The sequence below is a fragment of the Rhinolophus hipposideros genome, assembly GCF_964194185.1.
Source record: "Rhinolophus hipposideros genome assembly, chromosome: 12".
Classification (NCBI taxonomy): Eukaryota; Metazoa; Chordata; class Mammalia; order Chiroptera; family Rhinolophidae; genus Rhinolophus; species Rhinolophus hipposideros.
The window spans coordinates 60,153,608-60,295,683 of record NC_138058.1 but is presented as its reverse complement, the minus strand read 5'-3'; the positions used below and the strand labels follow the sequence as shown (position 1 = coordinate 60,295,683).

Below are 142,076 nucleotides of genomic sequence, written 5' to 3'. Positions count from 1 at the left end.
TTCTGATTCAATTTGTCCTTTTTCCCTTCTCTTTCCCTCTGCCTCTCTGTGTGGAGGGGAGAGTACTGTGTTTTTTATTTTATTCAGGACAAAGACGTAGAGAACTTCTCTCTTCCCCAACTTGCTCACCTCCCCTCTTGAAGAAAATTTTTGATATATATGCCTTACTGAGTACATACTCCCTTTAATATGACTTAGAGTAATTTTTGAGGTTTACTGTCAAACATAAAAACTCTTTGACTTTAGTATGATTTTTATAGATCACACCTTTTCATGAATGTGGATATTTTCCTTTATTTCTTTTTGACTTTTTCTCCATTTACTTTGGTGGTGGTGAAATTTACTTCCTACTTTCTTTTATTTTCCCCTGAATGAAGTTTGTGCTTGAATGAAGAGTGTATCTTAAACCCTTTTTTTGGATGGATTGCACTTGGATAAAATAGGCACCACTGTGTTGATATGTAATTACCTTCATAACCGTTACTTATCTATGAATGTGGCCATCTTTAAATTTAATTATAATGTATTCCTTTGTTAAGTTTCTGTCTGCTGCTGCTTTGTAAAAATAACTATGTAATTGATATTTCAATTTTTAAATTTGTAAATTCTAATCATTGTCATCTAGGTTATTAGAAATGAAGAGTCAAGGAGCTAACTCATGATTCTGTACTCAATTTTAAAAAGGTAAAGATTGAGGTATTTTTAGTGACCTTCTCTGAGACAAAAATGAACACTGAAAATAGGTGACAAATTGATTCAGGAAAATGTGCGTAGTGATTCCATGTTTGTTAATAAGTTGTCGTGATGGAGGTCAGAGAATGAACCAATTAAGTGAAGGTAACACAATTTTTTCTATACTTTGTTCTGTGTCATCTTAGAATTGAACTGGATAAAGTGTTAATTTGGACTGGGAACAAAGCTTTGTTTTAAGATTTCTAGGCTAATCATTTTACTATTTTCTTGACTTTGTACATGAGAATGAGATTAATCTGTAGTATATAAAAAAGGAACTGATAAATATTTTAAAAAATGACACATTTGGACCACAGGCTTTCTTCACCTTGTACAGTATAGTAAAAAAAAAAATACCTGGCACTTCTGGCATAGGGTCATGTCCTATAATTTTGGGGCTATTTTGCCTCAAAGTGTGTTTCTGCTCTCTTTCTGTTGCATTAGATTTATTTGGAAATTCTTTTGTGCCTATACTGTATGACTTATTTCCCTATGGTGGTAAAGAATTATGCCTACGCAGTTTTATTGACATAGATGATGAAAGAAAGGTGGCTGTCAATAAGGTAAAAGTGAAACGGTAATTAACTGTTTCAGAATACTGTGAGTTTGTGCTTCTCTAGTATACTGCTGACTCTTTCTTGGTTTAGTCTGCCATCTTGAAGTGCATCTTGAAAGCTCCCATTTGTTATGTAGTGATAGGAAGCCTGAAGCAAGAGTTAATTAAAGTAGCTCTGTGCATTTATGTCATGCCAATTATCATAACATTTCCAAAGTGTAAAAGATATTTCAGGTTTATGCATGATATTTTGGGGTGAGTTCACACCCTAGCCTTTCTCCCAGCATACACTGAGCTGCCTTTTGGGGAGCAGTGGCATGTTTGGTCATCCATGCATGTTTTCTGTACATTTCAGAGTAGAGTGCCTTAGCCAGGCTGAAGGTTTGCTTTGTGCTTCTGCTGACCAAAGTTACCTAGACCTGTAAGAAGTTTCTTTTCAGCTTATGGTATGAAAAATGTCCTTCTTGCTTATCAAAAAATAATTCCCCTGTATTTGAGCGGGATGGGATAGAAAAATTTAAAAATACCTGGACAGAATATGTTAATGCCACCTTTTGTGATCCTTTAATAACATTTATGATCTTAGTGCAATGCACAGTTTAAAGTTGTCACAATTTAAATCTCATTCCTCCAATGATTAGAATATAGTTTATGGATTTTAGTCTTAGGATAATAGAGTGAGTAACTTCCAAAAACAACACTAAATAATCTTCCTTGGCATTTTGATAATATCATGTTTAAAATACTTTTAATTCTAATTTAACAAGGAAGTTAAATGCTGACTGGGGTCTAGAATGTTACAGTACTACCACCAACATGTCATTTATTCTAACAGAGCTATTGGGAAGAGGGGTGCATGTCTCGAGTGGTCCAAATTCTAAATAGATACCACAAGAGTATGGATCATGACTTGGAGCCTGGGCACTCAGGGGTGTGCAAAGGGAAAAGCAGACACAATATCTGCTTTAGGGGAAGAAGGGATCACCTTAATGCCTAATGCCCTTAGTGCCCAATCATCTCAGTGTAATGCACAGTTGAAAATCGTCACAATTTTTAATTGTCATTCCTCCACTAATTTCAAATTCAAATGTGAATTTGAAAGTTTTCTATGTGTTTAGTTTTCCAAGAATTAGTTTATTTTGTAGTCAGTCATAAAGCATTTGGAATGTACCTTGCTTTCCAAAGGAGACTTTGATTTTATAACCTACGGAGAATAAAAAGATAATCTGAAGGTGTTAGAATCAAAGGCTACTTTCTGCCTTGTTTTAACTAGAAGTCTGTAACTCTTCAGTCTTCATCTGGGTTTCCCTTTAACCAGCCACTGCCGCGGACAGAGATGCCCATCTGCCGTGTTGCTGCTAGTTCTTGCCACATTCAGATCTCCTTGATTGCCTCAGATGTCTTATCTAGTCAAGGAATGGATGTGCCAGAGGGAACAAAGTAAATCTGATAGGCTAGAGCTTTTGACTTTGGCCAAAGCCACATAGAGAAATTTTTGGTCGTGTTGATTCTTGTGTTCGGAATGGCCTTTATCTTGACCTCCAGTTCTGGACTTGATTGAGCACTCTGTAGGAAATTTGTGAGGTCAGACTAGAAATTTCTTTGACCTGTGAGGTTTCTTTGTAAGGCAGCATGCCCTTTCTTGAACGCCCTGTGGGTGAATAACCTTATTAAGTTAGCTGCCAGTACTTGAACCTTCCTGGACGAAGTTTAACTAGTATGCTGCATTTGAGCGCTTTGACACGTACATTTAAAGTGACAATTTTAACAGTAAAATAGTGTTAAATTAATCACTGTGAAACTTGAAAGTGTGATGCTCTACATTGTAGGAAGCTTGAGTAAATTCTGATTTTCTTTTATTAATTATGAAATCCATGTGATTTGTATATTTTACTTTTCATGTTTGACAGTGGTACAAATGACTGACATTGGCAGGCAGCTACTTTAGGGTATATAGTAAATCATGGTTGTCTGACTTTTCCTGAAAAAGTGGCAATATGTTTACTTCTTCCTTATGTGGAGCCATGGGAACTGGATTTGTTGGCTGATTCACTTCCATTGTTTCTACAGTGCAAAATAAATGTAACCGTGCTTTTTAACCTGTATGCTGGTAATATGCTTTGCTCTTTGGTAAAGAAATATGCAGGAGATAAAATCTGGCTGATTTTTTTTTTTTTTCTAACAGGGACCTGCTCTTTATACAGACAGATCTTAAGTGAGCTAATATTTAGGGTAGCAAAAGAAGTTTTGCCATTTGTAGCCCTCTCACAAGTGACCTGAGCAAGGCGGTCATGTCGCATTTGGTCAGAAGGGCCAGGTTCCCAGAATGGAAAGTGGTATGTGAACTGATTTTAGACTATTTTAACAAGGGCTTGTGTCTCTAGGAAAGTCCATTTGGACACCACAGAAGGACTGTGGTGTTCCACAGACCAGTCACATTGTCTTACTCCTCACAGAACCATTCAGAAAACCAGGCTAACTCAGGGTGGTGCTGTTTTTAACGCGTTTGAATTAGATCACGGCCATATAGTGTCTAATGCTATATTGAAATTAGAGACAGGATGGAAAACACAAGTAGTTAACTGCCACCAAGTGCCTCACGGCTCTTTGGCTAACTTCTTCTCTTGAACAGTTTCTATGGGTAAGAAAATTAGAATTCTTTTTTTTGTTATTAAAACATACACAATTCGCTGTAAATTCTAGATACTGATATTCTTGACAAGCACTTTTTAATATCTAAAAAGTAAGTTCTTGACCAGGAACATGATTAGTTAGCACTTGATGTGATTACCCAGGTTTTAATTTTACAAGCTCTATGAATACTGCATTATAAATCTGAATAACGTATCATTCAGTATCAGGCTTGAGTTTAACTACTAATTAAGACTGCTCACAGTAGTAACATGTTTTGTAGGTTATTTTGTTTAGATAACTTACCCCATTAGAGCAGCCATTCAGGAGACAAAGACCCAACTACATGTATTGATTTACTCATGCTGAAATGTGCCAAGAAAGCAGAATTTAGTATTAAACTCCAAATTAAAAAAAAAAAAAAAATTTTAAGTAGCATTTCCTCTGGGTAACGGGGAATAATTGCCGAGGTGTACACTGCCTGCTGTGGCCTTCTCCCCTTCACCTCCCATCTAATAGAATAGATTAAATTTGTACCCAATCGTAGAGAAAGAATTGGATACTTTTCTGAGTAAGGTTTCGCCCTGTAACTAAGAATAGGTGGCAGGAATCATGGCCGAATCAATTATTGAGTTGTTTAGCTTGGTCCTGTTACAGTTTGCTTTCTGTAGTATTCTGAACCAAAAGGATGGTTCTATCCCTTCTCAGGTACCTAGAAATAATACTACTTAAGCAACTGGAATCGGTTTGCTATAAGTAGAATGTGTTAGGGAAGTAGATGAAGAGGAGAACATCTTCTTTTCCCATTCAAATGGTTTAATTGAACATGTTAGTAATTGGTCTGCCTAGGACTTGCTGTGTTCACGGTAAATAATGTAGCCTTTATTTTATCTGGTTATGTGTGGTGTATGTATATACATATTTAATATGTACACATATATTCTCTGTGCATATATATGTATGATATATTCATATAAATATGCTGTCTGCTCTTGATTATTGGCAAAGTGGTAAGCCCTCATTACACTTTACTCATGTTGACTTAATCTGCATGTACCCATTACCGTGAAGCCTCTTCCCCACTTGGAGCCACAATCTTGCCTACTTCCAGTTCATCTCAGCCCTCAAGAAAGGCCCTTGAGATATATCACTTTCCATTTCCCTTTCACCAGGAATTATGGGAGCCAGGAAGACCACTTTTGAGAAAGATAGCTGCTCCCACCAGGGTTGAGGCTTCTGGGTCTAGACGATGATGGGACCCATTCCTGGCCAGAAGGCAGCTCTGGGAGCGCTTGTGCTCCTGGGCTTGATGGGGGAGGAATCTAGCTCTTGCAAAAGTGGGGCTTCACAACTTGCTAAAATTCCTTAGCTGGAATGTTATGATATCTTAGATAAGTCTTTGATGTACAAATAGAGTACAGCCATGCATTTCATCATTGTTTTTGCATCACAAGTCTTTGATGTACAAATGAGTACAACCATTTCACCATTGCGTTTGCATCATCAGAATTACTGTTCTCCATTGTTGGCCCCGATAATCAAGACCTGACTGTTTCTTGCCACTGGATTCTGGAAGCCTTGCCCTTTCAACTGGATTTATGTTTATTTCTGCTGCTGTGAAACTCAAAAGTAATGCAGTAGGTTTTAATTTAAAATTGTTTAATTCTATTATTGATAAATATTTATTGTAATAAAAGTAAAGAGTAAGTAATTTTTAAATCCTTTCAGTTGTTTTCAGATTGTCTTCTTTGTTTTTCCTTGGTAGGTACAAAAGGGGAGGGAACTCTGGGGAGAAAATTAATGTCCAGCCACTTGTCTCAAAGAATCATTGATGTCTTTAGAGCAAAACATTAAATAGGATTTTTTGTTTTATTTTTTAAGAAAGATCAGCCTTGTTTGCTCCTGGGTGTTCTGTAATCCTGTGACTAGTTTCAAAAAGCATAGTTACTAGGCAGTTGGCAGTAGCAACTATTCATAATGTACTGTTCTTGATTCCCCCAGAATTGAGTACTGGGCAATATATAATAATTCCTGGGTCACACTGAAATTAGTTTATAAGGTAGTTGTTTCATACTCAAAACATTTTCCCATAGAGTGTTAATGTATGGTGTCAATTTTCCAGGCTAATTCCAAGAACCTAATAACCCACACTTAGTACCCCAAAACTATAGTATATAAATGATAAGCTCTTATAAAAACTCTGATTTTCTAGCATTGCTTTTGAGGAGAATATTTCCTGTTTTTTACATCAGAATTGATCTTTCAGTTCTGGCAATGGACATTTAAAAAAATCGTAATGGGTTTGAAGAAGGTGAACGAAGAAATGTCCCAATTTTAACCCAGGCTAATTATCCAGCTGTGTGCTCTTAATTCCCTGCCCTTCCAACTTCTTGGTTGCCCTCACAGTTACCTTTCCTTCTATCTGCACATTTCAAATGTGTAGCAAGTACCTGACACACCGCAGGTATGTGCTAGGTCACCACACTTGGGTTTCAATCTAAATTTTAAAAGACCTGATGCCGCCACCATGTCTTGCTCCTCTTCTGCTCTCATCCTTTTCCCTCTGATCACAAATTTCCTGAAAGAAAACTTCCTAACTGCTTTCATTTTTCTTCTTGTTTTCATTTTGAGTTTCTCAAGGCCACCCAAACTTTTAATACAACTTTTTTTAAAAAATAAATTTTATTGGGGAAATATGGGGGAACAGTGCACCTCTCCTAGGCCCATCAGCTCCAAGTCACCGGACCTCAATCTAGCTGTGAAGGGCGCAGCTCCAAGTCCAGTCCTCAATCTCCAGGTACAGGAGCACAGCTCACCATCCCATGCGAGAATTGAACCAGCAACCTTGTTGTTAAGAGCTTGCACTCCAACCAACTGAGCCATTGGGCCATCCCTCTGGAAGCTCAGTGGCAGCTCATTGTCTTCAATCTAGTTGTGGAGGGCGCAGCTCACTGGCCTATGTGGGAATCGAACCGGCCACCCTGCTGCTCAGAGCTCATGCTCCCACCAACTGAGCCATTTGGCCTCCCCAACAACTGTTTTTTTTTACTCACGTTCAACTTTGCAACCTTTGGCTGGGGCAAGTTACTTATTTTTTTTCTAAGCCTCAGTTTCTTCATCTGTAAAATGGGATTAGTATTACCACAGTTACGTGTTATGAATAATGCATGTAGTGTGTTTAGCACTGAGTGGTCTCAGGGAGGTGCTTGGTTTCTACTAATACCTAGTTCTCAAGGTTTTTACCTTTGAAGTTTTCCCTAAGCCATATGACCTACTCATGACTTCCCTTCCTCCTTTCATACCTTTTGTAGGCAATACATAAAGATGATGATGAGACAGTTCTAAAAGTAACTAGAAATGAAGAAAACAAGATTGCCTTCTGAGAATCTGTTAGTATAATTCATATCAAATGGGAGATAGGGGTAAACCAAGAAATTATGTAAATGTTTGAGGAATCCCCAAATCCCAATTAAGGTGATTTGGTGTCACCTTATGGATGTAGAATTAAGACGTGTGTGACTTAGTGTGCCAAAATTTAACCAACAGAATTCTTTTTTGGGAAGAAGACTAAGCTGAAGTGAATGACCAGCCTGTAGCATAGCAAAGGAAGCCCATATATCCAGGGTTTGCTTTTGTCACCCAAATCTTCCCCAGGGATGAGGGTGCCATGCCCCAAGGACTTGACCTGTTTAGTCTTTGTGGCAGGTTGTACCCAAAGTGGGCTCCTGAGTCCATTGTATATCATTGTATTCCCAGTTATGGTTTGATTGCCTTTGTAGGTCAGCCACGTAGATGTGCTGGTCACAAATCATAAAACACACACATGCCCTGTGTGTCAGTTGTAGTGTTTTGCTCAGATCAGTGTATTCTCTATATGTTTTTCTTTTTTGAGCTTATTAGTGTAAGTCAGTTCTCGAAAGCAAGTCTGCTTTTGGAATGTGGGCTACCAGTTGAGGACCAGACTCCAGGGGCCAGTGAATTCTCCTATGTCCCTCCCCCCAAAACCTCTCTTATCTGTGAGCCCTATTTTTGCCCACTACAGTCTCTTCAGGATCTCCTGTTACCACTCTTTAAAAAAAAAAAATTAAATGAAAAAATAAACTATTTTTTGTTACATCAAAAATGATTTGTGTTCTTTGTAAATTTTTTTTTAGAGTATGAAAAATCACCCATAGACCTAACCCCCAGAGATATCAACTACTTTGTGTTCTCCCCTCATTTTTCTTGTGTACATACTACATATATTTAAATAAAATTGGGATCATCCTCTGCATATTGTGCTGCATAGTCTCTTCCTCTTTAATGTCTGGAAAGACATTCCTCGGATGTCTCTCTAGGTTAGATTTATAGTGGCTGCATTGTTTCTCATCCCATGAATGCTCAATCAGTTCCCCTATTGATGGATTTTGGGTCATATCCATAATATTACAGATAACGGCAGTGAGCATACAAATACATTGTACGTTTCATTAGAAAAATATTTGTTGAGCGCTCATGTACATACCAGCTATTGTGCTAGGTGCTGTATGTAACAGCGCTGAATAAAATTGATGTAATTTTAACCCAATGGAGCTATAGCCTAGACTCATTATCCCTAGGATAATTCTTTTAAGTAGAATTGCTTAGTCCATGCATATACTTATTGAGAGGTATTGGCAAACTGTCCTAAAAGGTACCTTTCCAGCAGTGAATGAGTGTCTAAAGAGATTTATTACGTAATCAGGGCTGTCTTACCACAAGGAAGACCTCCCCGTTGGTTGGAAGATGGCTGGAGAGAGCCAGGAAAGGAGACTGGCTCAGGGCTTTTATTATGGGTAGGGGATGGGGATGGATGCACACTGTTAGTACCTCCTGCCAGCCGGGGCCAAAGGAGAGAGCACCCAGGCTTTGTTTTTGTTTTTTAGTTTTTTAAAGTCAGCTGCCCAGATGTGGAGCAGAGGGGAAAAACGGTGTGAAGCTTAAAAGCTGTCAGAAATCAAACAGCAAAAAAGGGAGTCAGATTCCTTATCTGTTTGGAGTGATGGTATCTGGGGATAACTTTATGGCCAAATATCGTATTGCTCACTCTCCATCGCTTTTCATGGTACCTATCCCATGTAACTGCTGATTCCCACTGACTTTCTCATGGCAGCCAACTCCCAGCCGTAGTCATGCGCGCACACTTGTATTGTTTCTCTTCTCAAGATGGTGGAAACAGGGACCAGGACCCAACAGGCTTCCTGGTCAGAGCACTACCTCTGATTCCATGGCCCCTAGGGAAGTACAAGGGGAGAGAGATTTGACAGATCCCTAAAACCCCGAAGCAAACGTACTACTACCCCCACTACTCCTCACCCCAAGATGTGGGACAAGGATCCAGGCAGTTGTTGGAACTCTTGGCTGCTCCAAGATTTTGGCACTTGCTCCAGGATTTTGGCACTCCTAAATCTCTCTACCACTTGTAGACTTGCAAAAAATCCAAAACACCAAAACTCTGCCTCTGGGGAGGTCTTACAAAGCGCTTGTCTTCTTTGGCCCCACAATTGCCTGAGTTGAGTAGGCCGACAGTAGTACCATATACCAGTTGGAAAAATGGTACTCACGTAGTTGTGACTTATCCAAGGCTGCAGGGCAGGTCTAGGACTAGGACCTGCATTTTCTCACTACTCCAGAGCCCTTTCCCATGTTTCCCACAGGTCAATGGAACAAGACCCTGTCAAATATCCAGTTTGTTTTTTTTTAAAGAGCTTTGACTCTCAATAAGAATACTATTTTTGTTGACAATGAGACAAAAAACACCCAGGAAATGGGGCTTTTTCAAGGGACAATGCTTCCTTGAGACTTTAATTGTGCTTCTGTACCCTTTCATTTCTCCCAGCCCCCCACGCCCCTCCGTACTATTTCCCTCGGTACTATTTCCCTCTGTTCCCCCTTTCTTCTTTCTGTAAGTATGTGATTGCGGGTGGTGATGATAGGATTGTCCTAGGTTTTAGCCCTACTGAAAACGGCTACAGAAGACAACAATCCCTTGCTGGGTAAAAATTTACTGATAGCTGAGGGTTTCACATTCTAGAGGAGACAGGTGCTCCAGGCACAAAATAGGACCTCAAAAATGAATGGATGACGAATAGATGGATGCAATATACTTTAGTTCAAACTTTCCAAAGAGGCAGTGGGCTCAGAGCGGATCTATGATTCTGTACCATCCATAATGGAAAGGACATGAGGAAAGGACAACACCCATACCCTCAGCACAGCGCTGGGCACAGCGGTGCTCGATAATATCTGATGAACATGATTTTGAGGAATGTTCGTTTGATGAGTGAATGAACGATGAATTCACCGTCTGTAAGCAATGAACCACAACTTGGTCCAGCTCTTTAGCCTTCCAGTCTCCGCTAATACGACCGGGCCTTCGTGGTGGCCCAGAACAGCGCGTTCCAACCGCAGAGCGCGATCAAGCCCAACGCCGGGGCTCCACGTTCTGAATGCCGGTGGGCGGGGCCTACAGAACTGCGCCGACAGTCACTTCCGCCGCGGGTCAGGTGACTGCTTTTCCCTGGTAACTGCTTGTTGCTAGCAACGCGGCGGCCGTCTGGCGGCGGTCCCGGCGGAGCTGCCTGGGGAGACACCGCCATGAATTCGCCCGGAGCCCTGGGGGACCTGGAGGAGAAGGACGAGGAGCACTTATCCGCTTCGATTCTCCGGCCCTCGGTCCATTCTGATAACCCTCAGGAGCGGATCCAGGCCCGGCGTCTCCGCATAGCGGCGCGCCTGGAAGCCCGGAGGCGGTGAGCGGGGTGTGGGCGGTCGGCCGCGGGACCCGGGAGCCCCGGAGCCCCCGAGGTAGTGCGGGGCTGAGGGGAGCGGTTGGCCCGGGCTGCAGCCCCTGCGGGAGGGGCCGGGGTGCCCCAAGAGTGAGCGGGCCTGGTTTCTTAATGAGATGGAAAACAGGTGCAAGCAAATAGGAGCGACTGAAACATTTAACACGCTGGTCAAGTCAAAGACGGAAATAACAATCCCTGCAGCACTTTCGTTGACTGCCCGCTGCACCAGGCACTGTGGCGAATACGCTGAAATGCAGGCCCTGCACGGCCCGTCCTCGGAGATGTCTCTCCTTCCTCCCAACCTGCCTTCCTCCACAAGTATTTACCGAGTGGACCTCAGCTATTACTTCTGGTTTCAGTGGCTTATCTGGTTGTGTGACACAAAGCCTCGCTCCTGAAGAGTCTGAGACCGAGACCCTCACCCCTCTCAGGCCAGGGCGTCCCGCGCCATCCATTCGGTCACAGCGGACTGTCTGTCATCAGGGGGTACCAGGAGGCACGTGCGTGATCCCCTGAATTCCTGAACGCCCTCGCTGTGCAACAGCACTTGCACCTTGGCCGGCTGCTCAGGGTCGGCTGTCCTACCGAGATGGTGGCTTCTCGTCTGTGGCCATTGGACACACGGGGCCCAAAGTGGCCTGGCTGTGTTCCCACCAAACTGTACTTACGGACACTGACGTGTGAATTTCACGTAATGTTTATGTGTCACAAAATATTCTTTGTATTTTGATCTTTTTTCCTCTAAATTAATAAACTTCGTGTTGAGAGCAGTTGTAGGTTTACAGCAAAATCGAGTGGAAAGCACAGAGGTTTCCCATATACCTCCTACCCACCGCCCCCACACACAAACGCATAACCTTCCCCACCATCAACATCCCCGCCAGGGCGGGTACATTTGTTACAATTGATGAACCTCAGTGACACATCATTGTCACCCAAAGTCCATGTTGCTTCACTCTTGGTGTTCTATGGATTTTGACAACTGTATACTGACATGTATCCACTGTTAAGTATTGTACAGAATGGTTTTGCTGCCCTAAAAATCCTCTGTGCTCTGCCTATTCATCCTGATCATATTTTTTTAACCATTTAAAAATGTAAAAATCATTCTTTGCTTGTGAGCCATACAACAACAGGGGGATCAGATTTGTCACACAGGCTATAATTTGCTAATCCTGATGTGACTGGTCAGTGTGATGTTCTGTGAGATATCCAGATGGTCTGGATCTATTCAGACTATATTTTGACAGAGATCAGGAGAATGAACACGTCCCAGTGAGTGTGAGTAAATACTATTATCAACTTTTTCAATCTTTTCCAGTCTGATAGGAGGGTAGTGATACCGTATAGGGTTTTCCCTTTCATTTTTCTGGTTATAGATGAAGTTGAACATATTTTCAAATGTCTATTTGCCATTTGTATTTCTTCTGTAAATTGCCTATTCACACTCTTTGCCACCTTTTCTATTTGGTATTTTGTCTTTTTTTGTATTGATTTGAAGGAGCCCTTTCTATTTTATAGAGAGCAAAGTTTCATCAAGTATCTTTTACCAGTTTCTCCCTTGACTTTCAAGAATAAAATTGAAAAATCTTAGGAAGTAAAATCATTCAATCTTTTGTTTTTTTCTCGAACTTTGTTCTTATTCTGAGATGGGCCCTCTCCTGCATTTACTTCTAGTGTTTTATGATTGTGTTTTTTATATTTATATTTTTAACCATATGGACTATATTTTTGTATGTGATGTGAAGTACTATGGAACCTTTGAATATAGATTTTAAGTACTAAAAATAACTTCAGTTTCTCTACTGTTTTCCATTACAGGGAAGCGCTTGGAGACTATTTAGATGGAAAGAAAGAGAGTGAGGAAGATCAGAGCAAGAGCTGTAAACAGAAAGAAGAAAGCAGACTGGTATGAACTGGGTAGCAAATGAGTCCTGTCAGGCCTGTGAGACGAGAGAGCTGGGTGTGATGCCATGGTTTTTGTGTTTAGACTAGAAGAAACTCAGTAGAGATCAAGCCTCAATAGAGATTCTATTTCTGTCTCTTGGCAGAACTGAATTTGAACGTTTCCCGTTTGGGGAGCTCTCTAGGACTGAGCTTTCATAGTATAATTTCTTATGTGATGCTGTGTCTTCTTTGCTCACACACTTTTTTTTTTTTTATTAAATTTATTGGGGTGACAATTGTTAGTAAATTTACATAGATTTCAGGTGTACAATTCTGTATTACATCATCTATAAATCCCATTGTGGCTCACAGACTTTTAATGGTATTTATTCATAGGATAAAGTCCAAATGATTTAGCTTGACATTCAAGGCCTTTTGTAGTCTGTCCACATTTTAACTCTCCAATCTTCTTTCCCATTGTTACATAGTGGAGTTTGGGCCTTCCACTTTGGCTAGGCCCATCCAGTTACTCACCTCCAGTGGGGCGTGCTTCTTCCTGCTTTGTGCCTTTGACCATCTGGAATGCCAAGCTCCTCCCCTCCCCTTTTCTTCCCTTCTCTCCTTTCCTTTCTCTCCTCTCCTGACATCAGGTTACCTTCCCACACTTTAAGACCATTTAAGTCCCATCCCTTCCATGAATTCCTCCGCAGCCCAGGCTGAACTTTAAGAACTTTAAACTTTCTTTAATTCACACATTGAGTCCTTTTTGTCTATAGAATTCATTTCATCTTGGATAATTTTCTGCCTTGTATGACTTTTCCAATGTGTGCGCACACGATGTCCCCAATGAAATTATAAGCTCTGTGAGAGTGAGAGCCTGTTTGTGTGCCTGTGGAGTAGTGCATAACTTAACAAACAGAAAAAAGAAAATCGATTGTCTCCCATGGCAATGACAGGGCTCCTGGGATATTTAATAAAGGACTTGGAACAAGAGGTGCTGGAGGGATAAAAACACCAGTTCAAAACAGCAAGCCAGACTTGGCAAAGTGCCGCATTTAATTAATTGTGAAGTGAACCGCATAGACCGTGATACTGTAGGAATTGAGATATGCAAAATTGCTCGCTAAGCTGGTTTGGTCAGGGAAGGTCATATGGAGAAAGTGGGATTTGAGCCGGCTCTTAGAAAAATAGGTGGGATTTATAAAAGTGGAGAGAAGAGAGATCATTTCTGGCAGAAATTGAAATGTACTTAACTGGGAGAAAAAATACTCAAGCTACTGAAATATTATTGCAGAGCATAGAGATACATAGAGAATAACCAGTACTGTACTGAGTCCAGGATGAGATATTTTACTGTAGTGGAAAGAATATTGAGCTGTGGTGGGTTCTCAGTCCAGACTTGTTGCTTACTGGGAAGTACATGAGTCACGTCACCTCTTTGTACCTGGGTTTCTCGATCTAAACGGTCAGTGATCTCTAAGAATTTCTGTGTAGGATCAAAAGGATATTATACGTAATCTTGAAACTACTGTTATAGTTTATATTGATATAATCTTGAAAATGCTGATATACAGTTCATCCTGAGAATGCTTTAATTGAGTGTAAAACCAAAAGGATGATATTGTTTTCATTAGCAACTGTTCAAGGTTCCTTTCACTTAGGATTAAGTCGTGAAATGCATTGGCATCAAGGAGAAATGTATACCAAAACATGTTACCTTCCACAATATCAAGGTGTTAGAAACCAGTTCTGCCCTAAGACCTGGGCAGGAGGGGCCCCTGCCCTTGGCATTGTACCTTATTAATCATTTTTAAGGGTAATTCTTTTTGTTTTTTGTTTAATCTTCATCTACTCCAAGTTTATGAAGCTATTCTTCCATATTTTCTTTTACTGGAAGAATAAAACTGTTCTACTGTTTACATTTTGGCCTGTAATCTATCTGGAATTGTTCTACTGTTTATATTTTGGTTTGTAATCTATCCTGAATTTATTTGCATGTGTGGAATAAAGGTAGGACTCACAGTTTTCAAAAATCTAAAGAGAGGTGTCTCCAGACACCATGATGTGTGGAAATGTGGCTTTTCAGGTTCCCCAAAACTCTCTGCAGTTCGGGAAGGTGGCACCATGTAGTTGAAAACCTACTTCCTGGTTTTTTCGCCATCAAGGTCCTTCATGTCTTTCTCAGCAACCGTTGCCCTACTCCCTGCTTCCAGTATGCCCATCCAGGGAAAATAAGGTGGAAATGCAGACTGAGGCAGCCTCTAAGGGGAATAGGAGTTACAAATTCAGTTTTGTGATGGTGGAAAAGATGTTGCATTTTTTACATATTGAAGGCAAGATACCCCACCACCAAAAAGATGAATACTACACACTTTATTGTGATGGTTTGGAAATGAACCCATAATATCTCTGAGTTCTTGGGGCTGCTCCAGTTTCTTCGCAACAGCTGACCTGAAGTGGGGACTTCTTCGCTTCAGGACCTCCACTCCCCTTACTTCAGTCTTCACTGTCAGCCCTGGTCCCCACCCCAACCCTTGACAGTCACTACCCACACCCAGAGTGACAACTACCTCCATGGAAAAGTATAGCATGACACTGTTAATTGCTAACTTGGTTCACACCTGGCAACCCCCAGGGCTGTTGACATCACACTGTATAAACAGTGTGACTAGCTCTGGACAAAAACAGTAACTGCTTACAGACCTTTACACCGACAAGGTGGTTTTACCTACTCCCAAACCACTCTAATGAAATGACATGGCTTAAAAGAGATGGAATGTTTGTGAGCCATCTGAGCTGATTATATCAGGCAATTTCAGCCAAATTCCCATTACTAGGTAATGAGTCAAAGTTACCAGGGCTGAAAGATCAGGTATTCAACCATTCAGCAAATATTATTGCGTATCTTGCATTGTTCTAGCCTCCGGGGATGGAACAGTTAACAAAACAAGCTTACGGAAAATACAAGGGAAACAGAAAATAAACATTAATATGTTAACAATGGTAAGTACCGAGGAGAAAAAAATTAGCCAGGACTTTTCAATATTTTATATTTAGCGTGGCATTTAGGACAGTGCTTGGCATGTAGTAGGCACTTGACATTTGTTGAATGTATAAAAATCTTGCAATGAAAAAAAAATCCGTATGAATTTTTAATTGATCCAGCACCATTTATTGAAAAGGTCATCCTTTCTCCACAGAATTGCAGTGTACCTTTCTTGCGAATCAGGTGATCACATGTGTGTGTTTGTTTCTAAATTCTCTGTTCTGTTCCACTGGTCTATTTGTCTGTCTTTATGCCAGTTGCACACTATTTTTATTACTGTAGATGTATGACAGTGCTTGATACCTGGTAGGGTAGGTCCTCCAACTTTGTTGGTTTTTAAGATTGTGTTGGCTATTCTTGACCCTTTACATTTCCATGTAAATTTTAGAATCAGCTTGTCAATTTCCACCAACAAAACATGCTGGGATTTTAACTGAAATTGGGTTGAATCTGTAGATCAATTTGGGAAAGAACTAATATCTTACCAATCTAGAGATTTACAACTCATGAGGATAAAATATCCTTACATTTATTTAGATATTCTTTAATTTTGCTCAGCAATGATTTACACTTTTTATTGAGGTTATAATTATTCATGGTTCATATATAAAAGTATAATTATTTTCATATGCTGACTTGATATCCACCAACCTTGTCAAATTCACTTTTGAATTCTAATACATTACCTGTAGGTTCTTTTTTATTTTTTTACATAGATAATCGTTTCATCTGAAAATAACAGTTTTATCTCTTCCTGTTCAATAGTTAGACCTTTTGTTTCTTTTTCTTGCCTTATTGCACTCGATTGGCCCTCCAGGCCATTAAATAGAAGTGGTGGTGATGAGGGTCCCGTGTCTTGCTCTGGCTTTCCTCTGGATATCTCCCACCTCAAGTGGACTTGCCTCAAGTTCACTCAGAGCCCAAGTTCCCCCTTTAGGTCACTCTCTGTGTGTCACAGAACCCAAATTCCCTGCCCAAAGGGTTCTGAGCACATGTTCAAGACCTTCATGGGCCTATTCCTGGGGTCTGTCCTGCTAAGGGCAGGCGAGGCCACAGTGGAGTGACCTCGAGGCCTGATGGATCGCCAAGGCGTGTAGACGGAGCTGGGAAATCCATATGCCTCATGGGTAGCCCTTCATGGTGGAAGAAAGAGGTGGGTGGGAATGGGGTGGGTTGTGGGCTGGAGGCCAGAGTCCGGCTCCCCCTCAGAGCTCTGAGTGGCACTCTGAGGTATAGTCTGAATTCAAAGTAGGACTTCTAAATTGTTATGGAGGTGTCAAGGTAGGAGGACAGAACATATTTTATTTGACAGCTTATAACACTAGTTATAATAGTTCACTATAACACTAGTGAACTATTCAGTTCACTATAATATTGAATTATAATTTGTAAATATTTAGATATATGGTCGGTAGACCTCCATTGAAACTCTTCCCCTGGGTCTCAGAAATGTTAGGGGTGTGTTTGTTGGTTTGTTGGTGATTATATAATTTTCTTCAATTTTTCTTTGAGTCTTAAATACTGGCTTCAGAAATTTCTGACGTTTGCATTGTTTGAGTAGAAAATAGAAAATTGCTCAAAACTATAGGAAGCCATTACTTCCTTATGCATGTAAAACCATTGGTACAAGTGATAAAGCAGCAGGCATTTAAAAAAGTCTGCAGTACCCAAGATATCTGGGTTGGGTCTGTGCAGTCGTCATTAAAACTGCATTTCAAAATTCCCATAGACCAGCGAGTTGAAATAGCGTCTCAGACCATTTCAATGACTCCTTGGGGTAGAGCTGTTTATGGGTTCTTAGTTCAGAAATGGTTTGAGAGTTGGAGAATTTATAAGTTCCAAAACAGACTTGGAAAAACTTAGGCATAAATTAAAGATACCTGAACTTTTTGATGAAATTATGACATTACCAAGAGGCCTGAAGTGAAGACACTGAGTGTGGAATTTATAAAGAGGGATTAGGGGGATCCCAATAGCAAAATTCCTGAGTCCATTAAGGGCGAGGGCAGTGCAGCCAGCTGCAGTTCTCTCCTGTATCAGAACAAAAGATCCCACATGTCATTAACTTAAATAAGACAGAAGCTTATTTTTCTGCCTCACTTAGTAGTTCAGAGTATTAGTCGTCCAGGGCTGATATGGGGGCTCCTCAATGTCGGACCCTCATTTCCTTCTGCCCTTCCTTGGGTTGCCTTCATCTGCTCATCACATTGTAGTTAAGCACCACATTCCAGCCTGGGAGAAAGGGGAAATGGGTAGCAGAGGTCATACCTTTCCCCATTAAGGCACAATTCAGAAGTGGCATGTATCCATTCTGCTCGTGTGCTCAGATCAGACCGTGTTCTAGCTGCAAGGGAGTTTGGAAGATGATTCTATTTTGGGAGATCAAATGCCCAGCTAAAATTTGGGTGTTCTCTCACTAAAAGAAGAGGGGGAAATGGACATGGGCGGTCAACTATTATTGTCTGCCTCACCCCCCAAATGAGAGTCTTGAAAAGGACCCTGGCGGTGCCAGCTACTTGGAGACTTACTGGGGACAGAACATGTACCTGGAGCACATGCCAGCATACTGACAATAAACTAAAGGACACCCAGAGTCTCTCAGAGCTATTAAATTGTAACCTATAACATTGTGTCACCAGTGACCTGATGGAAATGGGTTGCTAAATAGGTGCTACGCTTAGAAGTCTTACGGTAGCTTTTAATTCCTGTTTGGTGAGATAGGACAGCTACCAACAGTGTGCAGCGCGTTTCTAACTTTATAAAGTTATACTCTTATAAACAACTTTATGAATTTTACAAATGTATACATTCTTTATAAAGTGTTCTAACTTTTATAAATTCTCACTTCTTTGGTTTCAGAAATTGGCTAAACTGCTGCTCTGTGGCACTGAGTTGGTGACAAATATCCAGGTGGCTGCAGATCTCAGAGAGACTCACAGGAGAGTTGAAGAAGAGGAGATAAAGCGGCAGAGGTGAGGAGGGCCCTGCTCTGAGGGGTGGTGGAGCTGCAGATCTCTCCTCTCTGGGTCCCTCAGTTGTCCCTGGTCATTGGAAAATGGCTTTGTCAAACTTTATATAGTAGAATCCTCTTCTTTCCCTTGTGAATCCTCCCTCCCTCCTTCTTTCCTTCCCTTCCTCCTGGCTTCCCTCCCTGCTTCCTCCCTTCCTCAAGCTGTGTGGATACAAAAGGAGTGAATACAGTTTCTGGTCTTGATGTTCACAGTCTAGTCAAGATAGACATGGAAACAGCCAACCATGATTTATGTTAAAATGAAGGTATGTGGAAAGAGTTGTAGAAACATATGTTTTCTCTGGAGCAATGAGAGGAAACTCACCAGGCAAAGTGCCCTTTGGGTTGGGCTGTAAAGGAAGAATAGGAATTTGAGGAGTAGAAGAGTGGGCATGTTAGCAGAGGGAACAGCTTGTGCAGAGGCATAGATCACACGATATGCTTGGGAATAGCGTGATAATAAAGGATATATGGGCAGGGGGTGGGGGATAAAAAGCCATGAGGGTTTAAATGAATGAGAAGAACCAGACCCATAAACATCTCAGTGTTATGTACAGGATAGCAGGTGTTACAGAATAGTAAAGACTCCACGTTTGAAGCATAGAGGGTCAGAGGGGTAATGGGAACCCATGGAAGACCTTCAGCTCCAGTTCTTAGCAGGCAGACTGCCACGCACACTCACATTCCCAGGCCTCAGGTTGCTCAACAATGTAGAATTCAATTAGAAAAGTGACCCACTTGACCATTTTAGCCCATCTCAGCATATACATATACAGTATGATTTTAACAACAGTTTTAGTTGTTCAGCTTAAGTATTTCCCCCATGGCAATTTTACCACCTTTACCAGTATGCAATTGTGACTTTATTCTGGAAACGTCCCACTGACTGTCATGGGTTATATCAAGATGAATTGGCTGATCCCCAGCAGGGCCAGCTTGTGAAAGGCCCAGAGTGCCATGCCAGGGAGTTAGGCTTCGTCCTGTAGCCATTGAAGAAAAATTGAAGGGCTTAAGTGGCAGAGTTAGAAGACAAATGTGGGTTTTAGAAAGATGACCAGATGGCTATTTCTCACTTTTTGTAGAAACAAGTCAACTGAATTCTAGTATGTACTATGTGTCCTGACGTGGAAGGTGGGGAGGAGAAAGGGGATCACAAGATGATTAAGTTGTGATTCCTTGGGGGCATTTGCACTCTTGTTTGGAGACAATCTCATAGAAGTACAGTCTCGTTAGGGTAGGGACGGAGTCTCTGGCATATGCCCTGGCCCCACATCTCAGCCCTAAGGCCTTCCTTCAATCCAGGCCCATCCTCAAAATACTCCATCACACAGTTTCTTTGGAATTTCTGGAAAACCATCTCTATTTCCTATTGCTAATGGTGGAGTTTCCCTATTTGTACATTCCGTTGGTCATTGATTGATAATTTGGGAGAGGAATGGCCGACACTTGAGGTCATGTTGGTAATGACAATTCATCATATGAGCACCGTTTGTTAAGTGACTAGTGTGCTGAGTATCATCTGATGTAATTCTGACTACTGACAACAGCCATTTGAAGGTAGACACTCCATTTTATGGATGAGAACAATAGGGCTTGCTGAGGTTAAGCAACTTGCCTAAAGTGGAGAGTTAGTAGCAACGTCAGGACTTGAACACAAGCTATGTGACTCCAGTGACCATGTACTGAACTATTGTGTGTCACCATCTTACTCAGAAGTCAGTGACAAATTGATACTTGATCCATGTGTATGTGTGTGTGCATGTGTGTGTGTCCGTATGTGTGTGTATAGCTTTACTGTTGATCAGTTTTTGTTATGTGTCACTTTGTTTATTTGGTCTCAGGTCCTTATCGTCAACCATTAAACTAAAAGAAGATTTCTCAGAGCCTGGTTTGGTTTTGGTGGGTGTATCTGGAGGCAGTGCTTGGTAGGCAGGCATGTGGTACAGACTCCCGGGACCCATCTGCTCTGTTGAAAGACAACATCAGCAACTGGGCTGGCGTGGCCGGTGTCTTTGTATTTGCAGGCTTGAAAAGCTGGAGAATGAAGTCAAGACCAGCCAGGACAAATTTGATGAAATCAGCGCCAAGTGGGAGGAGGGCAAACAGAAGATAATTCCCCAGGAGCTGTGGGAAATGCTCAACACCCAGCAGGTGCACTGTGCTGGGCTGATAGAAGATAAGAACAAGCTTATCAGCGAGTTACAGCAGGCAAGAGTCTCGGGTCACTCAGGCCCAGCCCAGTAGGATCTGGCTGGGGGCGTTTCACTGGGTTATTGGTTTGCTTTTCCTGAAAGAAAAAATGTGGAGGCCTTATGTCAGGACTCAGAATGCTGCATCAACTTTTCACCAGAAGAAGAAAAGGCTTGGTGCAGTCATTTTAGAGTGATTGGCTTCCTAATAGAAAGATGTCCTTTTGTAGCAAATGCTGTTTCCGATTTTATGTGTTAAGGAATGGAACTTGGTCTGCAGTAGATATGTTCCTGTGTCACGCAGCTGGCACCCAGGGCTTCCTGGGAGCTTGCAGGGAGATTTGCAGGAAATAAACATTGAGAGTTTGATTCTGTGCTGCTCCTTCAGCGCTTTGTCTGGAGCTGAGGCTACTCCGTGACATCTGGCCGTGCTTTCTCCCGGGCCTTCCCAAACTCTTCTGAAGCCACTTTCTCCTTGTACGGCTGTAATTCCTCCTGGTCACAGATGCTGATGAGAGAGGGCCAGGTGGGGTGTGCATGGCACCTCTTGCTTCTGTGTCAGTTTGTGACCAATCTTTGACATGCTCTTTTCTAGGAGTTAAAAACAAAGGATGACCAATATGTGAAGGATTTGAAGAAACAGTCAGATGACATCTGCCTGCTCCTGGATAGGATGGAAGAACAAGTGAAGAATGTAATGAAAACCTTTCGTCAGGAGCTCCATCACATTGAGGTAAGAGGGTGTGGAAGGCCTGCTGTGTGCCCTGGGAGGCCCCTGGGAGGAGAGCTGGGTCTGTCCTAACCATCTAAGGAGGGTCCCAGAGGTCCCGGTCCTCTGATTTCTGTCTCTGCTCTGGGGTTTCATGAATTTATTTACTCATTCAACAAATAGTCATCAAATGTCTACTGTATGCCAGGCACTGTACCAGGGGCTGGGAATACAGCCATGAACAAAACAAAATCTTCGATGAAGCCTGTATTTTAATAACACAGCTAGACAATAAACAGATACATTACTAACTATATAATTTGGCAGGTGGTAATAAGTGTTTTGAAAGAAAATAAGACCAGGCAAGGGTGAGAGGAGTAAAGGAGGGAGATAACTGTTCCATAACCTTCCTTTATCTGATTTATTAATGACCGTCAGAGCTGGGGAGATGGGAAAGGGGCGTGGCAAACAGGATTTAGGAATCAATACTTTGAATTTGAAGGAAATGTTAAGAATTGAGATTGAAATTTAGATCTTTCCAAAATGGAAGAGAGCCAAGAAGGTGGGGAATCTCTCTCTTTGGATTATTATAGACTCATTTCTGCATCCCAGGCCTCCCCATGGTGAGCGCCATGCTGCTTTTGCTTTGTGGGAATCCCAACTATGCAATGCAGCAACCCTAGTCATGACTGAATTACGTGCCAGGGTTTGCCAACAAGGGCACTGGCCTTCCTCCAGTGCCCTGCCTCAGATATTGACTAAGTTACAGGACAGTTGGCACATTTCCTCTCTAAACTTGTGTGAAGTATAGACTTCCTATCACTGATTTCCATGTAACAACTTGCGTAGACATTTGGTTGCCTGAAATTTGGCAAGTCTGCATTTGGATTTGACTTTGTGTGGTTGGGAACGTGGCACTTGCACTGTTAGCTAGGAGTTCTTTGATACTATGGGACCTGCCTCATCAGGATAGACACAAGAGCCCTTTTTCTTCTTCGTTGTAGAAAGCATTTGAGGTAGAGCGGCAGGAGCTCCTGACCAGTAATAAGAAGAAATGGGAGCGGGCACTGCAGTCTCACAACACCAAAGAGGTAAGGGGGGGCAGGTGTCAAGGGTGATCCGTGGAGTCTGGGGTGATGGCTACGGTGACTGAATATGCTGGCCTTTTTGTACCTTGGGGAGGGTTGCTGTGGCGGACATTCATTACTGAGCTTCAGAGTTCATCAGCGTGGCCTTGTAGATGACAGATGTCTGGTGGCAGTGAGTGCCCCCTTTGCAGCTCGCGGTGATCTCCACGGTCCTGTCACTTTCTCCTTTCTTTCCTGGGCACCTACCCTGGTCATGGGTATTTGTGGCCCATGAAGCTGCCTTAAGACATATTTTAAAGGGTGTGGGGTTGTCACTTTATTTTAGAGATGTAAAGAATGAAGAAATAACTTGACCAAGTCTCAGTGATTTTTTTGTTTTAGAAATACAAACAACTGACTGTGCTTAATTTCTTTTTTCTAAAATTTCTTTTAAAATTACAGTTGACGTACAATGTCATTTTAGTTTCAGATGTACAACATAGTGATTAGACATTTATGTACCTTATGAAGTGATCACCCCGATAAATCTAGTACCCATCTGACACCGTGCATAGTTATTACAATATTACCGACGATATTCCCTGTGCTGTACATTACATCCCACTGTGCTTAATTTCTTAATGGAGCTTTCCTCTTGGAATTTCTGGAGTACCGGCCCCGGTAAACAATGCAACGCCTTGGATCGTAGGGGCTTCTGAGGGCTGATAGACTCCTTCCTGAGTCACGACACTTTCAGTCCCTCTACTGTGTCACTCTTGTCAGGCCACCTGGAGGAGCGAGTCATGGCAGGGACAGGGCCTGACTTTCCCCCTCGTCTTCTTGTGCCTTCAGCTGGAGTACCTTATGAACCGCATCAAGAAAGTAGAGGACTATGAGAAGCAGCTGAACAAGCAGAGGATATGGGATTGTGAAGAGTACAGCTTGATTAAGATCAAGCTGGAGCAGGATGTACAGGTACGACTTGTCCCTGGAGCAGCTGCGTGGCAGAGCTGACAGAGAGCACCCAAATGTTTCGTACACAGCGTCTGCCGATAACATGCTAGAGTTGGTCCATTCAACCAGTATTTATTAACGAGCTGCTTTCTTTTAAATGACCGTATCTGAAGGAGCTCATGTACAAGATATGCATGGAAGAATGCTTTCTTTCAAAAAACTGGTGGAGAACTGCCAAGATGCCGAAAGGAGGAAACTGTGACATGAGAGGAATCGTTGAGAGCATTGTGCATTTCAGCAGAGTAAAGGGAAAATGTTTCTAGGGCAAGTGAGCCGTGTCAGAGGGCCAGAACCAGGACAGTCACCAACTGATGAGTGTCTACGGTATTCCAGGCCCTTAGTGCACAGTATCTCTAATCCTCACAGTAACATGGGAGGGAGAAAACACAACTTTTTTTTTTTTTGAGGATTGAACGTTTTTAAAAATTTTTTTTAAATTTTTCAATTACAGTTGACATTCAGTATTGTATTAGTTTCAGGTATACAGCCTAGTGGGTAGACATTTATGTAACTTACGAAGTGATCCCCCTGGTAAGACTAGTACCCATCTGTAACACCCATACATGGTTGTTACAATATTTTTGACTATATTCCCTATGCTGTACTTCACATCCCTATGACTAATATGTAACTGCCAATTTGTACTCCTTAATCTCTTCACCTTTTCTGGTGGAATTTCAAGAAAAAAATGCTCTCTCTCTCTCTCTCTCTCTTTCTCTCTTTTTTCTGTATATATATATATATATATATATATATATATATATACACACACACACACATATATATACACACACACTATATATATATATAAATAGACATAATTTATTTATAGCTAAATAAATTATCTATTTATTTATATATAAATTATATATATAAATTTATATACATATGTAAATTATAAATTCTACTGATATAAAAGATGTGTAGTACATAATTTTCAAGTAATATAAAAATATTCAGCATTCTTTTTACTAACAGCGTTTTACGTGCCAGCAACCTGAGGCTCAGAGACAAGGCTACTTATCTAGTAAATGGTAACCCTGGATGTCAACCCGGTGCTCCTGGCTCTATAGCCTGTATCTTTCCCATTGTTCCAAACAGCCGCCTGACTGATGGTTGGGCATTGCTGTAGAACAGATTCTGACTCACCATCAGAAACAACTTTCTAATAGTTGGAACTACCCAATGTAGAAAAGGGTCATCTCTTAAAACAGAGTCTTTTATCTCATAAAGTATTCAAAGGCTGAAAGACCAAGTCTGTCTTCAGTGCTGGAGCATTCCTGCAGTGGGAGTGAGGTTAGTCTTTCTGGGTCCCAAAGTTCTTTCCAAGTCTAGGATTCTGTGTTTCAACATCAGATAATAAAAAAAAAAATGCATCTTTAGTTGCATTTAGATATAATATAATTGCATCTTAATATTCAAGCCCGGTCTAGTCGTTTCAGTTGGTATCTAGAAAAGCATGTTACGTTAAGCTTTTCCACTTAGACTTTGGTAGAATTTCAGTTCTTACTCCTCTTGTACCTTTATATAATGAGGTTAAATAAAAAACACCATTAGACTACAAATATTTTTACCAGTCTTGAGAATTTTCCTCGGCCTTTCTCATATTAATGTCATGGAAATGAGAGTTACTGACAAAGAACAGTAGTCTGTAATAGAGCAGCACTAGTGATGTGGGCTGCATACATTACACTTTTAATGAAAATGGCTATTGTCGAGCTTTCTGAAGTTATCTTGGTTCTATGATAATTTATGTGACAAAACTGCACATGGTTGGCCTCACACAGTGAAATAATGGAACTTCATGTTCTTTCTGTTGTTGTTTTTTCTTTGGTGGTAAGAGCACTTAATATAAGATCTACCCTGTTAGCCATATTCTAAGTACACAATACGGCATTGTTAGTCGTAAGCTCTCTGTTCTACAGTAGGTCTCCGGAACTTATTCAGCCTACAGAACTGCAACTTTGTACCTGTTGACCAACACCTCCCTGTTTCTCCCACCCCCACCCCCTGGCAGCCCGGGGAGCAAATTCTGCTCTCTGCTTTTATGAGTTTGACGACTTTCAGATCCCACATGTAAGTGAGATCATGTAGATCTTTCTGTGTCTGACTTATTTCACGTAGCGTGACATCCTCCAGCTCCATCCATGTTGGTGCAAATGGCAGAATTTCCTTCTTTTTAAAGGCTGAATAATATTCCATTGCATGTATATGCCACATTTTCTTTATCCATTAGTCCATTGCTGGACACTTAGGTTGTTTCTATGTCTTGCTTATTGTGAACAATACTGCAGTGAACATGGGAGTGCAGATGTCTCTTCAAGACCCGGATTTCAATTCCTCTGGATACATACCCAGAATGGGGACTGCTGGATCAAATGGTAATTCTATTTTTAATTTTTGTGAGGAATCTCCATATTGTTTCCAAAGTGGCTGCAACAATTTACATTCCCACCAACAGTGTACAAGGGTTCTTTTCTCCACATCCTTGCTAACACTTGCTGTCCTTTTTTTTTTTTTTTTTGATAATAGCCATCCTAACAGGTGTGAGGTTAAATCTCATTGTAGTTTTGGTTTGCATTTCCTGGTGATTAGTAATGTTGAGCACCTTTTCATATCCCTGTTGGCCATATGTATGTCTTCTGTGAGAAATGTCTGTTCAGGTCCTTTGCCCAATTTGTAATCGGGTCATTTATTTTTTTGCTATTGAGTTGTAGGAGTGGACCCTCATGTTCTTAATCCAATCTTCAAATGCTTGAACAAAGCCAAAAAAATTCTGGGGGACATGGGGAGATTATGGGGGGTTGGGGACGAGGTAAGACTAAGAAGGGAGGGACAGAGAGGCAGAGAGCCTGGGAGACCTGGCTGTCCTGACCCCCCCCGTCCCCCGTCTGGATGGAGTGTGGGTATTTGGGAGGGAAACCAAGGGAGGTATTCAGAGAGGGCAAGTGTGTGCAGGTCCTCTGCATAACAGTCATAACAGTTCTTTCCTGTGTTAGAATGGAAACCAAGAGTGCACTGTTCCACATTATACCCTTTAACTGGGAAGAGATCATCATATTGCACTATGTGCAATGTTTTAGTACATTGAAGTTCTTCATAGTGCCTCTTAGCTGTACTTAACACTACATATTAAAGTCAAGGAGCATCGTTTTTTGTCAAGAACATATGGCATGTAGCTCAACATTAAATTTGCTCTTTCTAACTAATTCAGAGTACTGTATCAGTTCTAAAATATATAGCTGAAAGTTTTGCAAACCACAAAAATACAAAGGATCTACTGCACATAGATTTGGTTTGATGAGTAAAGTAGAAGAAGTAAAAAGAAAAAAAAAAGAATGTCTACTTTCCAAGTGCTTACTGCCAGTAAAGTCACATTATTAAAGAAGCCTGTAAACATTTTGCACTCAGGGATTTTACCATCTGCCCACCACTCCAAAATAAAACTGCTAGAAAAACTTAGTTCTTGATGCAGGAAGTAAATTTAAAAAAAAATTTTAAGGGCCTTATATGCTCATTTAAAATTGTAAAATGGTTTAGTTCAACTTTAGGGACTGTTGCTTTAAATACCAGAATAGTAATCACAAAAAATTAAAGATGAGTTATTTATTTAACAAATATTGTGAACTTACATCGTGCAAAACACAAGGATAAACAAGATATAGTCCCTGCCCTCAATGAACTTACAATCTTTCGAGTAAGAAAGTTACATAAAGAGAAAGAGAGAGACAGGCAGAGAGAGAGCCGCACATAAATAGTATAAAAGAATGAGTCATGGGTAAGAAAAGGGTAAGCAAGCGTTTATGCTGCATATGCAATTGTTAGTCTGGTTCCAAAATGGAATCCAGGTCCCATCCCAGGATCCAGATTGGTGATGAAGAGGCCATGGGATCTCTGGAGTCAGTCTAGAAGGCCAGAAGGAAAGGCTATTTTAAATTCCCATTCTGCTGGGGCATCGATGGCAGTGGGTTTTCTGAGCCTGTGGGCAGGACATGGTACCCACAAGGAGCTGTAGAGAAGCTCATACTTGTCCCAGGTAAGAGAGGGAAGGTGTTATCAACTCCTGCCATTCCTGTAACACTGAAGGACTTCATGGTAGGTTAGATTGTTTATAAATTATTCACGAAAACCAAACACGATGTTTTGCCATTAGTCTTAGGAACATAAAGTATAGATTTGCAAAATATCTTTGGATAATTGAATAATAAGCGGAGACATTTAACAAAATCAATTACAATTTAAAAAATGTAAAACTATATTCATTGTATGACAATCAAGAATGGCAGCCGTATATTGAGATTAAAACCTGAGATAATTAACAATCGCGTCACCGTTACTAAACTTATGGGGAGCATAGCTGTTGCAAACAAATAATGAGTAGTGTAATTCACATAATTGTCTGCTGTAGCCTCTGTACTGTAAGAGGCGCAAGACTGTTATTAGTTCTGGAAGTTCAATGGCAGCACCGCCATGAACTGAAACCCCCAGAGGTTGTCTTGAGACAGAGCTGCGATGAAGGGTTGGCTGGTCTGTGAGCTGGTGCAGAAGGGAAGCCCGTGGTGCACATTGTGAGGCTTTGCTAGGACCTCCAGGCATCTATCTCTAAGAACATACTCTAGCAAAGAGCAGGAAAAAGCGTTTTCCACAAGAGGAAATAGAATCGCTAATAAATATTCAACTGCACGCGGAAGCAAACGAATGTAAATTAAAGCCATTAGGTGACAGGTCATTATTTTTTGATTAGGAAATCATCACAGGACCTAATTAGTTTAGTTCAGAGTTTTGTACATTGCGTTCAGCTAGGTGAGATACTAGTGGTAGTTTCAGGAAACTAAGAAAAAAATGATGCTAGTGATATTTTTTTGTTTCAAGATGTATTATGTAGGAAAAATAGAGTCCATATACATAATTATTTTTATGTAATAATCTGCCTTGGAGAGTGAAATTTACATGAAAGTTCACATGCTAGAAGTTGCATTTATAACTCACATGCTCTCTCTGTGTTATGAATATAAAAACTGTTCTATGGTCAAATACGTTTGGGAAATGCCATCTCAGTGATAGGGGCTTATTGCAAAGCTATGAGAAGGAGGAGGTCCCTGGACATCATTAGAGCAGACATCCCGGCACTCTGGGTTTCAGGGCTCTGTATCATCATCCCCGGGAAGACTGGAACAGCTACTCACTGCATTCCAAATCCAGAGCAGCTCTGGACACCCTCCTTCTCTGTGAGTGTCCATGCTTTCTCACCATCCAACATGGAGCTTTTCTATTGGACTTTGTGCTGTGCCACTTCATAGATCAATGACCTTCTCTATGTCCCGGGCTGGTCATGTTAGGAGCAGTAAGGCTGGTTTCATTTGGAGCATGGAGACATAAATCACTGCAGCTTTACAGGAAGAGCTGCTGAGAGCCTCTTTGCCTAGTAGATAGACCCTTGGCCATCCCTAGAGGGGTGTAGGGCTGAAGGCTACTCAGCCTGGGACCAGCCAGAATCATTGCACTTGAAATGAGGTATACTGTCAGTGTCTTCCATAGGCCCTTTGGGATGTTGTTCAAGTCAGAAATTATGAAATTAAATTGTAATCATGCCCGGGAAAAGTCGGGTGCAGCTCCCAGCAGCTCCCTGCACCACCCCAAACACCCCGCCCAAGGGCTGCGCCTGCACTAGGACGTCATGGCCTGCCCTGGGCAATGTTCAGGGCTGACGGGCGGTGGTGAAGGGGCCACTTGCTTGTGTGGCCAGTGGGACTGTCAACTATAAATTGCTCTTTGCAAAGCAGTGTATTGAGAGCCTTTGACCTAGTAATTTCACTTCTGAGAAACTACCTTAAGGAAAGAAACAAAACACCCAAAAAGTTTTATATATAATTGTTTCCAGCATTATTTTGTAATATTGAAAAATTATCAAAACAATATCAAAGTACAATTGTAGGGAAATAGTAAAGTATGATATATGATGAACATATCATGCATATTACATATGTGATAAATTATGATATAAAAATATTTTGTACTATTACAATTATGTTAATAAAACTTGACTAATGTGGAAAATTCTTATGTTGTAATGTTCAGGGAGAAAAGTTGGTTATAAAACTGTAGGTAAGGTTGGATCTCAACCATGTAAAGAGCACTGGAAGGAAACATGCCAATATGTTGACAGAAGTTGCCTTTGGATGGTAGAATTTTGGGTAGTTTTTCCTCCCCTTCTCTGTCTTCTCCTTTTTTCTTTTACTGTACTTTCTGCATTTTCTACAATGAGCAATTATTACTTTCACAATCAGGAAAAGTTTTTACAAAGAAAAGCAGATAGCTAGAAAAAGTAAATAAAAATTTGACTAAACAAGTAGAGAAATTGAGAGAGACACTTAGTCATCCCAGTGACCAATACCACCTGTTAAATAATAGATGTTGTGGGACCCTCATCACTGATGCCCTTGGTTACAATGTGGGGAATCACCAGATTCCACATGGAATGTGGAAATGACTCACCCTCTGATGATGTGACAGCACCTTTATTCACCTCCAGGCCAGTTCCCCTTCTTGAGGATGACTCCAAGGAAGTGATAGTTCCCTGGAATCACTTCCTCTGTTGATTCCTTGGCAAAGGTCTATAGCTTAGTGGAGGGACGTGGAAGGAGGCATGAAAGAGCACGTCACGTGTCTCTGCTTTATCAAGATCCCATTATACTTAATTGCATCCTCCTTCCTGCATTTCCACTCGGGAAATTTTTGCCCCTCTTTCATCTTTGTTTCACTCACCTCAGAGTGATCTTTCTGCAGTGCCTAGACTGATCATTCCACTCTCTTGCTTAACAGCTCTAGTGGCCCTCCATTGCCTTCAGGATAAAGTGTTCAATTCCTGGCTTGGCCAGGCCCTGCTGCTCTGTCAGCCTCCTGTCTGACCATCCCCTGCCCCACAACTTAAACCTCCCTTACAACTTAAACTGCTCGGGGTTTCCCCAGAGCACGTCTCTCTAGAACTCTTTCCTCTCAGGTGACCACCTAGGTGACTCCTACCCATTCTCCAAGTCTCAGGCATGCTGATGCCATCTTTTCAGGGACCCCAGGCCTAGCCACGGAAGAGCTCCTGTCCTTGGCCCTATGTCACCCTGCGCTTACCCCCCTCTTACTTCTTATCACCAGCGCTTGTTATTTGTCTCTCTCCTAGACAGGGCAGAACTGTGCCTTTTTCACCAGTGTTTCCCCAATAGCACCCAGTAAAGTGTCTGACATATGTTAGGCACTCAGTAAGTATTTGCTGAATGAATACAACTAATGGAAATCCAAAAAGGAAGGATGATTGTGCCTCTCCTCCTTTACGATGAACATGGTCTGCTAAATACTGACATTGCCAACCAGAAGGTCAGAGTACGAAGACTGCAAGTTTCTGTGGCAAGATTAACTTTTACGGCATTTCTAATGGGGCTACTTATATCTCTCAAGGGTCTAAAGCAGAGCGCCAGAGGGAGCTGGACTTGAAAGCTCTGTCTGTGATCTCTCTTAGGTTTCAGATATGTAGGCTTTAGCTTGCCGTTGAATGATTTGTATTTTTTTCTGGTTGCCCTTTAACTTACCTCTAATGATAGATTTTTCCAAGAATTCAGGTGGGGCACTTGTCCTTGGGGTTCCTCTGATATGACTCCAGAATGAACTACTGGGGACGCTCAGGCATAACACATAATACCAGGGCCAATTAGTATTGTATGTCTTTAAACTTTAACTTTAGGTTCTTGAGCAACAGCTTCAGCAAATGAAAGCAACTTATCTGCTAAACCAAGAGAAATTAGAGTACAACTACCAGGTGCTGAAGAAGAGAGATGAAGAAAGCACAGTGATTAAGTCCCAGCAGAAAAGGAAGATTAATCGGTACGCTAGCACGCGGAACTTCATTATTCTGGGCCCTTCCGTGCTAAAAATAGGGATGGGCGTGTGCTCTTCTCTCCTGTAGGAGTAGAAACTGTTAAAAATATAACCAACTCTTATGAAAAGAATCTTTGGGAAAAGACAATACATTCAACGGGTTCCCCTCTCCCCCACCTCCTAGAAAAAAGTATACAGCAAAAAGTGTCTCCTGTCCATTTGTCTGGTTCCTTTCCCATCTCTGTAACCATCGTTTGTTTCTTCCAGAATTTTTTTTATGAGTATACAAACACAAATATTCTCATCCCCCTCTGCTTTTACACAAATAATAGCATTCTCTACCTTGAAGATACATCCATACCAGTTCATAGAGCTTTCATTTTATTTTTTAAGCTGCCTAGTACTCCACTGCATAGATTTACTTAAGGTACATTTCATAGGTAAAATCATATACTATGATTTACTTAAGCAGTCCCTACTGATGGACATTTAGAATGCTTCTAACTTTTGCTATTGCAAATAATACCAACGTCCTAAGTATCTTGTTATTATAGAAAGTAGTACATGTGCATTATAGAAAACTGGAAAATATTGCAAGTGAAAGTAAGATAAAAACATAAAGACACCATATTCCTCCCACCAGAGATTAAGTGTATAGCTTTCTGGATATCTTTAATAGATACTATGTTTTCCCGAAAATAAGACCAAGCCAGACAGTCAGCTCTAATGCATCTTTTGGAGCAAAAATTAATATACAACCTGGTCTTATTTTACTATATTATAAGACTTGGTATAATATAATATAATACCGGGTCTTATATTAATTTTTGCTCGAAAAGACGCATTAGAGCTGATTGTCCGGCTAGGTCTTATTTTCAGGGAAACACGGTAAGTAGAGAGATACACACATAGATATGACATCCTACTGTTGCTATTGTTTTGTAATCTGCCTTTCTAAAAAAGGTTAACAACCTCCACCTTTCCATTTCAGTAAATTTCATTTCATCGAAGTTGTTGAATCACATTCAGATTTCCTCAGTTGTGCTTTGTAGTAGGTTTGTCCAAACTAGTATGTCATCTCGGACCAGGAATTGCATCAAGTTATTAAATTAAGTTCCGTAAGTCTCTCTGACTTGTCCAAATCCCCCCAGCCCTCTGCCTGCCAACCTTCTTTTTTAAATGTTACTTATATACTTACTGTATACTTTTTCCTGGTGTCTTTGTGTGGTGGGGTTGTGGAACCAGTTATTTGTTCAACAGACTAGGCCATTTATCTTACAGAATATCCCACTTTCTGCATTTGGATTTTTTCATTTGCTTGTTTCTCTGACCCTATATTTCCTTTAAATTGTAAGTTATAGCTGCAGACTTACGGGTTCAATTTACACATTTTGCCCACAGTATAATCTTTCATAGGTGAGAGTGTGTGCTTCATGTTGCCTCATAATGAAACACATTATATTATCTATTTAATCCACCATTAGTGATACCAGGATTAGCCATGCATTAGGGTAATGAATGCATTTGTGATTTTGATAGATATTGCCAGATTGTTCTTAGGGTTGGTACATATTTATGCTCCCAACAGCAATGTGTGCAAGTACCGAACTCTCCACCGCCTTGGCTCTTTGTCAGTAGTGTAAGTGAGAACAGTATCTGAATGCATTTTCATTTTGTATTTCTCTTGTGCATGATATTGGGCATAATTTGATATGTGTATGAGTGATTTGGTATTGTCTTCTTTATGAATTACATATTATATATGAATATACCATGCCAACTTTTCTACTGGGGTTGTTGGTCCTTTTCTCATCAATTTTTAGGTACTCCTTATATATTAGGGAGATTAGCCTTTTGTTAGAAGAATTGCGAATATTTTTAAATGGTTTGCTGTTTGACTTTGCTTGTGGATTTTTGCAATGCAGATATTTTAAATCTCCATGTTATTGAATTTGTGGTTTCTGGATTTTGACTCATAGAAATGCCTTTCTCATCCTGAGGTTACAAAGGAATTTTCCAATTTTCCCATATTTTCTAGTGATAAATTTATGGTTTCCTTTTACACTTAAGCTTTTGATTTACTTGGACTTGATCTTAGTGTACAGTTCGAGGCGTGAATTCAACTTTTATTTTTCCCCAGGTGGTTAATAATCATTTGAATACCATTCCTTACCAATTGGAGATGACAACTTGATTACTTAATTTCTATATATATTTGGGTCTTTTCTGTTCCAGTACTACACTGTTTGAATTATTAGGGCACTAGAATATGTTATAATATCTGATGGGGACATCTTCGTCTATTACTCTTTAAAAATATTAACTTTAAAAATCTTAACTTTTGATTCTTCATACCAGGCACACAGGCAATTACCAAACAAGGTAATGCTTACATACCTTATTTATTTTTGGTCTTTAAATGAAATCAGAGATGTATGTTTACACACACACCACACTGGTTCAAATAGTCATTTTTCCTTATGCTTGATCCCAATACTATGGTTTACTGAAAAATACCTGTTACTCAGAAATTCTCATCCACCTTTCTCCTTCCCTCCCCTCTTTCCTGTCTCTTTCCTTCCATCCCGCTTCCCTTTCTTCCTTTAAGAATTGTGTCCTAAATTCCAGAGCCTTGTGAGAGGCTCTGAGGAACAGAGTAGAATAAGACATCTTGTTTAATCCTTGTTTGAGATTTTCCCCAAAGCCCACACAGCCTATTACTGTTTATGAAGTCTTCCATTTGTAGGTTGGTGATACATTTTGGACAAAGGTTGGGTGTGTAGAGAAACACCAGTTGACCTTTTAATAGTTACTTGTACTAGAAGATGATACTGAATAAGTGAACTGGCATCTTAAGCCTGATTATCTGAGATAAACGAGAACAGTTAGTAGCCAATATTTATGGAAATATCCCACTATATGCACCGTACTAGGTAGGAAAACATCAAAGACAGACACAAATCAGTACAGCGAGAAGGGGTTATCTGGGAAGGCTTCCTAAAGAAGTGAAATAGTGAAGGGGGAGGAACATGACTTGGCTAAAGGAGTTACGAGATGACTTCAAGGTAGACAGAGTGGGAGGAGGGAATAGCAAGTCCAAAGGCAAGGAGGGAGGAATCAGGAGGTTAGATGTTTCATGAAGAGGTTGCGTAGTGGGAGAAGGGAGGTTGGTAAGACGGGAGGCAGGAGGAGGTGCGGGAGGCAGACGTGGTTTTGACCCACGTGGCAGAACCATCAGTGGCATTATCTTCCCACCATCCGACTTGCACAGTTTCCCTTCAACCAACCCTGCTGCTCCTCCTCTGTGAGCACATCGTTTTTTTCTTCTTGCTTCCATGGCCATTTTCCTTTCCTCATCACTTGCTCCTCTCCATTCATAATATGACCTATGACCCCAGACTTGAACAAAAACTTCCCTCTGTAGGAGACCAATAAGGCCATTCTAGCCAAGTGCCGTGGCTTTTCCTCAAGCCTCGTCCAATTATTATTGGATACCGAACCTCAGAACTTTTTTCCTTTGGTTGTCGTGACTCTAAAATATTTGCTCTTCTTTCTCAATTTATTCCTGATGTGTTTCCATGGGAGGTTCTTTTTCTTGCCTGATAAGATATTCTAGAAAGCTTTTACCCCTGTGCTTTTTATTTTTATTCCATTGCCCTGCACGTCAGTCTCATGGCTTTGAATGTCACCTCTTCGTTGATGACTACCAACTTCATATCCCTAATCCCGACCTCACGTCCTTGCTTTATCTGGAACTGCCAACAGACATTTCCACGTGGAGAGTTTCCATCATTTCCAGTGCACAGTTTCTGAACCCGGCCTTGCCAAGCCTCCCGGCGTCCAGCCTTCCACCTCGCTCCCCTTCATCTCCAGCTTCCAGCCAGTCACTAAGAACTTGGCGTTTTGTGGAACCTCCCTTTGCAGCCATTCTTTCCTGTCCATCCCCTCTCCTGCGACCTTGCTCAGACCTTCTGTATGCACCTGGAGTTTATTTTTGTTTTATTGGCGTCTATGATTTAGAGGACACATAGCAACTCCTTTACTAAATGACGCTGAAAAAACAACAACCACACACTTTGGAATGGCTACTTAAAAATTTTTTTTGACCCCATATGTGGTAAGAGTCTCCTAGAATGCTGTAGTTAAGAAAATGAATTAGATATTTCTTTTTATCAGAGATGAAGTTAAATCATTTTTGCATGTTATTGAGGACAAAAATATGAATGATCAGTGTTTGTGTTTTAGGGACCTTCTGATTATTTCAGAATCATGCTTAAGAGGGAAATTTTTAGTTTTAAGAGTTTTTAAACTTAAAATATGTCAGCCTTCAACCTTTCTGTTCCGGTGTAAATGGGGCACTGACATAAGACACCTCTTCAGTAGTTTGGAGCCCGAAGTATGGTCCTGGGTCTCAAAGCTGTGCCTGCCATGCATATTTCATGGGACAAGTTTCCATGCACAGAGCTCCTCTTAGCAGTGAGGTGTGGAGCTGCGGCATGCCTGGATTCGCAATGCTGTTGGCCACGTTTTAAGTATTGTTCACTGTGCTGGAACCTCTGACCATTCCCCTCCCCTGCAAGCCACGGTAAGTTAGACGCCTCACCTCTGGGTCCCCTGGCACCCTGTGCAAAACTCCTACAGCCTTTTTCACACTGTGCTAGAGTTAATATTTGTATTTATCTCTGACTGGACTGTAGTGCTTTGTATTCAAACATATCCCTTTGTTCATCTTTGTGTTTGAACATATCTTTGGCATGAAGGAGACCTTTCATGTTTGATAAACGAATGAATAAGAGAATGAATGAATGAATGAATTAATGATTTGACTTGGTAACAATATCAGCTCTTTGAGAACGAACGACTCATATATCGTAGGCTTGTGGTGTGCAGTTTTAATTGTTTCCTTCCTGCCTTATTTCAGAAGGTCAGAAGTTGAGATAGGTTATTTCAATATGTGAGGTTGGCACTAGGTAGGGACGCTGACAAAGAGTGTGTTGAGGGAGATTCAGTGGCACTCTGAGTAGGAGACGGGCTCTTGGTGGGTTTGGGCTTCTGGATGGTTTTAAATATGTTTAGTTCTGGACAATCCCATTTCCTTCCTTTCCTTGATCACAGCTAGAGCTGTGTTTGGGAATATGTGGGATGGTTTTCTGCTTTTCCACAAACCTGATCCTGGGTTCTATAGAACTGAATTAAATCGATGAGAGAAACATTACACCTTCTGTTCCTCAGCAGACTAACTTTTTTTTCCCTCTTCAACCCAGCCTGCATGATATACTTAACAATCTGAGATCAAAATATGCCAAGCAGGTAAAGCAGTTTCAGGAGGAGAACCAGTCACTAACCGCAGACTACAAACGCCTTGTGATGCAATTCAAGGAGGTCCAGAAAGCCATGAGGTATTTTAGGGACTTGGGTTCTAGATTACAGGGGTAGAGTTGGTAGTGGCTGTGATTTCTTTAGACTTTGATAACACCGGCTTTCTGGGAGCTGGACCAGAGCACTAAAGAATCCTTTGTGCTATCGTCCTGTCCCTTTACTTGCATGTCGCCTACCTTTTCTTGAGATTTATGGGGATGGCTTTCAATCTATCATCGGTGAGAGTCGGCGGCCCAGGGAGTGGGCCAGGTCCAGGATTTACCACAGCTCTGCCTCAGTTCTTGGCCTGCTGCTAATTGAAGGGGCACTAGCCAGGCCCTTGGGTCACCTGGCCGTGCTCAGTAACTCTCCTTCACAGGCATTTTGCTCTTGCTGATGATGAGAAGTTTCAGGAGATTTGGCTGATGAACGAAGAGGAAGTGAAGGATCTGATCAAGAGAGGCTTTGATGTGGACCGGATCATCCATACCCATCACCTGGGGCTCCCCTGGACTGCACCTGATTTCTGGTTCCTGAAAAATGTGGGGCCTCTGTCCCAGCAGCAGCAGAAGTCCGCCTCACAAATTTTAGAAGAGCTGCTGATGCAAACAGGTGACTAGAACAGAGTCATAGAGCCTTCGAGCTGGAAGGGCCCTTGGAGAACATCACGTCAACCCATTCATTTTACAGATAAGGCAGCTGAAGCCCGGAGAAGGGGAAGAGGGCTCATAGCTAAGAGGTCCGCAGAGTATGAGTGTTTGACATGGTTTTTAAGACAGCTTCCTCGCTTCCCTGTATTCTAAACTGGAAGTGAGGCCTAGAAGCTTGATCAGGTTCAGGTTCAATTTCTTTTTGCTAAATACACTGCTGTGTACCTCTATTGGGATAAACTAAGGTCAGGCTGTCTCTCTTTTTGTAATGTTAGCAATCATTGTTAATCATTGTCTAAGACCCATTAATTGTATTAAGGATTGCAAAATGGTGATATTCTAAATTCTATCATAATGTCATTTATTAGTTGGAACACTTCTGAAAAGAGAATCTTCCCCTCATCATCTATTTGTTACTCTGAGATACAGTTTGTACAGGAAAAACAGGAAAATGCTTATTCTTTCTCTGTTTACCAGGTTATAGAATCAAGGGGTAGGGTCTCTAGCATCTTCCAAAGGGCACCAATGAGGTGTTTTTGTTTTTGGTTTTTTTAAAAAAGCATCATTATGAACACATGGTTTAAACAAATTTGATATGTTCTAGTTTACTGTAATTATTATCCTTATTTATGCTCACATTGTCCCATCTTTGGCCAGTGGGAGTCTCTTCATGTTGGCTTCTGGGTCCTTTAGACACAATCCCAGTAGTTGTTGACATCTTCCTGGCTTTCCAGAATGACCAGATGTTCCAGGTCATTGCACTTTTTCTGCTTCAAGTCTGGAAGCAGCCGTTTCTCCAAGGAGACCTGGTCCTTTTCAATAGGAAATGGTATTTTGAAAGCAGAGCCTGCGTGCTGGAGCTTTGGATTGTTTGGATTGCTCATTGTTTTAGGCCTCCTCCGTGGACGAGCCCAGGGTATAGGATTATGTTTTATAGATAAAATAAGTCATGTGTTCATACTAATACTTCCTAATCATCACGGTGCCAGGACATTTACGTAACTTTATCAAACTCTGTCTCCTTTCTCCTAACTTGAAAATCTTGGTGCTCAATGACTCCAAAATAATTCCCCACTGCTTTGCCGACTATACCCTAGAACCATCTCAAGGTAAAATACCAGCAACTAACAGATGGCTACTGAAAATGAACACGTGGTTTAAACACGTGGTTTAAGCTAGAAAGAACTAGCTTCTGCGCAGTTCTTTCTATGCTTAGGGTATATTCATTCTAGTAGGGATGTACAGAGAGATTGCCTGATTCTAGTCACTTGGACTAGTTTCTATGTGGTTATGTCACCGACTGAATACACATTTAGGTCTTTTTGTTTTACTTTACTTTTGATATTTGGGATCGCTTATTACAATTTTATTTTATAATTATGTAAAATATTTACATGTTCTCAAAGTCAAAGTTACAAAACAAGGTATACTCAAAAAGAAGTGTGGCTTTTATCCTCTCCACCCTAGTCCATCCCTCTCCTTTAGGTAACTGTTGAAAACTTTATGGTTTATCTTTTTGTTGCTTTTTTAAAAATTATAAACAAATATGGTACATATTTATATAAACCATTTTTTAGGTAAATGAGAACATATGTTTTTCTCCACTTTGCTTTTTTCACTAACAGTATATCCTGGAGACCAGTCTGTAGTAGTAAGAAATATTCTTTATTCCTTTTTTTATGTGGTACTCTAGTGTGGGGCTGTGCCATAATTTATTCAAATAGCCCTCTGTTGATGATCATGTGGGATATCACCAGATTATTGTTTGTTTTTACTATTACAAACATTGCTGCAATGAATAGCTTTGTGGCTTTATGTTTTCATGTTTTTGCTGATGAATTGTGGGAATAGATCCCTAGAAGTAAGAGTGCTGCATCAAAGGGTAAATGCCTCTGTAATTTCGCTGGATATTGCTCCTTAGGGATGGTACCATTTTGCATTCCCACCAGCAAGTTGATATCTTGTGCTTTTTAAAATCTTTTCATATATCTCATTTAACTTTTTGAACAGCTAGGAAAGCCTGGGTAGGACAATGATTTTTATTCCTATTCTTTTTGGATGAAGAATATATAATATAAAACACTTTAAACATTTTAAATTTTAAATAAGAAAATTTTTGGCTCTTGCTATCAGCTACCAATTCTTGCTGGTGATATTTTGTGAGGCAGACTTTTAGTTGGCTGCTTCTAATCTGTTGCAGTTTTAGAAACCATGTATCAGATGTGCTAGATTTAGCTCGAAAATACAAATAAATGGGTTTACACTCTCTGGAGCTCCCTCTTCCTGGTCACGGCTAGATTTTGAGTGTGGTATTTCCAAGTAGATAAAGTTTGGAAAAGTATGGCATTATAGGCTGTTCAAGAAGGGCAGAATTCTCCAGATAGCCTCTTATTCCGACCCCCAACCTCTCTGTTTTCCCCACATAATAGGCTTTCTTCAGCTCATGCCTTAGAGAGGCTTTTTTAAGAGGTGAATTTTCTCAGGGAAAGCCATCTCTCTGTTTCTCAAAGTCAACAAGGCCAAGAAATGATCTTTTCCTTTCTCTCTCTCTCCTCTCTACGCTCCATCTACAGAAGAGGAGGGGGCAGAAGAGACCGCCTCGGATCCAGTGTCTTACCTGGACCTGCCAAAGCAAATTTCAGCAAAAACTACCAGAAAGATCCTTATGCTCCTGTGTGACGAGTCGGTGAGGGGCGGTGGCAGATGGACTCCTGGCAGGTGGCTTTGCCGACTTCCTGCTGTTGCTTCTTTTTTTTTTAAAATAATGTTTTTTGGTTTTCAATTATAGTTGACATATAATATTAGTTTCATGTGTACAACATAGTGATTAGACATTTACATAACTCATGAAGTGATCACCCCAATAAGTCGACTACTCACTGTTGCTTTTCGCGTGCTGCTTCTGACGACTCTGGCCAGGCCAGATGTGGCCGGAAGGCAGGAGTGGACCACTTCTGACTTGGTGGGGCCATTCACAGAGAGGCCATGCCTCAGTGCTGGGCAGCTCCTTTAGTGGATAAGCAAGGTGCAGTCCAGGCAGGCCAATGGGTTCCTGCTAATTAAAAAAAAAAAAGAAGCTCATTCTGCAAGAGAAGGGACACCAGTGTCACGTCCATGATCCCACCTGCCAAGTAGTATGGCCACAAGTGACATGGCCTTTTTCTGGGAGCTTAGTGTACGATTACTCTGAGTGTGTTATGCTTCGGATATCTGTCTTGTATATTAGAAAAACCACTAGACTTCATGGAAAGGCTGCATTGGGGCTGGTTCAGCTAGGAGTTGATTGTTACCAAACATTATTGGTGTTTAGGTTTTACATTTCTGAGGTGGTGAAAGAGGTGGAGCAAGGGTCAGCAACCTCTCCCTTGGGACAGTTTTCTTTGGCACAAAGGTTGGCTCCTGCAACTGAAGGGCAGCTCCTGCTGAAGGAGGCAGCTGACAGGTTCTTCCTCTCAATTTGCGGGCTGCCAGTGGCCACCCTTCCACTGCCTTCTTATAAACTTTCAATGCCTGCTGCTATGTTCTGTAGATATTTGGGGACTAACATATGAATGAAGTGACATTGGGTGAAGTGACTCTGTGACTGGATCAGGTCTGGACTGCCGTGGGGGAACTCAGATGTTTTGCACACGGGCTTTAGGTGAGGTGATTCAGTACCCTTCGGAGGTGGGGGTACGGAATCCATGATGAAGACTGACTTTGTTCCCCGGAAGGACCCTTAGGCATCCCAGGAAGGCTTTCCTCTGGGGAACCCTGGGGTTCAGTTCCGTGGAATCGTCCCTGGCTCGTTATGCAGAGCGAGGCTGCAGACCCTGGGACTCAATCCTGAAAGCTGTCTCTGACTAGAGATGTTGTCTTCCTTCTCCTCAGGGATTCCTCATAGAGAGCAAGCTGCTGAGCCTTCTCCTTCCACTGGAGAAGAGCGAATGCTATTTGCTGAGGTTGGACGCCATCTTCTCAGTGAGTCCCATGGGCTGAGTGGACATGGGGTGGGGACCTCATTTGAAAACCGGCCCCTATGTTTTTCCAACATTGCCTCAGCCCTGGGCGTAGATGTGGGTCTCCCCGGGCGTCCCTTGGCTCACATCGCATCCTTCCCTTTACTTACTCTCCATATAACAAATTGTCCTCAGAGCTGTTTAGATGTCTGCCATCCTGACCCATCCTCTGCTAGCTTCTCTCTTTCTCATGGCCCAGCTCTCAATTCTAGGTTTTCCCCTACACCACTAACTCACGTGTGTTCAGCCCCCTTTAGCCTTCTCGTAACCACCAGCTGTGTATAAGCACTTCCTGTCTCTGATTGTTGTTTCTCTCTTCTGATGCGTGTGTCCCCAATTCACTCCGCTTTTCCACTGCTGCATGGCCTCTTGGTGGGGCCATTGGGATCATGGCAGGTGCCGAGCATGTTGAGGGGAGCAAGACAAGTCTCTTGTTCTCAGGAGCTGAGGATCTGTTAACTTCTGGAGCCAGTGGACTCTTCTTGATGTGGTGTTACAGTAGTCATTCTGTTTTTCCCCCAGGCCCTTGGAATTGAAAATGAGGATGACTTGTATAAACTGGTGAATTTCTTCCTCAAATACCGAGCTCATCATCATTCACCCTCCAGCCAGGTAAGGTGAAGTGCAATCGAAAAGAGAGTATTTTAAATCCTGGAAACCCTTGGGAGCATTGCTGCTTCTGAATAATATTTTTGGAGAAACAGTGAGGGTTCTATGGCAGGGATAACTAAGTTAGCATTTCCTTTATTATTATTACTTTTCCTAGTTGCAAAGGGAAGAATGGATGGATGGGGATGAGAGACTGTTCTCATACTGAGGTCCAAAGGATCTTTTCCTGGGCCTTCCCTCAAAGCCAGGCCTCAGCCACTGTGAGATCTAGAACCCAAGTTCTGAATATTTGATCCCTGACACTTTCCTACAAAGCAGGGCCCATTTGTAATACATATCTTGGTTGTAATAGACTATTCTGAAGACATCATCATGTTAAAAATATAAGATTTTAATTTAAAAATTAAAAACTTGAATTTAATAGATGTCTTTAGTGTTGCTAGCCCCAGGGTGAGTATCCTGATATGCTTCTAGAAAAGAGCTGGTTATGTGGACAAAACCCAGAAGCCATAAAGGGGGGAAAAAAAGGATATATTTGACTACATTTAAAAAAATTCCGTAGAGCAAAAATCACTATAAGCAAAGTTAAGATACAGATGACAGCTGGGGAAAAATTTTAAAAAATCACATGACAGTTAAGGGCTAATGTTCTTAATGTATAAAGATCTCCCATAAGCCAATAAGAAAAAGACCAACAACTCAATGGAACAAACACCTCCTGGAAGAGGCAATACAATTAACTTTTAAACATAGGAAAAGATAATGAGGCTTTCTTGTATAACAGAAATGCAAATTAAAACTGCTCAAATTCCATTTTCGCCTGTCAGGTTGGCAAAAATCTGCACGTCTGAGAACACATAGTGATGGCTGAGGTGTGGGAAACAGGCGCACCCATAAGATCTGGTGGGAGTGCAAATTGTCGCAGCCCCCGTGGAGGGCAATATCGGTTATGTGCAGTGTCAGTTACAAAACCGTACAACCTTGACCCTGCGATTCCTCTTTTAGGAATTTATTTTATAGATATATCTCGATATGTTTGAAATTATATATTTATTGTAGCTTATTGTTTGAAATAGTAGAAGATTGATAACAACCTAAATTTCTATCATTAAGGACTCAATGAAATAATATATGGTATGATACATCTACACAATGCTGTGCTATGCAACTGTAAAAAAGAACAACGAAATTCTTTGCATATTTATTTGAAAAGATCTCTAAGGTTTATTGGTATGTGAAAAAAAGCCAAGTGCAGAAAAACTATGTATGTAGCACTGTTTCATTTATGTAAAAATGGGGAGGAAAAGTATGTGTGCTTGCATATATCTTTGGAAGGATATGTAAGAAACTGACAACATTGATTTGCCTGTGAAAAGTAAACGGAATGAACTGGAAGATAGGAGTAAGAGTGTTATGAGACTGGGTTCTTGTGATCTCCCAGGATGGAAATCAAGAGAGACCACCATGAGACAGTTCAGGCAAGAGGCAAAGGTTTATTAAGCTTGTGCACAAAGGGACCAACACTGAGAAAGGTTTGGATGGCTCCTCAAGAGAAGCTGGGGCACAATTTTAAAGGGAGCTAGGTAACTTAACAGCTATGTCTACGCCTGTAAAGGTGGAGGTTTCTTGGTGCCTGTGCAGTGATACATGCTTCTTCATGTGTGGCATATCTCATTAGCATGATAAATTTCCACCCCTGGGTCTGATTTCTAGTATTTAAATTAGGGAAAGGGCACCTTAGAGACACTCTTGGGCCTTACTGTGCATGCCCAGTGATGAGGAAAGTCCCTTGTTGCTGGTATGCGGATCTTTGTGGCTTGCCTCTCAGGGCTCCTTGATGCCCATTGGTGGTACCCTAGGGTGGATATTCTTGTGAAACTCATCAGGCTCTAGTAGCTGCCCTGTCTGACTCACTCAACAGAAGGAGCTTTCCCTCCTGTCTCAGGAGGAAGACTTTTTTAAAGTTAAAAATTAAAATGAAATTTGTTTGGTATTATGATTCAAAAGGATATGTAAATTACATAAGCTTTATGAATATCAATAAAACGAGCACCTGTGAACCTACATTTACACTTGATCTTAGCCAAAAGGCCGAGAAGCGATAAAACCTACATTTAGAAATAGAGCATTATCATTGTTTTGAAGCGCCCGTGTGCCTCTCCCTGGTTCCATCCCCTTTCTTTTCCACTCTTTCTCCTCACTGTTTCTTTCCTTGTATAAATGTCTCCCTCTGCATCTTTTATGTGATATCTATGACTTCCTAAAAATAAATTTTTCTCCAGATGTTTTCTTTCTGTCTGTCTCCACACACTCATGGTTGTGTACCCTCCACACATAGTTGGTTACCCCTTGCACCTTTCTCCAGATCAGTCCCTGGAATTTCACACCTACAGGAGCGAACTAGCTTGACACCAGCATTGGAGCCAGCAAAGCAGCTAGACCTCGAAGGAGAGGAGGAAGAAAGCCTTGTGGAAAGGGAGCCGGAAGAGAAGGAGGCCCCTGCTTCTCCCAGGCTCATCCACCCCAACGCTGTCCTCAAGATTCTGGAGGCCTTTGTCATGGGTCTGAAGAAGCCCAGGTGGGTTGTGGTGCTGGAGGGCTTGCCTGAGAACTGGGAAAGCTGGGTGGGATGTGGGGACCAAGCCAGATGCCCCTGAGTGGACAAGAAGTTCCTGGGCAGTGACTTGGGGGAGTGAGTAAAGGGATATTCAAAAGGAGGGCTAGAGGACTCGGTGGACATTATAATGAAAGAAACGGGGTGTAGAAGTGGCTTGGATTTTTTTTCATTCATGATTTATTTGTTGAACATTATTGGGGTCTGCTAAGTAGAGGCCCTGTGGGAATAACACCTTGTGATCAGAACAATGGACTACAAGGTATCATGTTGCTCAGGGGAGGAAGTGGTCAACTTCATTTGGTATGTCAGAGAGGGCTTTTGGAGGAGATGGCACTGGAATTGAGTTTTCCGAGGTGGATAAAGTGGGGGGAGAGGGCATTTCAGGATGTCACCGCCTGGGGAAAGGTGTGGTATATTCAAGAATCTTGACAGAGAGGTATGGCTAGCGTGTCCAGGGTCTGAGAAGTGGGACCGGTGGGTAGGGGAGCCAGGCCAGATCTTGGAAAGCTTAACGTGCCCAAGATCTTGGTCTTCACCATTTAGTGGCCGGAGCCACAAAAGGATCTTAAGCAGTGGGGGAGCCGTGATTAGACTTCCATTTTGAAAAGATCACTTCGGCATCAGGGAGGCAGTGATGCTGCATACAAGGCGAGCAATGGGAAGGTTTGTCCAGGTGAGACGTAACATCCTGAGTCAAGGCTATCCTAGAGGAGAGAGAGATGACGACACATTTTGAGAGCTGTTTTGGATGTTTTAGTGAGAGAAGTGGGCATAGTAATGAGCTTTAAAGCCAGTGAGATAAACTGATTGAGAGAAGAAGAAGGGTGCAGCGGTTCTCACAAAGATAATCGTGGCACCAAGAATCAGGAACAATCAGGACAAGCATGTGTCCTTTCCGAGAATCTCCCGTCATCTGACACGTTTGTCTAGCTGAGCGGGAAGGGGACAGATGGAAGAGCAGTGAGTCTGTGAGGGGCAGGCACTGCTGGGGGCCTGGGTGGTGCCAGGTGGACATGTTGGCACCAGTGTCCTTGTCCATCAGGGACTCTCAGCCACCAGTGAAATCGCGGAAGGAAGTGCGTGATAATTGCAAGGACTCCGAGTACTGGCAGGCCCTGGCCACGGTCATCCCTCCCTCCACGCAGAACCTCTGGGATGCTCTGTACACAGCCTTGGAGAAATACCAGTGAGTGTGTGTGTCATGGCCCAGGAAGAGAGGGCACTGGGCAGGTAGGTGGGGAAGGATTCCTGCTTGGAGCAGCCACAATTACCGCCTCCCTGTCCTATGAACTCTTGGAGAGAGAAGCTGCCTTTGGCAACTCCTGTTGGGGGCGTACAATGCGGGGTGGCTGGCCTGGCTCGGTCAGGGCAGAAGGGCTGCTCTGGTGGGTGTGGCTTCTGGGGTCCTCTTCCAGCAGAACAGAAATATAGAGACCCCGGCCCCTGTTTGGTAGAGGATAGAAGCGGCCATGGGCCTCTCACCAGTTTTTCTGCCCAAAGCCTCATCCTGACCCAGAGGGCCAAGCTTCTGATAGAAAACAATTCTCTGGAGCAGCAGAACACAGAGCTCCAGCTGCTGTTGAAGCAGTATCTAGCTTCCAAGGTGGGTGACGGGGACCCTCCAAGGAGGGTGGGCAGGAGGCCAGGAGATGGGGGGACTGGACTTGATATTAGGAAACGAGGGGTGCTCTCCCCCAGCACAGGCAGGTGAGCCTGTGGGTTGTAATAGTGTCCCTGTGATGCCCACTGTTTGGGGCACCCACAGCTCATTGGACCACTCTGAGAAGCAGTGCCAGAGCCAGTGCGGCCTCACAGCTTGCTGAGCCTTTCCTGATGACTTTTCTTCTGTGGTCCTAACAACCACTCTGTGAGGGAGAGAGGGCAGAAATGATTCTCCTCCTTTCACAAATAAGAGAATCAAAACTCAGAGACTTTGTGACTTGCCCAGAGCGTGGGTTCTTCCTGTTCTGTCAGCCCAGGTTGTCTGGCCTGGGGTGTGACCTGGGAGAAGAGGCTCCAATGGGGGCAGATATCTCCTGACCCCCACTTGTGCCCGCTCCAGCGATAGTTGGGGCAACTTCTCCCTGGCCTGGTGAGAGGAGAAGTCTCACCATCTCTGCTCCCGTTGGTTTGTAACACAATTGCTGGCTCTGATTTACTGGTGGAGAGTCCTTCACATGGTGCTAAGGTCATGGACCCCGAGGGTTATGACATGACAGAGGGGCATAGTTCCTCTGTCATCAGCTGTATGTATCAGATGTGACTGAGACCAGCTACAAGCCCAGGTACTGGGGCCGTGTAGCCCTGTGTGGTCTCAGGCCCAAGGTTACACCTGAACAGGGCGTGTGATAAGCCTGGGCATCATGATGGCCTCTTAGCCTGTGACAGGACTCAGACAGGGGACCATGTGGTCCAAGCTTCCATCAATGCTACTGTATACAAGAAGATGGGGAAGAGGAGGGAAGGGCAGGCTAGGCTGGGGATGGGATGGCAGGTGAAGAGGCGAAGGGACGGATCAGAATGGAAGGTTAAGAACGTTCCCAGAGGCTAGCTGGATAGAGTTTGGAAGCAGCCAAACAAGGAGCCCTGCACTTCTGAAGGAAGATGCAGGCTTTCCCAGACATCTGGAAGCATTTGGGGAGGAAATGTACAGAGATTCAGAGGCCTATGGGAGAGCTATCATGGGCACCTGACCCCCAGAGGTCATGAGGGAGGAGGGCACTGAGGAAATGTAAGGACCTTTATTCCCTCTTTTCCAGATAAACTCTGAACTGCAAGTTCCTCCAACTGAGGTGTTGCGGATCCCCATAAAATCGAAACAGACCTGAAATGGCCGCTGTGTTAGTGCGGACATGTGTTGGCATTGGTGCCAGAGCCGGCGTGTATAACCTGGGGAGCTGCAGGCCCCACTTTGCATTCTCCAGAGCTGCCATTGTAGGGCCTGTCCCAATAGGGGGACAAGAGGAGTTACCTGTATCCTACAGTCCTGATTAAAGTCTTTAAAAGGTTGTGACTGGATCTTTTTAAAGAGGTCAGGTCTCGTGAGACGCGGGCCCCTGCTCCTACCGCTGTGTCACGAGGGGACTTTGTCCCCAGGCTCAGAGTGTGATGTGAGAATAGGCATGTGTCATGCAGGGACTCATGCGGGGTCTCTGGTCCCACTCCCCACAGAAGAACGCAGGACATAGTGAGTCCAAAAAAAACACACCTACGGAGCCATAGATAGGGGAGTCATACCACTATAGTCTCGCTGGAGGCTGGGTTAGACACACAGGAAGCAGGAGCCACACAATCCGGAACCCACCATCCACTTCTCTGCCAACCAACCTCACTTGCTAACAGCAATCCGCCTCTCTGCAATCCACAATCCATGCCTGCTAGCTTAGCCACGGCAGTTATTAGTGACCAATGGCTAACCGGTAACAGCTGACGGCCATCTACTACCCAAGTCAGCACCTTTCCACGTGAGGCTGAGAGTCTGGAAACTGCTCTCTGGGGCTCTGTCCCCACACTCCACCCCTACAGGGTCTCACCTCACAATCTACGCGACAAGTGTCTTCCGTGAGGGTCCCTGTGCCGTATTAGCCTATAGGCACCTACAGGCGGAAAGAAATAGTAGTCTTAGGAACCAACAATGGCAAAGCCCTTCCATCTGGGAGGATACATGCCAGCTTTTTGTCCTGGGAAAGGAGGGTCGCTGCCACTGGCACCTTTCCCAGTTTGTGATACCAGACCTTTATGGCAGTGCTTGGGGTTCCTTGCGGAGTTTCAACATGTAACAGAACAGGGGACCCCATAATAGGCTGTAGTGAGAGCACATAGGTTCCCCGCAAAATCATCCGGCATTGGGACCTCCATATACAGTCACTTGGGGTGGCCACTCGGCCACTACCCCTGGTGTCACTTGCAAATCACGAGTCAAACCAGCCCCCATGGGGCCATTAGGCCCAACCATCAACAGTGGGGGCTTTTGACCCGCCAGGGCCAAGTCCATTGCTGCCGTTCCCCTGCTTTCAAGCTGGCAGCAAAATGTTTCCATTTCTGCCATAGCCTGGTGTCTGTTTGGGGCTGCACACCAATAGCCGTCCAAACGGCTGCAGCTCCTCGGCTAGAACCATCGGTAAACCAGGCATCCTCAGGTACTGGGGGCTGTCCGACTCTGTAGGGCGAGGGCTCCAAGTCCTCCCTCTAGGCAGAGCGCTTGGCTCAGCCTGGGCTACAAGCTCCACAGGCCCCAGGACCTGTTGTAGCTCTGTGCTCAAAGGGCTTGAACTAAGGGTGCTACGTTGCTCCAAGTAGGCACCCCACTTGGCGAGGGTGGTGGTCTATGCCACCCCTGTTTTGGGTCCCTGGGTCCACGTATGGACTCACCCCTGGACGGGATAGGTTGTTCGAACCAACACCCGTGCCGTTCCTGTGATGGCTTCTGTGGCCACTAGGGCTGCGTACACAGCAGCCAGCTGTTCTCTATTGGAGAGTAACGGACTTCCGCTCCTTTCCACAATTGGGACCAAAATCCCAATCCACTGGTGACTGGAGACGCTCCTGCTGTTGCCAGAGGCCCCAGCTGTACTCCTCTTGGGTTATGTGAACATCAAGTTCAAAAGGGCGGCTGGGATCCACGACTTGCAGAGCCTGTTCCTGCTGCACTGCACGTTTCGTGGCAACAAAGTCTTGCTCCGTAGCCTCTGTCCAATCCCACGAGGCCCCCTTTTTTATCATGTTATACAAGGGTCTTGCCATTTATCCTAAATGGGGTACAAACGCCCACCAATACCCCAGCAGACCCAAATACACCTGTAGTTGGGAGACCTTGGTTGGCCGGGGAAAGGCTTGTATTTTGTCAATAATCACCTCAGGTATGACCTTTGTCTTACCCGACCACACAACACCCAAAAATTTGACGGATAAGCCAGGGCCTTGGACCTTTTCCTCATTCACCGCCCAGCCGCGTGACTTCAGGTGGCGGAGAAGAAAGGGAGCTGCTTGCTCTAAATCTGAAAGAGAATCAGATTTAATAAATCAGATGTTAATAAAATATCATCGACACAAAGAAACAAGGCCACAGAGGACGGGCGATCCCACTGTGCCAAGTCCTGGGCCATGAGCCCGTGGCAGATAGTGGGGCTGTGCGAGTATCCTTGCGGAAGGACTTGAAAAGTCCACTGCCGCCCGTCCCAAGTAAAAGCAAACTGCTCTTGACACTCGGGTGCAATGTCAAAGGAGACAAAAGCATGTGCCAAGTCCACTACATAGTGATATGTCTCCAGGCTGACAGTCAGACGATCCATTAAATCATGTATTGAAGGCACTGCAGCGTGCAAGGGTGGTGTCACCTTATTTAACTCCCTATAGTCCACAGTCATTCGCCAGGTCCCATCTGGCTTCTTGACAGGCCATACTGGGGAGTTAAAGGGACTGTGCGTTGGCCTCACAATATGTGCTTTCTCCAATTCCAATATTGTACGACCAATCTCCTCCTGCCCTCCTGGCAGGCAGTACTGTCGCACTGTAACCACGCGCCAGGGCTGTGGCAACACTTGAGGAGGGTGGTGAGCATGCCCGTGTGTCACCGCTTTCACCACCTGGCTCCAGAGACGGAACTCTCCTACCGACATCTGTAAGCTGAGGCCATGTAACACGTCCACCCCTAGAATATACTCCGGAACGGGGGAGACATAAACCTTGTAGGTAGGAGGGGGAAGCCTTCCTATACCCAGTGGTAAGGAAACGGCTTTCACAGTCACAGTCTTTCCCCGTAGCCATCAATGCAGATTGCTGGTCCGGGGAACAGTTCTGGGTTCCCATAAACAAGACTGCAGTCTGCACCCCTGTCAACTAGGGCCAAAACCCTCTGCACATTAGAAAGGGATCAATGTATGGACAGTTCCACGTGGGGCCTCCGGTCCCTGCTCGTCCCCTCTGACCGGGTACCTTGGCCCCACCCCTAATCAAGCTGAAAGGAATCGGCCTCAAGTGGCCCCATGAAGTCCTATAGGGACACAGGTCGCGCTTTCCCAGACTTGTCCTTTAGGCTTCACCGGAATTGCTGTTCTGGACGTGACTGTTTCCAGAGTTCCAATAAGAGTGCATTGGGTTGTCGGTCTATTTTTTCCCAATCAACCCCTGCTGCCACGAGATCACGCCACATCTGTGCGCGTGCTACTCTCTGAGGCCCGCGATCTTGCCCCCTTACTTTTGACTTGGGCTTCCAGGCCTTAACTTCTCGGACCTCCTGTCTGAACGTCCCTTGCCACCAGCTTTCAACATCCCCTCGGGTGGCCATGGCAGTTGTAACTTCATGGATTCGTCGCCCCACATAGGGCGTAAGAATGGCGACCAAGGATCCAAAAGCACTCGCAGGGGCAGTCTCCAAAACCAGATCTCTCATGCTGGCTGTAAAACGCTCATCATCCAGCCCCCGCATATTAGGGTTGAATATAGCATGTCTCATACCCGTTTCACAGATGATTTGAGTGAATTCCGTATATGACTGCCATTGACTCACAGTGTCTGGCAGCTCGCCAGCCTGTCCCCATACCGTGTGTACTGCAGCAGTGAGCCACTCCATTAGAGTGTGGTTGCCCTGGTCTTGGGCCAACCTATGGCAATTCTGTAACCTTTGTCGCAGGGACGGATGCACTGTCACAAAGGCTAGCTTTTCCATCTCGCCTGGGGAGCAGAGAATACTGTCTACCCCTCATCCCATAAACGTAGTAGCCAAGCCGAGACTGGCTCTCCAGGGCGCTGTCGGCACCACCTCCCTGTTTCCTGTAACTCAGTGGGAGTGTAAGGGGTGTAGGTCGTGAACTCAGTCACTGCTGGGTTGCCGGCAGCAATGCCCCGGGGCCCAAAAGTTGCTCATGTTTTATCTTTTGCTTCATAATGGGCCAGGAGTGGGGGTTGGGAGCTACATTGTCTCCACTCCCGACATCCGCCTCTGCCTCAGAGTCTCCACTGTGGGGCTCATCCTCTAACAAGCGGGCCGAGCTTCCAGCGCCTCCCACCAGGACACCTGGTCCCGCACCTGGGCTATTCCAGCAAGTGCTTCCTCCGAGCTATGATGCACCACGGTGACCTCTTCCAACTGGCGACCTGAGCTTCCAGCGCCTCCCCCTGGGGCTGCTGGTCCTGCACCTGAGCTATTTCAGTAAGCCCGTCCTCCATGTGACGACGCAAGGTGGTGGGGAACATCCAGCCTACACGGCCGGCTGCACCCTTCGCCTCCTCTGGCAACCGGTCAGCTAGAACCTGCAGGGCCCTCTCCACGCTGGCCGGAGAACCATCCATGTCCTCCCAACCCTCCTCGGGGGTCCAACTTCTGAGAACAGTGGCTACTGGTACCACACACTGTGTGGGGGCCACATGTCCTCCTGCCCAGAGTCGGACACCATTCCTACCTGGCCAGAATCCTGCTCGCTGTGCCAGGCATCCGATTGGGTGGAGGGTTCGGCGTCAGAGGCCCAGAACTCTAGGAGCCCACGGCAGCAGCAGACCACCAAAAGGAAGGTGACACCCGCCACGGCCAACAGGGTGGCGTGCCATCTGGAGGCTTGAGAGACCCACCAATTCACCGAGGGGTAACATTCCTCCCAAACAGACTGCGCCTCCTGTTCCCAGCGCCGCTCCTCAGAGGCTTCCTGAAACCTCTTTGAAAATTCTGGCCGGCACTGTACTCTGCTTGCTGTGCCATTTATCATGCAGGGTCTCAGCTCCTGCTCCTCACATAAGAACGCAGGACATGGTGAGGCCAAAAAGGAACACCCATGGAGCCATGGACAGGGGAGTTATACCACTATATTCTCGCTGGAGGCTGGGTTGGAGACACAGGAAGCAGGAGCCACACAATCCGGAACCCACCATCCACTTCTCTGCCAACCAACCTCACTTGCGAACTGCAATCCACCTTTTTGCAATCCACAATCCATGCCTGCTAGTTTAGCCACGGCACTTATATTAGTGGCTAATGGCTAACCGGTAACAGCTGATGGCCAACTAGTCATAGCTGATGACCATTTAATACCTGAGCCAGCACCTTTCCACATGAGGCTGAGAGCCTGGAAACTACTCTCTGGGACTCTGTCCCCACAGAATGTTGCTGTGAGAGGAGACTCTGGCCTTGTTTTTTTTTGGCTGGGGGCAGTTGGTGTCTATGAGTGGAGGCTAGAGCTTTTGGGCAGCTTGTGGGGTCTTATGCTTTCAGACAGTCCTTGGGCACGTAGGACCCTTTTGGTGAGCTTCTGGGGCCTCTGGTCCATCCTGCTGTGCCCCCTGGCTGTGGTGTGAGGCTCCTCCTGTGGGCAGCCTGGGTAGGTGGGCCTGTTCCTTAGACCGGCCTTGAACCCTGGGCCATGAGGTCACCCAAAGGAAAAACCAGAGGGGCCCAGCTGCTACCGAGTTTGCCAACTTTCAGTGCCTGCAGACCCTGCACGCTCAAACCAGACCCAACTTGACCAGCCGCAGATGTGTCAGCCCAGTCAGTGTTTGATTTCTTTTATTAAGAGAAAGGAAAACCACTCAAGAAAGGAAAACCAGTCAAGAGAAACCCAACTCACTCAGGCAGGGAGCAGCACTTGAAGTACAAGCTCCTGGCTGTGACTAGAGGGCTGGAAGGATAGGCTCTGCGGGGGGGAGGCCAGGGGTTCACTCCCACTGCTCCTCACCTAGGCCTGCACCAGCCTGGGCAGAGGAAGCTCTGGGCAGCGACTGGGGCTGCCTGGGCAGGGGGAGGAGCCTGTGTATGGAGGCTGTGGAATGGAGTGTGGAGTGTGTGTGTGTGGGGAGATGTGGGGGGAGGGTGGCAGGAAGCAGCCACACCTCAGGATAAGTAGGAAGGGTCTGGCCCACTTCTACAGAACAAAGACTGGTGGTGAAGGCTGTCCTCACAAGATTATGTCTGGGGGAGGTGCAGGTGATGCTTCTTTGCTCATTTATTCTTTTCAAAACCCATGACATGATTCTGGGTTAATTTCATTAAAGCTTTAGTCCTGAACTGGAAGGCCTGGGAGGTGGGGGTGGGGGCATTGGAGTCAGCTTCCTCTGGAGCCAGGGCCTGAAGAAAGGTGGTGCCTGAGCACCCCCATCCATACTCCCCACCCGACAGGCAGGGCCCAGAGTGGCAGGACCCAGCGAGCAGCAGTCTTGGGGTGATGAGGATGGGCAGTGGGGTGTCACCAGCCCAGCAAGCAGGAGACAGGCTCCTGGGACCCGAGGCCTAAAGTATGCACGCAGGGCTCCTCGGGCTTCCCAGAGAGAGGAAAGTCCATGCCAGCGGAGGGCAAACGCACACGCCCTGGAGAGGAGCTGCGGGAGGCCTTGGGGCCTTCACGCCCCCAGGAGTTTCTTGACCATGTAGCCGGGGAGGCTGTAGAAGAAGAGGGCCAGCATGAGCAGCCCCAGCAGCGCCAGCACGATTTTGATGATGAGCCACTTGTACCGCGTGCAGATGAGGTACTTGATAGACTTGAGGGGATTGAGGAACCAGACGAAGGCGGTGTCAGGCCGGCTGCGGGAAGAGGGAGGTGCGATCAGGCAGTGGGCATCTCCCAGGCACCCCACCCCCTCAGTCCTTCTAGACCCCAAAGGCCCAGTCATGGCCCCTGTCCAAAAGCAGTGAGTGCTGGAGCCAGGGTTTGAGCCCATTTCTAAGCCAGGTTTGCTGTTTATATTCCCTGTCCTGTCTGCAGGACCCGCTGGCGCCGCAGCCGCCTCCCAAGGCCTTGGCATTTCTGGCCATTGGGCAGCCGTCAGCCTCTCCCTGAACACTTGCGGCCATGGCGACTCTCTACTTGAAGAGACAGCTGCCGCACCGCAGGCAGTTCTGATTGTCAGGAAGCTATTCACTGTATGTGGTCCAGTGCGGCCCTTGCTCTTTCTCAGTGAGATCAGTTTCTCAACCTCTCCTCCTTTCTGATGAACATAAACTTCTGCCAGGAGTCTGTGGAGCCCCGCTGGGGGGCATGCCACCCCCACTGACCTGCCCACTGTCAGGGTGCGATCGCTGCTCTAACTTCTGCCTGGCCTCCTGGCCAAGAAGCGCGTGTCGAGCTTTACATTCTATTGTTTGTGTTACAAACAATAGGCTTTATAAAATGTCAAGATATAAATACTATGGAATATGCGTTTGCAAACTCCTGTCCCGCTGACTCCTGGAGGACACAGACCTCTTCTCCCAGAGCTGCACTCGTGTGAGTGGGGTGTGGGCACAGGGCGCCTGGTCTCTAATCCCAGCTGGGACAGGCGAGTTAGCACCTCTTTGAGTGGACCCTACCTCCCGGGGTTGGCAAAAGGGTGGAGTGAGGCAGTGAAGGGTGAAGCCCTCAGCGGGGGCCTGATACGGAGCAGGTGCTCGGCAAATGTTGCCTAGTAAGATGTTGGAATTGGATGGAGCAACTTTTGGTTCTGAGGGTTGGAAAACAGGTCTGGGTTGGGAGGTGGGTGCTGCAGAAACGATTCAGAACTTGCTAGCTAATCCTTGCCAAACCCTTTCCCCATTCCCGGTCTGTATCTCAGCTTCTCCCTGCCAATGGAATTGGGTTAGTTTGTCAGGAATGTCGCTGGGAGAGGAGGTGGCATTGTGTGAAGAATGCTGGATTGGCAACTTGGAATGTAGGCTGAGGCCTAGCTCTACCCTGATTTGCTAGGGGACCTTGGGTAGCTTACTTCACCTCTAGGGCCTAATACGTAATCACGTATAATAGTCATCTCCAGTTCTGAGAATCTGTGATACTGTTAGAAACCTTGAAAGCTGCTGTGTGTGTGTGCGTGTATGAGCTGTGTGTGCACTTGTGTGTGTATGTGCACTGGTGTGTGTGTTCCACATGAGCCCTCGGTCCAGAGGAAGAAGGGAGAAGTACCAGGCACAGGAGATGCCAGACTCAGGCCCCCAGGATCTTCTTGACCAAGTAGCCAGGCACAGAGTAGAACAAAAAGGCAAGGAAGAGGAGCAGCAGCACAAGCAGCAGCAGTTTGAGGAGCAGATGGCGATATGTGTGCCACAAGAAGTAGCGGGCAGACTTGAGAGGGTTCAAGAACCAGATGAAGCTCGTGTCGGGCCGGCTGGAGCAGCAAGAGGAGCAGAGGGAGCAAGAAGAAAGGACACAGAGGGTGAAGGCTCAGGCCATAGCAAGGGAGCCCGGCCAAGAGGTGGGCTGGCCCTGGGCTGAGTAATTCCCAGGAAGAGACAGAGAGGGCAGAAGTGCCTGCAGAGTGGGGACAAGAAGACCAGAAGGTTGTGGTCCCTCCTTCCTGTTTCAGTGCCCCTGGGGACCTGGGCCAACTGGGCACTCACTTGGGTTTCTCTAGGGGGTCAGGCTCATTGCGGGCCAAGCCCACTGGATTCTTCTCTGCTTCCTCGGCTGTCAGTAGATGCAACTCTGCCTCTACCTTGCCCTGCAGAGAAGAAGAAAACTGTCCCAGTGTCTGGGCGAGGTGCCAGGCCCGCCGCATCCCACCAGGCCCAGCCCTGCCCAGCCCCGCCCACCACCTGAGCAGGGGTGGTGCCCACCGTGAGCTCAAACTCATCATTCTCATTGCGGGCCAGGAGGGGCCACCAGCCTTTGACACGCTTCTGCTTGAAGATGGACACTAGGGGCACGTCCACCTCCCCTGTGGCCATCTCCATGGTGCACTGCTTGGCTGTCTTCGCGCCCCGTGGGAATCGGTTCAGGTCCAGCTCGATGGCCCCTGTGGCAACCTTGGAGTCAGCTCTGACAGCTGGTGGGAATGAACCCCTCACCCGGGTGGGCCCAGCTTGTCCTTCCCTCCCCCTCCCTTCCTCCATTCTGGGTCCCAGTCCCCTGGCCCAGCCCAGCTCTGCACCCAGGAAATCGTCGGCAGAGAAGTGGTCGGCATCCCAGATCTGCAGGGTGAGCCGAGCTGGGATCTTATATTCAGTCTCGTCCCAGGAGAACATGGACTCCTTCTTGGAGATGACGATCTTTTCCTCAGCAGCCAGGTAGTCGAAGGGAAAGAGGTAGCGCCAGTTGAAGTTGCCCTCGCCAGTCAGGGAGTGGTAGTGGACATCTGTGTCCTGCTTGTCCTCTTGCTGGCCCTTAAGCCACCTGGGGGAGGGCACGCACCACCCACTCCAGACCTGCAGCCACACAGGTGGGGCCTCCCCACCCCACGGCTCCCTTTGTCCTCTCCCTCCTCTCTACACCCCAGGAAGATGGGCTCACCCAGCTCAGCCCCCTCCCAGCCAGGGACCTCTCACCCACCCCCGCACAAAAATGTCACTGGACTTCTCCCCAGTGAAGAAGTCGTCGTCCTCCAGGACCACCTCATCCGTGTTCCACACGATGACCCGTAGCTCATACCTGGGCAGGGGGAGAGGCTGATTAACAGTCTGGGTGGGGGTTACCCTATGGTCGTGGGCAGGGGGGGCTGGAGATGAGACGACCGAGAGAAGTCCTGGGGACTTGGGGTGAGGACGGGGCCTGGGAAGGTTGGGGCTGAGAGAGTAGAAGTGATGGAGAGATGCTGGGACTCCCTCAGGTGTGACAGAGTCCGCCAGTCAGCGTGGCTGTTGTGAGGACAGCCCCAGGAGGAAGCCAGTGTGGCTGGAATGCCGGGCCCCAGAGCACACTGCTGGACAGGGAGGCTGGCTCAGGGCAGGGAGGGGCCGGCCGGCTGCGGAGGGTGGCTGAAGCGAGGACCAAAGTCAGGGCAAGTTCTCCCTGTCTTCAGAGGCCAGAAGCTCCATTCCAGTGCTAGCAAGTTTGCGTTTAAGCCCAGCAGCTGGCAGTGACTACGCATAGAGTCTAATTTACTTTATGTCTTTGTACCCAAAGGGCGTTTTGACATGCAATTGTCATGATAAATAAGGTAGTTTTCTGCATCTTGTGTGTGAGAGTGTGTGGGCACAAGTGTGGAACCCAAGTTTTGATGAAAGCCCATTGGAGGGTGCTGGCGTGGACTCACTGACCGCACAGTGGGGTGTGGCCCCTGCCAAGGGCAGCCCCACAACTCTCTTGATGGGTTGGTCTGTTCCTATCACAAGACCACATGGGCATCACAATGCCCACTGACCAAGGTGACCTGGGCCATGGGAGGAGCAGCGAGGGGTGCGGGCAGGGAGGGGGTGGTGCTGAGTCCGAGCAGCTCACTTCTTGGGCTTCCGGGGTGAGATGTCCAGAGGCGTCCCGGGCGCTGACATGTCCATGGGGAACATGTCCACCCACAGCTCCAGGCGGCCCTGAGTAAGAGGGGATGTGGCAGTTCTCCCCAGTGGCTCCTGCACTGCCCAGGACGGCCAGCTCTCCTCTCCCTCCCAACCTTTGTCCTGTCAGGTCCCATTTCATCAATTTCCATCCTTGGGTGCCAGGAATTCCTATGACATCATTAATAATCAATCACAGCTTCTGAGGGAGATACTCAGGTTTCCACCCCCAGCTGATGTGGTTCTCACTCAAGGCAAAGACACATGCCACTGGCGTCATCGTGAAGGGCCATGGTGGGGAGGTGCCACCAGGCTTTGGGGAATGCAGCCAATAACATGAGGATACATTTTATGGACTCAGGCTGGGACTCTCTGATCCCAGATACCAAAGAACCTCAGGTGAGTCACCTGTTCGATGCCTGGCTTGTCAGGATTGAGCAGTGGCCGCGTCTCCACGTGTTCTGGCACCAGACGGCAGCCCACTCGGGGGATGTCCTCCCAGTGACGCAGGGCGCACAGTGCCACATGCTCATCTGTGGACCTCTTCTGACCTGTGGGTGCCAGTGTGTCAGCTGCGTACATGTGCTCAGCAGAACCAGACCTGTGCTGGGCCGGGAACTTGGGCACAGAGAAGCCTCTGAACTATCACCGGTTCACCCATCTCCATTTTACTGCTGGGGAAACTGAGGCACAGGAGAAGTGGCTTGCCCAAGCTCTCAGCTGTCCCACAGGGCCCAGAGAGTTCTGTGTCCTTGGAATTCCTCTGCCTGGAGAACTTGACCAGAGAATCCTAGGGGGCTGTGAGGTCAGGGAGGACAAGAATCCACTTCCCGTCCCAGCACCCAGAGGTGGTCAGCACACGTTCCCTACACAAGTCCTCCTGATTCTCTGGAAACGGCCACATGGGTGAAGGAGCTGAGAGACTGCAGAGCTCAGAGCCACGTGACCTTGGGCAAGTCACTAAACTACTTGGGTCTCAGTTTCCTCATCTACAGAATGGGAAGACCCTCCCTAGTCCACAGGGATGCCGAGAAGGAGAGAGAAGGCAACAAGCAGGCAAGCGTTGTGTAGCATGGGGCGGATGGGCAGAGGCTGGGCAGACAGGGGTGGGACTCTGGGCCCTTACAGGGTCACTACGCCCAGGCAGAGGAGACTCCAAGCTAGGCTGTCAGGTCCTATCTCAGGGAAGTGCGGTCGCTCCCTGGTCTCTGACACCCCTGTGGTTGTGTCTAGCACCCTGTTACCATTCTCATCCTCGATCTCGGAGGGCCCAGTGAAGACCCGGTTGGACACCTTCACTCTCCCGGGGGGCCCGAAGTGGGGGCCGTCCACTTTGCCTTCCTTGCAGAGGCGGGTCAGGATCTGGCTGGGCATCATGGGGTCCCGCCAGATATTGTAGCCATGTCTGTGGGAGGGGCACACAGGCTTGGTGGGGCTGCGCCATCTCTAGGTGGCAACTGCTGATGTTAGCTGTTGCCCTGAAACAGCAATTGTTGCCCATCCTCCAACCCGGCTCAGCTGAGATGCCAGGGCTCCTGGACGTTGATCCTTCCTCTGGCCCCACATGCCCAGTATCCCCAGGATGAGTACCCAGTCTTCCCCAGTGCAGCCCACTCCATCCCCCCATGGTACCCATTTCTTTGGAATCTCAAAGATGAGGAAACTGATAACCAGAGAGGTTAAGGCACATGACCAGGGTTCTACAGCCTGCCAGTGGTAGAGGCCAGCCAGATCCCCACTGGACTCGTCTTAAAGAAAAGTGCCACCCCTCTTCCCAGCCCACTTTTCTTTCCTTGTCCTGCCCCCTCTGTCCTGGAACCCCCTGGCTCTCTCCTTGTCTTGGAATCTGCAGTCCTGGACCCTGAAGGCTATGCCCAGAGCCTGTAGGAGTGGAAGCCTGGCTTGGGATAGAACCCGTAATATGTCTCCCTTCCTAAACCACATGCTGTGAATCTTGTTTTTAGAGTTTAGGTGCAGCAGGCCTTGCCCTACCCGCCTCACCCCATCCCACGCACATGGAGTAGGTCTGGGTGATGCCACAGGTGGCACGGTGCTTGCTGTAGAATCGGTTCTCCAGGTCAATCTTGGTTTCCCCAATGAGGTCATCAGTGCCTACCAAATCCCAGTCGTACACGGCCACTGTCAGCAGGGATTCCATAGGGAAGGAGGCCTCGATGTCAAAGGATCTGGCAGGGTAGGGATGGGGAGAATGGTTGAGGGTGGGGAAGGGTAGGAGGTAGTCTGTGCTGGGAAAGTAGGGGCCTGGGATGGGGGGGACACCAGAAAGCCTTACTTCCCAAAGACAGGGTTGAGCTGCTTGGAGATGTAGTTCTCCTTGTCTCGTATGTCAGTCTTGCCCAGCCGGATGGCGATGTACGGGTCGGCTTTGCCATTGATGTCTGCGGGGTGCAGATCCGTGGCCTGGGATGGGGGGAGAGTGTTCCTGAGCAGGCACCCTCCTCTTCTAGTGCCCCCACCCGGTTCCCTGACGATCCCATGATGGTGAAGGCCAGGAACACGACCAGAGACAGGAGACTTGCTGTGTGACCCTGGGCAAGTTGCTCCCCCTCTCTGGGCCTTGGCTTCCTCCTTTATAAAAGATGGGAACTAGACCAGATAACCAACCTCCCAGTGGGGGGTTATCAGTTCACAGCTGCTCAACCCCTCCAGGTCAGGAGGACTAGTTTCCCTCCTGACTGGGAAACTAGGGAAAGGGGATGCGAGGGGAGTCTCACCCGGACTACGTAGACTCGGACCAGCACGTTAATGGGGTCATTGCTGGGGATGCTATGGAACATGCCATAGGTGGGGTCGTAGCCAGCTTCCCGGGACACGTCCTCTGGAAGTGGTACTTTGTACACGCAGAGGGAGCCCTGGGGCAAGGTAAGCATGGGTCAGGGGACAGGTTTCAACAGGCACAGGTGGGGTGTCATTCAAAACAGCCAACAGTCTGCACCCTGCTGTGTAGGGCCTTCACCCTTTGGTAGCTGGATTGGGGGAGGTCCAGGAGTTCTGGAGGGAGTGGCCAGAGCAGTGGTAGGGGTGGGGGAGGCAATTTGAGGGGGCTCTCATTGCAGATGCTCAATCAATATGGGAATATTTTTATATGTTACCAACCAGTACAGCTGACAGTTCCACCTGAATGTCAGCCCCGGGCTTGGGCTGGCATGTAGGGGTGGGGGCGGGGCTCAGCGCTGAGGGGCTGGGGCACTGCTTGCCCGACCTTAAACCGGCCCACGATGCGCTCCTCCTCCGTGGAGCCATCCTCGTCATCCCCTATCTTGCCCCGCAGCAGGTTGAAGGTGTGCAGCCAGTCCTCAAAGTTGTCGAACTCTGACTCCAGCTCCTTGGGGTACACCTGAGCCAGGCCGTCCATCAGGGGGATGAGGCCCGGCCGTTGGCTTCTGTCTTGTCACATCTGCCACCTCATGCCCCCAGGCGTGACTCCATGCCCCTGGTGGGGTTTATCCCAGACTCTCACCTTAAGCTCATCAATCTTGGGTTTCTTCTTCTCAGGGGCCTCAGGCCCCTGGACGGGGCCTGGGCTCTGGGTTTTCTTCTTCTTCTCCTCCTTTGCAGCCTTTGCCTTCTCCTTGCCCTTCGTTGGCCCCTTTATGCCTGGACAGAAACAGAAAAGGAGGCCTCCTAGTCAGTTTGGGGCAGAAATGATGGAGCAGGAAGGCCTGGGCTGGAGACCCAGCTCCGTCACTAATTTAACTTTGCTAATTTCACTTGGCAGGTCTCTGTATACTCAACTGTAAAATGTAGACAATACTCCCTCACATGCCTGCCTCACATGGGTGCAGGACTCCAATAAGGTCATGCGGGGAGTGTGTACAAAGACGGTTGTCGTGCCCTTTGACAGAGCGGGGCATGCTAGGGTCTCACTTTCTTCTCTGGCCTCGGCCTACTTGTCTAATATTAAGAGGGTTGCATTTCCTAAACCGTATTCAGTGCAACACCAGGTGTAGGTGTTTTTGGAATGCTTTAGAAGAAAGGGTATTGTGGTCAAATTAGTTGGGGAAATATTTTATATTGTATCTTTCTTCTAGAGATTTAGAATAATATTTGCATATTAAAGGCACTGAGAAGTCCTGCACCAAAAGATCTGTTTAATCCATTGGACCATAGAACCCTCTTTTCCCTCCAGAATACCCATTCATATTGTTCCATTAAAAAGGTCTGGAAAATGCTGAGTGGGATGACCTCTGAGGTCTCTTCCAGCTCTGATGTCGTGTGGCTTTAAATGTCTGTTAGTCAGTGTGGTTGCTGAACTGGTCAGAGTAAAAGCCACTCTGGATCAGGGCCTAAGCTTGTTCACTGGTGCCCAGGGACCCCTCATGATATCTGCCCTTAGTTGCTGCAGCTGTGCGGGTCCATGGGAAGGGGAAAGAGAAGCAGCTGGGGTGGCAGGCAGGGGAGCCTACCATTGAGGGATAGGAAGGGGGTGGCAGAGGTCTAGGGTTCTAGGGCTCACCCTCAGTGTGGTCCATCTCCTCTTTCTCCTCCAAGTCCATTCCTGAGGTCTCTTGCTGTCGAAGTTGCTACCAAAAAAATGAGACGAGGAGGAGGGAAGTGGGCTTCCTGGGAGGGAGCTGTTGACCCCAGACTGTGGTCTCAGACAAGTCTTAAATGCACTAGAAACAGAAACTCTTTCGTACTGAGTTAAAAACCCATCACATACTCTGCTTAAGTGGGTTAAAAAAAGTTTATGTGTACAATATAACTGTACTTAGGAATTTACGATTGTTTAAACTGTACATCATTAAAAAATATAATGCCCTTTAATGTTGCGTATTAGTGGTATTCTTCTTATTATTATTTGTTAATGTAGAAAAGTATAACTGAGTAAGAAAACGTTCTTCATTTTCTTCACTCAGTTCACCCCAGCTATTGGAAACCAAAGCATCGGATTTCAACCAAAGCACCACCGCCACTTGGTGGCAGCCTGTGCAAATTACAGGAGTAGAGACAGGGAGACAACAGGCAGGCAGTCTCTTGGAGCTCCAGCCCGGTCAACTGGAATCCAGGAAGGAATGGTGGGAGAAGATACTACTAGGTGTCCCCCAAGGACTTGCTCTCCCATTCTTGAGACGTTTTTTCTTGGCACACAGCCACCTATCTAAAGATTAGATTCCTCACAATAATGTTGTAAAGATTTTATAGGGTATCCAATGGATACTTGTCTTATTAGGGAGACCACCTCATGGATGGTGTAGATGCCTGACCACTGTGCTGTACACCTGAAGCTGAAGCTGAATAATAATGAATATCAACTATATATATATATATAATTACAGTTGATATTCATTATTATTATATATATAATATATATATTATATATAATATATATATAATTATAATATTATAATTATATATATAAATTATATATATAATTATAATATATATTATGATATTATGTATATAATATATATTATATATAATATATATAATATTATATATATATATATATCTGGTCACGGGATGTGGAGGACAGCATGGGGAATAGAGTCAGTGGAATTATAACAGGTGTATACGATGTCAGAGGGGTAGTAGATTGCGGGGGGGGTTATCACTTTGTGAGGGGTGTAAATGTCTATTACATTGTTTTGTACACCTGAAACTAATAAAAAACAAAAAGATTAGAATTCTCAGCCTCCCTTGCAGCTAAGTGAGGCTATAGGACTAGATTCTGGCCAATGTAACAGAAGTGATATGTGCAACTTCTGGGTTGGGCCCTTAAAAGGAAAGGAGTATGCCTACTCTTCTCTTTACCCCTTCCTGTGCACCAGTATTAGGACGTGACAGCAAGCTGTCTCTGCCTATACAGATGCCAGTAACAGGATGGCAGGATCTTCGTCCCGGACACCATTGAGTCACCATACCAGCCTTCTTGTTCATACTGATCTAACTCGCTAGCAGCTTAGCCTGTGTTCTGACTAATGTGGGTAGTAAACATCACAGACAGATTGGGTCACAGAAAGGGCTTGGGGAGAGAGAGTGGCTGGATCAGCTCAGCTGAGGAAACACAACTGCTGGCACATGTCCCTCCCGGTCAGTTGGTCAGTCAGGGAGTGTCCTGAGCGAGGTAGGCAGTGTAGAGAAGACACAAATGAAGAAGAGAAGAAATGCCCTTTCTGGAACTTGTAGTCTGGCTCAGTGGATAGAACCCACGTACACAGGGGAAGAATGTTTCACAGCCACAGCGACCAGATGTATAAAATAAAACAGTATGAAGATGGGCAAGTACTACTGAGAAGTCGTTTCCTTTTCATCTCTGAGCACATGTTTCTCCTCTTCCTCAAATGTCACCTCCTCTGAAGCCTTCCCTGACTCCCCCAGGCGTTGATTTGCCTTTGTCATCAGACAGTATAATATCTGTTTACGTGTCCATTTTTCCCAGTAAACAGAGGGCTCCTCAGGGCAGCCCTCTTTTGGCTCCCATAGCACCTAGGATGGTTTCGGCTTCATCATATATATTCAAGAGATGTTTGCGGAAAAAATGAATGAGGACAAGAGGAAAGCAAGCCAGAGAAAGTAGTCTGGATTGCTGGAAAAGGTGAGTCCTGAGCCAGAACTTCAAGCTGTGAGACAAGGCTGTTCCCAACTCATGTAAATGGAGTGGAGGAGCCAGCTCTGGTGGGGAGCAGGACAGAAGTTGTATAGGAGGGCCTGATAGGAGGGACCTCTGCCCCCCCCTTCCTGCCCCCCGATTCCTCCTCAGTGCCCCAGCCCAGGCCTGAGGCCTCACCTCCTTCATGGTATCGATGGAGGCAAAGTACTTGGACCACCAGTCCAGCATGCTCTCATCTGGTTCTTCCTCCTCCGGCTCTTCCAAACTGCCCTTTTTCCTCTTTTTCTTCTTCTCCTTCTCCTCGTCAGCCTGGAGGGTTGGCCAGGTCCAGAGTCCTGCATACGTCCCTCCACTCGGCCATTTCCAGGACCCTGGACAATCTGGGGGTCCCCCATCCATTCCGACCGCCTGCTCCCGGGAAGCCCTGGGCTCCCCGAGGCTCCGTGGGGCCCCACCGTCAAAGGGGCAGGGCCCTGTTTTGTGGAGGAGGATGCCCTGGCCGGAGAGGGTTATGACCTGCCCACGTGAGTCACTGGCCAAGGCAGGACTGGCACTCAGGGGCCCTGCTGCCCAAGCAGCTCTCTCTCTGCCTCTTCGGAGGGTGTGTTGGCTGGAACATCCAGGGGCCAGGGGTGGCTCAGTGCCTGCAGCTGGGCCCCTTGGCCTGACACCCTATGCCAGTGGAGGGTCCTCTCGCCCCAGAGACCCCAGATGATCCCCACACTCACCACATCCACCTTGATGACGGCATCAGAAGTCTGCAGAGGGGAACCAAAGAGGCAGGAACAAAATTAGCTCCCCTGGGGCCTGGGGTGGAGGCCGTGGTCCAGCCAGGGAGCATGGAGGAGGACGCTCGCTGTGTGCTGTGAGTCCGAGTGCTCACAGGCGACTCTGCACTAACAGGAGCACCCTGCTGGCAAGCCTGCACAGGTGCTGCTCTGTGGGTGTTCCCTCAGACCCTCCACGGTCGGTCGTGGTTCTCAAGCCTGAGATACTAGTTGTGAACTTCCCAGATGATTTCAATGGGCAGTCAGGGTGGGGAGGGGAGGCTAGCCACACGCAGTAGCAATTCAGTGATGCTGGCTGGATGGTCACCTTCAACTGCACTTTCTCTCCCTCGCCAGCACCTTAAAAATTAAGTAGGCACACACACACACACACACACACACACGCACACACACGCACACACACACAATTGCATAGCTGAAGAGGGCCTTGGTGGAAACACCGCAGCAGAGCCCAGGGCCTGTAGGACAATGGGAAAGCTTAGGTAGGTAGCATCTTGTCTTACTTGCTGACGGTCTGAGACTAGGGGGATTCCCCACAACCCCCCAGGAGGAATAGGCTCCTTGGGAGGAGCTCAGGAGGCTGAGAGGTGACGGGACGTGGGATCTTCAGGCACAGCCCCAGGGGCTCTGACCATGACACCCTCGGGCTGCAGGCCAGGCCCGGGACCCTGTCGGCTCCTCTTTCCCAAGAGCCCTGCCCACTGCGAACTCAGCCAGCTGGCTGGGACCCCCGGGGTCAAGGATTATGGGCCAAGAGAAGGTGTTTCAGATCAAGCTCAGACCTCAGAAGCTAGGACACACCCCCAGTTGTGTGAAGCAGGAGAGGTTGGAAATGAGATTTGGAGAAAGTGGTGGAGAGGAAGCCCACTTCCAGCTCCTCGGTGCTGTCTGGACACAGGATGGCCTGTTCCAAGCTGGTCTCCATCCTGCCCTGCCCTGCCCTGCCCTGCCGACGACATCTCCACATTCAAACCCCCAGGCAACAGGTCTTCCTCTGGCAGATAAATAACCTCAGTCCAGCTGGAAATCATTCCCCAACCCAGGCCTGGGGGGAGTCTTTTGTGAATGGCTGGGATAGACAACAGGAATCCTCTGGGAAGAACACTGGTGTTCCCACAAGGAATCTATCGCCTACGGTGTCATTTGTTGGAGTAAAAATAATCGCAATTACCTCAAATGGTTATTGCTCTTTCTGCCTCTCATACATGTACACCACACGCTTGTGCACGTGCACACATGCATACACACACAAACACACATGCAAAATGGACAGTCTTGCATTGCAGGACAGCCTGGGATGGAACTGCTGGCACATGTGGTCAGGGTCAGCCCTGGACACAGAAGGAGGCAGCTCGGCTCACAGGGAGTGTCACCTGCCATCGCATGCTCCCAGCCCACGTGGCACTGACCCACGCGCCTTACCGCGTCCAGCTTTACCATGGTCTCCAGCTTCTTGACAGTCACCTCTGGCTCCATGTTCACCACGACCTCCCCTGTGGGGTGAGAGGAGGGGCCCCCATTGCACAGCACACGGCAGCCCCGGAGGAGACTGACTGGGCTGAGAGATGGACAGATAGGCAGACAGACAAGGAGGAGCAGGAGTAACAGTGAGAGTCAGGGGTGGCTAGAAGGACCAGAGGACTGAAGCCAATTCTGGAGCTTTCTGAGGGGAAAGGGAGGGACAGGGCAGTTGCCGGAGAAAAGTTGGGCAGAAAAAGAGGGAGAAGCAGAGCCAGAGAGAAGGAAAAGCTGCAGTGGAGGCTGGGCCAGGCGGGAGGCCGGGAAGGAGGCCTGGGTCTTCTAAGGACATCTGCAGCTCTGGCTCTTTCTGGCTCTAGAATGAAGGACAGCCCTGGGCAGCCTTCTCCCTCTGGCCTCCCCCACACCCATTTAGGGATGTCCTGGAGGAGCAAAGAGGTGGCTGTATGGACCAGATTGTGAGCTGAAGCCCCTCGCATAGACTGAGTGGAGCCAGGCCTGCGCTTGGTGCTGCGGCCCTACCCGTGGTGTTCCAGTTGGAGGCTGAGTGCTCTGGGGGCCGGTAGATGAAGCGCCGAAGGGAGCTGACGGCATGGGAGCCCACCAGGGTGTAGCGGCCAAAGGCCCGGCAGTCTACAACTCGGATGTTCAAGGGCGGGTGCAGGAGTTCGTTCTCCGGCAGGTCCTGGGGTGTTGGCCAATGGAGCCTGAGCTCAGAGAAGGGGCGTGTCTGGCCACACCAGCCACACCCAGCTCTGCCCTGCCCTGCCCGGCCTACACCCACCACTTCAAACCACTTGACGAGAGTGCTGAAGTTGGGGTTCTTCTTGTAATTGTGGATCAGGGACGACTGCACCCCCTTCCCTGCACACTCGATGTCTACCCGAGGCCGGTCCACCTGGGCCAGGTTCACCCTCTTCAGGTCCCGCAGGCCCCAGAACAGCACCTGGGTTGGGGGGAAAGGAGAACCCCTCAGTCAAGGGAGCCAGCTATGGGTGGGCTGGGCCCCCTGAGAAGGAATTGGGCAGTGGGTGGCCAGTGAATCAGGAGGGGAAAAGCTAGAAGAGCTGATGAGGGGCAGGGTGTCTTCAGGGGGCTGCAGGGTGAGGGTGGGCATGGGGGTGGGCACACAAGGGCTGGCAAAGGTCCCGGAAATGCAGCTGAGTGGCTTAGTGCAGACTGAGCATGTCCTGGATGGGCGGGAGCCTGGGTCTGCTGCTGCTGGCTCCAGGTGTGACCTTAGACAAGTCACTTTCCCTTCTTGTCCCCTTAGTCTGCTTGTCTAAAGAATGAGAAGTGGCCTGAGACTGCTGAAGACGCCTGGAGTTTCATGCAACAGTGTAATCTGTGCTTGTGACCCCAGATGGAGTAAGAGAGTGGGGGGGCAAGGAAGGGAGAGAGCACAGCAGGGCTTGTTCAGGGCAGGGACAGGAGGGATGAGAGGGGCAGAGGGGAGCCCTTACGTACCTCGATTCGGTATTTGCTGAGCACGGGCCTGATGCCCACGGGCACAGGCATGATGGGACCCCGATCCGTGTCCACGGGGCCACTGATGGGTGGCAGGTCGGCCTTCCCTTCCGGGCCAATCTGGGGGACGGGGGTCACAGTGTCACAGAGCCTCTCCCTCCCCAGGGCTCTCCCTCCCCAGGAGTTATTTGCCACGTGATTTGGGGAGACAGCAAAGGCCCAATGCCCCAGGCCCCCAAGAACCCTCAGCGCCCATCAGACTGGCCTCACAGCAGGATGGGGAGGAGCAGGGCCCTACCTGCAGCAGCTCGAAGGCAGCCAGGAGGTCTCCGGCGGTGGCGTTGCCACGGTAGATCTGATAGTACTCAAGCTGGGCTGGGAAGCGGGGTGGGCAGTACGCCTCATCAGCCATCTTCACCAGGGGCTTGGCGAAGGTCCGGCCCATGAAGTCGGTTTTGCCCTGATGTGACACACAAGCAAGGTGGCTGCTTGGTGCTCGAGTTTACCCAGCATGGTCATCCCTGGGGTCTCACTGTCCTTACCACAGCCCTGGGAGGTTAGGGGGCAGGTGTGATCACCCCATTTCACCAAAGGGGAAACTAAGTCTCACCATAGACTTGCTCAAGACCATGCCAACAGTGAATGGCAGACGCAGGACCCAGGACTAGAAATAAAGCCCTCCCACCTCGGGTCCAGGGCTCTCTAAGGGACCCCAGTAGCTGAGGCGGCTGTGGTAAGTGGCTCCCAGCTCTGGAGGGGTCACGCCAATCCTTTATCCTCCAACTCCAGAGCTCGTATGGATAGCTGGGAGGCTGTTACTGGCTGGTAGGTGTGGGCAGGGGTTGGGGGTCCTAGGATGGGGGAAGGCTGGGAACAGTAGGGTTTGCTGACACCCCTCCTGACTACTGAGCTCTGTCTATCTGTGCTAGGAGGTGGGCATGCACTGCTTCATTTCCTCCCTGAGGCTCTCTGAGGCCCACAGTGTCAGAAACCGGCCTCAGGGAGCCACCTGGGGTCTCCTGGAGGGGCCGGCCAGCAGTCCAGACTCCGATTCCCAGCAAGCACCCTGGCTGGGAATGAGGGGCTCTGGGGAGGTGGCCGTCAATGCAGGTGGAGTACAGTGAGGAAGGGGTCCCTGGTGTCAGAGCTCAGCCATACCATGGAATCCTGGTCGTAGATTTCAATGACAATGATGGGGGGATCGTCTCTCATCTCATGAGCTTCACCGTACAGCTCCAGGTTGTCAAACACCAGCATTTGGTCCCAGGTGGGGCACAAGGTCTCATTCAGCACCTGCAGTGTGGGGCAGGTTGTGGGGAGACAGGTAATAAGTGGTGGTGGTGGGGCAGATACCAGAGCAGGAGCCACCCCCAGTCACTTCTAGGGTAGGCGGGGACAGGAGTGTCATGCTCCCTGACTCGTCCGGGAATCTTAAAATGAAGACTCATGTGAGGGCTGCTCCTGTCCCCCTCGCCTGTGCCTTCCTTATCCTCTGTTGAATGCAACTGCAACTAAAGCTGTCATCAGTGTGGCCTGGGCCTGCCGTTATCTGCAAGCCTTTCCTCTAAGGATCTGGGGAACTGGCTGACCTGTTTCTCCAGACCCCACAAACTCACAGGTCCCCAGTGCTCTCAAGGCCAGAGCCAATCCCTCCTTCCTGGGCCCTCACCTCTGTGCACTGACTCTGATTGATGAAGAAGACGCGGGCGAAGGGGTCCGAGAGGCCGCTGCTGTCTGCGGCAAACAGGCTGCGAGCCTGGTACATGTGAGCTCGGAGCTGGAACACCTGCCTCTCTGTGGGGAATGGCAGGCTGAGGCTCCGGGAGCAGGCGGGTCCCCAGCGCCCTCCGGGGTGAGGGCTGGGAGCCAGGGGCCCCCCAGGCCCAGGAGTCCCCACTCACTGGTGTAGACCAGGCTGATGGGTGGGAAGGAGTGCAGGCCCAGGCCCTGGGCTGCCTTGACCTCCTCGAAGCCACAGGGCAAGCCGCACAGGAAGTCCTTGCGCTGCTTGCTGAGGCCCAGCCACAGGTAGAGCTCCAGCTTGGCCTGCACCGTCCAGCCAGCTGAGCCGAAGCCCCGTTTACCTGGCAGCTGGGGGTTGGTGCCCGGTCAGCTGCCAGGGCCCATGTGGTGAGGACGGGGCAGGGGGCTGGCGGAGGCCTGGTCAGAGGTGCCCCTGCCCCTCCACAGCCCACCCACTGGGCTGGGGGGTGGGGGTGGACAACACAGCACCGCGGGGGGTGGGTAGGGTGGGGCCGTGCTGTCTTCCCCCTTCTTATTCTCTCTCCAGCTCTTTCTTCTCTGAGCTCCTGCTATTTGAGGGCTCCACCCCGTCCCCTGAGGCCTGCCAGACCCAGGGTGGGGAGCGACCCCCTCCTAGGGGAGACTGACCCCTTGAAAGAAGCCAGATGCAGAGCCTGGGCGCCAGGCCCCCACCCCGCCCACGCCCCTCAGCGTGGCCCCTTCCGGCACCTTGAGGAAGAGTGTCTGGACCTTGGCGCAGTCCTTGCCCAGCTCGTCCTCCACGATGGAGAAGAGCAGGTCCTTGGAGGGCACGCGGGCGTAGGCGATGCGCTTGTTGTTGCTCATCATCCAGATGAAGACGTCGGGGATGCTGTGCTGGGGCTGCGGGGGGCGGGGGGGGGGCAGGGGGGCCTGTGACTGAGGGGCTGCCTCGTGGCCGGGGCTCCCTCAGCCTCACTGGCTGCCAGGCCTTCCCCACCAGAGGGAAGGACCGCAGGGGCTGCGTGTTTCTTCTCCCCCCGATGGAGTGGGAAGAATCCGTGTGACAGAAGGAAACGCTTTTGCACTCCTGTCCCCCAAGGACTATCAGAGCAGGAAGGCCCTCCTAGGTGGTCCAGCCCAAGCCCTTCCTGTGCAGCCCCATGCTGGTCACTCCAGTTTGGGGTAGGGCAGCCTTCTGTGCATGCCATCGGGGCACACCTCATCTGCCAGGAAGCGCAGTTTCTGCAGGAAGTTCTGGCACAGCCTCAGCTTGTCCCGCACTGTGTGTCGCTTCACCTGTGCCCGCAAGGACTTCGCCTGCTGTCCCATGTTCTCCTGTTGGGGTGGGTGGTGTAAGTGGGGCTCAGGCCATGACACATGATGGAGGGGCTGTCCCTAGGTGCTGTGGCCTCTGAGACGGATGTCCCCTCCCCTCAGTTTCTCATTTTCACCTCCAGACCCTCCCTCTATCCCCTTGTGGCCCAGCAGGGGGGACCAGCATGTCCTCACCAGCTCCCTCATGCACGATTTGAGGCGCTCTCGATCAAGCCTGGTACGTGAAGAGTGGCCTTGGTCCTTGTCCGCGAGGGAGAGGAAGCGACTGGGGGGTGAAGGAAGCAGGGCTCAGCGGAACCCACCCACCAGCAGGAGGCCTGCACACAGCTCCTGCTCTGCCCAGCGCCACCTCCGCAGCCCCCGACCCCACTGCCACCCCTTCCCTCTCACTGGCAGCCACCGCTGAGCTCCTCCAGGACGCCCCGCAGTCGGCGCTCAGGGTAGGACGTCTCCGTTTTGATCATCTCTTGCACGTCGTTCAGCCCTTCTTCCTGTACACCAGGAGTGGGGGTGCATGCTGAGCCATAGCTCCCCTCCCAAACCTCCCCAGATGTCTCCCCCATTCATCAGGGAGAATGAGGTGCTAGTGACCTGGGACCTCTCACCAGCACCACTACTCAGTGTTCTGCCATCATCAGGAAACCACCAATTTCCCAGGTTCTGTTTTCAGAGCCTGGGGCCCTTTGGTTCCTGAAGGAAGAAGCTATGTTTCTGCTCTGAATCTGTGCTCCTGGTAAATTCAGAGGTGGGCAGAACTAGGGGGTGGGGGAGAGGTACAGGCCGGAGACAGAGGGGTTGCCTAGTTTCCTGAAGGGAACCCTAGGACTGGATGGGCCAGGAGTCCCAGACTCCACTCCAGGTATCCCCTCAGGCCTGCTGCTCATTCCGGGGACCTGGGGGCAGGGACAGGAACGTAGGTCCTGCTGGGGCCACTCCAGCAGTCCACCCCCCACCTCCAGGTCAGCTGCTGGGGAAACAGGCCTTGTGTGTTGCAGGGGGCCTTCTGCTGGGCGAGGCCCTCTGACGTGCCCCTCCTCTCCTTGCCCATCCGCCTTGCCCTTCCTCTCCCACCATGGCTGGTGCTGACCAGCTTGTCTGCGATGTGGTCCATGATGTTGGCATTGTAGAGACGGCGGCGCTGGTCCTGCCACCAGCTCTTGATGTAGATGCAGGGCTTGCGCTCCAGGTAGGGCAGATGGAAGTAGTTCCTGGGGCAGGCAGAGGTGGGAGGTTGAGGACTGAGGGCCCAGGGAGCTGAAAGGCCCAGGACTCGAGAGCATGGGAGGAAACAGGCATGCCCTCCCAGGACTCTCCATGCCATCTGGCTCACCTGTCGGTGATCTGGGGCCGCATGGGTGGGGTGGAGGAGACGGAGGCCAGGTCCCCACCGTCCTCGGTCTCATCATCACTGGAGTTCTGGATCAGATCGACTTCCTCCTCGTCCCCGGGATTCTTCCGAGGCTGAGGCCGCTGGGGTCTTGACAGGCCATCAACCTCATTCCCATAGTTGCCTGGAGGCAGGAGGGGGCACGTGAGGGCCTGTAGTCCTTTCACCACCAGGCCCCACCTGCCCTCCAATCCAGGAATTGCCTTGGGAAAGTCAGGCAGTGGGGAAGGTGCTGGGGGTCTGTGCCAGCTCAGATGTGGTAGAAGACTTGCCAGGGAATGGTTCCCATGTCCTCCATGTCTGCAAAGATCTCACAAGGAGCTCTGATGATTAGAGAGCTCACAGTCCAGCCCAGGACACGGCCCACATTCCCACTCTCTCCTCTCCATCCCCAAAAAGGCCTCTGTCCTTTCCACAGGATGGCTTCTTTCTCCCCTTGTGTCCTACACACAGCCTCCGCTGTAGGTGGAATTCAGGCCCACCTCGTAGGCATGTGTGTACCACAGCCATGCACCGCGTGCAGCATGCAGCATGCTTGCTTGAGGACATGCGGACGAAAGTGGTCAAAGTTTCCCTCCCCCAGGGCTGTGGTGCAGGGCTTAGCAGTGACCATCCAGCAGCCTTGAGGCCTGGAGACCCCTCTGTGAGCCAAGCCCTCACCTATGGTGATCTCAAAGGTGATTGGCTTGTCTCCGTTTTTCCGATCGATCATTGAGGCCTCCAGGAAGGCTCCAAATAGAAAGAATTCTTCCATTTTCCCTGTGCAGCTCTGTGGGGAAGGTGGTTGAAGCCATCCTTAAACCTTAGCGGGGTTGCTGGGCCTGGGGCCAGGCCTCCTCCTACCATCTCACAGACAGCCCTTTGGGCTGATGGTGGGGATATCCCACCCAGTTGTGGAGCTGGGCAGCCCAGACCCTGAAGGACTGAAGGCCCAGTTTCTTTTGCCCTCTAGCCTGGATGTCCCTGAAGGAAGGACTAGCTCCGTACACCACAGGGACAGCCATGGCTGGGAACAGGGGCAGACATGAGGCTCCATCTTGGAACCTCCAGGCGGAGCTTCAGCACAAGCAGTACAAGAGGACAGAGGTCCTTCTGCGGGGGAGAGTGGGACTCCTGGGGAGGGAGGTCTGGCGCTCTGAGGCAGACAGGGCAGCAATGGCCGAGCCCAGGCTCAGGCTGCCACAGTGGGAAGAGGTCTGAGCTGGGGACCCTGGAGAAGAGCAGAGCCCTCTGGGGCCTCACCTCCGAGACAGGCGTGGCCTGCTCCACCTGCACCTCCGTGGAGCTGGTGAGCTCAGGGTTGGAAGTGTCCAGGATCTCCACAGCCAGGCCCAGCATGAGGCGGGCACGGAAAGACACGCCCTCACCCAGGCCCTCATTCAGGTCCTGGTGCTCATCCAGGAGCGTGTAGTTGCGTGTAGAACCATACATATTCACCCAGGCTGGACCCAGCGTGGGCAGGAAGCCTGCGGGCCAGGGAGGGGGAGGAGAGGCCTGCCTGTGGCCCAGGATGACGAGGCGTAAAGGATCTTTTTTGAGGGCTCCCAGCCTACACCTCCTGGTTGCTGAACTGAGGATCCCATGCTTTGCTCAGTGAAATGTTTGAGGCAGGAGAAGGCCTGTGGGGCAGTGCGTGGCTCACGAGAGGCTGCAGGGAGAGGTCGTGTCTGCTGTGTGTGGGCAGGTGTGGGGCACTTTCCTGGGTCGTGCTCCCTGCTTCCTTGTGCTTGGAGCAGGGGCTGCCTACAGTCTACTTGAAAGAGAGATGCATGCTCCTCCCAACTCCTCATCATGGCCTTCCAGCCCTGTGCCGTCTGTGTAGACCCCTCCCCTCTTTTCCAAATGTCGTTCCTCTGTCTTGGCCTGTTCAACGTTCTTCCTCCACGAAGCCTTCCCAATTCCTAGTTCCAATTAACTTCTCCCATCATTGGGATTTGTTGAATCTCATGTGTAGCACAGACCCAGTTCTGCCTTATGTGTTTTGTTTGGTTGGTTTTTATTCTGCCTCCTTTAAAAAAATGTTATACTATTTTAAAAATGAAGCTATATTTCACATAGCATAAAATTCACCATGTCCAACTGAGCATCTCAGTGATTTTTAGTATATTCATTGTGCTGTGCAACCACTGCCTAATTCCAGAACATTTCCATCCCCCTCAAAAAAAAAAAAAAAAAAGATCTGGTACCTATTAGCAATTAGTCCCCATTCCCCTTTCCCCACTCCCTAGCAACCACTAATCTATTATACTGTCTGTCTCTAGGGATTTGCCTATTCTGGACATTTTATATAAATGGAATCATACAATATGTGGCCGTGTGCCTTAGGTTTTGAGCATTTAGGAGCACATCCATTTCCCTAATCTCCAGGGAGCACCATAAGGATAGCAATGGAATCTTCTGTCGCTCTGTATCCCTGGTACCCAGCATAGTGCCTGGGTCCCAGGAGGGGTCTGTCCCCATAACAAGTCTATGGACAGGTACTATGGCAGCAGTACACATACATGTAATATGTATGTATACACACATAAATAATCATTATTTTCATTTTACAGATGGGAAGAGATGTACAAAGGTCACACAGGTACTAACTGTCAGAGCTGGTGTCAAATCCAGGCAGCCTGGCTCAGTCAACTCTGTGCCGACCTGAGTGGTGACTTTCCACCTTTCCCTTGAGGTGGGAGCTGCTGACAAAGCCCTCGCCATGCCCAGTGCCTGGCGAGTGTGGGATGGCGATGATGGAGTAAGGAAGGGCGTGTGTCATTTACTCCTTCCTTTCAGGATCCCACCGCCACCCTACCCAGACTCCTCTTGCTGACCTTTGTCTCCATCATTAGAAATCTTGCGCAGGTCAATGAAGTGGGTGCCGATGGCCACGTCGTTGACTTTGTCCGAGTCCCGGATCTGCACCTTCATGCGCTTGCAGAGCGGGGGGAACAGGTCTGTAAAGACGACCTGCTCATTCCACAGCGGCTCGTAACTGTTTTTCTGCACTGAAGTCTTGCCCTAACGGGAAGGAGTGAGTATTAGGGTGTGTGTGTGTGTGTGTGTGTGTGTGTGTGTGTGTGTGTGTGTACTTACCTCCCGCCCTCTTCCCTACCCCAGCCTCTCAGAATCTCTTCTTGTTTGGTGCTGCCCCCTCAGCTCTCGGACTTCAGAGGCAGGGAGGACTCCCTATGTCCTGTCCACGCTGGGATGATTCCCAACCTGGCTTATCCCCACCAGCCCCTCTCGGTTGGAGCTCCCTCATTTCTTACTCTCCTCCCTTTACAGGTAAATGCACCAAGGTGATCATAGGCCAATCTCCTGTCTTCCCATGTTGCCTCATGTCTGCGCCCTGACCCCTGTACCCATTTAATGCCTGTCACCCAAAGCCCCAGCTTCCACACCCTGCACTCGGTACCTTCTGGCCAGCAAAGAAGACTTGTACATAGGGGTCGACCAGGTCCTTGTTGTCCCCGATGAAAGCCTTCTTCATGTTGGCCATGAGGCTGGTGTTCATACGGGGCAGGCCCTCTGCTCGGTAGATTTTCACGTAGAACCGGGCCCACTGGCGTTCAGGGGGTACCCCGTCGGGGAGCAGTAAGTTCCTGCCGGCACATACAGCTGGGGCACCAGGCCCAGGTCCCCTAACTCCTGTCCCAGCATCTATATACTCCTGGGCCTGAGACAAGCTCTGTGGTCCCCTGCTCTGCCTCAGTCCTTTCTCTCCTGTGAGAAGGAGAGTCTGGGGACACTGAGGCCAGCTCTTTTGAGATGGGACCTGGCCTCAATCCTTTCACAAAGAGCTGGGCCGTCTGGAGGTGAGTGGGAACAGGAGTAAGGGAGACAGAAGGTATGATCTCTGGGCCAAGTCCACCCCAGGGGCTCCTGGGGGAGGGAAGGGCTGGGTCAGGTTGAGAGGTGCTGGGGACGATGGGAACCTCACCCTTCAATGTCATCTTCGTCCGTCTCGTTGGCCTTGTGGGGCGTCTTGATGTTGTCCCCCTTGCCCACAACGGCAACGTCACACTTCACGTAGCCCTTTAGCCCAGCGGAGATGTCGTCAGGGTCAGACAGGATGGCCCACTTGTGGTGGAACTGGTGCTCTGTGGTGGTGAAGATTGGGGACTGCACCTGCTGCCCCCACCCTGGTGGCATCCTGCCCTCAGGGCAGACTGAGAAGCTGTGGAACTGAGGGCCTTCTTGGTCCCTAGAGCTCAGGCCATTAGGTCCCCCAGACCTGGGGCCACAGCAATGCCTGCCTCTGGTCCAGCGGGACAGGTGTTTCTGAGCAGAGACAGCTGGGGCAAGGCCCTGCACCCAGTTGTGTGGTGTGGCTTCAAAGGGAGGAGCCTCCCAATTGGTTTCTCTGCCTGCAGCCCTCCTGCCTGATGAAGCAGAGGCCGGGTGACTAATCAGGTATTGAGGCCTTAGGCTGGATGGACACTGGACTAATGAAAGATCTCTGAGGCCCCTCCATCCTAACACTGTGATCTTAGTGACACTGTATTGTCACTGCCAAGGGCATAGGGGGCACGCTCAGCCCTGGGGTGGAGGACATGGTCCAAGATGCCAGTGCTTTCCAACCAACTGTGCACGCTTCCTGGGAAGCCTGAGCGGCAGGCTGCCCCTTTCCCCGCTCCCTGCAGGGCTGCTGGTCACGAAGGCCACTCTCTCCTGAGGACCACAACATAGGTGGGGCAGTGGGAAGGCACTGGCCTGGCAGCCGGGAGACCTGCCTCTATTCCCAGACCTTGGGCAAGTCCCTCCATCACCCTGGGCCTCAGTTTCTCCATCATCATAGAGAGATCAGACTAGATGTTTTTAAGGTCTCTCGCAGCTCAAGTGTTCTATAATTTTGTGGTTTTACGTGTGTAATCTTGGGGTTTGGACGCAGATTCTCAGACCGAGTCACAGCTATAATGTACCAGCTGAGGGTCTGTTCAGTGGGATCATGAGAAATCGCCAATTTGTTTAAGCTAATAGTTCAGTGTCATCTCCAAGCCACTTAACTTCTCTTGGCCTCGTTTATCTCATCTGTAAAATGAAGAGGGATGGTTATGCGTACCTCACTGTATTGTGTAAGTCAAATGTGACGGTCTGGTGACATTGTATTGCCACTATCAAAGGGCCTCGTGGGGTCATTACCACTCCTCCAGTGGTGGGTTCACTTCAGGGACATGGGGTGAGACCCAATAGCAGGTCGGATGCCAGTGGTTTCTAAGCTGGCCAGGTGGTCAGTTGTCATTTGTCAGGCTGAAGGCACCTTTTTGCTTTGTCCAATCCTCACAAGGCCTCTGGACCACCCTTTGGGGTTCCCTCATCAACCCCATACAGTGTTGGTCCACTGGTACCTATAGAGCTGCTCTTCAGATGCAGCCCCACGTGGCTGTTCTCAGGTGGCCTGGGTCCCTTAATGGATGGTCAGAGAAAGAGTTTTCAGAATCCAACGTCCCTCAGAGGCTACTATGCTGCATTTGGCTTTGAGGACAGTGGGGGTTCTGGAGTCACACAGCCTCCTTTTACCCCAGACCAACTGGGTGACTGGGAAAGCCCTGGTACTTCTCTGAACCCTTGGCCCTTCAACTGCAAAAGGGGTGGTGCCACAAATCTTACAGGGCTCTTGTGAAGCCAGCAGACTGGGCGCAATAGTCACGGTGTTGGTGTCCAGACTGGATATCCCCTCCTTCTGCACGGCTGTGTACTCACCGCCCCACATGAGTTCATGGTCTGGGCCAGGCTGGGCCCGGGGACCTCCAAGGCAGGAAGGACGGGGTGCATCACACTCCCCGAGCCATGTGCACCTGTGCTGCCGGGCTGCACAGCTACTCACCAGGCTGGGAGTACACGGTTCCCACATCCATTTTGAAGGACCCCACCAGGGTGCCACTGCGCAGCAGGTTCTTGGAGTGAATCACCTTCCAGGCAGAACCAACAGCCGCCAGTCAGTCCTGGCAGGCTTGGGGCAGACTGATGGCTCCAGTCTTTCTGGGGACCCAAGTTTTTCGGTTCCCAACTGGGAGGGCATTAGGCCGGGCAACGGCGGCTCGCCGAGGCTCAGCATCAGCCCCTCCTGCCCTGGCCTGTTTTTGCGGGCTGCCAGGTACAGGCGAGTAGGTTGTACACTATACGACCTAGCTAGAGGCACCAGCTACAGGGGCAAGAGGGGCCCGTATCCAGGCTGTGGCCCGCTTGCCCACCCATGGGTCTGTGCGTGGAGATGGTCCGCCCAGAGGGGGAACTCTTTTCAAGTTTGCACAAAGGTGCAATGTAAGCTAGTGGCACTGTGTGACGGGGTTGCTCCCACTCACCGAGATTTTGATGATCTTGTCAAACATGACATCAGGAGAGACATGGAAGTCGAAGACGAAGTACTGGAGGGGGGAAGGACCCAGACTTGCTGTCACCACTGGGCATCGGCTAATGCCCTCCCTCCTGGTAGTGCCTGTCTGCACCCCGGCCATTTCCCCTGAGCCCGGAAGTTTGGATGAGCCGGCAACCACTCGTCCTCCTGACCCTGGGACAGGTGGGAGGTGGGCACCCCAATAGGAGGGCAAGGCCCTAAGCCGTAGGCAGGGCCGGTGCCAGCCCGTGTGGGCAGGGGAGGGAAGTGGGAGCGTCGATGGAACAGTGCGCACAGAGGTGCTATGTTTGGAAGGGCTGGGCCAGGGAGCGGGGAGACTGCAGTTCTAGTCCTGATTTTGCCCCTTTCCAGCGGTGTGGCCTAGAGCAACGCATTTTCTGAACCACACCTTCCTGAGTTGTGAAAGGAGGATAATGACACACACCTCAGAGTCCTGTTATGAGGCTTGATGAGGTACTGGGACATATTTCACTGATCTAAGCTGCCACTGACTCTAACATACACCGTGGTTCTAAAGGCCTTGTAGACACTGCCATTAAAGCACAATGTTTCACTGCCTAGAAGATATGGCCCAATGTTAGAGATGCTCAAATGTAAAAGAAGGTGAGCTTCAGAATTGATGAACGACAGTGTATGAAGGCACTTAGCCTGCAGGAAGTGTAAGATACTGTGGGCGTGAACTGTCCTCTCGAGTTGGGAGCTGCCACGTCCAGTTGCCATGCCCATCCATTTCCCCTGGCCTTGGTGTGCAGGTGCTGGGAATGAGGGCGTGTGGAAGCAGTGAGCAGAAGTACAGCTGCTTTGGTGAACTGTGGGCAGGGAGAAGGAAGAGATGTTGCCAATGTACTTAGGGTAAATGTTTGGAGAGTCTGCTCCTGGCCACTGGAGGTTCACATAGACCATTATGAGTAAAAGTGCCGGCTTTAGAGCCAGACAGACAAAGCTTTTACTACTGGACCAATCACTTCCTTTCCTGAGCCTCAGTTTACCCCTTAGTGATGTGGGGAGAATGATCCAGGGCCTCCATGTTGAACTGCTCCAAGGGGAGGGGTTTGGGAGGTGCAGCTGTAAAATCTAAATGAGATAACCTCTGGCAAGCATTCCATCAGGCGTGCACATGGTCAGTGCACAGTGAACACCAACTGCTACGTGTGACAGTAATATGTCCGGTCGTGCTGGCTGGGGGGGACTGAAGCTCTGGAAAGATGGGTGGAGATCCAGACACACAGATTGCAACTGGCGCGTTGTGGCTGAGGGAGATGCCCAAGGAGAGTGTAGGAGAGAAGCAGGTCCAGGACAGGCCTCCAGGAAGCAGAGCATTTCAGCAGTGGGCAGAGTGGGTGAAGCTGAGAAAGGCATTGAGGGGAGGAGCTGGCGAGGGGGGAGGCAGAAGAGGGCCCCGGGGGTGTGGAAGGAACCGGGCAGTCAAGGGAGGGGGCAACAGTTATTCTTAGATATATCAAGGCCCTTGGTGCATTGAAGGATGGGCAGTTTCAGTGAAGCCATGGGGCAGAAACGACTACCTGCAGAGACTGAGGCGTGATTGGGAGGGGAGGGGACAACGCACATGGATGGGAGGAGAAGTGGTCACTAGGAGCATGTGGGATTGAGGAAAGACATAGCTAGATGGATGCATGGCTAGTGGGATAGACAGATGATAGATAGATGATAGATAGATAGATAGGTAGATAGATAGATAGATAGATAGATAGATAGATAGATAGATAGATAGAGACAGACCTCTAGTTCCTGTCCTTGAGCATACATGGTTTTCCATTATTGTACTTAAAGAGAATATGTGAGAGTAGAACACCTTATAGGCAAAGGAGCCAAAAGAAAAGTACAGGCAGAGTTGGTGGTGTTGAGTGGATGATGTAATGCCAGACTTGTTGGGCTGTAGAAAGAAGGATCCAGGGCCAAGGGGAGAGGTGGTTAGGCAGAAGGAAGATGCCAGTGGCCGGGACCAGATGCACCCACAGAGAAGGGGTCTCGGCCTGGTCAGGTTGTCCTGGGAGGGTGATGGTCGTGAGCCTCCCTTCACACAAAGACAGGTCCAGAGCCAGGCAGGAGGGCCAAGCCCAGGCCAGGTGCCTTAGAGCTATGTCAGCCCTAGGAGAGCAAGCTAGCTACGCTACAATCCGAATGTTGCAGGCTTTGAGCTGTCTGTGGTCATACTCTTTGTATTTCCTGTGCATATTTCCCTTTTGTAATCACTTGAATATCTGCTGAGTCATGTAGTTCATTGTCATCTCTCTCTACTGTGATTACTGGAGCCAAAAGAAGGTTCTCAGAATTAGCCAGAAGCAGTACACCCCGGGGCCAGGGGGATATTTTTCAGTGAAGAGGAACATGGCATAGGAAGAGAAGGAAAGGGAAAGAAAGTCTAGCTTTGGGGCTGGGAAGACAGTGTAGAATGGTGGTCGGTTCTCTATGGGGAGGGGGCTAACCTCTGGGGGACATGGCAACATCTGGAAACATTTTTGGTTGCCGCAGCTGGATGGGGGATTGCTATTGGCACCTAGTGGGTAGAAGCCAGCAATGCTGCTCAATATCCTACAATGTGCAGGACAGCCCCCCACACCCCAAACTATCCAGTTCAAAATAGCTATAGGGCTGAGTTTGAGAAATCCTGGTGTAGAGGAAACAGAAATCGAACAAATTGGAGCTACTTGGGTTTGTGAAAAAGAACAAAAATATGATCAAGAACAAATTCAAGATTCACTTGATTGGAATGAATAGTCTATTGGATATAAATATGGAGTTTAGAAAATGGTTTCTAGGCTGGAACTAGGAGGTGGCCTGTTAGGGCAGAAACTGTTGACTTTGCAGTCTCCAGGTTGGCAGGCAGGGGCCTGGACCACAGGAGACGCTGAGGAAATGTGTGCTTCTTCCTGTGGGTGAATATCATTTCAACAAAGTGTTAGCGAACCCCTCCAGGTCCATCCCAGGCTCTGGGATGGGCCATAGTGATGCAGGAGACTGGGAGCCTCCAGTCCACCAAGGAGACGGAGACATGAAGGACCCACCACAATTCAGGGACGTTACTGTCACAAAGAGAGAAGTGCACTGACCTCTGACACAGAGAGTGCAGGGAAGGCTGCTCAGTGGCAAGGACACTGGAGCTGGGCCCTGCAGGGTGAGTAGGAGTTTGCTGGGGAAACACAGCGTTGGGAGATCAGCTCTGTTTCCTTGGGAAGGAGGAAGCAATTTGAATGAAACATGAGGCGTGTGGGCCTGGTGCAAAGTGAGCCCTTGAGACAGCCAAATGTGGCTTTGCCACTATCAAATAACCGTGGAAGGCCATGGACTCCTGTCTCCATATCTGTTAGGGGAAAGTAGACCCTTATCTAGGCTGGAGTCTTTTCCAGTCAGAGATGTGTCCTGACGTAAGGTCAGAGGTGTTGAGCCTGAATTTCCTGACTCCTGGGAAGATGCCAAATGGGGGTGGGGAAGTCCTGAGCACTGATGTTTCAGCCCTATGGGCCTGTGGGAAACCAGCTGTGAGAACAGAGTCTGTCATGTGGTCACACAGGAGAATTGGGCCAGGCCCCAGCCCTGGTGAAAGGGCAGAAGTGTGCCCCGGTTTTCTAACCAAAAATGCACAGCTAGAGGACTCCCACAGCTTCCCAAGAGGTGCCTTCCCCCTAGTTACAGAGGGTACCCTCAGCCCTCACCACTCCTCAGGACAGATGCTGAGACACAGGACACACATGCCTTACGTGGGCCAGCCTGGCACCCTCACTGCATGGAGCCACCGGGAGAGGGAGCATGGATGCCCCTTCCAGGAAAGAGAGGGCCAGAAGCCCCAGGCCATGGCTTCTGGAATAGTCTGATGTGTGTTCAGGCATCTGAAGGAAACCTAGGTATCCCTCATCAGAGCTGATTGAGATGGGTTTCCTTCTGGAGCCCAGAGTCAAGATGGTGTGTCTGGGGTGGCATTCCAAGGTGGCAGACAGAGCACTGGGCTGAGGCTGGACAGTCTGGGCCCTTCTCTGTCAATGGGACTGTCTGTGATCTTGGCCCTTTCCATACTGAGCCCTCAGTCTCCTCTTCTGTAAGGTGGGGAGATTGAACTAAAAGGTCTCTGAGGTCCTTTGACCTTGATGTGGCCTCAAATAGCTGCAAACAACAGGAGTGGGCCCTGGGCCTTTTCTCTCTCATACCCCAAGAGTCAGGGCCAGAGCTCTGGAAGGAGCCCCACAGAGGTTCAGGTACCCAGGAAGGCCGCCTAGCAGAGAGGGTGAGCACTCAGAACCCAACCCTGGCATTCAGCACGGCGCAAGATCTTTCTCCAGGAGCCTCAATGTCCCCTGGTATAAAAGGGCATTCACGGTGACAGCCTCTGATGGTTGTTGTGAGAGTCAGAAGAGATGATGCACTGAAAGCATTTAGAAGAGTGCTTGGCATCCAGCAAGTACTGAAAATGTGTCAGTGCCACCATGGGCAGGGGCTGGAATGAGATGGCACTGCCCCAGGGTTCTGGCCTGAGAAACAGCTGGGCCCAGGCTTTTGGGGGCATGAGGTTCCCTGACACACTGCGGAGAGCTGCACAGGGGTGCCTGGGGCAGTGTCCCCAGACCAGTGTCAGGCTGGGGGTTCAGAGCATGTGGCGGGGTGGGCCAAGGGCACCCGATAGGAGCCCTTTGTGCCCCTTGCCGCCCAGTTGCTCCTTTGGGCCTGGGTGGGGCGAGGGCCCAGCCTCCTGCCATATGATTGGAGGTCCCTTTCCCCAGCCGGGGTCATGGGTACTGACCTCATTATAATAGGGGCAGTTAGTGGACTCCTTCATGGATGTGTACTTCTTGTCATCGCCCACCTCCACGCACACCACAGGGTCCATGTTCAAGCCCACCAACTGCCGAGCCTCAATCACTGTGACGCTGACCTGCAGAGAGGAGACAGAGAGGCCACCAGGAAAGCCATGTGAGCCCTGGAGCTGCTCTTGCCAGAACCGGGCCGGGCAGGGGGCTGGAGCGTGCAGGGAGCCAGCACTGGGCTTGGGTTCCATTCGGAGCCCTGCCTCTAATCTGTGGGTGATGCTCTGCTATTTCCCTGCTCAGCCTCACTGTTCCCATATGTAAAGGAGGAGCGTGGGCTGGATGATCTCTAAGGACGTGTGCACTGGAATCACTGGGGGAAGGGCAGTGGTGAAAATCCCTGCTGCCCAGCCACACTCCACACCAACTGGATTCAATCCGGATGGGGAGGGAATAGAGTGGGGGTACGGGAGAGCAGCAGTGTGTTTAAGGCGCCCAGGTGATTGCAAGTGCTCTAGTTCTTTCCAGAATAAAAGTCTCTACCTCATGGAAGGCTGCAGAACCACCTCCCAGGTTTCGCGTACTCAAGAATGAAGATTTCTATGTATCCATTCACATGCATTGAATTTCCTGCTCCAGCATTTCTCATTTTAAGCCTGACAGCCTTGCTATCTTTTTGTGTTTCTGGAATTTGGCCCCCTTTCCACATTCCTGGTTTTCCCCTCTTAGCTTAATTTCTTTGTTTGAATGCCCAGTGAGGCTTTGCTGCCCACCTGAGCCACCTTTTCTGCCTTGACGCTTGTCTGTGGCATGCACTCTCTCTTTTCAGTGGCACCCAGCTCCCCAGAATCTGACCTCTGCACCGGGAAGCCCTTTCTCAGTTGTTTGTTTCTTCAACAAACATTGACTGGAAACCTACTAGGGGCCATGAACAATCAATGAAACAAACTCCTTCCCCTTATGGAGCTTACAATAAATAATTACTGGTTCACAGCTTTTCAGCTAGAAAAGGAAATATATATATATATGTATATATGAGAGAGATGTGTGTGCATGTGCGCATGTATACTCCCCCTGAACCCTCATTGTAAACCATCAGCTCTTGTTTGGCGTTTGGAGGTGTCAGTCCCCATTAGGGTGGCTGTGATAAAATAGAGGCACAGACTTGGGGCTACTGGACAGGCACTGAGCCCCAGACCTGATATATTACCAGGTGTGAGAGCAGGTAGGCTCACTGAGCCTCAATTTTCTTAGCTAGAAGTAGAGATACCACTTATCCATTAGGTTGTGTGAGGGTTAAATGAGACAATGAGCGTCAAAGTGCTTCATAAACAGTAGAAAGCTTTAGAAAATGTAAGCTATTGTTATAAATGGCTTCTCCAATAGAACGTACCTTCAGTTAAGTGGTTGGTTTCCCAAGTAGGTAGGGTCATATATGAGGCTTACGATTGTTTCAGTTGACTCTCTTGAACTTGCATTTTAACAAATAGCTTTTGCTAGGCTAAAATTAGCATTTACCTCAGCACATTCTTCTAACAAAACTGCACGAGTTGCCTTTCTTGCTTCTTATCTTGGAGATTTGGTATTTTAATTGCTATGCTTTGATGCAACTTCTAAATATGGTTTTACTCAAGAGAATTGTTTTCCATTTTCATAAAAAGGAATAACCATGAAAATTATCATCCACTGCATCTATCAAAGACTTATAAATATTCTAAAGGCCAAGAAAAATCCACACATCAAAACTAAAGATGTTAAGAAAAATAGAAACTCTGATGCCAACGAGAACATTGCCAGGAAAGTATATAGAAATGGAAACTGAACGTTTACTAATTGAAGTAACACTTGAACTATGAAAGCAAACATTTTTATTTGAAATTTGAAGTGTCAAAGGGAATGGAGCTTGGAATCTGGAACTCTGAAGTAGTTCAATCATCATCATTTTTTCAGGGAGTTAAAATAACTTAGAGCTAAGTTACTTAGCTCTGAGAGTTTACTTGAAGAGAGTACATAGACACTAGAAGTCCTTCCAGAATATTCTTTTTTTTTTTTGCCTAGTAGTTTATAGAGTTTTAACCTCTATGAAACTTTTTATGCCAAATATGTATTTCTAATGTCTCATCGTTTCCCCCCCACAACTAACCCCAACTCTCCTCTCCATTGAAAAACACACAAAACATTCTGTAACTCAAGAGTGGGAAGTAGACACACAGTTGTGGCATAGTAAGATATGCCATCAGCAGATTAACTTTCCCAGTGTGAGCAGCTGGTTGATTTTTATGTTTTTCAAACAGAGGCCCGGCCATGATGTTTACCCTCTATGCTTTTTCAGAACCCAGAGTTTCTACCCTCTTCCACTGAGCAGAGCCAGCAATGGAGGACAAGCCTGGTTGGAAGCTCTAACACACAAGAGGTCGGAGGTGGAGAGGGGAGGAGGGCAGAAGGTTGAATGGAGCAAAGGGGGGAGGAGAGGCTCCAGATGGTGCTTTTGTTGGCTCAGTGCCCCAACCACCAGAGGAATCCTGAGCGTGCAAGATTGAGGCATGGTGTTGGTGGGGGAGATGAAATGCCATTCCTGCTGCCCCTGCCCCCACTTGGTTCTCTGTGGAAGGGAAATGTTTCACTTGGACTTGAAATTAAAAAAAAAAAAAATTTGAGGGAGGGGATTGGCCATGCTTCCCTCCTATTCTCCAGTTATCAACAGAGGACTTGATTTTTCCAGGATGAAAGATGAAGAAGTAAAATAGAGCTATAAACGGATCAACTGAGCAGCTGACCAGGGAGACTCTTTTGGTAATTGACTATTCCATCCTCTCCTTCCAAGATAAGGGATGTAATCCCCAGGTGGCTCCATGAAAGCCACCACAAGGAAGATGCTGAATGTAATCTATACCTCTGTCCTGGGAGAAGCCAAGAGTCATGGTGCTTTGTGACGCGTTTGCGAGTGATCTGATCGTACTGCAAGGACGTCAGCTGGGAGCTGGAGATGAGAGGTGGGAGGCCCTTTAGCACCGCTCTTCTGTAACATCCTTTACCTTTCCTCATCTCCTGATGGCAGAGATGTAACATGACCAGATCTGCGTTTTGAGAAGATCGTAGAGGATGAAGGGGAGGAGGCAATCTGAGGGTGATGGGTGGGGGGAGAGGGACCAGATAGGAAGGGAGTGCAATATTGCAGTTGAGGCTGGGGGTTTGGGGTCAATACAAGGAAGATGACATGAAGGTGAAAACTGGAGAGATGTTTGGAGGTGAAAACGTATTAGGTCTTGGTGCATCAAGAGAGAGAGTAGGAAACAGATGTAAGACTCCATGACCCACCAAGAACATCTCTGCCAAGTGTCGAGCTTTGCTCACTCTGATGGGGAATCTGCATATTCATGGGGAGGACACTGTGACTTCTTGCTTTTGAGAGGCCAATAATCAGGAAAGGGTTTGCACATTACATACATTCTAAACAGAAGAAACAAGAGGTATACGTACACCATCCTCTTTTCACCATTCTGAGCCCTCGAGATCCTTCCTGGATCTGAGTTCAGTTAAGTCTCTCTCTTCTTACCAAGTGGATGCCCTTTTTGAGGTCTTTCTAACTCTATAAAGCCAAGTTCTCCAAGAAAGTAAAGTTCTTTCTGGTAGGCTTTCTTGCTTTATATGTTGTATTTATTGGAAGCAAGAATAATTCCACATTTGCATTTTCATAGCTCTCTCAAAGTGTGTTAACACGTTCAAGTTGAGATGTGAATGAACCTGTCAGGACATACCATGTTACCAAATTAAATATAACTGTTTTGTTTACAAAGTCTTTGGAGGGAGAATGTCTGGTATATTTAAGAAAAGTCTCTGGCAGGAAGCACTTTGAAAGAGCTATGGAAAACAAGCAGTAGGTAGTAAGTTAAAGATGAACAGAGACCAGTGGGAACAACTGTCTACAAGGCTTAATTAGAGAGAAATTAGTCGCTCTGACTGCTCCGGTCAGACAACCTTGGGTTTGAGCCCTGCTTCCAGCTTTGAATAACTGTGACCTGGGCAAGCTCCTTACCCTCCTTGGGCCTCAGTTTCTCACTTGTGAAATGTAGTAATACCTATATTTGGAGGATTGTAGGAATGACATTAACTAAATGGAAAACACAGCTCCTAGCCTAGCATAGAGTCTGGCACATAGTAAACCTTTAAAAAAGAGCAGTTTCATTAACAGCAACAACGATGACTTCATTTTCTATGTGTCCTTACCCAGCAAGCTGGTGACTTTGTAGAGGGAATGGTAACTAACTCTGAGGTCTTTGTTCTTTGGAATTTTCCTGTTCTCAGCACTAGAGGAGCAAAGTCCTGAGCCCAGTCCCCTGGAAATGCCCTCAGAAGTCTAAGGACAGTCTGTGCTTGGGTTTTGGCACAGAAGTGAGGGGGTAACATTCTCAAATCTTCAAGGAGCCCAGTGGCTTGAGGTTGTCTAAAACCACAGGGGCAGAGACACCTGACATTGCCTGGGGTTATTTTTCAAGCACCTAGGAAGACAAGGTGTGTCCTGAGAAAACATGACCAGATATACCTGATACAAAGAAAAGGTGGTGTCTGGTCCATTACGTCATCACCTGAGTGAGGTGAGATGGGGCTGTCTTTAAAGAAGACGGTGGTATGCATGGGACCTGGGAAATGGGCATAAAAGAAAAGCTCTAACCTAAGAGATGGGGCTCACCCTGAAGGAATGCCCAGTAGTCTTCTGACCTATAGCTGGGTCTCATTAGCCCCCAAGGAAGGGCCTAGAGCATCGGATGGTCTCTGGGTCCTTCCTGTTTCCAGTTTATAAATAGGTACTAGGTGCATCTGGGGCGTACATTAGTCTATTGTGAGTTGTGTTAGTGTCACTCAGTCTCTCACGCTCTGATCAATTTGGGGAGAAGAAACAAAAGTGAGGGTGTGGCCTGCAAAGCTGAGGATCAGGTCCTAGGCTGGAAGGGCTGCACTGGGGCCCAGTTACCCTGTATGGGCCCGTCCCAGCACTGACCAGTCATACTCAGGACCCATCCTGCTGGCATTGCGGTCACATTGACAATCCTATAGCTGCAAATCTCTCCCTATCTCAGCCATTTTGTCTTCAATTTTAGGAACACACAAACAAAAAAAATTTCAGAAAATATAGAGAAGTAAGAAGAAAAAACCACCCACACTCTCACCATTTATAGACAATCAGGATTGACATTACTTCTAGCATTAAAATAATACAAAACAATCATTTAAGAAAATACACCAAAAAAAAAATCTTTCTTCAGAGGCTCTTATTTTAACTGTTGGAATTTTTTTTTTCAGGGGGTGGGAAGGGTGGGTACTCTTTTGTCTCTTCTTGGTTTTCTTAGGTTCTTGGTTTTTCTAGGTTCCTCTTACTTTATGATGTCCAGTGCTGGACAAAAAATCCTGGGAAGGCTTTGACCAGCAGAAGCAGAGTTCTCAAGCTCCACTTGGGGTTTGTCATCACCTCTCTGCTGATGACACTACTTTGGGAACTTATATTCAGCTTGCGGTACTCTATGAACCCAGATACGTTCCTCCAGAGTCTATAATGCACATCTGGCCAGAGTGCTTCCCCCCTCCCCCCACTAGAGCAGAGTCTGAAAGGCATGAGGCGTCTAGTTGCCCACCTACCTGGTAATCCATGGGCCGTCCGGCACTTGGCTCCATCTTAATGTCTGGCTTGGACCTGAGAAGAAGAATGTATTGTCAGTCCTGGTAAAAGGGGATTGCTTGCCCGGGAGGAGGAGGGCAATGACAATGTTTAGACTTTGGAGAAGGGAGGAAGGACAGAACTGTGATCTTCAAACCCTCCAGGATGGCCAAATAGAATGGGGATTCGTTGTTCTCAGAGGCCCCAGCAGAGAGGACTAACCAATGGCAGAAGTAAAGAAAAACAGACGTTAGATCAACAGGTTCAAATATGGGCTGAGTCGCTCTGGGATTTCCCTGGGCCTGGAGGTGTTCAGGGACTTAGAAAGGGGCCTGCAACTGCTGTGCTCTCTGTTTGCAGAGAGAGAGGTGAGAAAGACATCCAGGAAAAGCCGCAAGGAACAGGGTTAAGAAGAAGAAGCTGTCCATGGGCCCTGATTCTTCCCCACCCAAATTCCAGATATGGCAAGCTGAGTCTGATGGGGTGGGGAAGATTGGTGCCCACTCACCGCTTGTTGGAGACATTGGTGGTGAGAGCTGTGACAGAGGCTAAAGACATAGAGTCGGGATCCAGCCCCTCTGCCAGCCGGATGCCCAGGCGATCAAGGTCCTCCATCTCCAGCACGGCTGGTTCATCTGGGGAGGAAGAAACGCTGACTAGGTGGGCTGGACAGCGGGATAGCGACTGTGTTTACCCTTTTCTTTGACATCCAGGAAGCTAACAGTCAAATTCAATGTTTACCTGGTAGCATCTGCTAAGAATATTATGCCCTGTATATCCATAGTGATTCCTACCTAATCTTGATTTTTAATTTGAATTGACTTTAATTATACCTGGTCTTGCTTTGAAAATTTTAACTAAATGTAACTGTTTTATTGTACAATTACTTACTTAAGCACTGAATATCCTTCATGGAAGAAGGTAAGAAACAAAGAATGCATACTTATGTACCTCTTGAAACAATAGCTACCATTTATTGAGTAGCTACTACGTGACAGGCACGATGCTGGGCAGTTTATACACATATCTCTAGTCCTCAGAGCCACAACCTGCCAAGACAGGCACTATTCTTATGTCACAGATGGGGAAACTGAAACTTAAGAAGAAACATATCCATGTAAAATAGCTGGTGGAATTCAGAACCTAACACTGTACTGATGCGTATTCATCCAGGAGATGAAGAAATACTGATTCTGAGAAGCCACTCAAAGATAGTAGGTTTGGGCCTCAGCCAACAGCTGTGCCCTCTCCAATCTAAGAAAGAGAGGGGCACAGCTGGAATTGGCATGGGGGCAAGAGGGAGGGACAGAGTTTCTAGGGCCACTGGCCAAACAGTGGATCCTGGGGAGGGCAGCTAGGAGCCCTGAGGGTGGGCATGTGATCAACTAGACCCAGGCCAGAAAGTTCCGTACATCTCCTTTGTCCACTCCGTTTCTCTCCTTTCTTCTTTCTGTCCTCTCTGATTCCTCCTAAACAACTGTCTTACCCCCTCCACAGCCCAGAGGGACCGTGCCCCAGGCCACTCCGGCCCCCCATGGCCCACACTGCACTCCACCACCACCCTGGGCCTTCCCTGCATTCCAGTGAGAGGGCCTGGGGAAAAGGCGGGACAGTCAGTCCTGCTACTGGGCAAGTATTCTCACGACTCAGGTTTTCCCCCAGAAGTAAAGAACCGAGCGATTATCGGTTTTGTTATTCCCTTTTCTAATTAAAAATCTCTAAGCTTCTCTATGGAGAAAACAGAATGGGAGCAAAGAGGGCAGAAGGAGCCGTTGGTAAACAGGCCCGCTGGGCTGGGGGATCTGCTCTGCTCTAGACCAGGGGAGATGCGGGTTCCACCGCAGCTCTCCGAACGTCCCCTTCTTAAGGACCTTTGCCACGACCTGGCTTCTCTGCCAGCCAATGGGAGGCCAAGCTCCTTTCAGGTGGCTCCGCCATCCAATCGTAGGAGAGCCTGTTGGGGCGCTGCCGCTAGAGGGGCGGGGTTTGGTCATTGTCAGGTGCAGAGAGGTGGCCCGGGGACACCTCAAGGGTGGGACTGGACGATGGGCAGCGGCAAGCGTTCGTACCTTGTCTTTGGTGTTCCTCCTTGTGGAACCGGTTCCTGCCGAGTTTCATGGCGGAAAACACACTCCTCCCGGCTCTGTGAGAGGGGCCGCCAGAATGAGCAGGTGGAGGGAGATGGACGCAAGGAGGAAGACACACAAACACAAAAGAGCAAAACCGGACAGAACACATAAGGGAAAGGGAGATCCAAATCCCAGCCCTTCAGCTACTGGTCCCGAGATAGCATGGGGGCCAAACTTCCCAAACGGGGACCCACGAGGGAATTAGGGCAGAGGGAGCCCACCACTTTCTCCCTCCCCATGTCTTCCCATCACTGCGGAGCAGGTCGGGACCCCAGCGAGCAGAGAAGGTGGCTTTCTGCTGGAAAGAACGGTTGGAACTGGAGCCCCTCAGGGACCTGGGCTGATCTCAGCACCCCACAGTCCAGCCTCAGAGCTCTAAGCTTTGCCAGTGCCCCCAAGCTCCTTCTCTCTGTCCCTGGCACCCCACCTCAGCGGGGTGAAAGGAAAGCCAGCCACCGGAGACAAAAAGCATCAGAACAGAGGGTCAGGAACAGGACTCAGAGGGGCAGAGGCAGAGGAGCAGCTAGGAGATGTGGTTGAAACCAGCTGCTCAGTTTTCAGCCCTGGTGCTCAAAGCATGCCCTGGCTTTGCTAACCTCTCTGTGCCCTGGGATTCTCCTTGGTCCTCACTGAAAAGGACGGGACAGACTCTTTCCCATCTATCTTTGGTCCTGGCTTTAAAAAGGCCCCTTCTGCCTGTCCCCTCTTCCTGTAGAATCCCCCCTTCCACCAGCCCCCAGGAACATATGGCAGACTCCATAGTTCCTACCTCTTCTCCTGGCTTGGTGTGGCCTTGTGCCCTCAGGTGAAAGACCCTGCAGTCAGAGGGGCTGAGGGAAGGGGGTAGGGGTCCTCACTGTCCCTTCAGTGATGTCCCCGCAGCCGAGCCTGTAATCCCTGGTGTCAGGAGGGACCAGGAGTAGGACCAGCAGGGGGTAAAGTGCAGTATTCCATTACCCCATTAATACTGTATTAGCTGGATACCTGACTCCCTCCACTTCCCATTGTCCCTCCTCCTGGGTGTGGCCCTGTCATCTTGTAGGCCCAGATGGGATGAGATGCAGGCTCCAACCCTGAGCTCACCTACAGCAGAGCCTACCCATCATTGGATCATGAATTTCCCTGTGGAGGATTGCCTATGGTTCCCAAGACCTCCTGTTCTTGGGAAGTTGGGAGAAACCTTTCTGTCCTTGTACAGATGGCCCCTCCTCTTGGGATTGGGGAGCCAATATCATCCCTCCAAGCCTGGCCCTGTCCTATGCCTGGCCCTTTTCTTTACTCTTCATATGCCAGGCAAGACATGGAGGGGTATGTCTGCATCCTAACAAGAGAGCAACCAGGAACCACCCTTTTCATGTGGCACAAGCTCACAGTTCAGGAAGCACTGGCATGTTCATGATTTTCCTAAAAAGGCATGAGGTGGGTGAAAGGAGGCTGGGTGACACTGATCTGTCTGCACTCTGCAGCGTCGTGTTGTCTGGGACGTAATTATGGGAGAAGGCGAAAGAAAGGTGCTCTAAAAAGGGAAAATGAATGCCTTTGGAATTATTTTTTAGACGTTTCTCCCTTCTAATAAGGGGCTATATCAGATATAAATATAAAACACCCAACAAGAGATTATATAACCTTTTTTGAGCAACTACTCTGGGCCAAAGGCTTTCCAGGTATTTGCTCATTTCATTTTCATAGTAATCCTGGGAGGGACATATGCTTCTCCTCATTCAACTCATGAGAAGCCTAAGGCGCAGAGAGCTGGGATTGAAGCCCAAAGTTTCCGTCTCCGAGGCTAGCAATATTTCCACTGCCTCCTCGATGGCATTGTACTTCTCTGTGAGTGTGAATCCCATCATCCACTTGGAACTTTGGCAAAAAGTCTCCAAGACCTGCACTGCTCCGTATAGGCACAGGCCACGGGCTTGCACAATTGTCAGAAGGTGATGTCATCTGTGAAGAGTCCCACGGACCGTGCCTTTGTTTAGGGAAGAGTCTCATTCAAAAATAATCTAAGCATCAACACATTTTTGGAAGAGACTGCTATAAATATTAATTTACCAGTGACATGACATTGAACAGATCAATGAACCCATTAGAAACAATTGTGTGAGGGTGAGAAAGGGACCATCCTGCCTGGTTTACACTGAATCATCCAGTGGTTTCCTTCCGGCCTTGTGGACTTAAAGATAGGGGTGCCGGCTGCACTCTGACCCCTGCAACAGGAAGCGTGTCTAGTGTGGGCTCTCAGACCACTTCCTGTCTCAGTGTTAGGATTCCTTTCCTCCCAGCCTCACTGCTCTCCTGGATTACCTACGACTTCACTGGAGAGTCCCGTGCTTGACTTTGTACAATCACTTCTTGGCCATTCCTGAGCTGTGCCAACCCTACTTCATGTGTGATGGTCATGATGCCATCACATACAGCCTGCTCCAGCCACACAGCTCTCCATCCCATCCCTGGCCCTGCCCTAATGCCACCCTGGTAAGTGTGCTGAGATGGTAGGTCAAAGTGATATGTCCGGTTGGAAGCAGGTCCTGCCAGGAGAAGCAGGCTGCTCATCATACTGAAGGGGATCTGGCCCTGAAGCTTGAGGCCCAGAGGTACAGGTAGCAGAGAATCATGGCTTTCTGACGATGGTCCCGACGACCCACCTAAGTACCGTGTTTCCCCAAAAATAAGACCTAGCCAGACAATCAGCTCTAATGCGTCTTTTGGAGCAAAGATTAATATAAGATCCGGTCTTATTTTACTATAACATAAGACTGTGTCTTTAATATATAATATAATATGATATAATATGATAGGATATGATATGATACGATGCAATATATAATATAATACAATACAGTACAATACAATAAAATATAATATAATACTGGGTCTTATATTAATTTTTACTTCAAAAGACGCATTAAAAAAAGCCAATTGTCCAGCTAGGTCTTATTTTCAGGGAAAAAAGGTAGAAAAGGGCCTGGGCTTCCCTTGGGCAGTTATAGCCCTTGAATTCAAAAGTCACTTTATTCCTTAAAACAAGCCTATCTGGAAGCAAAGATTGATAAATAAACTATACTTATCCAACCAGTCTCTACCATACCCTGAAGCAATACAAAGGAGAAACCCCTCTCCCCAGACCCTGTGTCATTTTAACCATCTCAAGTAGACAGGTTCACTGGGGTATTCCTGTGTGCCTGGGAATACTTTGCAGTGCTGACTTATCCCTTTACGACACATGCAGAATGTGTAGGATGAATGTAACTTCCAAAATTCTTACTATAGGCTCTGTGCCTCTGTTTGCTTCTCCTAGACTTGGTCTTCAATTCATCTGAACTGTGGTCAGAAGATCATGATATCATCGGCTCTCACTGCCCTTTGTCATTTTCTGATCAATGCATATCAGAAATTCACTGTAGTAAAAGCCTTTTCTGCACCAGTTACCGGAAAGCAGCATGCCTTCTTCTCTTGGCAAAGGGTAAAGGTGATTTTTGAAATAAATGTTAACTTAATCAGGGAAATTTGAAGATTATCCACATGCATTCAAGACTTAGATTTTTTTGTTTAAATGTAATTCGTTGATTGGGTTACTGGTATGCTGGTTTGTCTTTTTGTTTTTCTTTTTTTTTTTTTAATAAAATGCTGCATTTGGTGTAGTTGGATTCTCCAATTACTAAAGATATAATGTGGTGAGAATCAGACAAATAAAACAAGCTAATAATCAGCTCATTGAAAATCTATTTTGCAACCAAGTGGCTCCTTATTCATGGCTGCAAGAAAACAGAAGAAGCAAGGGCCAGGGGAAATGGGCCTCTAGGAGCCTCTAAGGATTTATGGTCACATTTGGGCTTCTCCACACCTGCACTCATCAAAGTCAAAATGCTATGCACCTACAGTTTAGACTGTGATTTCTCTTTAGAGAAAAGATTTTAAGCTAGTTCATTCCCTGTAAACTCTTTTTGCGTTTATGAATCTGATGGTTTCTGGGAACACTGGCCAAACTAAATGCAGTGAGCTGGATCTCACTAGTTTGGTCTCTGTATTATTCTGGAGATTATGACTTAGAAGGGTGTGACTGAAAATGAATAGCTGGCCATGGCTGCCCAGGGCTTCTGCCCTATGACTGCCTTCAATGGAACTGTCTGGGCTCATTATTAGCTCAGACCTCAGATTATGAGGAGAATCAAACTTCTGCCTAATAGAAACAGAGTCTGGGGATCTTCTCTGCATTGTTTAATTTTCAAAACTTGGGGAAATGTTCTCCAAGTGCTCCTTGATGGGTTTTTCTCTTATTTTCCATGCCCCAATTATAGGTAATTTAATAATTATAGCCTTCACAGTCATCTTTCTGTTGAATTTCAGTTAGCTTCTAATATCTTCCCATATCTGGGTAGGACAGGTTAACACTTCATACAGGAGCCTGTCTCCAAATTAGCTTGTTTGCACATGTGCCCTTGCCATCCCAGCAGGCTGGGGGTGGTGGGGAGGCCTTGTGTACTTATCCCCTCTTTTGCCAGGGTAATTGGCTCCTCAGCTCTCTCCAGTGGCCCAACCTATTCCAAGACTCAAGCAAACAACATCATGGAAACAGATTTCCCATCTCCCCAAAGCAGCCAATCCCAGAATCTAATGTATACACGGGAGCAAGAGTTCCTTCACGGCTCTATTCTTAAATTTTTCTATTGCAACTTAACACGTATTTCCACTTATTCCTCATCCGTGGAGAAAGAAACTAACCAGCTTTGCTACACAATAACCTTTCAGATATTTAAAACCAATTCCCACACTTTTTCTTCTCCAGGCTAAAGAGTTTTGACTGGTTTAATCTCCTCTCAAAAATCTCATTTTCAATTGTCCTAATGCTCTACACATTAAAATTAGAATAATAAATGCCAGTTTACTGTATTTCATATGTTAATTGGAGATTGCAAGAGATTAGGATGGAGTCGTGCTAGGGAACCAACATTTACTGTGGACCTACTGTGTGCTCACACTGTGAGACACCTCTTAGTCCAGTTGGGGCCCGGCAAGAGATCAGGCCTGTTTCAATCCCACGGGGTCTGGCCCGGGACACACTGGGGAGCTGGAAGTCAAGAAGGGTCTTAGAGAGCATCACAGCTTTCAGACAGGGAGCTTGGGTGATGGACAGGTCGTTTGTGTCTTATATAGGCCTTTTACAATTAAGCGTCCGTGCATAAGCCCAACCCTTTGAACCCTCTCCCTAAGAGGAACCCCCAGCTCAGTATGTGCCATCATCTCACACACACCCTTGGATTTGGTTCACTGGCTCCCTGTCGAAGCCTGACACATGCTACACCTGAGGCTTCCTCCCTTGCTCAGACCCTGGCAAATTCCTAACCCTTTGGGTCTCTGGGCCTGAGCACTCCCCACACAGTGCTGTTGCCTCCTTGTCAGGCTTTTACTTGTGTGTAACATGTGAGAGTTGGAACTTGATATGCTTTTGTGAAAGCAAGTCCCGGGGGGTTTTAATGCAAAAAGACACCCCAAGCCCACACCAGTGCTGACCACTTCAGACCCCTTTAAACATAACCCTGCTGTCCCCATCATATCCTCACGTCAACTAATTTTTAACTTATCGGGATCACAGTTTGGGGCAAATCTCTTAACATCTTGGGGTCTCAGTTTCCCTACCTGGAAAACAAAGACCACATTCCTGGCTTTTCAGCTCTCACTGGTGTGTTTGGAGAATTAAGTTAAATTTAGAATACAGTCAAGTGCTCTAAACTACCCAGGTCAAGTGTAGACTCTGGTCATAAGTTAAATCCCTATGTTTTCATCCCAGCTGTGCCCCTGTTCTGGAGCAAGTTGCTTTCCTTCTCTGGGACTCAGATTTGTCATCCCTAAGAAAGGATGTTGGACGAGAGGCCCCCTCCAACGTGGTCAGCCCTGACTACCAGTGCCCTGTGAATTCCCTGTGATGCTAGAACATCCTTGAGATGACAAGGGTTTCTGACGTGAGACCCACATCAACCCCTGGGAACTTGGGCCTTTCCTACCCCCTTGTGGCCATTCCTCTCATCTGAAGTCTCTTCCTCTTCTCCCCTCCCAGACAGCGCCTGTTCTCTCCCTCCCCCAGGAAGCCTTTGGGGGAATGGAGATGGTGAGGACTACCAGAAAGTGGTCCCCTCTCCTGAGCTTTCTGGGACTTCCTGCTCCACCTACACCCCTTCGGCCGCTTGTGCCCAGAGTTTGTCCTCCTTGGGCCTCTATGGCTGCATGTCCATCTTCCCAGCCCTGCCTTGACTCTGTGGGGAGAGGCATTCATTGGCTTCTTGGGCCTCCCCAACTCCTTTGACTTTAGTCACACCTTCCCTCACAGGGCCCCCAAAGGGCCTGATGCAAAAGGGTAGGGAGCTGAACAGGGAAGTAGAGGAGGAATCAAGACACTGAAAGGAGGGAAGAAGGAGTGGAAATGAGAAGGCCTGGCCACCTGCCCGCTCCCACCCTAACACCTCCCTGTCCCTCACCCCCATGGCCAGATGGAGAGACCTCCCATCCTCTGCCATCCCCTGGTGCTGGCTTCAGCAGGACAGCCCACACCTGAGCCCTCTGAGATGGGCCATCCCAACATCCGCACCCTGTGGTGTGGACTCCTTGAGTCCCATGGGCTCTGCCCTGGCCTGGGACACCTACTTGTGCTCGTCATCTCTGCCTCCCTTGGTCTTCTCTCTGCCTTTGCTGAGTAGGGAGAAGAAATGAGGAAACAAGGGGACGTGTGTGAGAGGTTGTGGAACAGAGACACTTGCAGACTTAGCCCCTGGCCCTGTTGACCCCCGCTCCCCGGGATCCCTCATCCCACTGCCTCTCACTTCAGCATGTCTAAGCCTGCAGGATGGGGACCCAGTAGGCCTGGGAGAGTGAAGTGGGGCTATGGTCCGATTCTTGGGGAGAGGCTCACAGGAGTGGGGCTGGATGGCCACTGGCTCAACCCCAAGCCCAGGAGAACCGAGAGCCCTGCTGAGAGAGTAGGCCTCAGGGTATCAGTTAATCTCCTCCATACCCAGGCCAGGGTCTGCTGATTTCCAAATGTGGTTTACAGGTGCCTCAAGGAATACAAGGTTAGATGAGCTGGCTATTGTCCAGGCGTGGGCTACCGTATTCCTCCCCACGTTCTTCCTTGATCCCCTCCAATGGAGTGGGGACCTCCCAGGCTCTCAGGTCCTTTGAGAAGAAAGGTGGGCCAGGGAGGTTCTGGGTGTGCCAAAGTATCCGAGCTGCTTCTCCAGGGGCTTAGAGTAGGGTAAGATCTGTGCTCCTCTCCCTCTTCAGGGAGGCTTTCAGAAAACCCTTCTAGAATATTCTCTCAGTGTTTCCCCACCACTGTGGCAATGAGGATGAAGAAAAGAAAGTAAATAACAATCAGCATTTTTTTTCTCTCCTCACGCTCTGTCCTGGCACAGACCTTGCCCAGGTAGACATGACTCCATGTTCCAACAGCTCAGGACATAAAGGCCTAGAAAGAAGACAGCCGAAGTCCAGCTTTGGTCAATTATCCTTTCTATTAGGCAAGCTGGCCGATTTGTAATTCTTTTCTAACAAGTTAACTTTAGTCAGGTCTCTGGCTCACGAAATTGGCTGAGACCACTGAGCAGAGAATGGAGAAGGGGAGATTGTTTCAGCAGCCCTGCTCTGGCCCAGGGTCTGGCTGGTCCTGGGGCTGGTGAGGTATGGACCCTCATTGGGACCCACGGAGAGCTGTGTGGGGCTTGCTCCAATGGAGCAGGAACTCCAATGAGCTTTTGAGAATGGGGGCCAATTGAGAGATTTACTGGCCCCCGCCTCACATTAGGCCAAGCAAGGCTGTCTTTTTCTGAATCACTGATCCAGGTTTTGAGGGAAGTTTGTTGATTTGTTTACAATTTTTAAAGGACTCTGACTCTAAAAAGTTTGAAAATCCTTGCAGTAGAGGAACCAGATGGGGAAGTAGATCACCTGGCAGTGGGCAAGGGTGAGGCAGGAAGGTGGGATTTGGGTAGATGAAGGATAAAATGTGATTCCTTTCCCCTTTCCTTTTGGATTTTGCTCTGAAATTGCAGGCTGGCCCAGTAGGGGCTTCTCAAGCACATGGCAAGCTAGGGCACAGCATATACCCGCACCCTGGGACACAGCACACACTGCCTCTGTCCCCTTGTTACACACGCCAAGCTCCTGGACCAACAAAGGGACCACACACGGGCCTAAACTCAGAGTGTAAAAATGGAGACGGGAAAAGGACTATCTGTGAAAAACTAATACTCTCATGATCTTATTACAACCACTATTATGACTACAACTAGTAATAATAACCGCAAGGCTCTTGTGCTGAGAACCCTAACTCTCCTTGACATCTCTCACCCATCCATCTCATGAGGTGCGTATGACCCTATTTTCCAAACGAGAGAGCCAAGGCTCGCCTGCCCTCAGTCACTCAGCTGAAAGCAATGGGGTTGGGATTTGACCTCACAGCGGTCCTTGTTGCTAGGGGACATGTCCATGAAGGCCTGGATGGGCCTGACCTCCCTCCTGGAGCCCACATTGTGTTTTCAGTGTCCCAGTCTGGCAAGTTCTATACCTCAGGCAGTGTTCCCCTCTGTCTCTCGGCCTTGGTTTCACTCCACCTCTTCCTCAAGCTCCCACCCCCATGACACCATGTGCATCGTTAAAAGCAGTCACAGGGCAGAGGATCAATATGGCAGCCCCTGGGGAACTCTAGGGTTTCTGGGACCCAAATTCTTCATGGTGCCAGGCCTCATTTGGGCACTCGGCCCAGGGGAAGGGGTAGAGGGCACCCCAACCTCAGGTGAAGTGGCTGGGTTTAGGAGGCGTCTACTGAGTACTGCTTTACCCCAAATCCCAGCATGACCCTGACCCTGGCCCCTCTGGGCTGCTTGGGAGCTGCTGTACCTCTTGAACTCACCCTGGTGAAGGGTGTGGGGGGGCATGAAGGGGGCATGGGAAGTGGGGGTGAGGCTGCGTGTGCTGACCCTGTACACACATGCCTGTGCACATCCCAGGGCACACACCCCATGCGCATGTCTGTCAGAGCCCCCGGCCATGCACACACGGTCCACTGCCCTCGGGCCCCAGGCAAAGGAGGGAGGTACCTGGCTTCCATGGGTTTTTACTGGAGTGGAAGAATGAGAAAAGTGTCCTCCTACCAGTCCCCCAAGATCAGAGGAGCCCAGCAGGAACCCCTATATTCCCAGGGACACCAAGAAGGGGAGGTAGGCAGAGGGAGGAGGGACCATGGAAGGCAGGAGGGCTGGGCAGGTGGAGAAAATGAGGCGAGTCTGAGAATACAGTCCCAAGTCTCTAGAGTACAGCTGCAAGATGAACTCTTTGTCCTTTCTCAGATGTGGCTCCTAGAGCCACGTGGGCAGCGGAGTCCAGAAACCAACCGTGTGTGCAGCTCCTCAGCCTCACGCTCACGCAGAGGGAGAATGTACTTGTATATGCATGTGCGTGTGTGCAAACACACGAGCACTTGTGTATGTATATGCATATGTGTGCTGCGTCTCCATTTGGAGACAGGCAGATGTATACTACCTGACCCTTTGTATTGTCCAGCTACCAAGAACCTGTTTGTCTCCAGCCCTTACAAGGAGCAGCACTCGGCATCCCAGTTTCAGCCTGTGCCATTGTCATCCCTTTGGCTCTCGCAACAACAGGGTAGGGGTTCTCATTGTTCTGAGCCCCATTTTACAGGTTAGGCGGGATGGTAAAGAGAGATGGTAAAAAGAGTATGTCCAGGCTGACAAGAGGCAGAGCTGGGACTCAGACCTGGGTCTCCTGAGGCCAAATGCCATCCTCTTTCCACCCCACCTAGCCTGAAGTGTAAGGAGGGCAGGCTCTACGCTGGCCTGGGCGATGCCGCCCCACCCCATAGCTGCCTGAAAGGTCCAGCTGCATTTGCCACGGGCGTGGTTCCTTTGACCTTATTACTATTACTCCCAGCAGGCTCCCAGGGTCTCTTAAGCTTGTATCTGTGTGTGTGTGTATCTGGTTGTGTGTGTGTGTGTGTGTGTGTGTGTGTGTAGTGGTTCAAGAGCAAAGAAGGAAAACATATTTGTCCAATAAAAATATCAACTTTAATTCCACTAACTTAGAATCTGTGCTTTTTTGGGGAATAGAGACTGAATAAATTTTACTGGGAAAAGAAAGGGTGGAAGGTAATCAGAGAGAGATGATTGCAGTGGGAGGGGAGCATCTCGTTCTCTCAAAACCCAGCCCATTCCTAGATGTATCTTCGACTTAACCTGCGTTTTACACATTATCCCCAGTGACTTCGGAACCTATTGACAGTGTTTTGCTAGCCCAGGTTCTGTCTCTCTTGGCTCTAAGAGTAATACAATTGTGTTTCCTTTTTTGTAAAACTAGCGTATTTGGAAAGCATAGGCCTGGACACAGCTTCCTGTCATCTGTGGGGCAGGACACTTGCACACGTGAATCCTGGACACGGAGGGTGCCAGGATGTGTTCTCAACAGAAGGGAGGCTGGGTCCTGACTAGGACCTCTGACTTCACTCTGGCAGGAAGAGGCTGCCCTCACTTCGGCCAGGGCGCAGGCCAGGCTGCCTGGGGCTGGTCTGGCATTGCGGGGTCTTGGACCAGAAAGATCAGGGCCTCCCCCTGTCTGCTCCTCCCTCTGAGGAAGAAAGAGGTCTAGCCTCTTCCCCTCATATTAGAGGTCAACCTCCTGGAACTTGCCTCCCACGAGGTCGGGGGAGGCCTGGACCCTCAGCCTGATCCCAACCACCCTGCTCCCCGCCCCTGCTCTCCGCCCCTGCCCCCAGTGTGTCTAGAGTGGGGGGCTGGGTGGAGACTGCTGCAGAAACATCTTCCCGCCTCTTGTATGTCTCTCCAGCAACTCAGTCCTACTCTGAACCCAGTCAGGCCTCTCTAGGGACCTAGAGAGGGACCAGGCATCCACCCTGTGACTTTGGGGGCAGAGGGCCCAGCCCGTTACCTCCGGAAGCTCTTCTCTCCTGGTGGCCGGGAGTTGGGGCGGGAGCTAGGGAGCAGCCCATCTGTCTCCTGGCTGTCCTTCTCTTCCTCTTGAAGGGACTCATCCCCCAGGAAGTCGCCATCATCCCAGGAGCCCATTGTGCCGTCTGTAGTCTGATACCGGACCTCCACGCACAGACTGGTCTGCAGGGAGAGAGGCAGGTGGTGAGCAGCTGGGCCAGCAGTAGCAATCCCAATCCCACATACTCTGCTGCTTTGTGATGACTGCAAAGTGCTTTCCCACGCTTAACTCATTGGAGGAAGGCAAGCTGGGTATTACCCTTCCCCCCTCTCCCATTTTGCAGGTGAGAAAACAGAGGCTCAGAAAGACCATGCACAGACTCATTCAACTTAATGGGCGCCTGCTCTTGGCTCTATTCCTCCCTGGTGCCCAAGGAGGGGGGCCCACCCTGGACAGCTGAGCTTGGACTAGGGTGCACTCTGAGTCTACTGCATACATATTCAAGACCATCATTCAGTGCCCCAGTGAGCAGGTCACCCCTCGTCCTCAGAACCAGGGCTGCCTGCAGGCATGAGGGGTAGCCCGCCTGAAACCTGCTGACCTCCCCTCACTCCTGATGCTCGCTGGAGACGTGACGACGTGAGCCGAGTGTGCCATCCAGGAGAGGAGCCCAGGCCCTGGACACACTCCACAGGTATAGGGTCGGCACTTCCTCCTGCTCATCTGACACCTACCCTCCTATCCTGGAAAGGATGGGACTTGAGGGTGCCATGGAATTCTCTCTGGGGAAAAGTGGAGCCCCAAACCTGGGCCCAGGCTGTGCACTTAATCCTGATTGGGTGTCTTGCTCTGGGTCTTTGGTTCACTTACCTCCTTTCAGTTCTCATTTCTCCCCAGTGCACAGGAAAAACTCATTCTAGTCACCTTCTCAACCCTCATGGGTGCTGGGAGGGCACCCAGTCACACTTGCTCTTCCTCATAGGTCTGGGGGTGACTTGCTCCTGAGACCACACAGGCACCCTTCACTCACTGGGTGAACCTCTGAATGCCTAGCCTCAGATTTTCCAAGGGAAGGAAAAGGTACACACATTTTCTGAATTTTTACTGTGCTAAACATCATTCTAATATGCTTTAATATAAGCTCATTTGATCTTCTCAACACTTCAACCTACCCTACCTAAAATATCAGAGAGGTTAAGTTACTTGCTCAAAGTTACACAGCGAGGCAGTGCTGGAGCTGGGAGTTGAGCCCAGCCCAGCTGACTCCAAGCTCCATGTCATTCCCACTGAACTAATGTGGCCCTTCTGCTGTGACCAAGTATGTCATGGTGGGAAATGGTGACTTGGAATTGCAAGCCCTGGGTCCCAGTGCTGGTTCTGCTGTTGATCAGCTGTCTGACCTTGACCAAATCTATTCTCCATCCAGGACATCAGGGTTCCCATCCACAAAATGGGGGCAGGTGGGCTAGATGATCTGTAAGTCCTTTCCTCAACTGAATTCCTAAGCCTGATTCTAAAAGTGCAGGGCATGGGCTAGCTGGCCCGTTCATCCCTGTCCCCTTCCCCAGATCTCTCTCACCGCACTTCCTATACTCTATTCTCTTCCTCCAGGCATCTACGTTCTCTTCCAAGTCCTCTTTTCCCACAGGTGCATAGCTTTTTCTGCATCCCCTTTCCCCTCACTGGAGTGACTGAGACCCCAGCCCCCAGACTTCAAGAAGCACCCCCCTGCCTGCACCCACCCATGGAGAGAATGATCTGGCTGGGGCCAAACTGAGAAGTCCCAAATGTCTCCTTGTTCTCAGCAAGGAAGTATCTTGAGACACCAAGGCACCATGGGAACTTCTGTGCTGTCCTTGACACTCCTCACAGAGGGCTCTTTCCATTCTGACTCCCTATGGCTGCCGTCCTGCCTTCTAAGATGGTTCTGCTGGCCACTATATGGGGCCCGGGGAGGGGAACTATGTGTGGTGTAGTCATATTTTATACCCGGGGAAACTGAGGTCAGCAAACAACAGCTAACAATACTATTTTACATATTTATTTAACACTTGCTATGTACTTAACTGTTCTAAGCACTTCCTGTGTATTCTTTTAATCCTGTGAAGTAGATACTATAATTTTGCTCACTTTGCTGATGACATGTAACCTGCCCAAGTCACATAGCTGGTGAGTGGCCTAACTAAGGTTCGTACCCAGGAGCCATGTCCGTCACCACTGTGCCAAACTGCCCATGAGGGGGCATGAATGAGCTCAAGGAGACGAATGCATTGGAGCAGAGCCTGTGGTCCGGGCAACCAGATTGGTTTATCGCTTTCCTTTGTTAGAACATGTTTTAAGTGCCTACAAACTGTGCATTATTGGTGCATGTGTGCTCATGTTGGAAGTGCTGGGATGGGATGGGACAAATGGAATAGAAAGTGAGATCTCTGCCCTTACAGAAGGCTGGTTTTAGAGAGGAGCCAGGACAGGTGTGCAGAGTGAAGACCATGGCCTGGAGTGGCCAGCAGGCTCAGCCTGGCCTTCGGATGACCAGAGAGACCTCTTTAGTGACCCCGAGCTGGGTGTGTATGGAAGGATGGCTGGGTGGAGAAGAGAGAGCAGCCCCAGTTGCCCTTCTTGTGCACTCTCACTGCAGGAAGGACTGTGATGTCTGCTTTGGGACAGCAGACCTGCCATGCCCCAAGGGCTCCAGCCACAGCCACCAGCAGAGGAGCTCTGGCAGGGTCCGACCTGAGTCTCCTCCTCCTGCCTCACCTCTCCAACCATGAGCACCACCGCCCTGACCACAGTATGTGGAGGGGGAGGAGGTGAAGCAGCCCCCCAGGCGACCCTACAACGGGCAAGTTCAGGGACTCTCTGGGGCGCACCCACCTTGATGATGGCATTGTTGTCATCGATCAGTGTGTCGGTCACCTCCACATGGTTCTCCTCCACGACCTTCTGCAGCACCATGCGGAAGGTCCCAACGAGCCTGTGAACAGCAGGGCACATGGTGGTTTCAGGTGAAGAGGCCAGAGTGAGCAGCTGACCTCCCAAGAGGCTGTGAGAGGCTGGGAAGGAGAAGGTGGCCCCAGAGCTAGGGTAGCATGTCCAAGATGGTACATGACCCTAACAACTGTGTGTGATTGTATGTGTGAGACTCATTTCCCTGGGAGAGCTTGAGGGCAGTGAGCACTGGGGTGGGGGGTCAGGAAGTTCACAGACTGCGAGACGGGGTATGATGGTGGAGCCTTTTGTTCCTCACATATGTGGAATTGAGGTTCAGCTGAGCCCCTGCAGAGAAGCTTCCTGATGTTCAGCATAGAGGCTGTTGGGAAGGACCGGAAGCTCCTGGACACACAAGCAACTCCTCCCCCTTCCGCCTCCCTAACCATGACCAAGATGTCCACCTTCACTGACAGCATTGGCTCATTCATTCACTCTGCTCGAAGGTGAGGACCTATCTGACCACACGATTCCCATATTCCCAGCTGCATAACAGGGGAGAGGCAGTGCAGTGCCGTGAAGAAGTCTTGGAGCCAGAGAGACTGTGATCTACCCCAGCTCTGACACTTACCAGCAAGTTACCTGCTTCCTGGGCAATTTATTTAGGCTCTCTCAGTCCCAGCTCTCTCCTAAGATGTGCTAAGAATCCCGACTTGACAGAGTTGTTGTTTACAGGACTAACTGAGATCCTCTGTGCCAAGTTCTTATTAGAATGCCTAGCACATAGTCAGCACCCTAAAAGCAGTCCAGTTGTTATTGAGGGGGTACCCTATACTGTAAGTCTCTCCAGGGCAGATATTTTCCTATTTCCAACCTCTATTTGATATTTCCAGAGGGACAAGAGCTGAGGCAGGTATCCACAGTGCGTGAGAGCTGGAGAGGACTCGGGGTCCTCTGGTGCTGTCCTTGATTTATAGAGGAGGAAGGTGAGGCTGAGAAAACAGGAAGGGACCCACAGCTCATTAATGGCAAGTCTAGGTGAAGTATCAGGTGAATTCTGACTTGAACAGACATGTTTGACCTCAGACCATCCTGAGGCCCATGAAGGATGAACACTGTTTTGTTTTGTTTTTTAAAAAGCCTCGCAAGTACGTAAGGGGAGGACGTGGTGGGAGCAGCCACGTTAGATGAATATGCAATGTTGACCTCCAGAGCTCAGGGCCCCACCTGCCAGCTCACCTCCCTCCCTGTGGGTAGAACTGTTCATACCATTCCTCCATCCTACTGCCTGACTAGGCTTCTAGACACTTCTTAGACTTATCCCCTTGGAAGCCTCCTTCCCCAGCTGCATGCTGGCCTCTTTCCAGCTTGGACAGTGCACAAAGAGACGTGCTCGCCTGGGGGTCGGGGGACCTGGAGCCACTGGCCCCAAGTCTCAATTTTATCTTCATAAAGCAAAGGGGGTGGGCTTATAGCTTCCGTACGGTGTGGACATTCTAACAGTAGACTACAGTAGGCACGAAAGAACGCCAGAATGGTTTTGTAGCCTCCCCTCTTTTGGTTCTAAATCAGTGGACCTCAGACATCAGCATGAACAGAATCGTCTGGAGGGCCTGTTAAAACACAGTGACTGGGACCCCACCCACCCCAGGCTGCACTGGCCAGTGTTTAGTGACTGGCTGGGAAAGGGGAAGGGCAGGCCTGACCTGTACCTTTCGTGACTTCCATGGTGATCATATTCCCCCCATGGCCAATTTCAGGGCTGGGCACTCAGGCGCATCTCTCCCTCAGTTCCTTAGGTGGCAGAGGAAGGCCCGAGGATCAGCAGAGATGCTGCAATGTGACAAGACACTCCCAGGGGGCAGGAGGGAGCTATTCCCCCCCATACTCCCATCCCCTGCCACCTGGCAAGTGCTTAGAGAAGCCTTTGGCACCTTCCAGGCTTAAAGAAGGCCAGAGTCAAAGACCTTTAGACTTGAGAGGGGCATGAGAGGAGAGCTTGTTCAGCATTCCGTTAAGAAGGAGTCCCTTAAACATCCTCCTGACACGTGCTCTCAAGCCCCTGCCTAATGCCCTGTGATGGGGCTCTCACTTCCCCACTGCTACTCTTACTATTCGTCTATTTTGCCACTGCTTTAGTCACAAAATAAGCCGAGATCTGCCTCTGGAAAATCCCCCACACCTCATGCCCTGACCCATGTCCTGTCCTACACACAGACTAAATTCCATCTTTAACAGGAGGCAGTGTAGACAGTGGAAAGAACCTGGGCTCTGGAGTCAGACAGAGGTGGGTTCACCCAGCAGGGTTTAAGGGGGATTCTACCATCTGGCAGCTGTGTGACTTTGGCTAGTTCTCTAACCTCTCTGAGCCTTGCTTTTATCCCATCTTCCCAGAGGAGGTGCTACCACCCGACTCACTGTGTGGTGGTGAGAACAATCTCCAACACCCGGGCACTCAGATGTCGGCCCCTCCTCCCTTCCTTAATGAGCTGTCTGGAGGGCCCATACAGCGCTGGTCTCCTTTGCAGAATGGGCTCTGGGGGCAAATGCTCAGCCTTACAGAGCTGGGGCCCAAGTGAGGCCCAGAGGGTGGGGCTGGAACCCCAGGAGATTGCTCGGCCAAAGGAATTGGCTTGTCTACCCCCACAGGGTGGCTTGGGGGCTTTAATATCTAACGGTTCCTCCCAACCTCCCAAACAAAACCAAAAATAATATTCTTTGAAATGGACAATTGATATTACCTCAGTCTTATGTAAAATTCAAGAAATTATTTTAATTGTACAGTTTTTATAAAATGTTGTTCTTCCTACACGTCTGTAACATACCATCTAAGCAAAAACGGTGCTTGTTAGGAAAACACAGCATCACAAGTGCCCTAATGCTGCTTCCAACAAAATGCTGCCCCGCAGCTCCCCTCTATAGACAGGAAGGAAGCCCTGGCTCTGGGATGCATGGTGACCCCCAGGCAACCCCTCCCACCCCAGTTGCCCTTTGTCCAGCCTGGCTGCAAACTCACTGGCATCTGCCTATCGCCTTTGCTCCTCTGGGTGGGTCAGCATGGAGCTGCCTGGGAAGGTGGGGTCCAGAGCAACTGAGGAAGGGTGGGTTCACATGCCCTTTGAACAGCTGGGTCCTTCCCTGGGAAGTGGAGGTGTGAGGTCCTTCATTCTGGGGAAAGGAGCACTGGCCCTGGGGTGAGGAGGTCTGGGTTGAAGACCTGGCTCTGCCCTGAGTCTGCTGTGTGAGCCTGGGCAAGGGCCAAGTCTGGGCCTAAATTTCCCCCCCAGGCTGTTAGCTGAAGAGGCTGGGACCTAATCTGTCCTCTGACAACCTCCCTTATGTGGCCCATGCAGGTTACCCATTAAAAAAAGCGCACCCCCCACAGAGCCTATAGCCACCCAGGAGACTGGACTGGCCCCCAAGGAGGATTCCCAGTTGACGAGCCAGAAGGGAGGGGGCCTCAGGCACAGACCAGCCACAGATGGACCACAATAGAGCTGCAACCAGGCACCAGGAACTGTCAATAATTCATTGCTTTCCCCTGGGAGCTGGTGTCAAGTGCCAGAGACGCTAAGCCTCCACTGTTCTCCTGGCTCCTGAATTATTCAGGAGTTTCAGGAGACTGGCCCCTGGGTCAGGTCATCCCCCCTCAAGGGTCCTGGACAGGCGGAAGGGGACACCCAAGAGCCCCTGGACCCAACACCTTGTCTTCACCAGGAAGTCCTGAAAGAGGACTTCGTTCAAGGTGGGCTAAGCAGACTTAGGAGTCTCCTGGTCTCCGACTAGGACACTTTCTTCCTTCACATCACATGTCCTCCTCCTCCTGGAACCACTGGGTAAAGGGCCAACTTCCAAGCAGCCCTCCACCTCTATGACTAGTCCCTTTCTCTGACGTGAGCAATGATGGCATTAGGCCTCATAGGTCCCATTTCTCACACCAGCCTCCTTTACCTCAGGTTCCAAAATGCATCAGTCATGTGACTGGGCTGTCCCCTTGGAGTGCCCTGAACTCTTCAGAGAAGAAGGGCCACTCTGAGTCCTGCTCCCAGACCCACCCTGTACAACCTCTGCCTCCTGCCCCCACAGGGCATTTATTCATTCACTCATCATACAAAGTCATGGGGGCTTCCTGGGACCAGGCACCCTCCCAAGCAGTGGGTGTGGTTTTGCTGGATGGCAAGCCCAGTGCAAACCCCAGAGGCGCCCCCTCAGCTCAGCTCCCCCATGAGAAGGAACCTGGAGACTGAGCTGGGCCATGGTGGGGACAGAGGGCTGTGGCTGCAACAGCTCCTCTCGCCTGATCCAGGCAAACATCAGGTGGGCCTTTTTTTTGGCTCTGGGAAATGGAGCCCTGATTCTCAGATGTGGAGTCCTGCGCCCCACCTGACTTCAAGCACTCAGCCCTTCCACTCTGATCCCCCAAGCCGGCCTGTGTGAGGATGGGCTCTACACACTCCTCTGACGGCAGCCCTTTTCCCCCTCCCAGCTCTGCAGCCAACAGTGCCTGGACATCCTTCAGGCTCCCGAGGAAATGGCAGGACCCTCTCCCACCAGGCCCATGCCTACCACCCCCTGTGGGGTTTCCTGCCTTCTCTTGGGTGGGGACAGGGGAGGTAGGGAGAGAGGGACAAGAGGAGAATTAGAATAGGACTCCCCACTTCTGTCTCCCTCTTGTTGGCATTTTAGAACAACCAGTTGAAGCTTTACCTTTCAGCATATTTGCTGTTAGGGTAGTCAACTTCCCAAACAATTATCAAATACTTCTGATTTGTTCACAGCAGGAGTTTTGATGTCTTCCAAGGTTTCCAGCATGTCAGTGACTGGTCTAGCAGCTTTTACGTAAACGATTTACCGATCTCTTTCCACCCTTCACTTTCACCATCATTGCTCACATACCCTGGTTTCTGGGACGTTGAGGATTAGAAAGGGGAGGAAAAAGATATGCACCCTGGCCCCACTCTACCAGTGTCTACACATGTGGCCTCAGTATGCTCTCTGAGACTCAGTTTCCCCATCTGTAGAGAGGGCTGCACTGGCTGAGCTCTGAAGCTCCTGGATGCTCTGCATCTGTGTCTGGGTCCCTGCTGGGGTGCCCGGATGCCCCTTCTGGTCGTCAGCTTCCACTTCTACTTTCTCCTCCTGTACACCTTGTTGTGCTTGTATGTGGGCCTTTCTTCTGTTCCTGTTTCTCCTGTCCTCATGTGGCACCCATTCTCCCACCTCAAGGAAGAAGGCCACGCTTCATGTTGGGGGCTCCTGCTGAGTGTCTCACCATCCTTTCTTGTGGGTGCCAGAGACGGCTGCCTAAATGGTGTGATGTCCTGAGAAGCCAAGGGAGAGGCCTCCCTGCCCTAAACATCTGCCAGCAGTTCTGAAATGCCCACACCCCATACTCAGCTGAGATCTGCAGGTTCCCAATACAAAACTCAGAATCCTTGCAGCCCACTTGGTTCAGCCCTTCCTGGTCCAGAGAGCCCCTTAACAACATCGCAGTCCCTGTTTGCTAACCCTCTCCCCATCACAGCTCATTGCTTGGAGAGCTCTGACCATCTGTTATCTGTCTGCTGTCTTCTCACAGTGCAGCCTGGTCCTGCATCTAGGCACACATCTCTCTTTCCTCTTCCACATGTCAGAAAACCTTCTTGGGTCAGGCACGGTGCCTTAAACCCTCACTTTGTTCCTCCAGTGACTAGCAGAGGGTCTGCCTGGTACAGAGTATTTGCTCAGTAAATGTTTGATGAGTCACTAAAAGAGTGGATGGAAGGATGGATGGATGAATGGATGATGGACAGATGGATGGATGGATGGATGGATGATGGATGGATGGATGGAGGATGGATGGATGGATGGATGGATGGATGGATGGATGGATGATGAACATGCCCTGTGTGATTTTCTCCTCCAGGTTCTCATCCCTTGTCCTAAAACAAGATTTAAAGTCCCTTTCCCCTGGCAACCGCAAGATAGTGCCTACTGTTGTTTCCACCCAGCATGAGGACAATGGAACTCTCGCCTCTTCTGCTCTTATTGCTCTACTTCTATTAATATGACCTATGATTAGGTCAGCTTTTCTTTTGTTTGTAGTCTTCCCACTGTTGACTCATACTGAGCTCTCAGTGAATAATGCCCCCACACCTTTTTGGACATGTCCTCTAGATTGTATTTTTAAGAGCAATTGGTTTTTGAACCCAACACAGGAATCGACATTTATTATAGTTAGCCACCATTCCAGACTAGTCAAATCATTCTGAATTCTGCTTGTCGCCCAGAGAGAAGGGTGGGGACGACTTTTGTTGACCCTCTAGTAGTGACAGTGCTCATGTGATAGGTGTGCTTCACTGCAGAATGTAAGCTCTGTGAGGGAAGGTACCTCACAATCCTCAGCACAGTAGGCCCTTAGTAAACATTAGGGGAATCAATTAATAAACAAAATCTATCTCATTGAATTCTCGCAGCTTCCCTTTGAGGTAAGCACTTATCCTTTTTACACGTGAGTATACGGAACTCAGAGAGGTTATATAACCTGCCCAGGTCACACAGTAGGTGACTGAGCTGGGATTTGAGATCAAGCTTGCCTGACTCCTAAACCATCGTACCAAACTTCCTCAGAGCTCTTGTCTTCCACAAGTGTGACAAGGGTGCCCTCCAGGCTACAGACGGTTTATTGGAGATTATTATCAGCCATTAGTTAGCTTCTCTGATGAGCAACTGTGGCCCAGCATGTGTAAGGGGAAGACTTAAAGAAGGGAACAGAAATAGGTCTTTGAAGGTCAATCCAGAGCAGGCTATGGGTGCGGGTCCCCTTCTAAACCCAAAGGAGAGGGAAGCCCAAGGAGCAGGCCCCCAGCCCCTCTGGCCCTGCCTCTCCTCCCCCAGCCCACACTTACTTGTTGCTGAATACTTTGCTGTAGTTGAAGATCTGAATCTCAAGTATCTCACTGTTGTCGATGCTGCTGGCCACTGGCCACCGGAAGGTCTGGAGAGAGAGGGACAGTTGTCGCCTTGGGTGGAAGTGACAGAAAGGGGTGTGGGGAGCGGGTCGGGGTCCTTGGTAAGGTGGCCCCTCATATCAGCCCAGTGCTCCACAGGGACAAAGTTCACACCTGGAATCGCATTTAAGTGTGACCAGCACCTCGGAGCATGGACGTTGTATTTCATCTTCCAAAGATGGCACTGCGAGGGGGTTGGTGACATGCCCAAGGTCATACGGTAAGTGAACCAAGACTTCTGACTCAGCCCAGTGCTCCTTCCACTGCCTCACAGTGGCCTTCCAACTCCTGGGGTACACCCGTGAGTGGAGGTGTAACCAGGGGGCAGCTCCAGGGCAATAGAAAGGGTTGTGGGCTGTGAGCATGGTTTTTGTTGTGACTCCCATCAGAATCATCTGACCTGTCTAAGCTCTGCCCAGAGTGAGAGCTCTGGGCTCTCCCTTTCAGGTCAAAGCACCTCTCACACTGGAAACTTTGGGGACAGATTTTAGCTGTTTGCTAAATAGCTGTTTAATAATAACTGTTTGTTAGCTGTTTAATAATAGCTGTTTGTTAGCTGTTTGCTGATATTAGGGTCAGGTCTTCAGAGGAGGGACAGCCCATCTCCAAATCACTGTTTCTAGATTAATCCTCACCCTGTCTGTGTTGGCCTCATTATTGAATTAAGAATAAAAATAAACAGGAAGTTGCACGGGATTTTTCCTGATGCCCTAGAGGTGGCTATGAGGGCCCAAAACAGAGGGCCCAAAGGTGCTACGTACCCATCCTCTAAAGAGAGTTGCCAGCAGCCAGAGCCAGGCACCTCGCTCTGGTCCTCCTCAAAGGCCTGCTGCCCCAACTTTCACCCCAGCCCTTCTCCTTCCTGGGATGAAATAGAAGATTGGGGAAGGGAAAGGTGGAAAGACTCACATTCTAGGTGGGGCAGTCTCCTGGGAGAATAGCTCGGAGACGCTGAGTCACCCTTAGGAAGGGGAGCTTGGCAGGCCAGTTCCCAGTAACATCCGCCCAGGCAATGGACTGACTGATCTGCCCTGTGAGCCTCTCAGGAGACCCACAGAGCTGCACAGGGCCAGGACAGCAGCCATGAAGGAGACTGGCATGCCACTGTTTGGTGCGTCGAGTATGGAGCTTACATTCTGTGTGCCCGATGGATGTTATAAAGAGTAGTCAGGCTCAAGCAGTCCTGCTGACACTCTAGCCAAGGCTGCCTGCCAGGAGAGGGGTCCTCAGCTTGGATGAGGCTGTGACGTTATACCCCAGGTGGCAGGAGCTGGGGTGGCATGAAGCCATGTCCCCTAGGCTGGGAATCAATCCTGTGGGGCAGGCCGCGCAGGTCTCCCACAGAGCCCACCGGCACAGTGTCCTATGAGACAGCCAGCCTTTGCAGGTCTGCCATGTTGATGGCTTCCAGAGTTGGTTAGAGCTCGTCAGAGAAGCGGTCACACCATAAGGAGGGGCCCATGTCCATGGCAGAGACCAAGAATCAGACCGCGTACTCCCACCCGCAGTGGAGTGGGAGGAAATATGGAGGGCCTGACCAGGCGTCCTTATCCTACTCCATGTCTTGAACCACAGCCTGAGAAAAGGGAGAAGACCAGGTGTAAAGAGGACGCCAGACTGGAGTAGTCAACCTTTCTGAACTTGATGTTGAATAACTAAGAATGACCAGAAAGCCCCGAGGCCTACTCAAACGGTCATTGAGAGATAGTATCAAGGGGAATTTTGACAGAGCAGGTAGATGATAATGACTTTTACATTTTGTTTCATTTTTTTATACCCCACCAAATTCAGACTGTTCAATACACTAGAAATAAATAATAATGATAGTAATCATAACGATAGCTGCCATTTATAGGCAATTTTTCATTATGCAGGGGTCTGAATGCTTTAGAGGTATTAATTCATTTAGTCTTTACTACAACCCAGCAGGCTGGCGTTGTGTTTTCCTTTATAGACAGAGAAACACAGGCTTGGAGAAGAAACCCGATTCAGAGAACTTGGCTGTTAGGGGCTGAGCAGGCCCTGGGGAGGCTTCTGAGAGCCCACCCTGCAACGCTGCCATTTCAAAGCTGTGCTTTCTTCTCCCAGACTGAGTACTGAGGACTTGGGGGGCATGGGGCCAGCTTGGAAGGTTACTCCCAGTGTGGGCAGGGTCTGTCTCACAAAAAACGAGTTTAATGTCCCCTCTCTTCAGGATTGGCCAAGTCCCAGTGAGGCCCCTCACCCCCCCGATTGGTTCAGCTGGAGCAGGCAGGAGAGGGAGGAAAAAGCAGAGAAGGGAGAGGCCCCAGGGTACGGAGGGAGAGGGTTCTGAGCAGGCCCTTGGACCCAGAAGGAAGAGGGCAGGATGAGGGAAGTCTGGGAGAGCGGGAGCAGACTGGCCCTGCCCACAGGCCTCATTAAGCAGCTTCTGTTCCTGCTGCCTGCATGCTTCCAACTTAGGCGAGTATGCAGTTTTCTTAATGAAGTTGCTTTTATTGAGCTGCAGGGAAATAAACCAGCTCAGGAAGGCCCAATGCATTAGGCGTGGTGCTGAAGGGAGCCACAAAGATTTCAGTTTCCTTGGGATAAAGGGGGCAGGCGTGTTTGATCCACCCGAGGGCCTGTGGGTGACGCTTTGGCTTTGGAAGGAGAGAAAGATTAGGAGAAAAAGGAGAAGACTGTGGAAATTGCACCATTAGAGGAAGGAGGTATCGTTTCAGTGAATACACAGAAACAGCGGAAGTCATTGGGAGGAAAAGGGACCCAGAGAAGGAAACTGCTTGGGACTGCTATTTGCTCATTGCCAAGGACTGACTTGCTGAGTGACTGGGGTGCAGTTTATTGGGTCACAAGGGCTCACAGGAGTAGAAAGCTGGTCATCGTGGGCCATTTTGCTGAGTAGAGGGGAGGGGAGTCAGGGAGGTGGGGGAGGGGCTTGCGTGGGGGCGCCCTGACTGGAGATGAGACTCCAGAGGAAGCAGACCTGGTTACATGGCTTAGCGAGCCCTTTCAGGAATTTTTCCAGGAAGGAGCCTTAGGAGGAGAGAACATGAGAAAGTAAATGCTAGAGCGGGGTTGGGGTCAGGGCTGTCACCGTGCACGCCAGAAATTAAGGCCCTTCTCAGAGGCGTTTATGATGACCTGCAAGTCCTGAGTGAGTCCCATAAGCTTCTTTCATCTCTGACTTCCTCTCCCTTTAAATATTCTTCCCTTACCTCACTTTTCTGTCTCCCCATTTTCCACCCCTTGTTTCTCCATGTTCTTTCTCTCCTGTTTGCTCCTCTGCTATCTTCTTACCATGTCCATTTTAATCTTATATTAATTTCTTTCTCTGTCTCTCTCTCTGTTTTTCTGTCTGTCTATCTCTCTGCCTCTGTCTCTCTGTCTCTGTCTCAGTGGTTCTCAAGCCTGGCTGCACCTTAGACTCACTTCTGGTAGCTTTAAAAAATCCCAGGGCCCAACCTGCATTGGAGACAGATTAAAGCAGAGTCTCTGCACAGGATGCAGGTATGGTAAGAGCTCCCAGGTGACTCCCCTGATGTGGCTAAATTTGAGGACCACTGCCCAAGGAAAGACCTTCTTGACGAAAGCAAAACATCAGATTCCTCCTCCTCCCCCACCCCACTCCACGTAGCCCTCTCCCACTGGCGTCTGGAACAGTCAGGGCTTTGCAACCTAGAACCATCCTCCTAGCTCAAAGAGGACACAGGGCCTGGAGACACTCTTTGCTACTCCCACTTGTTCTCTTTAGAAGCAAAGACATGGGCTTTGGTTTAGCTTGAATTTTCCTTAGCTGTTTCCTCTATTTTCCCCCCTCCTTTGTCTGAGGTGGGGGGGGGAGGAGTCCCAGGAGCCCTGGGAGTATGGAGTTGTGACCCAGTTCGCTAGCTCTAGGGTTGTGTGTGACCTGGCTGGTGCTGGCCAGGGCGGCAGAGTTCCACATCCTATCAGTTCCGCAATCTAGGACTCCACAGAAAGGTTTCCCTGATGTAGTTTGGAGAATGACCTGGATTATCCTGGCCTTCATAGATGAGTCTGGAACCAACCTAAATCATCACGACAATATCCTTAAACGAATAGTTCTCTAGGTTTTGTTTTGGTGGTGGAGGGGGAACACCTTAGGGTGTGTTGCAAAGCTTTAGGGTACAATAGAAAGACACCGCTTGGGAATTTAAAGACCCAAGATTCAAGTTGGGTTCATTCTTTTGTTCATTCTTTCACTCGGCAATATTCCTGGAGTCCTGTGCTGGATGCCAAGCCATGATGAACCAGATATGTACATTCCTGGCCCCACAGAGCTTACAGCTCTGTGAAAGCAAAGTGAGCACATCAGATCGGGTCCCCTTGACCCTCCATCCCCCTCCCCCAGGCTGGTGACCTCTCCCTCCTCTGGCTCAGAAAACCCATTGTCTACTTTTATCTCTTCTGGATCCATCTCCCCACTGGACTGAGGGAGGGCAGGATTGAGCCTTGTCCACTTTGCAAGTGGCCATAGGCCCTGGAATCAGATAGGCTTGGGTTCAAATCCTGATGTGACTACTTATCACCTGGGATGATACCACCCCTGTGAGTTACAGTGAGTTACAGCACTGTGTAAAGCTCTCAGCCCAGCCTGCCACGTACTACGTGTTCCACAAAAGCAGCTGGACGTCTTACTATTCCTATAAGTACTACTGTCATTCTGGCCACTTCTGTGGAGTCCAGGCCACATGGGGCCTGGCTTAGAGCCAAACCAAACTGGCTTGAGGTGGGTCTGGTGTGGCCATTCCCATTCCCTCAGGACAGGGGCCTCTGCTGGCTGCTGGCCTGGCACAAAGCCTCTCTCTCTCTCTCTCTCTCTCTCTCTCTCTCTCTCTCTCTCTCTCTCTCTCTCTCTCTTCTCCAGAGTTGTAGGTTAAACGTGAGATCTCAGGTTCCAACCTCTGGGAAAGGAGACACCTTGTCCAGGCTCCGTTTCCACCCATTGTTGTCCGGAGCATCGCCTTTCTTTCTCTGCCACCGCCTCCCGACTCAGGTGCCTCAGCCTGGCCTGCAGCAGCCCCTCTCATCCTTGTCTGAGTGGAGGAGGGAGAGACGTTGATTTTCTTGTCTTTTTTTTCCATTTTATTTTTCAGCCGTTAAATAGGTCTGCAAGGCAGGCAGAGCAAGGAGTATATCCCCATTTTACAGAAAGGGACTCTGAGGCCTAGAAAGTTTGAGTGGCCAGCCCAAGGTCACAGGGTTTATTAATACCTCAGCGAGAATGGTAGCCCGGTTCTCATGACTCCAGCCCAGTGTTCTTTGTACCTCACTGAGCTGGTTCCCAAAGACCCTGGGCACAGGAAGGATGAGTAAAGAGACTCTCGGGGAAGCCAAGAGGCCTTTGGAGGTTTTGCAAGGGCAACTGAGGTTCCTTTCTCAAGCTTCTTCTGGACCACTGACAGGCTGGTTCCTTCAGGGGCTAGCCAGGGAAGTTTAAGACTTGTCCACCCCAGTCTGGAGACAGGTATAAACATGGGTACACCTCCAGGCTTTCTCTGGAAAGACCCTTGGGTACTCCCAGAGCAGGGGTTGGGGGGGTTGCCTCCCCTGCTTTGTGGGGTGTGTAGTGCTGACCAGTGGCAGCCAGGCTACAGGCCACTTCTCGGTGGGAGAAATGGAGGCAGAGACATGGAAAGATCCCAATAAAGTCCTGCAGAGGTATTGAGGGTCAGGCTCAGAAGCAGCTTTCTACTGCTGCATCCAGAGGGGGCTTAGAATCAAACCTAAGTGTGTAAATGGCAAAGCCATTTACAGCTCTGTTACCTTGGGAAGGATACGTACTCTCTGAGCCTGAGTTTCATCCCCTGTGGGTTGCTGTGGATGAAAGAGGAAGTAACACAGTGCTGCTGCTGGAAACTGCTGTCATGATCTTCCAGTGGGGCTGCTGGGGCAGGATGGGGGGTCATGGACAAGTCCTTGTAGTGTGGGAGGGCCTGAGTGTCCCAAGTCATTTAGCATCCTTGCCCCCATTCCACTAAGTGCATGTGGGTTCCCCATGATAACAACTAGAAAATTCCCTGTCCACCCGAGGGTGAGTAGAACTTTCCTCAGGTGAGAACCACTGCTCCCCATCTTGGTACCACTCTCTGACATGGCTGCGTACTTTGGCTCATAACTCCCTGGCTTCTGCCTCCTCCTCGGTCTCTCCACACTCACCGGCAGGCTCCCCTGTGCCCAATTCCTGCACAGATCCTCCTGTGTTGTTGAGCCTGCCTCTCCCTCTGGGCATCTCTAGCCTGGGGCCCAGCACACATTAGGTGCTCAGAATGTGGTCCCATGCTTGGGAGCAACAGGGACTGACTCTCCACCTGTCCTGGGCTGGGGGGAGCTGGGAACAGGAAGGACATGGTGATTAACTTTGAATGTCATGTATACCTGTGGCTCAGGTGTCCCAGGGTACAGTTAATGGAAAGGAGTGGCAATGTCCTTGGAAAGGGCATCGGGTTGCTCATTGGCTGTAAGCCTGGGTGGACATGTCCCCTGGGAGACTTGGTGAAAAGGATGAAATCAGATGCTTTGCCTGGTTGACTGGGGCCAGAGGCCCAAGGAGGCAAGACTTTGAGAGACTGGGCTGGGCTGTCTACATGTTCACTCAACCAGCCCCTCCCTCTCAGGGCCTTATCTGAGGAAACAAGGAGAGGAAGGGAACGAGCAGATTCTGTGTTGGGTAAGCCTGAGGCCAGGACAGCTAGTTTAGTATCCTGGAATGGATATCATCACAACAATCCCTCATTTTGTTCATCATTTTACAAAGAAACTTCATACCCATCATCAGCCCCATTTGACAACAGCAGTAACTGAAGTTTCGAAGCTGAGGCAGAAATTCACACAGCCAGGAAGGGGAGAAGTCCAGAACAGAACTCTCCTTGGAGAGGGCACAGCCTGGGGGCTATGCTGGTCAATGGTGACTCCCTAGCCCAGGCGAGAAAGTTGAGGCCTTGCTCCTCTGTGTCTGTGGCTCTGGGCCTGTGGACGCAACTGCACTGTGTGGGATGGGCCCAAAGTGAGGAGAGGACAGAGATTCTGGGTGGCCCATCAAGCTGGGCTAAAAAGTTCAGTTAAATACCATCCTCAAAGGGAGTAATCTGCCATAAAGTCCTTCTCAGACCAAACACAGCCAGATATCCTCATAAAAAGTGAAGTCTAGGCAAGAAGGGGTAAGCTATTCTGGTTGTCACAGCAGAGCTGCTGCTTTGTGCCAAAATCGTGACGTAAGACTGTTGGTTCTGCCCCAAAATCAACCCTGCAGAAACTATAGGAGCAGGAGGGAAATAAGGATTCCAGGAAGTAACAAACAAATGGAAAAACAAATATGAGAAACCCAGCGAGACCAAAGGCTGTTTGAGCTGATGTGTGTGGGGAAGATAGAGGTTACCCAGCTTGAGCCAGGAGGGAATAGAAGCAGCATTGGGAGAACAGGTCGGAGAAAATCTTTGTACGTTCTGCTCTTACCTTTCCCTGGTATTACGTTGGGGCAATTGTTGCCTGCTCCTTAACTGATAAAATTGTGACAGCAGTGCTACTGGGATGAGGACTGATGAAAAAGGTATTGATAGACCAGCTGCTTATACCTTCTTAACCCATAAAGATCATTTATTAAAAATCTAGAATGCTAGTGGTTACCAGAGGGTAAGGGGGTGGGGGTGGGTGATGAGGGTAAAGGGGATCAAATATATGGTGATGGAACAAGAACTGACTCTGGGTGGTGAACACACAATGGGATTTATAGATGATGTAATACAGAATTGTACACCTGAAATCTATGTAAATTTACTAACAATTGTCACCCCAATAAATTTAATAACAAAATAAAAAATAAAAAAATTTAAACTAAAAAAAAAAAAAATCTAGAATACCTTCTTTTAACCATGTTTCTCCTTAAAGACTCAGAGATGAGAGCCTTACTCTGTTTCTTTGGTGACTAGGGTCTTTCCTTGTGCTCATGCCTGCCCTTCAACCCCTAGGGACTGACACAGCCGATTTTTGATATTTCCCCAATACTTGTTAGCAGACAGAGTAGCTCATACCAGGAAAAGTTGAACAGGGAAAAGTGAAGAGACACTTGGAGAGGACCTCTTCCATAAAAGAAAGACAATACACTGAACAGTATATACCAACTGGGTGGGGCTGCAACATTAGAACAAATGGATCATAAATATATACATTAGCAATGAAACAAAGATAAGAAATAATTTTTAAAAAGAACAAATTAGTGAATTTTGAAGATCAATTTGAAGAACTCCCTCAGAAGACAGCAGGAAAAGATTTATAGAGTGAGTGTGTGTGTGTGTGTGTGTGTATATATATATGTGTGTGTGTGTGTGTGTGTATATATATATATATATATATATATATATATATATATACACACACATGCCATGAGGGTTTCTTTTATATATATATAAAAGAAACAGCAATTAGAAGTAGAAGTACTGACATCTGATAATAGGAGTTGCAGAGGAGAGAACAATATAAAAACTGAATGGAAGGAATATTTGAAAAAAATAATGGAGATAGAATTTTCTGTAATAAATGAAAGATGAAAGGCCCTCAATTTGAAATAGATTGCAAAATAGTGCAAAACAGGAGAGATAGGAAACCCACAATTAAACACATTATAATAAAGTTTAAGAATATCAAAGATAAAGGAATTACACTTTTTTTCCCAGAGAGAAAGAAAGGTCATCCACAAAGTTATAAGAATCAGATGGCCATCAGACTTCTCAACAGAAAGATGGAATAATATTTTTGAAGTTGTGAAAGAACTTTGAACCTAGAATTTTATATCTAATGAAACTCTTATTCAAATTGGAAGAAATAAGAAAAATATTCTCAGGTTTACAGAGCTTTAAGTTTGTTAAACAAAGACGCAAATTAAAAACGCTTTTGGAGGAAGTACTCAAATGAGGAGAAAAACAATTCCAAGAGATACTTAAAGAGATATGAGAAATAAAGGTGATCAAATATCTGGTAAAGACTATTGTTGTCTTAAAAAAGAAAAAAGAAGGCTAACACAAATAAAAGAAAGGAGAACACACATTCATAAGAACCTAGAATTAAAATTCTAATCTAGATAATATCAGCATGAGGATGTGGGCAGAGGTGGGGAAATCAAAGAGGCATGAGAGAGAGTATTAAAGCACTTGTCACATTAGGGGAAATTATGATTATTGATTTGTTTACACTATTAATAGAGATACATAAACATGAGTAAAGGTGACTACCTTGAAAACAAAAATAGAATGTATAACTTTTCAACTAACAGAAGAAAATCTGATCTACTCAATGGGAAGCTGGAAAGGATAAAAAAGCAAACAACAAAAAGCACAGTAAGTGGAAAATATAAAATAAGATAGTGGTAGAAAGAAGCCTTATAATAATAGCAATTACAATAGATGTAAATGGATAAAACTGATCGATTAAAATACAAAGACTCTCATATTGTGGAAGAAAATAAGATCTAATAATACATGCCCTAAGATGACATACTTGAATTTGAAAACACAGAAATATTAAAAATAAAAAGATAGAAAAAAATACACCAAGAAAATAAAAAGGTTGAAAAAGATATACCAAGCAAATAAAACAAAATAAGCTAAGTTAGCAATCTTAATATATGACAAAATAGAAACTCATGAAAAAATATCATAAGAGACAAAGAAGGACATTAAATTCAGTAAAAACAAAAATAGACTAGAAGATACAGCCATCATGAGCATATAGGCAATTAGTAATACAGTTTCAAAACACATCAAGCAACAACTGACAGAACTGCAGAGAGGAATATGTAAATCAACAATTGTAGTAGGAAACTCTAATATAGTCATTTTTGAAACTGATAGACCAAGCAGAGAAAAACAAGCAGACAATCGGATAATATAACTAATAAGCTTGAGTTTATATAAAAAATATAAGCTTGAGTTTATATTGCACTATATATAGAACCCTACACTGAACATATTGCTTTTAAGCAGAGGAAGCATTTATGACCATGAATAGGCCATAATAGAAGCCTCAATAAATTCCATAGGGTCAGTATTATATGACTATGTTCTTTGATTGTAATGCAATAAAACTGGAAATTAATAAAATGAGCTACAATGTCATATATACTTGGAAACTAACATTATGTAACTTAGGTTTAAAAGAAAATCATTAAGTACTGTAAGAAATGTTCAAAACTGAATAAGAATGAAAACACTACATGTAAAATTTTGTAAGATACAGGTAAAACTGTATATACAGCAAAATGTATAACTTTAAATATGTTTATTAAGAAATAAGAAAGACAAAAATAATAGACGTAGACCCCAAAAAGTTGGAAAAAGAGTCACAGAGCAAAAGAAAATAAACAGACAGAAGGGAAATAATTAGAAAAAGGGCAGAAATCAATGAAATGGAGAACAACAGGAAAGATTAATGAAGCCAAAGCTGGCTCTTTATGAAGATTAATAAGATAAACAGATCTTATTAACAAAGATACAAATAAATGAAATATTAAATAAAAAAGGTGGAAATACCTATAGGCACAAAAAAGATTTTAACATAATTTAAAAACATTACAATTGAATATGTGCTAATAAATTTGTAAACCTACATGAAATGTAAAAATACCTAGAAAAATATAACAATCCAGAATTGGTGCAAGAAGACACTGAGAAATTGACAAGGGAGTTGAAGATCTGCCTTTCCCAAGCTGTCCAGACTTAGATGTTTTTACATTTGATTCTTCCAACATGTCAAGGAAGAATAAATTTCTATTTCATTTGTTGTTCCAGAAAATGTTATGTATTATGCAATTATAAGAATTTTATATATTTGGCTGCAAAAATCCTAAATAAAAATATTTGTCCATTGACTCTACCCAAAATAATACATTATGAAATATACTAATGGAGCAAATTATGATTGTCTAAATCAATGAAGAAAAAGCTTTCGATAAAGTCAAACAACCTTTGAACTTTTTATAATAAAGCTTTTATAAAAAAAAACTCTCAGTAAACTGGTAAGACAAGATTAACTAGTAAGATCCTATTACAATTTATTTGATGACAAAACTTAAATGCATTTATTTCCTTTAATGAAGAGAACACAGAAAGGATATACAACCACATCATTACTGTTTAGCATAGAACTAGAGATCACGGCCAATACTCTATGGGAAGATAAAGAAGTAAGGAGTCGAAATGCAAAGGAAGAGATAAAATATTTCTGTAGATAATATTATCATATACACAAGAAAAACTGATCAATAGACAAACTATTAAAATGAGTAAGAGTTCACCAAGTTTGCCAGATAAAAAAAGAAAAGGAGAGCATTTCTCTGTGCCAGCAAAAATCAACTAAAAATGTAATAAAAGTAAGATACCATTCATGATGATGACAAAACCATAAAGCATCTAGAAAATAGTCAAGAATGCATAAGACTTCTATGTAGAAAACTTTAAAATCCTAGTAAAGTATGGTTGGTAATTTGACTAAATGATTTAATATTATAAAAAATCGACATCTTTCTAAGTTAATTTTTAAGTTCAATGAAATTTAATCAGAATTTCAGCTGGTTTTTGGAAGACCTTGATAAGCTTACTTTAAAATTTATCTGTACGGATAAAGTTCTGTAAATAGGTCAACTTTAAAAAAGAAGAGTAAAGAGAGGGAATTTGCCTCACCAAATATTAAGACATACAGAAAAGTCATGTTAATTAATGCAATGTGGTAAATTTCGAGAACAGACAAATAGACTAAAGGGATAGAATAGAATGTTCAGACAAAGACCTTAACATACAATAAATAGAGACAAGATGATTGCTTAGCAAGTTGATGTTAGGAAAAATGATTCCTCATATGGAGAAAAAAAAACTGGACCTCTATCAAAACCTACATACAAGGTAAAAGATACAGTCACAGAATCAGAAAATGTAGGAAAATGTATTTGTAACCTAGAAGAGTGTAAACACTTTTTCAGCAACACTTGAAAACACACCAGGATTAAGGACTTCTAGTTAATGAGGGGCACAAGGGAGAAAGTTAATAGATAGATGGCAGTTTGGGAGAGGATATTTTCAATATCTAAAACCAACAAAGGATTGATATCTAGAACATACAAAGAGCTCTCGCAAATTAATAAGAAAAAGATAGCTATACTGATAAGAAAAAAGGGTAGAGACTATGGACAATTTATAAGCAGGAAACCTTTAATGTATCATTAGAACAATAATGAGGCATCACTGTGAGACTGGTGAAAATCAGAAAGCTGGATAAGGACCGGTGTAGATGAGGATATGGGAAACAGCTATCCACGTGCACTGGTGGTGGAAGTATAGACCACGGGTTGGCAGTGCTGGGTCAAATTAAGTGCAGAAATACCCTATGAGGGCAATTCCAAGTCCAGGTACATATCCCAGAGAAATGCTCACACAGGTCCAAAAGGGACATGCCTAAGAATATTCATTGCATTTCTGGTGGTGGGGAGTGGGAGGCGCACTGAGGGCTCCTCACTGGGGTGTGGGTAGGTGAAACGTGTAGGGTGACCAACTCGTCCTGGTTTGACTAGGACTTTTCCACTTTGCCCTGTAAGTCTGTGTTCCACGAACCCTCTCAGTCCCAGGCAAGCCAGGATGGCTCATCGCCCTACGTGTTAGATGTGTCCCATGGAACGTGTACAGCAAGTAGAAGCAACAGGTTAACTTAGCAAGAGGGACGGAACTTTAAAAAGGTGCTCGGTGAAACAAAATGAAATGCATAACACAATACCATTTAAATAAACATAAACTATATGTTCACAATACAATAAAAATTTTGAAACCAAGAGATACACATTAGAAGGGTTGTCCATGGAAGGAAAGAATATGAGAATAAAAGAGAATATATACATAATAAATACAAACATACATGAAAACAAGAGTTGGGCCTTGTAGGGAACAATGAAATAATGTGCCATACACTGGGGCAAGACTCAATCCTCTGAGCCTGAGATCAAAAGGGATAGAATAGAAAAGCTTATTGGGGAGACACAGTGGGGAGTTCCCCACTAGCTTTTAGAGAGAAAGGTGTGAGGTCTCTGTGAGACTGGCTTTGCTAGAAGCCATGTGGGCTTAGCCTGGCCACTCCTCATGCCCAGGGAACATGGGGAGGGAAGCCCCTTCTCTAGGCCTGCTGGGACCTCAGCTGGGGGCCTGCAACATCTGTGACCCTTTCTCTAAAGAGAACAAAAGGGCCCCAACTGGGCAGCAGGCCACTGGTTAGGGCTGGTCTGCCACTGTGCCAGTCGGTCTGCAGGGGACTCTCCTATGCAGAGGTCCCTGAGAGGGATCTGGGTGCAGGGGGGCAGGACGCTCCCTCCCAGGAAGCAAACCAGAGATGAGGAGCCCTGAGCAATCCTGCCTCCTAGGATTTGGGGCCAGTTCGCTCCCAGGAGGCAGGAAGGTGCTTGTCGCCCTCTGAGCCAGGGCTTGGCCCCCCCAAACATGGCGTCCTACCTCATCAAAGTCGGCCACGTCCTCACAGTTCTCCAGGACCCGGGAGTGGAAGGATTGCCCTAAGTGGGGAAAGAGGAAATTTTAAAGTCAGACCCCCCTCTGGACAACAAGCTTGGGGTCAGACCTCTTGACCTGATAGCTGTCATGACAGCATTTGGGTTCACACAGCACACTTTACAACCATGGGACCGCATGCCTTGTGCAACACTCTCTAGAATGAGGCAAGTTCCCATAGTGTCTTAGTTGACCCTTTCCACAGTCCTGTGAGGTAGGCAGGTCAAAGGCCATGAAACCTCCGTCCCTTTTCTCCACCATGCTGCCTTCCCGGTGGCTTTCTTGGCCTCCTTTTGTGGTCTCCTCAGCTCTGCTGGCTTTCCCTGGCCTGAGGCTGCCCTGAGCACATGCCTGGCCCTGAGGGCGGAGGGCACCGGCCGAATGATGGCCCCCTCCTATGACAGCGTCTGTAGCCAGGCCCAGGACCTCCTGCCCAAACCAGGCCCCGGGACAACCTGGAGCATTCAGACCTTCTTCCCCGTAAACCAAGGGCCTTCCTCCCTTCTCACTCAGTTTTCTGTCAGCCTTAGCAGAGGGGAAAGCATCGGTGGTTTCTCCCATACACTGCCATTCCTTTCCCCACTGGCACAGGTAATAGGGAGAGTGATATGGACAAATATTTTCCCAGACCCCACCACCGCCCCAGATTCATAGACAACCCACCACGGCAGAAGTAAAGCTGCTTGCTTTTCTAGCCCATCCAGTGGCCCAGATTGCTTGAAGAATCATAAACAGGAGAGGAGGAGAGCAGGTTGGAGGGGGGATGGAGTGGGCAATGTGTGGGGGACATAAGCCAGTTCAGGTCACTGAGAAACATTCAGTGGAGTCTGCGATGTACCAGGCTGCGTCTGGGGTCCTTGGGATAGACGGATGGTTCCCCCCTCTCAGGGAGCTGACTCAAGCAAAGGAGGGCAGGGAACCGGAACACATGGCTAGTTCAACACTATGCATTATGTACCTCAAAATACAATTTTGCATGAGATAGAGAAGTGGTACAGAGAAGAAAACATAAATATGGTTTGGGGTGGGGGAGGAAAGAGAAAAGGCACATGGGCATGGATTGTAATTTCTATGAGCAGGAGGGGCAGGGGAGTGAGAAGAGGTTGAGAGCAGCATACTTTGACTTTTTACTGGATACATTTGAGTTTGCATTGTTTTTTCAGTGACCATGCTTTACTTTTGTAATTAAAAGAAAAAACAATTAAATCTCCACCAACTTAAACCAGCAGACCATTTTGTTGAAGGCCTGTCTCAAGGTTGAACTCAGTCCCATTCTGAGGGTCAGTTTGGGTTGTCACTGATGGGCAGGCTGGAGACCCAGGAGAGGACTTGGTAGGGCATGCAATGCTCTTCGCCCCACAGAAAACCGGGAGACCAGGTATGACCTGCGCCAGGTCAGAAAGGGGTAGAGGTGAGCGGTGGGGTTGGGAGTGGATGAAGAAGGAGGCTCAGCACAGCAGGCTTGCTCCCCCTGGGAACTAACTTCTCTCGTCTGGCCTCAGTTGCCCCACCTGTCTAATAAGAGTATTGGTACAGAAATCTCCAGGGCTCGCCTGGTTTTTACGGCTCAGAAGCAAGTCCTAGTTCAGTCCAGAGCTACACCCTGACAAGGAGGATAGAGGTTTGATGTTAGAGTCAGGTAGATGGTCTGAAGAAGGGTGTGTGTGTTTGTGTGTGTGTGTGTGTGTGTGTGTGTGTGTAGGATGGTGGGGATGTGGGGAGGAGTTGCCTCTGAGAAAATCAGAAAGAAGCTATAAAGCAGAAGCTATATCCATAGAAAATAGATGTGAGTAGACAGATGGGAAAGGTAGACTCTTTAGCACTAGCTGGGGACAAAACAAAACAAAACACCAAAAGAAAAACCTCAGCAACAAACCGGAAGGCAGCCAAGGGAGGAGAAGGAAACACGAGAGATGGTGGATTTAAAACCATTTTAAATCCCAACACGAGAGCTTCTTTTAATTTTTCCCACAGGTAACATAATGTAAATGGAGAATCAGGTGAGCATGTCTGTGCACTGGGGCTTCCCCAATGGCCCACACTCTGAATAATCAAAGGCCTTTTCATCCTGGAAGATCATAATGAGCCTCAGAGATGGCTGTGCTCAAGCATCTCCCGGAGTGAAAATTAAGCAGCTCAGTGGGAGGGGGCAGGAACCATCCAAGATGGTGTCAGGGTTCCAACATGCATGGAGGCTCACAGCCTCCTCTGCTTGCGTATTTCCTATAATCTCATTAGAGAGGACATGAAATGCAGTGAGTTAGCCATTGCAAAATTTATACAGCAGGGTTCTGTTTCAAAATGCAGTAAAACTTCAATGCCTTAGGCCCTAGGGATTTAAATGTGGTGAATATTGTCAAACAGGATGAGTTAAATTTTACTTTTAGATATTAAAAAAAGGGGGTTTGCTGAAACAAATTAAATCAATGGTACAGAAACAGTGAAAAGGGCAACTTCCTAAGAAAACAGAATGTCCTTAAGCATTTTTGAAAAGCTACTTTTTAGGAGGGCTGCACAAACAGTGGCAGGAATCATTCCCTTGGTCCTTTTCTATTCATTAAGACAGAGCCAGGGGACCTCTGTCATCCCTTCCAATTTATCAGTGGGGATTGCTAACCTCATCTCTCTTTCCAAGTTCATCTCCACTTACCATCTACTCCCCTCAGCACCAGTCCTGTTGAAATTTCAGCTCCATTTTAAATGGCTTTCAGACAAAACCATTTTAAATCCCAATATCCAATCACCTTTCTTGCCACAGAGAAGATTTAGAAGAAGTCTTGAGAGAAAGAAAATAGCCTATTCTCTGCAGTGGGGAGGCTTTTGTGGATAGAGTGAGATTAGATGGGAACATGGAACAGCATCTGTTTTCATTCAGAGGCAGCTGCTCATGGGCTAGCTGAGCTGTTTGGTTTGAAATAAACTCCTTCTTGAGTCAATAAATGAATTTGGATAGCTGACTCTGTGCTTGCAACTGTAATAAGTGCCATGACATCGGATATACCCAAGTGGAGGGGCTCAGAAGTCCAAAGCTTAATAGAAATAACTTGTATGTCATTCGCCATTTTAAAATATCTGGATTGCAGCTACCCTCTGAAATGAAGGTGAGCTCAGCTGTTGTCTCAGATGCAGGATGGAGTGCTAGCCTTTTATGGGACGTGACTTAAGGGTACAAAACAACCCATCTGCACAAAACAACTCTCTCTTCCAGACGGTTTACCTTGTTAGAGCCAGACATTGAGCAAAGGCAGGCATGTAAGGACTGTGTTGTTAGCCTGTGCTATTAGTCTTGCATTCCCACATGCAAGAGGGTCATCTAGTCAGCATTGGGCTCTGGGGGAGGGGAAGGTGGGGATTGTACAAAGATAATTTGAATCGGGACGCTACCTGAAGCAGCTTATTACAAACCAGATGGCGGATAGGTTAGACATGGAAAAGGCGACTGTATGAGGCAAAATTTGGTCCTTGACACGTAAAAAGTGTAAGTAAAGTGAGAACACAGGAAAAGGAGAAATGGCCTCAACTTAGCAGATCAAGGAAGGCATTGTAGAAGCATGGGCATTCCCTGGACCCTGGAAGATTGGTGGGTCTAGCTATTCATACGGAAAGATTGGGGAGGCAGGCGAGAGAAGGGACAACTGAGCAGAGAGAACAGTGTGAGCAAACTTGGGAAGTGTGGCGCAAAGAAGGGAACCCTGACGATGCAGAACACAGGACAGGTGAGTTCTGATGGTGAAGGGAAAAATGAAAAGGCTCCCCCTTTAGGGAGCAGCCCACAGAAGGAAGACCTTGTGGGGGGTGGTCCTAGGGTCCTGAGAGGGCACAGGGTGGGCAGCCTCTAAAGGGAAAGGAGAAGGTCCTGAGGACAAGCTTCAGGAACACCACTGTTTTGCCCAGGACCTAGCCCTGTGGCCTATCAGTGCCATTATTCTTGACCCCGTGTGAGCTAGAAATAGAGTGAAACACTCTGCTTGTGACTCAGACCTGTCACTATTCCCTTTCGTTATCTAAAATCAGCGAAACCTCACTGTCTGCAGTGCTTGGGATGGACTACATGGAGGGTGGCTTGGCAAGTACCCCATTCCTAGCTGCAATGCTCTGACATCCCCAAATCTGCTCGCCTTCTGTTCCTCCACAGCAGCTCAGGAGTGGTGGCCCTGCTATTTTCATCCTCCCCAGTTCAGATCAGCCTGTTCCTTCTGGAAGGCCAGCTACTCCCACGAGCACCAGGAGGCGAAACCCAGGCATCCCTGTGTGCAGAAAAAGAGCAAGGCCTAGGTAGGTTTGGAGGGCTGATGCAGCAGCTCAGGGTCAGGAGGCCTGACGCTGGTTATTCAGCCCCTCGGGGTCTCAGAGCGTCATCTGTAAACTGGGGCAATTATCCTGGAACAGCCTGCATCCCGGAACCACAGTGAGGATCAGCAAGAGACTTTCTATGAAAGTTTGAGTAAAGTATCAAGTCCCTTACAAGCACAAGGGGCCATCTGATAGTGGTAAGGCTCGTGGGCCAGACTGCCTGAGTTCAAACCCCAGCTCTACCACTTGCTGGCCAGGAGCCCTCAAAGAAGTTAACCTTTCTTGGCCTTAGTTACCTCATCTATAAAATGGGAGGAAATGCTAGTGCTTATACACTGGTGCATAGTTCATCACCCAAAAAGAAATGGCTATGAGTCTTTTAGATAGATAGTTAAGCGATGTCTTAAATATAAAAATGGTCTCCTTTATTAGGAATCACATTTTGTAGCATATTTTTAGTAGTATATAATAAGGAACAATTTTCTTCCCCATCTTATATAACAAGTTTTAGGTATTTTAGGTGTGATGAGCTTTTTTAAAAAACTAGGTAAAATTTATGTTCACCAATCTGAAGAGCACGACTCAATGATGTTTCAGTAAATGCATATACTTGTATAATCACCACACAATCAATATATTATTTCTAGTCAATCAAATCAAAGCATAACTCTTCCAACTTTCTTCTCCATTTTCAAAGTTGCTTTGGCTATTTTACATCATTTGCATGTCCATATAAATTTTAAAGTAATTTTCAATTTCTACAAAACAGCCTGTTGTGATTTTTATTTAGGATTGTAGTCAGTCTACAGATCAATGTGTGGAGAACTGACATTTTAACAATTCTGAGTCTTCCAATCCATCAGCACAATATATTTTCTATATATTTGGATTTCTTTTCTTTCTTTCAGCATTTTTTCTTTTAGTGTGGTCTTTTAAGTCTGTAGTGAAAATTCTCTCTAAATATTTAACGGTTTTTACAAGTATGTTATTGTAAAAGTAATTGCTTTTTAATTTCTATTTTCCACATGGTTTGTTTCTATAGAAATACATATTGTTTTGTATATTAAGCTTAGATCCTAAAACCTTGCTAAATTCATTTATGAATTATGGTAGCTTTTATGTAGGTTCCTTAATTTTCTACATAACCAATTAGGGTTTTTTTCTGTGTTGGTGTGTGAAAAAGCGCAGTTTTACTTCTTTCTTTCCTGTCGGTGTGAGTTGTATTTCCTCTTGCCTTAATTCACTGGCAACAACTCCAGCACAATGTTGAATAGAAGTGGGGAGAGTGGAAGTCTTTGCATATTCCTAAAGTTTAATGTTTCAGGATTAAATATGATATTAGTTGGGCATTTTTTGTAGTTGCCCTTTATCAGACGGAGGAAGTTCTCTTTATTCTTAGGTTGCTGAGAGCTTATCATAAATGGGTGTTGGATTTTGTCAAATGTTTTTTCTGTATCTATTCGTGGCTTTTCTCTTGTATTAATATGGTGAGACATTTTGGTTTTCCAATTTTAAACTAACCTTTTATTCCCAGGGTAAAACTCACTCGCCATGATGTGTTATCCCTTTCATATAGTGCTACTCAATTGACTAATATTTTGTTCAGGATTTTTACATCATTTTTCCCGACGGATATTGGGGTCTAATTTTCTTTCTGTATGTCTTTATTAGGATTTGGTATATGATAAAATGAGTTATGAAGTGTTCTTCTTTCTCTATTTTCTGAACATGTGTGTCAAATTAGTTTTATTTCCTCCTTAAATGTTTTCTAGAATGTACCGGTGAGGTGATCTAGGCCTGAAGTTTTCTTTATGAGAAAGCAGTTTATCATCATCACCCACAGCCCTCTGCCTCTACCACTGCCCCAGCTTCCTCCCTCGCTCCTGGCCTTGGGTCCTGACATCTACAGTATCCGTTCCCAAACCAGATCTTCCCATCTCATTCTCTGGCTAAGAGCTTTGGTGATTCCCATTTACTTACAAAGCAAAGTTCAAACTCCACAGTATGCCATTGAAGACCCTCTTTGTTTGGGCCCCAGCCTCCCCTCCACCCCACTCCCACCCAAACCCCAGCAAGCACCTCCCAAACACGTGCCATATCTGTACACCTATGTGCTTGCACTGTTAGCCCCTCTGCCTGGAATGGGGCCTCCTGGAGGTTTTGTCCTTTCAAAATGCTATCCTCTGTCAAAGGCCAGCTTCAATATCAGCTTAGACCCCGCTCAGAAAAATCTCCTCCCTGGGCTCCGTGAACTTTTCCAGCTGCGTCTGCTGGGCTCCAGGGTGGATGATTTTGAAAGGCACCAGGGCTGCTGGACTGTCCCCATTTCCCTTCACATGTGCTCTTCCTAAACAACTCCGACTCACCTTCTCAGGTGGCTTCCGGACGTCCTGGTCTATGGGCTTCCTTTGCCTCATGCTGCCTCATCCCTGTACTTTTCTTTCCAGAATACTCAGCATGCTCACAGTGACTTGTGCAATGACCCTCTTTTCTTTGAGGGCAGGGACCACGTCTGTCTCATTTATTGCTATCACCCCAGTGCCTGGACTAGCTCCTGACACATAGCTGGCCCTCAATGAATATTGTTGCCTGGATGAATGAAAGGATGGGTGCATGATTAAATATTTGATTTATTAAACACATTAAAATGTAGCTTTTAATGAACTGGAAAAAAATTTATGACACTGATGAAATAATTAGAAATTTGATGACTGACTAAATATTTCATAGTATTAAGGAATTACTGTTAATTTTTTAGGAGTGATTAATATGTGGGGTTTTTTTTGAGTCTTTATCTTTTATAGTGGTGTACTGAATGTTTATAGATGAAATGGAATGGTGTTTGGGATTTGTTTCCAGATAATTTGGGGTGTGGGAGTAAGACAGGGTACAAATAAAACAAGATTGGCCATGAATCGATGGCTGTTAAGACTGCATAGGGAGAAGCTGGGGGCCATTACACTATTTTCCTTGCTCTTGTATATATCTGAGGCTTTACATTATAAAAAATTAATAATTTTTTTTTTAAAGGATGAAACTCAGGAATGGGAGTGGGTGGGAGGGATGCAGGGCTTTTTTTCCTCAGGAAAGATGGATAAGATAACCTGGGCTTCGCCATGCAGGGAAATTATTTGCAAGCCTGTTCTTGAGCACATTCCCAGCAGTCCTTTTGGCCAAGAGCCTTTGTAGCAGAGGACAGTTTTCTGTTCATTTCCATACCACGAAAACACACTCATCTCATCAAAGCAGGAGAAGCCTGGGAAATTTTCAGCAGCTCTGCCTGCTTTCCCAGGTCTACACCAGCTCGATCTGAGTGGGAGGGGGGACATTCACCACCTGGGACGTCAGGCAAAGAAGACCCCCTGGTGGTGAGGGTCGTGTGTGTGTGTGTGTGTGTGTGTGTGTGTGTGTGTGTGTGTGTGTGTGTGCTGGGAAGAGAAGAGGATGTGGGGGCACAACCTCGGATGGATAGAAAGGCACGGAGTTGTGTCCACAGCCAGCCATGGGCTTCAGGCTGTCCTAAAAGGTCCCCCATGTGCTGTTTTCAAGGGGGGCAACACCCACCCCACGTCCTCCCAGAGAGGAGGTGCTGGGCTGGGCCAGAGTGCACAAACAGGCCAGGCATCCCAGGAGCATATCAGGACTGGGGGCACTGGGCCTCCCTCACCAGGAATGACAGAGATGTTTTCAATAGAAATCATAGTATCATCAAGAGGGAGAGCTCCCCCATTTTAATGGGGGGAAATAAATTTAATTTGGAGTCTGAGGTGGTCCTTGCAGCCAAGAGTAGGGGGAATTTTGTCCCTTATACTCGACCGGGCCCAAATCCCTTCCCAGCACGCAGTCACCCACCCTGGCCCCATGCTCCTTTCCTAGTTCATCTTCCTCTCCACCCACTTCCTACAGCCTCTGCTCCAGCCAAACTAGTGCCTTTCTAGTCATTGTACTTGACTGAGATTTCCCTCCTCTGGCCTCTGGTCCTGTCAGTCCCTTACCCAGAACGGCCTCACCTCCCCACAGCAACCCTTCCTCACCCTTCCTTCTGTATCACCACCTGTGCAAGTAGTTATTCAAGACCCAGCTTAACTGTGTCCTCCTCCCTCCCCTTCCTCTTCCTCTGCCCCTTTATTGGAGCATTCATTGGTCTCTGTAGCTGAAATAAGTTGCCATCCTCTTAATGTGTTGCAATGTATGCCCTACCCCTAAGCACACCTTGCCCTCCTTACCCCCCAGGTCCAGAAATGTTTCTCCATTAGGTCTGCACATGTTTCTTCTCCCCCATCAGGCTGTGAGTCCCTGGTTCGCCTTTCAGCCTACCCTGTACCCAGAGCTGTATGCAGCAATGTTCAGACAGTGCACATTCAGTGACGGGGTAGGGTCACGTGCAGCCCCTCTTGCTTCCAACCTGTGGGCCACAGCTGGACTCTCCAACATTTGCTAGAGGACAAGGTCAGCCTCCCTCTGGGTGGGGGGCGGGGTGATGGAGGGAGCGTGGGCCAGAGTTTCGATTCTTGGCTCTTGAGGCCTCTTCCAGTTTCTAATGCCTCTTGAATAGAAATGGGGTGGTGGGGCTTCACAGTTGGAAAACTGAGCCAAAGAGTGGCAGTGCCACAGTGGAAGGAGAATTTAAACCCACTAACGATTAAATACCTCAAAGACGGAAGCCGTTGGTGTTCATGTTGATGACCAGGCCCCGTGTTCCGCATGGGGCGCCTTAGGATAGCTACGATGGATCCCTATCTTGAATGTTCTCAGGTGTTAGTGCAGCATGCAGAACTGGGGCAGTTTCTAAGACACAAAGTGCCCCAGCTGAGCTGTGGGAGGAGTATGTACACAGTACTGCAAGGGTGGGGGAAGGCTTCACAGAGGAGGTAACGTATGAGTTGGGCCTTGAAGGATGAACAGAATTCATGGGAGTTCTCAAGGTTGGGTGGGGGGTCACTCCAAGCAGAAGAAATACAACATCTCAAGAGGCCTGGAGACATATAGGGCTTAACATCTTTGGGGGAATGGCAGGAAGTTCAATGCAGTGGGAACATAATGGGGTGCAGTGGGGCAAGGAGTAAGGAGGAAAAGTCAGCGGGGCCGAGGGGGAAAACTTGATAAAGCAAATTTTTGTGCCAGTGACCCGTTCAGATGAATTATGGGGAGATCAGATCCAGCCTCCAGACGTCACCCATCTCACAGATCAAATCCCCAAACCTGGTATTTTGGCAAGAAAACTCCGGGATGGAGAGTAAAGGGAGACCACAGAACTGGCCCAGTCAGTCTGTCATTTGGATCCCTGACAGCCCAGGTACCCCTCAGGTTTGAATGGAGCTCAACACTGGACATAATTTGGACTAGAGGAGCTAGAGGCCCTTCCCATCCTGTATTCCATGGCTGATTGATGCTGAGAATTATTTTAGGAGTTGGATAAAGACAAACCCTAAGCTAATGCGGTCTCCCTTTGAATAGCAACCTGTGGTCAAGATGGCTCCTTCTCAGATAGCCCATTCCTGATTCCGACTGCAGGTCTCTGCATTAAATGGAGACTATTGTCTCATCCCGTTCATGGGAAGCCAAGCCCTAAGGCCCTATGGCCTGCATATATGACAGGGACAGGGACCAGGCCTTCTGGTGTCTCCTGTCTGACTGCTGGGCAGGGGCTGTGTTTTCTTCACCCCCAGAGTCTTAGGCCTGTCCTCAAATATTAGCATGTTCAATGAATGAATAAATAAGTGCAGGACCAGGTGAAGAGTGGCTGCTGGGGCCGTAAGAGAGAAGGGCGAGAGATGGAGCTGGATGGTGAGTTCTGAGTAGCCCACCAATAGGCTGGCTGACTGACCTGGGGGGGCAGAAAAAGAGGGGTGTCCATGGACAATGCTGGTGCATGCCCAGCCCACATGGGAATAGGGGTCCCAGGGCAGCCTGCCCCAAGGAGAACCGGAATGACCGCCTCACAAACACATCAGTTACTCTTCCATACCTATTGTTTCACTGAAGCAATCTGGTGAGGTGGGTGTTATCATGTCCATGTTACAGATGCAGAAACTGAGAGTCAGAAAGGCAAAGTAAGTGGTAAAACCCAGGGGTGGGTAGGACCCAGGACTTCTAGAACTTTCTCCACCACAGCCACATAGGGCTCCTTCCTAAGTGTCCTGGGTGGTACAGCACAGAAAGTCAAACTGTCTTTCAACCAGCTCTTCTAGTCTACCTGGGCCACTGCCAATGGGCCCATTTACCGAGGCCTCCCTCACCCCGCCTGGCATGAGCTTCACTCAAGGGATTAGGGGAACCTCTGACTGTTCACCAGCTTCTTATTTCTCCCTGCAGCATATTTGGTTGGACAACGGAGGTTGTGTGCACCAGATGCCTTGGAACATTCTAGAGTGGGTTGGTTTCCTCTAAAGGATGATTAGGGCTGGTCTTTTGAGTGTCTATAGTTGTCAACTGCTGACTGTAGCAGGTGAATGTCTGAGGTATCTCTGGTTGTTTTAAAGGAGTCTTTCTGGAAACCCCCTCCCCCAGAGTTCCGCCTGTGGCCACAGAGCTTGGAAGTGGGGTTCTCCAGTCCGTCCAGATGACATAGGTTGCAAAGGGGCTGTGTGGTCAGCCCCACCACTCAAAGAAAATGGTGGGCATCAGATAGACAGGATGCGGACTCCAGTTGACAAGGAGATAAAGGAGATTGCAGGATTGAGCAGCCAGGGCTGGGGGTGAGGTCTTGAGAGCTGGGGCCTCTCTGCGTCAGCCTCTCCATGAATGCCATGCACATCTGTGTATGACTGGCCTTGGTTCCTCTGCCTGCAAACGGGACTCGTTTGTGCAGCCTGGGACTTTGCTGTCATAGGAGCAAAAACATAGCGACCTGTGGCTAAACAGCCAAATACTATACTGCCTGCCCAACACAGGGACACATTTCACAGATGAGAGGACACCCTTGCTTTTCTAAAGCCAGCTGAGCCGGCAGGTGGCATGCAGTGGATCCAGGGCACTGCAGAGAAAGCTGGTGTGGGAAGCAACAGGCAGCCCAGCCCCCACTTCCTCTGCCTTCTGCGCACAGGGACACTATGATCTCCTCCCCCCTGCTGTCCCTGTGCACACAGTGTGGACAACCAAGGATTTCATGCCCTACAGTGGCCTAACTGAGGCAGTGGTGTGGGTACCTGGGCTGCTGCCGTAGAGTCCCTGGGAAGGCTGCCCTGCGGTCTCACCTCTCCTTCCTGACACAGGTGCACCTGTGTGTCCGGTCTGGGCCCCGATACTCACTTTGTTCTTTAATCTGGTGGCATTCTCTCAGCATCTCCCCCACTCTCCCAGCCCACCCACCCACAACGTCTAATGAGTACACTGGCCTTTGGTGAAAGGCTTCCCCAAATGCCCCTGGCCCAGAGGTCTGGGCTATGATGAGGCAGAGGCGGAGGTGAGTATAAAGCAGAGGTAAGCCTGGCCTTGCATTCAGGGGCTTCCCACTGGCCTCAGGGTAAATGTAGCGTGGCCTCCTTGGCGCTGCCTATCTCTCCCACCTTAGTTTCTGTGCCCACTCTGGGTTCCCGCCTCATGGAACCTCAGTCTGTTCCCCGTTTCAGCTCCTTTCTCAGCCTTGGACAGCCTATCCCTTCTGTCTGCTCTGTCCTCACCTCCTCATGTTGGTCCTTTCTGCTGGTCCCTTGGGTTTCAGCTGAGGTGTCACCTCCTCCTGGAAGCCTTCCCTGGCCACTAGCCTGGTCAGCGTGCTGCTTCTGTACCTTGCATGCAGCACTTGCCCCATTCTTGTCATATCACACACCTGTTCTATTTGCCCACTGGTCATCCTGCCCCATGGGATTGGGCTCCTAAAGGGCAGGGCTTGGGTCATGCTCAGCCCCCAGAACTTGGCACATAGATCATAGTAAATGGTCACTGGCTGCATGAGAGCAGGAGAGCAGGAGGAGAACTGACAGAGGGGACTAGTGGGCCTCATAAGATCCCTGCCCATGGACAGCTCTGAGAGAAGCCAACAGTATTTCATCCTGCTGGGACCCAGACAGCTACCTGCTGCTTGATTTCTAGGAGCTACCTTGGGTCTTCCAGGCTGCAGACACCACCCCCCACCCGATGCCCAAGGAAACCAGCCTTCAGGAGGGAGAGAGAGAGGAGGAGGGGGCCCAGGAAGACTCTGAAGGACTGGGCCCCTCCGGCCTGGGTCCCCCTGAGTCCAGGGATGGGGTCCTCATATCTGCTTCCCCAGGACCCTTTGCAGGCAGAGGGCTCTGCACTGCCCCGGAGCACTGACACATTGGCAAGTGCAGGGAGACAGACACAGATGCAAACATGGAAACACGGGGGTCCCTGATTTTCAAGGAATCACAATGGCCTGTCAGGCCAGGGGCAAATGGCTGCTCATGAAAAACCTCCTTGCTCCAACCCAGGTAGAACTTTTCCCATCCATCTTTCTGGCTCTGCCTTATTCCCCTCAGCCCAGAGCCGGGGTCCCCCAAAGACAGGGGCTTCCCTACCTCGGAAAGTCACTTTGGCGATCCGGTCACCCTTGCCCCGGAGCTCTGAGACCGTCTTGAGGTGGACGAGCAGGGCCATGCTGGTGTGGCTAGCCTGGGCTCTGCCAGGCAGGAGCAGCTGGTGAAGGAGCAAGCCCGGGAACGCAGCTCACACGCCTTCTTCCTCTCTGCAGCTGCTCCTCCCTCTGAGCCCCCTCGATGCTGCCCACAGAGACCAAGGCAACCAAGCAAGCTGAGCTGCTCCTTCCAGCGGCTCACGGCTCACGGAGACTCACCGCCCTGCCAGCCCCCGCCCCTCCAAGTTGTCAGCCCAGTGTGTGTGTGTGTGTGTGTGTGTGTGTGTGTGTGTGTGTGTGTGCACCCAGCGTGTAGCCTGGGAGTGCAGACAGAGAGTCGGAATTCATTATTCAGCAGCCGCCTGCTCCCAGATAAAGCCCTGTCCAGCTTCAGGTGTCTTCTAGCTCCTGGAGCACAGCCACCTGCCCACCTCTCAGCAGGGCTCTGCTTCCCGTTAGGCAAACTCTTCTGCCATCAGGAGTAGGCAGATGGGAACGGACATGAGTGTGGAAGGGGTGGGGATGTGGCTGGGGGAACTCCCTCCTACAGGGAAGAAGGAACTTCAGTAATCTGTGTGGACAGGATGCTAGACATTGCACTGATGTTTCTGGGTGATTAATGCCACCTCCCCCACAGTCAAGTTGGCCACTATGGCTGCTTGTGCCCCCAAGGCTCAGGGGACCTGAATGGGCCAGGCTTGGCTGCTCTAGATGGGTCACACTGTGCCATGTGGAAATCCCAACCCAGGGCCCTTCAACGGGAAAATCAGCATCTACCGGACAATATCCAGGTTGCGTCTGGAGGCCAGTCCCTCAGAAATGGGAGCCCTAAAAGAAGAAGGGAATGCACTTCTTCACTGGCTCTCACAGAGATTGTACCCCCAAGAGGTTGGGTCCTGACCCCTTGTCCTGGGATCACTGGATCTGGGAGGGTGGAGGTGCTGCCGAAGGGGTGCTCAGGAGCCAGGCTAAGCATAATTGGAGATGCATGACTCTGAAGGCTTCAGAAGCTTATGTTCTACTAAGAGCAATGCTTAAGGTCCAGGACACTGACTGCACCTTGTCGTAGGGCCTGGGGATGAAGAAGGCTGGGAGTAGTGAGACAGGCTGGAGCCGCTGCTAGGGGTGGGAGAACGGACGTCTGTGGCAGAATTTCCAAGGACCAATGGCCTTTTGAATGGCCTCCTCTTCTTGAAGCATGTCCTAGGAGGGGCTCATAGGGAAAGGGGTCCTGGTGGCTGGGATCCTCGTACCTGGAGCCTTGGCAGGGCCAGCTGCTCCTTGCCCTTACTGTTTGCTCTGCACAAAATACCCCTACCCTACCCTGCCTTCTCACCTGGAATCACACAGCTGGCGCCATTCCTGGAAGTGCCTCTGCGCGGCCCAGCCCCTAGGTTGGCTTCTCCTCTGTCCTGCCCCCAACCCTGCTGTCCCCCTCTGTCATTGGCTGCTCCACTAACCTCTTCCGGCTGACGGGGAGACCCTGGGGCACTGCATCTTTGCATTCTTAGATCCTGGCATAGTATCCCGTGTTTATTGACAGGATAAGAGAGTGAGTTTGGTGAGCTATGTGGAATAGCGCCTAAAGGGTCAAAACCAGAAATATTAAATATTCACAGGTTGCTAACGAGAGATTACTCCCTTTGAATTCTATCTTCCCAGTGACCTGCAGGATGTCCTTACCTCTTTCTAGGTGCCTCCTTGCTGCTTTGCCCTATTTTTCTTTGGCTATGTCCTTCTTTCTCATTTCTTCCTCATTTCCCACTTTCAATTCTCACGTTTATCTAACCATATTGAATCAAAAAATATTTTAGTATATTGTATTTATCAAGTACAAGTGAATGTCTAAACTTTTAAGAAAACCAGATAAATTTAATGTCTCTTAAAATTTAATGTCTCTTAAAATTTGACTTGCATGTTCCATTCATGAGGAACAACTGATCTTTGTTTGTGAGGCTTGGTGGCATGTGATAGGGAAACAAATTCATCTCCTCTCCAGGACCTCTGGAGGTTCTCTCCTGAAGGGGGTGAGTTTCATGAGGCCTTCTATGGACCTGTGCACTTTGCGGGAACAGCCCATGGACTTGCCTTGGGCAAGGCATTGAGCTTTGTTGGACATCAGTTTCCATACCTATAACGTGGTTCCAGCTGCAATTCCACCTGCCAACACATAGCATCCTTAGCTGAGCCAGCTGACACTCCTGAAACCTGAGCCAGAACCTACTTTTAATTTCCATTCTCCTATCACCCATTTCAGTAACTCTGAGTATAAACTTTATTCAATGAACATGTACTGAACTCCTTCTGGTACCCGACGCTGGGGATTCAAGAATGAATATGACACAGGACTGAACCTCATGGGCAGAGGGAGTGGGCACTTGACCTTGTCCAGGAGATGGGGGTGAGGTCATTAGAAATGCCTTTCTGGAGTATGGCACACCTGAACCAAGGGTTGTTCTTTTACAACTTTTATAAGTGTTTTTTTAATGGTTGCCCATCCTCTGCACAGAGAATTGAGAAATATACAGATATGTCTGCACTTTGAAGGACGGGTGAAGAGTCCTTCCACCTCATTTGCTGTCAATCATTCCCCTCCAGTTCCTTTTCCTCCCCAGCCTTCAGTTGACCTGCTTTGTGAGCCTCTTGTAAGCTGGTGCTTTCCTCAATTTCACCCGTATCTGTCAGAGAAAGTGTTTTGAGAATTCTGATTGCAGCAGCAGGCTGTGAACTCATTAGTGTCCGTGGGCTTCCTCAGCAGCCATGCACAGGGTCAAACTGTGCGGATGGCACTTCTCATCTGACGGATGAAATGAGACTGAAGGACCAGGGTAAACGGCAGAGCATTCTCACAGCCACCAGGACTCTGTTAGGCTTGCTGGGGAGGCAGGTCTGGGTCCCAGTCACAAACAGCACGGTGCTTTGGAGGCTGTCACCACACCCTCACCCCTAGTTAAAGACCTAAGGCTTCGGCCTGCCCCACACAGAGTCCAGGCTGCTGTGAGGGTCGGTGGGGAACTCCAGATGTGGGACACCAAAGAATTACGGGAGGCGGGAAGGGGGGGCCTTATTACAAAGGAACCATCACTGGGCCCTTCCCAAGGTCAGCTTTCTGGGCAAACACGCCAACCCTGCAGATTTAGGCAGGACTGAACTGCAGAATTGGGAACAGATGTAAAGCACACACCCCGACCTTGTCGCCACTTGCCTTTTGCCCCTTACTCATAAACCACGCTCCTGGGGCAGTTTGAGAGGCAAGAAGAGGTAAGAAGCCCCGGAGAGAGGCGGGAGATGAATGAGACACATG

The 142,076-nt window shown here is 48.1% G+C and overlaps 3 protein-coding genes across 9 annotated transcripts in view; 2 read left to right on the top strand and 1 right to left on the bottom strand.

Moving 5' to 3' along the window:
• The window catches only part of SELENOI (selenoprotein I), a 36,407-nt gene extending 34,652 nt beyond the window's left edge, over positions 1-1,755 (top strand). Inside the window, exon 10 of the mRNA XM_081069007.1 lies at positions 1-1,755. This exon is cut by the window's left edge and continues 1,019 nt beyond it. The gene's annotated coding sequence lies outside the window, so the exon portion shown is untranslated.
• Positions 1,756-10,465: 8,710 nt separating this feature from the next.
• Positions 10,466-47,762, top strand: DRC1 (dynein regulatory complex subunit 1). Of its 4 annotated transcripts, none has more exons than XM_081069005.1 (17): positions 10,466-10,689; positions 12,547-12,634; positions 18,518-18,630; positions 20,693-20,876; positions 21,453-21,590; positions 22,571-22,657; positions 23,486-23,608; positions 31,380-31,519; positions 36,778-36,912; positions 37,251-37,483; positions 40,095-40,207; positions 41,392-41,481; positions 42,042-42,131; positions 44,522-44,706; positions 45,788-45,931; positions 46,246-46,348; positions 47,505-47,762. In XM_081069005.1, the coding sequence occupies exons 1-17, from the start codon at positions 10,535-10,537 to the stop codon at positions 47,571-47,573; spliced, it is 2,190 nt and encodes a 729-aa protein (XP_080925131.1). In that variant the 5' UTR covers positions 10,466-10,534; the 3' UTR covers positions 47,574-47,762. The 4 variants fall into 4 exon arrangements, 3 of the variants coding, with proteins under 3 accessions (XP_080925131.1, XP_080925130.1, XP_080925132.1); XM_081069004.1 differs by having other exon boundaries at positions 10,480-10,689; positions 23,417-23,608; positions 47,505-47,754; XR_013994659.1 differs by having other exon boundaries at positions 10,502-10,689; positions 23,417-23,608; positions 44,494-44,706; positions 47,505-47,753.
• A 5,460-nt stretch (positions 47,763-53,222) lies between these two features.
• Positions 53,223-138,905, bottom strand: OTOF (otoferlin). Of its 4 annotated transcripts, XM_081068400.1 has the most exons (48): positions 138,717-138,905; positions 125,890-125,948; positions 112,307-112,395; positions 105,366-105,465; positions 102,492-102,673; positions 98,181-98,225; positions 91,482-91,555; positions 89,921-90,047; positions 89,394-89,448; positions 83,756-83,887; positions 78,950-79,012; positions 78,472-78,556; positions 76,585-76,744; positions 76,060-76,246; positions 75,476-75,662; positions 73,902-74,125; positions 73,320-73,428; positions 72,603-72,783; positions 72,360-72,480; positions 71,663-71,763; positions 71,447-71,537; positions 71,156-71,272; positions 70,685-70,837; positions 70,114-70,303; positions 69,882-70,006; positions 69,371-69,505; positions 68,511-68,672; positions 68,213-68,332; positions 67,530-67,691; positions 67,268-67,430; positions 66,689-66,759; positions 65,207-65,236; positions 64,656-64,787; positions 62,382-62,448; positions 61,386-61,522; positions 61,128-61,262; positions 60,640-60,777; positions 60,198-60,325; positions 59,920-60,090; positions 59,149-59,309; positions 58,313-58,455; positions 57,852-57,940; positions 56,964-57,062; positions 56,566-56,807; positions 56,252-56,430; positions 56,036-56,136; positions 55,602-55,803; positions 54,117-54,250 (listed from the first exon to the last, which is right to left on the bottom strand). In XM_081068400.1, the coding sequence occupies exons 1-47, from the start codon at positions 138,793-138,795 to the stop codon at positions 55,623-55,625; spliced, it is 5,982 nt and encodes a 1,993-aa protein (XP_080924526.1). In that variant the 5' UTR covers positions 138,796-138,905; the 3' UTR covers positions 54,117-54,250; positions 55,602-55,622. The 4 variants fall into 4 exon arrangements, with proteins under 4 accessions (XP_080924525.1, XP_080924527.1, XP_080924526.1 ...); XM_081068399.1 differs by lacking the exon at positions 55,602-55,803 and having other exon boundaries at positions 53,223-54,250; XM_081068402.1 differs by lacking the exon at positions 98,181-98,225.
• Between the last annotated feature and the right edge of the window lie 3,171 nt (positions 138,906-142,076).

Excerpts from the sequence above, each read along its gene's own strand:
- DRC1 (XM_081069004.1), top strand. The coding sequence starts at position 10,535 with ATGAATTCGCCCGGAGCCCTGGGGGACCTGGAGGAGAAGGACGAGGAG. Across the intron at positions 22,658-23,416 it reads AGTCTCACAACACCAAAGAG|GCCACCTGGAGGAGCGAGTC; the intron begins GTAAGGGGGGGC and ends CACTCTTGTCAG. Across the intron at positions 36,913-37,250 it reads GAGGTCCAGAAAGCCATGAG|GCATTTTGCTCTTGCTGATG; the intron begins GTATTTTAGGGA and ends TCTCCTTCACAG.
- OTOF (XM_081068399.1), bottom strand. The coding sequence starts at position 138,795 with ATGGCCCTGCTCGTCCACCTCAAGACGGTCTCAGAGCTCCGGGGCAAG. Across the intron at positions 98,226-102,491 it reads GGAGAGAAGAGCTTCCGGAG|CAAAGGCAGAGAGAAGACCA; the intron begins GTAACGGGCTGG and ends CTCCCTACTCAG. Across the intron at positions 57,063-57,851 it reads TCACCCCGGAAGCCCAAGAA|GTATGAGCTACGGGTCATCG; the intron begins GTGAGCTGCTCG and ends CCCCCTGCCCAG.